Source organism: Phocoena sinus, chromosome 2 (assembly GCF_008692025.1).
Source record: "Phocoena sinus isolate mPhoSin1 chromosome 2, mPhoSin1.pri, whole genome shotgun sequence".
In the NCBI taxonomy this organism is placed as follows: domain Eukaryota; kingdom Metazoa; phylum Chordata; class Mammalia; order Artiodactyla; family Phocoenidae; genus Phocoena; species Phocoena sinus.
In genome coordinates this window covers 4,532,795-4,669,021 of record NC_045764.1, presented here as the reverse complement: position 1 = coordinate 4,669,021, position 136,227 = coordinate 4,532,795, and the positions used below count along the sequence as shown (strand labels likewise).

Below are 136,227 nucleotides of genomic sequence, written 5' to 3'. Positions count from 1 at the left end.
GTGCATCACAAGAATTAATTCGTTAAAATTAATTTTAGGAAATACACTTGTAATTATGGAATAATGTTTAGATTCTTTAAAAACATTTGAATTGTAGTTTTAGGGTCTCCTTCAAATATGGAATTATGCTTTTTATTCTGCTGTGGCAAACGACTTTTATGTAATCAATTGGTTTCAGCATAGAAAGCAGTAAATTTAGTTTCAGACATTTGACTCAGTTTAATATAATGAAGTCAAGGTACACCAGTAAGACCTAGATAAAGTTTTATAATAGGAAGCCATTAATTGAAGAGGGAGATTTCAAAGTAGAAGAATATCTTTTTTGCGGAATTGGATACCATCATGAAAACAGTCAGGTACAAGCCCTGTTTAAAATTAGAAGTTCAACTTACAAATATAACAGCAAATGCATTAGTGTCTTATGTGATAATAAATAATGGTTATCCTGATGTTAAATAATTAGATACAGAATTATGCGATTTGCTTTCGTATGTTGGGATGCTCTCAGATACTCATAGCAGGGGCTATCCATTCTGCATACATTTTCAGATGCTAGAATGATTTCTGAGAGGCTTATTTGTGCAGAGTAATGTTTAACATAGGCATTCTCTGCAGTGATCTGTGATAACAAATAGCCTAAAGAATGGATAACTGAACTTGCCTGTCACTCCACCAAATCCCCCAATCTCACTCTCCCCTTATGCTTTATGGTTTTTCCTCACACCGTAAGAGGAGATCTATTCACAGTTGTTGAAAGCTTAGCTTCTGGCTTTATGACTTGGGGCGAAATCTTTGACTACTGTAAACCCCAGTTTCCACATCTAAAAGATGAGCATATTACTAATACTTTAATAGGGTTAAATGGTACTTTATAGGATTGAGAGGATTAACCGAGATAGGGAATGTTCCCATTACATTGTCTGGCGAACTATATAATACCCCAATGAATATTAAATATTTTAATTGTACCCTATAGAGAAACAGGTAGCTTAAAGCATTGTTTAAATTTTCCTGTTTTATTCTTTTCTGTGTTCTACTTACCCTCGGGGAATAATAATTTAAATCATGCATTTGTGAAAAGTAAAATATAAAATCTTCAGATTACCTCAGACCATAATTTTTCATCAAGTAGTATTATGTCCAGAAGTGAGTAATCCACTGAAAATACAGATTAAAGTTGAAGTATATAAGTATTCATTCATCAGGCATTGGAGTGTCCCTCCTATGAGTTCTCATAGAACCCTAACTATAGCACTTTTTTAAGACTTTCATTATGTGTTTTACTTTTCTGAGTTCCCCATTAATCTTTAAATTCCTTAAAGAAAGGCCCGAGGATATCTTGTTTAACAATGTATCTTTATCTTCTTCTGCCAATCCCACAGAAACTTACAATACTTATAATTCTAAAAAAATTATCATATAAATAATTTCTTTCAAGTCATACCATGATAATCTTCTTTATGAAGAAGAATTTATAACCAAGTAGTTGACTCTACTATTCTTAAATATGAAAATATTTTACATACATTTATCTTTATCTTTGTATTGGAATTTATAGAGTGAAAAATGCTCAGATAAGCTGAAAAGTATTACTTATTTGAGTTTAGAATGCATTTTGTATCTAATATTTGAATATGAATATGCCTGATATTTTGGAAAGTGGCAACACTTTGTATAAATAATGAAGGCGTGTACAAAAGGCTCCATGTAGGAGGAAAATTATTGAGTATGTAGTTTAATTTAATAGTTTACTAAGGGTGTACACATGTATATAAAGTTCAAGTCTATGGTATTTAATAGGCATTGCAGCAAATTTGAATGAAACATTGGTAGTTCTACACTGTGTGATTAAACATTATGCTATTAAAATTATATTGTAATTCTCATTGCTTCTAATGATTTTTGGTATTAAGACCCATGTAGCTTTTGTGTCCTTATAAAAAGTTATGAAGTTAACTTAACATATAGATTAAAATTAAATGGATGGAGAAAAATATACCATGCTAACATTAATCAGAAGAAAGTAGAAGTACTTATATTAATTTCAGACAGACCAGACTTCAAAGTAAGGAAATTTTTCGAGGGTTAAGAAAGGCATCATTACATAATAATAAAGGAGTCAATTCTCCAAGGAGACATAATCCTTAATGTGTATACACCTACAGAGCATCAAACCACATAAGGCAAAAACTGATAGAAATGCAGAGAAATAGATGAAACCACTATTATAGTTGGAAACTTCAACACCCCTCTCTCAGAAATGGACAGTTCCAGCAGTCAGAAAATCAGTAAAGACATAGTTGAACTCAATGACACTGTCAATCAACTGGATATAATTGACATCTACAGCCTACTTCATCTGATAACAGCAGAATACACATTCTTCTCAAGCTCACAAGGAACATTTACCAAAATAAACCACATTCTGGGGCATAACAGAAACTAACAAATTTAAAAGAATAGAAATAATGTCTGTTCTCATAATGGAATTTAATTAAAAATCAGTAACAGGTAATAGAAAAATCTCCAATTATGTGGATATTAAACGTTTCTAAATAACACATGGGTCAAAGAAGAAATCTCAAGAGAAATTAAAATATATTTTGGAGTAAATAAAAATGAAAACAAAACATCGAAATGTGTAGAACGTAGCATAAGCAGTGTTTAGATGGAAACTTATAATATTGAATGCACATATTAGAAAAGAAAGATCTACAGTCAATAAATTAAGTTTCCACCTTGGGAAACTAGTAAAAGGAGAGCAAATGAAATGCCATGTAAGGGGAGGAAAAGAAATAATAAGAATTAGAGCAGAAATCAGTGAAATTGAAAACAGAAAATCAATAGAGAAATCAATAAAACTACAGCCTGGCTCTTTGAAAAGATTGATAAAATTGTTATGCCTCTAGCCATGCAAACTAAGAAAAAAAGAGAAGACACAAATTAGCAACATCAGAAATTAAAGAGGGGACATCACTACAGATCTCACTGAAATTAAAAGGATAACAAAGGAATGCTATGAACAATTCTATGTCCACAAATTAGACGACCTAGACAAAGTGGATCAACTCCTTGAAAGAAGCAATCTGTCAAAACTCACACAGGAAGAAATAGATGATCTGAATAGGCCTATACCGAGTAAAGAAATTGAATCAATAATTAATATCCTTCCAAAGACAGAAAGCACCAGGTACAGATGGGTTCACTGGTGAATTCTACTTAACTTTTAAGGAAGAAATTATACCAATTCTCTGCAATCTCTTTGAAGAGGACAGAAGAGGAAGGAATATTTCCTAACTCATTCCACACAGCCAGCATTATCCTAATACTAAAACCATACAAAAATATTACAAGAAAACTACAGAACAATATCTCTCATGAACGTTGAGGCAAAAATCCTCAACAAAATATTAGCAAATCAAATACAAAAAGATATAAAAAGAGGGAGGCAGAGTCAAGATGGCTGCACAGAAGGATACAGAGTTCCTGTCTCCCCACAGGTAGGGCACCTGCCGGTAGCTGTTGGGAGACCTCAGCACCCAAGGAGATGGGAGGAACCCCCAAGAGACTGGGTAGGACATGGGGGGAAGTGAGGAGGTAGGAGAAGTGGAGGCTGTACAGGACTGGTGCCCCGAGGGGTGGCTGAGAGAGGGGAGGGTTTCCCATGTCTGGAGGGACCCTGGTAGGGCTCAGAGGATAAGGGGGGAGTGTGCCTAGTATGTCCCCTGCCCAATCAGCTCTGGGAAGCCTGCTGGGCTCCTGGGCCAGGTCCTCCACCCTCTGAAGGCCCCCTCCAGCCTGCCTGGGTCCTCGGGGCCTAGGAGGGAGATGGGGGGGTGGGGGAGCAGAGGAGAGGCGGATGGAGAGGGGCCCTCCAGGATCGGAGGATCAGGGGAGGTGCAGAGGGTGTTTCCCCTGACACTCGGGCCCAGGGAGCCTGGGTCCCAGACCTGGACCTGGTCCTTCACCCTCCAAGGCCAGAGGCACTCCTTGGCCCTTCCTGCACGTTGAGACTAAGCCCCACACCCCCGAACCCCCAGGGCCTTTTCTGGCCCTGTGGGTCCTAAGCATAGGCCCCGCCCACTGCCTAAACCCCACCCCTGCCTAAGCCCCACCCCCCACAGCCAAGGCCTTATTCAGCTTTTTTTTCTTTTTCCCTCTTTTTTTCCTATTGTGATTCTGTTTTACCTTCTGGTTGTTGTTTAATCTATATTTTTATTTTTTCTAACATATCTGTTAGTTTTCTAATTTTATTTTTTTCCCTTTGTTATTGTTTTGCTCCTTTTTTTTGTTTGTTTGTTTTTGCTGCCCTGTACGATTTGCAGGATCTTGGTTCACAAGCAAGGGGGCGGGCCTGAGCTCCTCTGGTCGAGCTCCGAGTCAGGACCACTGGACTAGCAGAGAACCTCAGACCCCAGGGAATATTCATTGGAGTGAGGTCTCCTAGAGGTCCTCATCTCGGCACCAAGACCGAGCTCTACCCAACAGCCTACGAACTCCAGTGCTGGAAGCCTCAGGCCAAACAACCAGTAAGACAGGAACACAGACTGACCCATCAAAAAAAAAAAAAAAAAAAAAAAGAGAGCACAAAAAAAAGGGACACAGATGAAGGAACAAGGTAAAAACCTATAAGACCAAATAAATGAAGAGGAAATAAGCAACCTACCTGAAAAAGACTTTAGAGTAATGACAGTAAAGATGATCCAGGATCTCGGAAACAGAATATAGGCACAGCTCGAGAAAGTATAAAAAATGTTTTAAAAAGGTCTAGAAGAACTAAAGAACAAACAAACAGAGATGAACAACACAATAACTGAAATGAAAAATACACTAGAAGGAATCAACAACAAAACACCTGAGGCAGAAGAACGAATAAGTGAACTGGAAGACAGAATGGTGGAAATAACTGCTGAGGAGCAGAAAAAGAAAAAAGAAAAAAAATTGAAGACAATCTCAGAGACCTCTGGGACAACACTAAACGTACCAACATTATTATACAGGTCCCATCCCAGAAGACGAAGAGGAAAAGAAAGGGTCTGAGAAAATTTTCTAAGAGATTACAGTAGAAAACTTCTGTAATATGGGAAAGGAAATAGTCACCCAAGTCCAGGAAGCACAGAGAGTCCTATACAGGATAAATACTAGGAGGAACATACCAAGATACATAATCAAACTAACAAACATTAAATTCAAAGAAAAAATATTAAAAGTAGCAAGGGAAAAGCAAAAAATAACATACAATGGAATCCCTGTAAGTTTATCAGCTGATTTTTCAGCAGAAACTCTGCAGGCCAGAAGAGAGTGGCAGGATATACTTAAAGTGATGAAAAAGAAAAACCTACAACCAAGATTACTCTACCCAGCAAGGATCTCTTTCAGATTCGATGGAGAAATCAAAAGCTTTACAGACAAGCAAAAGCTAAGAGAATGGAGCACCACCAAACCAGCTTTACAACAAATGCTAAAGGAACTTCTCTAGGTGAGAAACACAGGAGAAGAAAAAGACCCACAAAAACAAAGCCAAAACAATTAAGAAAATGGTAATAGGAACATACATATCAATAATAACCTTGAATGTAAATGGATTAAATGCTCCAACCGAAAGACACAGACTGGCTGAATAGATACATAAACAAGACCTGTATATATGCTGTCTACAAGAGACCCACTTCAGACCTAGGGACACATACAGACTGAAAGTGAGGGGATGGAAAAACATATTCTATGCAAATGGAAATCAAAAGAAGGCTGGAGTAGCAATTGTCATATCAGACAAAACAGACATTAAAATAAAGACTATTACAAGAGACAAAGAAGGACACTACATAATGATCAAAGGATCAATCCAAGGAGAAGATATAACAATTGTACATATTTATGCACCCAACATAGGAGCACCTCAATACATAAGGCAAATGCTAACAACCATGAAAGGGGAAATTGACAGTAACACAATAATAGTAGGGGACTTTAACACCCCACTTACACCAAAGGACAGATCATCCAAACAGAAAATAAATAAGAAAACACAAGCTTTAAATGACACAATAGAACAGATAGATTTAATTGATGTTTATAGAACATTCCACCCAAAAGTGGCAGAATACACTTTCTTCTCAAGTGCACATGAAACATTCTCCATGATAGATCACATCTTGGGCCAAAAATCAAGCGTCAGAAAATTTAAGAAAATTAAAATCGTATCAAGCATCTTTTCTGACCACAACACTATGAGATTAGAAATCGATTACAGGAAGAAAACTGTAAAAACACAAATATATGGAGGCTGAACAGTGCACTACTAAATACCCAAGAGATCACTGAAGAAGTCAAAGAAGAAATTAAAAAATACATAGAAACAAATGGCAATGAAAACACAATGACCCAAAACCTATGGGACACAGCAAAAGCAGTTCTAAAAAGGAAGTTTATAGCAATTCAATCCTACCTCAAGAAACAAGAAAAATCTCAAATAAACAATCTATCCTTACACCTAAAGCAACTAGAGAAAGAAGAATAAAGAAAACACAAAGTCAGTAGAAGGAAAGAAATCATAAAGATCAGAGCAGAAATAATGAAATGGAAACGAAGAAAACAATAGCAAAGATCAATAAAACTAAAAGTTGGTTCTTTGAGAAGAAAACCAAAATTGATTGATAAACCTTTAGCCAGATTCATCAAGAAAAAAAGGGAGAGGACTCAATCAATAAAATTAGAAATGAAAAAGGAGAAATCACAACTGACATAGCAGAAATAGAAAGGATTTTAAGAGACTATTACAGAAAACTATATGCCAATAAAATGGATAACTGGGAAGAAATGGACAAATTCTTGGAAAAGTACAATTTTCCAAGACTAAACCAGGAAGAATTAGGAAATATAAACTGACCTATCATAAGTAATGAAATTGAAACTGTAATTAAAATTCTTCCAAGAAACAAATGTCAATGAACAGATGGCTTCACAGGAGAATTCTATCAAACATTTAGAGAAGAGCTAACACCCATCCTTCTCAAACTCTTCCAAAAAATTCCAGAGGGAGGAACACTCCCAAACTTGTTATATGAGGCTACCATCACTATGATACCAAAACCAGACAAAGATATCACAAAAAAAGAAAATTATAGGCTAGTATCACTGATGAACATAGATGCGAAAATCCTAAACAAAATACTAGCAAACAGAATCCAACAACACATTAGAAGGATCATACACCATGATCAAGGGGGGTAGGAATGCAAGAATTCTTCAATATATGCAAATCAATCAATGTGATAAACCATATTAACAAATTAAGGAAGAAAAAACATATGTTCATCTCAATAGATGCAGAAATTTCTTTTGACAAAATTCAACACGTATTTATGATAAAAACTTTCCAGAAAAAGGTCACAGAGGTAACCTACCTCAACATAGTAAAGGCCATATATGACAAACCCACAGCAAACATTAATCTCAATGGTGAAAAACTGAAAGCATATCAACTCAGATCAGGAACAAGACAAGGACGTCCACTCTCACCACTCTTATTCAACATAGTTTTGGAAGTCCTAGACTGGCAATCAGAGAAGAAAAAGAAATAAAAGGAATACAAATTGGAAAAGAAGAAGTAAAACTGTCACTGTTTGCAGACGACATGATACTATACATAGAAAATCCTAAAGATGCCACCAGAAAACTACTAGAACTAATCAATGAAATTGGTAAGGTTGCAGGATACAAAACTAGTGCACAGAAATCTCTTGCATTCCTATACACTAACAACAAAAAATCAGAAAGAGAAATTAAGGAAACAATGCTATTTACCACTGCAACAAAAAGAGTAAAATACCTAGGAATAAACCTACCTAAGGAGACAGAAGACTTGTACTCAGGAAACTATAAAACACTGATGAAAGAAATCAAAGATGACATAAACAGATGGAGAAATATACCATGTTCTTGGATTGCAAGAATAAATATTGTGAAAATCACTGTACTACCCAAAGCAATCTACAGATTCAATGCAATCCCTATCAAGCTACCAATGGCATTCTTCACAGAATTAGAACAAAAAATTTTACAATTCGTATGGAAACACAAAAGACCATGAATAGTCAAAGAAACCTTGAGAATGAAAAACGGAGCTGGAGGAATCAGGCTCCCCAACTTCAAACTATACTACAAAGCTACAGTAATCAAGACAGTATGGTACTGGCACAAAAACAGAAATATAGATCAATGGAACAGGATAGAAAGCCCAGAGATAAACCCACGCACATATGGTCATCTTATTTTTGATAAAGGAGGCAAGAATATACAATGGAGAAAAGACAGCCTCTTCCATAAGTGGTGCTGGGAAAACTGGACAGCTACATGTAAAAGAATGAAATTAGAACACTCCCTAACACGATACACAAAAATAAACTCAAAATGGATTAAAGACCTAAATGTAAGACCGGACACTATAAAACTCTTAGAGGAAAACATTGGACAAACACTCTTTGACATAAACCACAGCAAGATCTTTTTTGACCCACCTCCTGCAGTAATGGAAATACAAAGAAAAATAAAGAAATGGGACATAATGAAACTTAAAAGCTTTTGCACAGCAAAGGAAACCATAAACAAGACAAAAGGACAACCCTCAGAATAGGAGAAAATATTTGCAAATGAAGCAACGGACAAAGGGTTAATCTCCAAAATATACAAACAGCTCATGGAGCTCATTATCAAAAAAACAACCCAATCCAAAAATGGGCGGAAGACCTAAATAGACATTTCACCAAAGAAGACATACAGATGGCCAAGAGGCACATGAAAAGATACTCAACATCACTAATTATTAGAGAAATGCAAATCAAAGCTACAGTGAGGTATCACCTCAAACCGGTCAGAATGGCCATCATCAAAAAATCTACAAACAGTAAATGTTGGAGAGGGTGTGGAGAAAAGGGAACCCTTTTGCACTGTTGGTGGGAATGTAAATTGAAACAGCCACTATGGAGAACAGTATGGAGGTTCCTTAAAAAACTAAAAATAGAACTACTATATGACCCAGCAATCCCACTACTGGGCATATACCCTGAGAAAACCATAATTCAAAAGGACACATGAACCCCAATGTTCATTGCACCACTATTTACAATAGCCAGGATATGGGAAAAACCTAAATATCCAACTACAGATGAATGGATACAGAAGATGTGATACATATATACAATGGAATATTACTCAGCCATAAAAGGAATGAAATTGGGTAATTTGTAGAGATATGGATGGACCTAGCATCTGTCATACAGAGTGAAGTAAGCCAGAAAGAGAAAAACTAATATCGTATATTAATGCATATATGTAGAATCTTGATAAATGGTACAGACAAAACCTATTTGCAGGACAGGAATAGAGACGTAGATGTAGAGAATGGACCTGTGGACACGGTGGGGAAGGGGAGGGTGAGACCAACTGGGAGATTAAGTTTGACATAAATTCACTACCATGTGTGAAATAGATAGCTAGTGGGAACATGCTGTATAGCATGGGAAGCTCAGCTCAGTGCTCAGTGATGACCTAGATTGGTGGGATGGGGGTGGGTGAGAGAGAGGTCCAAGAGGGAGGGGATATAGTTATACATATAGCTGATTCACTTCATTGTACAGCAGAAACTAACAGAACATTTTAAAGCAATTATACTCCAATAAAAAAAAGCTATAAAAAGAATTACACACCATAATTTAGTGGGATTTATCCCAGGTGTGCAAGGCTGGTTCACCATTTGAAAATCAAGTAATGCAGTCCATCATATCAGCAGACTAAATAGGAAAAAATCACATGATCTTATCAATTGATGCAGAAAAAGTGTTTGAAAAAATCCAATATCTATGATTTTTAAAAAATCTCAATAAACTAGGAATAGAGTGGAACTTTCTCAACTGCATAATGACTATCTATAAAAAGCCTACAGCTAACATCATACTTAATGGTAATAAATTTGAAGCTTTCCCATTAAGGTGAGGTAAAAGGCAAGGATGTCCCCTCTCACCACTACTTTTCAACCTCATATTGGAAGTCCTTACTAATTTAATAAGGCAAGTAAAGGAAATAAAATGTATACAGACTAGGAAGGAAGACATAACACTTCCTTTATTCACAGATGACATGATCATCTACGTAGAAAATTCATAAAAATTGGCCAAAAAAACTTCTGGAACTAAAAAGTGATTATACCAAGATTGCAGGATACAAGGTTTATATACAAAAGTCAGCTGCTTTTCTGTATATCAGGGGATGAACAAGTGAAATTAAAAATTAGAAACACATTAATATTTACATTAGTGCCTCCCCAAATGCAATACTTAGGTGAAAATTTAACAAAATATGTATAAGATCTATATGAGCAAAACTATAAAATGAAAGATTTCAAAGGAGAACTAAATAAATGGAGAGATATTCCATGTACATGGATAGGAAGGCTCAATATTGTCAAGATGTCAGTTCTTCACTTGAGCTGATCCAGAGTTGATCAACTGTATCTCTATAGCAATTGTATCAACTGGTCTATATCTATCAATTTGATCTATAGATTCAATGCAACCCCAATAAAAATCCCAGCAAGTTACTTTGTGGATATTGACAGACTAATTCTAAAGTTTATATGGAGAGACAAAAGATCCAGAATAGTCAACACAATATCGAGGAGAAGAACAAAGTTGGAGAACTGACACTACCTGACTTCAAGTCTTATTATAAAGCTGCAGTTGTCAAGACAGAATTTTATTGGCAAAAGAACAGAACAGAGAAGCCAGACATAGACCCACATAAATCTGTCAACCAGTTTGAGAAAGGAGGAAAATTAATAAAATGGAGAAAATATAGTGTTTTCAACAAATGGTGTTGGAATTACTGAACATCCACATGCAGAAACATGAATCTACACACAGACGATATACTCTTCACAAAATTAAGTCAAGATGGATCACAGGTCTAAATGGAAAACACAAAACTATAGAACTTCTAGAAGAAAACATAGGAGAAAACTTAGTAACCTTGGGTGTAGTGATGCCTTTTAAAATATAACACCAAAGATATGATCCATGAAAGGCATAATCGATAAGCTGGACTTCATTAATATTAAAAACCATCTTCTCAGTGAAAAACAATATCAAAAGAAGTAGAAAACAAACCACAGACTGGGAGAAAATATTTACAGAAGACAAATCGATAAAGACTGTTATCCAAAATATACAAATAACACTTGAATTTCAACAATAAGAAAACAAGCAATCCAATTTAAAAATGGAAAAAAGACCTGAACAGACACCTCATCAAAGAAGATATACAGATGGGAAATTAGCATATGAAAAGATGCTCCAAATCATATGTCATCAGGGAAATGCAAATTAAACCAACAATGAGATGCCACTACATACCAATTAGAATGGCCAAAATCAAAGTACTGACAACACCACATGCCAGTAAGGATGTGGAGCAACAGGAACTTTCATTCATTGTTGGTGGCAATGCAAAATGGTGCAGCTACTTTGGAAGATAATTTGATGGTTTCTTACAAAACTAAACATACTGTTACCATCTGATCCAGCAGGCATGCTCCTTAAACATTTACCGAAAGGAGTTGGGAGCTTATGTCCATGCAAAAACCTGAACGTGGATGTTTTTAGCTGCTTTATTCTTAATTCCCCAAACTTAGAAACAACCAAGATGTCCTTTGGTAGGGGAGTAGATAAATCAACTTTGGTACATCCAGACAATGAAATACCATTCCGTTCTAGAAAAGAATCAGCTATAAGGCCTTGAAAAAACATGGAGGAAGTTTAACTGTATACTAGTAAGTGAAAGAAGCCAATTGGAGAAGGCTACCTGCTATATGGTTCAAAACTATGTGACATTCTGGAAAAGGTGAAACTGTAGAGACAACAAAAAAATCAGTAGTTGGGGTGGGGTGGGGTGGGGAGGGAAAAGAGATGAACAGGAAGAGTACAGAGGATGTTGAAAATGAGGGAGGCTATCATGTGTGGAAGCAGGGGAGGAGATAGGAAGTCTTGTAACTTCATCTCAATTTTATTGTAAACCTAAAACTGCTCTAAAAAAATAGTCTTTTTTTAAAAAGTAGTCAAATGTAAAATAGATAGCTAGTGGGAAGCAGCCGCATAGCACAGGGAGATCAGCTCGGTGCTCTGTGACCACCTAGAGGGGTGGGATAGGGAGGGTGGGAGGGAGACGCAAGAGGGAGGGGATATGGGGATATATGTATATGTATAGCTGAGTCACTTTGTTATACAGCAGAAACTAACACAACAATGTAAAGCAATTATACTTCAATAAAGATGTTTAAAAAAAGTAGTGTAGTCGTAAATATATAAAAATGATTTTATATGTTTTAGGTATAATTACTCAAGTACTATTTGCTGTGAAAATTTGCACTTACACATTTACAAATCTTAATTTGTCAGAATGATCCTTGCATAACTTTCCTTGCATTGAAATTGGAATATTAATGGATTTTCAGAAAAGCCTTCTTTCTCTACAATGCATTTCTTTATTTTTCTTTTTAAAGATGTAGATACCTGAGGGAATAGATTTTCCAGACTATTTTAATGAATAAACAAAAAATATTACCTTCTAAATAGCTAAAATTATAGGTAGTGTTACATATTTGGTGTAATTCTGAAGAAGATGCCTACGATTATTGGTCTTGATTTCCATCTATAAAATTTGGGTCATTTTTAGATCATAAAAGTACATTTTTTGTCTTATTCTTAAATGTTTTTCAAATGTTAAATGGGTCACATAATCTTATACTTAAATTTTTTTGTAATGTTAAATAAGTATTGCGTGGACCAAAATGTTCGTTCTGTTTTTTCTGTAGGATGGCTCTGGCAACACTTAGTTGTCTTTAACTTCATTGGAAATAATTTTCTTAGCATGCATTTTAAAAAAGACTTATGGGCTTCCGGGAAGATGGCGGAAGAGTAAGACGCGGAGATCACCTTCCTCCTCACAGATACACCAGAAATACATCTACACGTGGAACAACTCCTACAGAACACATGCTGAACGCTGGCAGAAGACCTCAGACCTCCCAAAAGGCAAGAAACCCCCCACGTACGTGGGTAGGGCAAAAGAAAAAAATAAACAGAGACAAAAGGATAGGGACGGGCCCTGCACCGGTGGGAGGGAGCCGTGAAGGAGGAACAGTGTCCACACACTAGGAAGCCCCTTCGTGGGCGGAGACTGCGGGTGGCGGAGTGGGGGAGCTTTGGAGCCGCGGAGGAGAGCACAGCCACAGGGGTGCGGAGGGCAAAGCGGGGAGATTCCCGCACAGAGGATCAGGGCCGACCGGCACTCACCAGCCCGAGAGGCTTGTCTGCTCACCTGCCGGGGCGGGCGGGGCTGGGAGCTGAGGCTCGGGCTTCGGTCGGAGCGCCGGGAGAGGACTGGGGTTGGCGGTGTGAACACAGCCTGCAGGGGGTTAGTGCGCCACGGCTGGCCGGGAGGGAGTCCGGGGAAAAGTCTGGACCTGCCGAAGAGGCAAGAGACTTTTTCTTCCCTCTTTGTTTCCTGGTGCGCGAGGAGAGGGGATTCAGAGCGCTGCTTAAAGGAGCTCCAGAGACGGGCGCGAGCCGCGGCTAAAAGCGCGGACCCCAGAGACGGGCAGGAGACGCTAAGGCCGCTGCTGCCGCCACCAAGAAGCCTGTGTGCGAGCACAGGTCACTCTCCACACCCGCTTCCGGGGAGCCTGTGCAGCCCGCCACTGCCAGGGTCCCGGGATCCAGAGACAACTTCCCCGGGAGAACACACGGCACGCCTCAGGCTGGTGCAACGTCACGCCGGCCTCTGCCCCGAAGGCCCGCCCCGCACTCCGTGCCCCTCCCTCCCCCCCCCCCCGGCCTGAGTGAGCCAGAGCCCCCGAATCAGCGGCTCCTTTAACCCCGTACTGTCTGAGCCAAGAACAGACGCCTTCAGGCAACCTACATACAGAGGCGGGGCCAAATCCAAAGCTGAGCCCCTGGGAGCTGTGAGAACAAAGAAGAGAGAAGGAAATCTCTCCCAGCAGCCTCAGAAGCAGCGGATTAAAGCTGCACAATCAACTTGATGTACCTGCATCTCTGGATTACCTGAATAGACAACGAATCATCCCAAATTAAGGAGCCGTGTGGATGAAAGGCTCTTGGTGCTGCAGCCAGGAGTCAGTGCTGTGCCTCTGAGATGGGAGAGCCAACTTCAGGACACTGGTCCACAAGACACCTCCCGGCTCCACATAATATCAAACGGCGAAAATCTCCCAGAGATCTCCATCTCAACACCAGCATCCAGCTTCACTCAATGACCAGCAAGCTAGAGTGCTGGACACCCTATGCTAAACAACTAGCAAGACAGGAACACAACCCCACCCATTAGCAGAGAGGCTGCCTAAAATCACGATAAGTCCACAGACACCCCAAAACACACCACCAGACGTGAACCTGCCCACCAGAAAGACAAGATCCAGCCTCATCCACCAGAACACAGGCACTAGTCCCCTCCACCAGGAAGCCTACACAACCCACTGAACCAACCTTAGCCACTGGGGACAGACAGCAAAAACAACAGGAACTACGAACCTGCAGCCTGCAAAAAGGAGATCCCAAACAGTAAGATAAACAAAATGAGAAGACAGAAAAACACGCCGCAGATGAAGGAGCAAGATAAAAACCCACCAGACCTAACAAATGAAGTGGAAATAGGCAGTCTACCTAAAAAAGAATTCAGAATAATGATTGTAAAGACGATCCAAAACTTGGACATAGATTAGACAAAATGCAAGAAACATTTAACAAGGACCTAGAAGAACTAAAGATGAAACAAGCAATGATGAACAACACAATAAATGAAATTAAAAATACTCTAGTTGGGATCAATAGCAGAATAACTGAGGCAGAAGAACGGATAAGTGACCTGGAAGATAAAGTAGTGGAAATAACTACTGCAGAGCAGAATAAAGAAAAAAGAATGAAAAGAACTAGGACAGTCTCAGAGACCTCTGGGACAACATTAAATGCACCAACATTCGAATTATCGGGGTTCCAGAAGAAGAAGAGAAAAAGAAAGGGACTGAGAGAATATTTGAAGAGATTATAGTTGAAAACTTCCCTAATATGGGAAAGGAAATAGTTAATCAAGTCCAGGAACCACAGAGAGTCCCATAAAGGATAAATCCAAGGAGAAATACACCAAGACACATATTAATCAAACAGTCAAAAATTAAATACAAAGAAATCATATTAAAAGCAGCAAGGGAAAAACAACAAAGAACACACAAGGGAATCCCCATAAGGTTAACAGCTGATCTTTCAGCAGAAACTCTGCAAGCCAGAAGGGACTGGCAGGACATATTTAAAGTGATGGAGGAGAAAAACCTGCAACCAAGATTACTCTACCCAGCAAGGATCTCATTCAGATTTGATGAAGAAATTAAAACCTTTACAGACAAGCAAAAGCTGAGAGAGTTCAGCACCACCAAACCAGCTTTACAACAAATGCTAAAGGAACTTCTCTAGGCAAGAAACACAAGAGAAGGGAAAGACCTACAATAAAGAACCCAAAACAGTTAAGAAAATGGGAATAGGAACATACATATCGATAATTACCTTAAATGTAAATGGACTAAATGCTCCCACCAAAAGACACAGATTGGCAAAATGGATACAAAAACAAGACCCATGTCTTTGCTGTCTACAAGAGACCCACTTCAGACCTTGAGACACATACAGACTGACAGTAAGGGGATGGAAAAAGATATTCCATGCAAATGGAAACCAAAAGAAAGCTGGAGTAGCAATTCTCATATCAGACAATATAGACTTTAAAATAAAGACTATTACAAGAGACAAAGAGGGACACTACATAATGATCAAGGGATCAATCCAAGAAGAAGATGTAACAATTGTAAATATTTATGCACCCAACATAGGAGCACCTCAATACATAAGGCAAATACTAACAGGCATAAAAGGGGAAATTGACAGTAACACATTCGTAGTAGGGGACTTTAACACCCCACTTTCACCAATGGACAGATCATCCAAAATGAAAATAAATAAGGAAACACAAGCTTTAAATGATACATTAAACAAGATGGACTTAATTGATATTTATAGGACATTCCATCCAAAAACAACAGAATACACATTTTTCTCAAGTGCTCATGGAACATTCTCCAGAATTGATCATATCTTGGGTCACAAATCAAGCCTTGGTAAATTTAAGGAAACTGAAATTCTATCAAGTATCTTTTCTGACCACAACACTATGAGACTAGATATCATTTACAGGAAAAGACCTGTAAAAAATACAAACACATGGAGGCCAAACAGTACACTACTTAATAACGAAGTGATCACTGAAGAAATCAAAGAGGAAATATAAAAACACCTAGAAACAAATGACAATGGAGACATGACAACTCAAAATCTATGGGGTGCAGCAAAAGCAATGCTAAGACGAAAGTTTATAGCAATACAATCCTACCTTAATAAACAAGAAACATCTTGAATAAACAACCTAACCTTGCACCTAAAGCAATTAGAGAAGGAAGAACAAAAAAAAACCCAAAGTTAGCAGAAGGAAAGAAATCATAAAAATCAGATCAGAAATAAATGAAAAAGAAATGAAGGAAACAATAACAAAGATCAATAAAACTAAAAGCTGGTTCTTTGAGAAGATAAACAAAATTGATAAACCATTAGCCAGACTGATCAAGAAAAAAAGGGAGAAGACTCAAATCATAGAATTAGAAATGAAAAAGAAGTAACAACTGACACTGCAGAAATACAAAAGATCATGAGAGATTACTACAAGCAACTCTATGCCAATAAAATGGACAACCTGGAAGAAATGGACAAATTCTTAGAAATGCACAACCTGCCAAGACTGAATCAGGAAGAAATAGAAAATATGAACAGACCAATCACAAGCACTGAAATTGAAACTGTGATTAAAAATCTTCCAACAAACTAAAGCCCAGGACTAAATGGCTTCACAGGCAAATTCTATCAAACATTTAGAGAAGAGCTAACACCTATCCTTCTCAAACTCTTCCAAAATATAGCAGAGGGAGGAACACTCCGAAACTCATTGTACGAGGCCACCATCACCCTGATACCAAAACCAGACAAGGATGTCACAAAGAAAGAAAACTACAGGCCAATATCATTGATGAACATAGATGCAAAAATCCTCGACAAATACTAGCAAACAGAATCCAACAGCACATTAAACGGATCATACACCATGATCAAGTGGGGTTTATTCCAGGAATGCAAGGATTCTTCAATATATGTAAATCAATCAAAGTGATACACCATATTAACAAATTGAAGGATAAAAACCATATGATCATCTCAATAGATGCAGAGAAAGCTTTTGACAAAATTCAACACCCATTTATGATAAAAACCCTGCAGAAAGTAGGCATAGAGGGAACTTTCCTCAACATAATAAAGGCCATATATGACAAACCCACAGCCAACATCGTCCTCAATGGTGAAAAACTGAAAGCATTTCCACTAAGATCAGGAACAAGACAAGGTTGCCCGCTCTCACCACTCTTATTCAACATAGTTTTGGAAGTTTTAGCCACAGCAATCAGAGAAGAAAAGGAAATAAAAGGAATCCAAATCGGACAAGAAGAAGTAAAGCTGTCACTGTTTGCAGATGACATGATACTATACATAGAGAATCCTAAAGATGCTACCAGAAAACTACTAGAGCTAATCAATGAATTTGGTAAAGTAGCAGGATACAAAATTAATGCACAGAAATCTCTGGCATTCCTATACACTGATGATGAAAAATCTGAAGGTGAAATCAAGAAAACACTCCCATTTACCATTGCAACAAAAAGAATAAAATATCTAGGAATAAACCTACCTAAGGAGACAAAAGACCTGTATGCAGAAAATTATAAGACACTGATGAAAGAAATTAAAGATGATACAAACAGATGGAGAGATATACCATGTTCTTGGATTGGAGAATCAACATTGTGAAAATGACTTTACTACCCAAAGCAATCTATAGATTCAATGCAATCCCTATCAAACTACCACTGGCATTTTTCACAGAAGTAGAACAAAAAATTTCACAATTTGTATGGAAACACAAAAGACCCCGAATATCCAAAGCAATCTTGAGAACGAAAAACGGAGCTGGAGGAATCAGGCTCCTTGATTTCAGACTATACTACAAAGCTACAGTAATCAAGACAGTATGGTATTGGCACAAAAACAAATATAGATCAGTGGAACAGGATAGGAAGACCAGAGATAAACCCACGCACATATGGTCACCTTATATTTGATAAAGGAGGCAGGAGTGTACAGTGGAGAAAGGACAGCGTCTTCAATAAGTGGTGCTGGGAAAACTGGACAGGTACATGTAAAAGTATGAGATTAGATCACTCCCTAACACCATACACAAAAATAAGCTCAAAATGGATTAAAGACCTAAATGTAATGCCAGAAACTATCAAACTCTTAGAGGAAAACATAGGCACAACACTATATGACATAAATCACAGCAAGATCCTTTTTGACCCACCTCCTAGAGAAATGGAAATAAAAACAAAAATAAACAAATGGGACCTAATGAAACTTCAAAGCTTTTGCACAGCAAAGGAAACCATAAACAAGACCAAAAGACAACCCTCAGAATGGGAGAAAATATTTGCAAATGAACCAACTGACAAAGGTTTACTCTCCAAAATTTATAAGCAGCTCATGCAGCTTAATAACAAAAAAACAAACAACCCAATCCAAAAATGGGCAGAAGACCTAAATAGACATTTCTCCAAAGAAGATATACAGATTGCCAATAAACACATGAAAGAATGCTCAACATCATTAATCATTAGAGAAATGGAAATCAAAACTACAATGATATCATCTCACACCAGTCAGAATGGCCATCATCAAAAAGTCTAGAAACAATAAATGCTGGATAGGGTATGGAGAAAAGGGAACCCTCTTGCACTGTTGGTGGGAATGTAAATTGATACAGCCACTGCGGAGAAGAGTATGGAGGTTCCTTAAAAAACTACAAATAGAACTACCATATGACCCAGCAATCCCACTACTGGGCATATACCCTGAGAAAACCATAATTCAAAAAGATTCATGTACCAAAATGTTCATTGCAGCTCTATTTACAACAGCCCGGAGATGGAAGCAACCTAAGTGTCCATCATCGGATGAATGGATAAAGAAGATGTGGCACATATATACAATGGAATATTACTCAGCCATAAAAAGAAACGAAATTGAGCTATTTGTAATGATGTGGATAGACCTAGAGTCTGTCATACAGAGTGAAGTAAGTCAGAAAGAGAAAGACAAATACCGTATGCTAAGACATATATCTGGAATTTAAGAAAAAATAATGTCATGAAGAACCTAGGGATAAGACAGGAATAGAGACACAGACCTACTAGAGAATGGACTTGCGGATATGGGGAGGGGGAAGGGTGAGCTGTGACAAAGCGAGAGAGAGGCATGGACATATATACAGTACCAAAGGTAAGGTAGATAGCTAGTGGGAAGCAGCCGCATAGCACAGGGAGATCAGCTCGGTGCTTTGTGCTCGCCTGGAGGGGTAGGATAGGGAGGGTGGGAGGAGTTATATATATATATATATATATATATATATATATATATATATAACTGATTCACTTTGTTATAAAGCAGAAACTAACACACCATTGTAAAGCAATTATTCTCCAATTAAAAAAAGAAGACTTATCAAAATTGGTAAATTTTTGTGTAGCCATTTTAATATTGAAGATGGAAGAAAAGAAGCAACGTTTTTGGAATATTATGCTTCATTATTTCAAGAAAGGTAACACAAATGAAACGCACAAAAATATTTGTGCAGTGTATGGAGAAGGTGCTGTGACTGATAGAACATGTCAAAAGTGGTTTGTGAAGTTTTGTGCTGGAGACTTCTCGCTGGATGATGCTCCACTATCGGGTTGACCAGTTGAAGTTGATAGCGATCAATTGAAAGAATAATTGAGAACGGTCAACGTTATACCACGTGGGAGATAGCTGACATACTCAAAATATCCAAATCAAGCGTTGAAGGTCTTTTGCACCAGCTTGGTTCCGTGAATTGATTTGATGTTTGGATTCCACAGAAGTTAAGTGAAAAATACCTTCTTGACCATATTTCCACATGCAATTCTCTACTTAAATGTAATGAAAATGTTCTGTTTTTAAAACAAATTGTGATGGGCAGTGAAAAGTGGATACTGTACAACAATGTGGAACAGAGGAGATCGTGGGGCAAGCGAAATGAATCACCACCAACCACACCAAAGGCCAGTCTTCATCCAATGAAGGTGATGTTGTGTATATGGTGGGATTGGAAGGGAGTTATCTATTATGAGCTCCTTCCAGAAAACCAAACATTATTTCCAACAAGTATGGCTCCCAATTAGACCAACTGAAAATGGCACTCGACGAAAAGCATCCAGAATTAGTCAAGAGAAAACGCATAATCTTCCATCAGGATAACGCAAGACTGCATGTGTCTTTGATGACCAGGCAAAAACTACTACACTTTGGCTGGGAAGTTATTATTCATCTTCTGTATTCACCACACATCGCGCCTTCAGATTTCCACTTATTTCAGTCTTTACAAAATTCTCTTAGTGGAAAAAATTTCAGTTCCCTGGAAGACTGTAAAAGGCACCTGGAAAAGTTCTTTGCTCAAAAAGTTTTGGGAAGATGGAATTATGAAGTTGCCTGAAAAATGGCAGAAAGTAGTGGAACAAAAGGGTGAATACATTGTTCAATAAAGTTCATGGTGAAAATGAAAAATGTGTCTTTTATTTTTACTTAAAAAACTGAAGGCTTTTTGGCCCACCCAATATATAATAAAGACGTATGCCATGCCAAACAAAACAAAACATTGATTGCAAAACTATAAAACTCACAGGCTCTTCAAATAGTCTGCATACACTGTAGATTACAGTGAATCTAAATATACCATCTGAAGAGAATTACAAATTAAAGTCAAATTTTAGATAAATAATCCAATACAAAGATTTTTTGATTGCTATAAGGTAATTATTTTCTGTTAAATTGCAAGTGCATTATTGGTGTTTTGATGTATTTTGATGGGATTGGAAAATCGAGGAATAAGAACATAAAAAACCAGTTTTCTGTCTTTACATTTTAAAAGTTTTTACTTAACTGCATCATTGTATCTTCTTTTTTCCTTCTGAGTTGAAATTATCTTGTTATCATTTGAGCACGTTTGCCCATTAAAAGATAGAGATGGTTAAACAAAACAAACTTCTGCATCAGTCACCAGTTTTAGCTAGGAGAAGTGGTAGAACAGGTTACCAAATAATTTGTGGAGCTAATTCTCTTGAAATTGTTTCAGAAGAGAGGAGTCACTAGTTCACCTTATATGGAATTGAGTGGGTGTGAAGAGAAAGTCTAAGAGGAAATGAAATAGTTCAGCAATTGTCTTACCAATTAGAAAACATGAGGATTTCCTTTATTTTCTAGAAATCCTTCTTTAGCTTGAAGGAAGTACTAGTTGAAAACAACCACTGTCATCAATAGCAAACCAAAAACCAGAACCAAAACTTAGTAGAAGGGTATAAAGAGGATGCTAAGGGTTGGATTTCATTTTAATATGGTAAAATATACATAACATAAAATTTATCATTTTTCATGTACAATTCAGTGGTTGCAAGTATATTCACAGTGTTATGCAACTATCACCACTATTTTCAGAAATTTTCATCATCCCAAAGAGAACCTCTGAACCCATTAAACAATAGCACTCATTCTCCCCTCCCACACCAGTCCCCAGTAACCTCTATTTTTCCTGTCTCTGTGAATTTGCCTATTCTACGTTCATCATAGAAGTGGAATCATGCAATATTTGTCCTCTTGTTTCTGTATTACTTCAAGATTGTACATGCTGTAGCACATATCAGAATTCCTTTTTATGGCTGAATAATATTCCATTGTATATATATACCACATTTGTCTATTCATTCATCTACTGATAGCCACTTGTATTGCTTTTACCTTTTGGCTACTATGAATAATGGTGCAATAAACATTGGTGTACAAATATTTGTTTGAGTCTGTGGTTTTAATTGTTTTGTGTATATACCTAGAAGTGGAATTGCTGGATCATAGGGCAATTCCGCATTTAACTTTTTAAGGACCTGCCAAACTGTTTTCCACAGTGGCTATACCATTTTACATTCCCACCAGCAATACACAAGGGTTCCAATTTCTCCACATCTTCATCCATGCTTGTTATTTTCTGTTTTTGTTTTTTGATAATAGCTATCCTAATGGATGTGAAACGTTATACCATTGTGGGTTTGTTTGCACTTTTCTGATGACTAATGATATTGAGCATCTGTTCACACGCTTATTGGCTACTTGTATATTTTCTTTGGAGGAATGTCTATTGAAGTCCATTGCCCATTTTAAGAATAAGTTGCTTTGCTGTTGCTGTTGAGTTGTATTTCTTTATATATTCTGGATCTTAATCCCTTACTAGGTGTATGATTTGCAAATATTTTCTCTCATTCTGTGAGTCGGCTTTTCACTCTTTTGATAGTATCCTTTGATACACAAGTTTTTAATTTTGATGAAGCCTAATTTATCTACTTTTTTCTTTTGTTGCTCTGCTTTTGGTGTCATGTCCAAAAAGAAAAAATCATTTGCCAAATCTAATGTCATGAAGTTTTTTTCCTAATGTTTTCTTATAAAAATTGTATATTTTAGCTCTTAACTTTAGGTTTTGATCCATTTTGAATCCTTTCTGCATTGAATGGCCTTGGTACCTTTGTAAAAAAATCAATTGAATGCAAATATGAGGGTTTATTTCTGGGCTCTCTGTTCTATTCTATTAGTCATTATGACTCATTTATGCCAGTACCACACTGTTTGATTACTGTAGCTTTGTAGTAAGTTTTGAAATCAGGAAGTGTGAAATCTCCAATTTTGTTCTTTCTCAAAACTGTTTTGGCTAAATGGGATTTCTTATGAATTTTAAGATGGGTTTTTCTATTTCTGCAAAAAAAAATCATTGGGATTTTGATAGAGATTGCATTGAACCTACAGATCTCTTAGGGTAGTATTCTAAGAGATAGGGTGGTATTGTCATCTTAACAGTGCTTTGTTTACCATTCTATGAACATGGGATAGCTTTCCATTTATTTAGGTCTTCTTTAATTTCTTTCAGCAATGTTTTGTAGTTTTCATTGTATAAGTCTTTTGTCTCCTTGGTGAAATTTATTCCTGAGTACTTTATTCTTTTTGATGCTATTGTAAATAGAATTGTTTTCTTAATTTCCTTTTCAGATTTTTCATTAATAGTGTATAGAAACATAACTGATTTTTGTGTTTTGATTTTATATTCTTCAACTTGGTTGTATTTGGTTATTAGCTTTAGCTTTGTTTTTGTTTTTTGGAGAAGCTTTAGGGTTTTCCACATATAAAATAATGCCATCTGTGAAGAGCGATACTTTTTCTCCTTTCTTTCCAATTTGGATGCTTTTATTTTTATTGTTTTATTTTTAACATCTTTATTGGAGTATAATTGCTCTACAATGGTGTGTTAGTTTCTGCTGTATAACAACGTGAATCAGTTATATGCATACGCATATCCCCATATCCCCTCTCTCTTGCTTTCCCTTCCACCCACCCTATCCCACCCCTCTAGGTGGTCACAAAGCACCGACCTGATCTCCCTGTGCTATGCGGCTGTTTCCCACTAGCTATCTATTTTACATTTGGTAGTGTATATATGTCCATGCCACTCTCTCACTTCGTCTCAGCTTCCCCTTCCCCTTCCCTGCATCCTTAAGTCCATTCCCGACATCTGCGTCTTTATTCCTGTCCTGCGCCTAAGTTCTTTAGAACCATTTTCTTTTTTAGACTCCATATATATGTGTTAGCATACGGTATTTGTTTTTCTCTTTCTGACTTACTTCACTCTGTATGACAGACTCTAGGTCCATTCACCTCACTACAAATAACTCAATTTCGTTTCTTTTCATGGCTGAGTAATATTCCATTGTATATATATGCCACATCTTCTTGGATGCTTTTATTTTTTTATTTTTTCTTGCTTAATTGCTCTGGCTGGAACTTTTAGTACTATGTTGAACAGAATTGGTGAAAGCAATGAAGAGCTCAGTCAGCCTTCAGAACACACAACTCTGATATTTGGAGGACAAGTTCCTGATGGTCTGTCCTGGTTCTGGCAAGCTGCACCAAACAGTCTGCCACCCTCACTGTTACCTGCCACAAAGATGGGGGACTGGAGGATGGTAGCCACTACCACAGGGGAGAGGTTGAAACCCACTGATGTTTAGCAGCCTCTCCACCAAGCTCTCCACCAGACGCTCCCAGGTTTCCACTAGAGTCTAGAGTTCCAAAATAGTTCCTCCAGACGCTTTCTGCCAATTCAGTAGCTGTTGAGGTAGAATGACGGATTTCTATAGCTTCCAGTTCCACCTTCACTCCCCCAAGAGTTGGATTTCTTTTTCTTTTAGCCTGTTAAATCTTTGTTTCAGTAAGGTCAGTGTTATGGGGTAAATTCTTTGTGGGACAATTGGCCTCCTTTTGTTTCAAAGTCACAGATTCTACCACTGATCCTGGTTGGCCATATGACACACTTGTGTAATTTAAAAAACCTTGAATGTGAGTGTAGGGAGAATTCAGTTAAGTTTTATTTGCTTCTGAAATTAAAAGAAATCCAAATTAGGCCAAAATTTTTTAATTTATAGAATTGATTTACATTTAAAAACCATGAATGCCTCATTTAAAATATGTTTTTTCTCATGATAAATCAGTGAAGCACTGTTTTAGAAAACAACATTTTGTTTCATCTGCTCTGTTTTGTAACCAACTTTTTTATGTCAGTGAAGAGTTAGCTTAACAAAAATGAAACATTTTTCTTGTGCCCTACATTTTTACCATCTTTTCCATCCTGTCAGAATAATCTTAAATTTAGAATGCTAAAAAAAAAGTTCAGTAAGAGAACAATGTCACATTTTTTATTAGGAAGCAAAGTGTATAACATTATCACAGAGGTGTGAATCTTTGTGTGAGCTTTCCGCTTAAAGACAAACTATTCATTTAAAATTTCAAAGAATACAATGTTTCCAGTAGCTTCTTTTTGACTGGCTAACATTTCCCACACGCCAGTTGTGGGTTGGCTATCTAATTACTAATATCTGCTTCAAAATGTTCTTAATTCATATTTCACTTCTGAAAAAATAACAAAATAGATGTTTAGGGTTAATATGGTGCTTAATGAAATACCTGTTTCCATTTTTTTAAAAGAAAGTATTCTGCCTATCTTGTAACGAATATACATCTTTTTGACCAAATGAGCAGGTTTTCTGCCAGCAAGAGGACCCTAGTGAACCTGAAGAAGATCACTATGGTCAAGGATGGGCAGCGAGGCTTTACTGCAAATCCTGTCACTTTTCTCTGGCTCTCTAGAGAAATTTCTAGGAAAAGACTTCTAGAAGTTTCTCCCTCCTGTTATGACTGAGATTCTTTCCTAGGCTTAGTCTCTATTTCACTTTTCTTCTAGCCAAAAGGAACAAAGCTCCACGTGAAGTTTCTTTTGAAGATTTCTAAGGAAAAAGGAGGCTCTAAGCACTGAATATGGAGAACGAGGTGGGTCCGTTTCAGCTCTTAAGAGTATGTTTCCCCCAGAAAACTGTCCTTTTTCTTAGTGCCTACCCTCTCTACCATGTTCCGGTGGGATTTGTCTGCCGAGGGTCCCCTGATTCAGTGGCTTCCCAGAGGAAACCTGACTCTTCCAGGCCAGGTAGTGGCCTCCAGCTTGCCCTCCCCATGGCCCCATCCTCCGAGCAGGACCAGGAGGCCCAGAGCAGTTTCACTTCCCACTGCCCTGCAGGCCGTCCCGGCTGCTCATTTCTCACCGGCCCCCTCTCGCCTCCCCCATCTTCCTCATCGCTCTCCCCCCACGTGGCCCTCTCTCCCCTTCCCCTGTGTCTGCTCTTCTCAGAAGTTAGCTTACAAAGCAAAGTTGTAACTTTGAATTCCTGTTTTTCCAACCGCCCTCATGTGACAGGATATCTCCTTATTGGAGGTTTTCCCTAATTTCAGAAGCCCTTTAAAAGTGGGCCCTGCCTCCAAGCGTCTTTTCAGCTGGTTCTGCAGAGAGGGGGGGAGGGGCAGGGCGAGCCGGCGCCCTCACTGTCTTGGTTCTCCCGGCTCTCTCCTCTCCATCCCTGCAAGAAGAGGATCAACCCTGGGCCATGAAGCTGTCCGCGCTCCTGGCTTTCCTTTCTCTCCTTCCGGTTGCCGTGCAGCTCCTGGGTAAGTGGGCTCTGACCTGGAAGCTTTCTGACTTGGAGCCTGGGGTACCCCCTCCCCTCTGGGTCAGGGTTGAGGGATTTCTTCCACACCTGCGGGGAAGAGAAAACAGGGCTCCGCACCACCAGCTCTGTGGCAAACCTCCGCCTGGTCCCCAGGCCTGGAAGCGGGGCACCCGGAGGAGGCGGCCGCTTGGCAGGGCAGAGGGGCCGCCTGACCTGAGCGCCACAGAGCCCCATCTTCCTCTTACCTCTTCTCTCATCTGCCATTGCCTCTTCCCCGCTTTATTCTTAGAGCGATTTCCTCTGTGGTTGGCCGATTCTAGTTTTCAGTTTCTATCTAACCCCCACCAAAAACTTCTGAGTGTTTTTGGCCAAAAGGAAGGCGGCACTGGTGTCTCTCTTCATGGTAGGTCTAAGGATGGATCGCAGATCGTCCCCCCGCCCGAAGATTCCATGGGAGTTTTAGAACTCATCTTTTTTTCTGTGAATGAGCCGTTACATTTTTCTTAATTGGATTATAGTTGATTTACAACGGTGTGTTAGTTTCAGGTGTACAGCAAAGTGAATCAGTTTACATCTACATGTATCCACTCTTTTTTAGATTCTTTTCCCATACAGCCATTACAGAGTATTATGTAGAGTTCCCTGTGCTGTACAGTAGGTCCTTATTAATTATCTGTCCTATATACAGCAGTGTGCTTATGTCAGTCCCAGTCTCCCAATTTATCCTCCCCCCTTTACCCCCTGGTAACCATACTTTTGTTTCTACATCTGTAACTCTATTTCTGTTTTGTAGATAAGTTCATTTGTACCCTGTTTTTAGATTCCATATATAAGCGATATCATTTGATATTTGTCTTTCTCTGACTTACTTCACTCAGTAGTGGACGAACTGTTTGATCTAGCTTTTACTGCCAGAGAGTTCATCCTTATCTATGTTCCACCTTGATCCTTATCTCTGTTCTAAGTTGTTCAAACTGATTTATTCCTGTCCACCCTCACCCCCCCTTTTTTTTTTTCCTGGAGACTGATGATTACTCGTGAGGCATAGATTCAGAGCTTTTCAGAAGCCCAAAGACATTATGGGAGTCTCTCTCTTCTATTTCTTTTATGGAGAAATAAAAGAAATACTCTCTCTCTTCTATTTCAGTCTCAACCTGCTTTACCCTTGGAATGAGAGTGCCTGTAGGAATTTTTATTTCCAGGTCTCTTTTTACGTGGGATAAACGGGATTTCAACTTTGAAATGCTGGCTCCCCGATCCCCCTTCATTCCTCTCAAATCAGCAAACGCCGTCTGCGCCCAGCCTGTGCGAAAGGGCGCTCCATGCCCTGTTGAGTTGGACGCGGGTGTGAGTAGAGGCCACGGAGGAGGCGGAAACTCCCACCACCAGGAAGCCTCCCAGGGAGAGTGTTCCATCACAGAAAGCGTTAACTCACCATGAGCCTGAAGCAGTGGGATTTATAGAAACACAAGCAAAGGCAGTATGGTTTGCACCTGGCCCCTGCCGGGAAGCTGCTTAATTGCTTTGTGCTTCAATTTTTGTGTGTGTCAGGTAAGGAGCATTGTATTACTTGCTTCATCAGTTGTGGCAATGATTCAATGAGTTGAACTGTGTAAAATATTTAGAACATAATATGACCCAGAGTAGTTGCGTCCTAAGTGTCATCTGTCAATAGTAGTGACTTCTTTTTATTCCCATGATAGCAATCAATTGTTCAATACAAGCAGTAGAGTTAGCATTTAAAGGAGAAGTTTCCCAAAAAAAACAATGCCGAGGAAAGAGTCCTGGAGCCTGAGGACACATTTTACCTGAGTCCTGGCTGCAGAGCGCATCCCTCAGACACTGAGGAGTGTGACAGCAGGGCAGGTGAGCTCCACATCACCCCTGTCTTCATCTTGAAAAACAGTCTTGTGCAGGAGGATTAATACATTCTTCGTGACCCCAAAGGTGAAAACTAAGAGCAGTGAAAATCTTCTAACGGTTGCGCTGTCTCAAATAGAATGTTCTGCTTAGGGGTAAGTTCCCTGTCACTAAAGGTCTTCAGACAGACACTGGATGAGACCTGGACCCTAACCCAGCACCGTCCAATAGGTACATCGTCAGCCACGTTATGCAGCCACCTTTAAAAAAGTAAAAAGAAACATTGATTTTATGACTATGTTTTATTTAACCCAATGTATCTAAAATATTATTAGTCAACATTCATCAATATAAAATTTCCTGGATATTTTTACATTCATTTTTCTAAAATTAAAATTTCAACATCCAATGTGCATCTTATACTTACAGGGCATCTCAATTCAGACTGGCTTCGTTTCAAGTGTACAATAGACCCTTGGGGCTAATAGCTACCATACTGGGCAGCACAGATACCACAGATAGAGCCCCTAAATTTCTTTTTTTCTTCTTCTTCTTCTTTTTTTTTAGCCACACGGCGTGGCTTGTGGGATCTTAGTTCCCAGACCAGGGATTGAACCAGGGCCTTCGGCAGTGAGAGTGCAGAGTCCTAACCACTGGACCGCCAGGGAATTCCCTAAGTTTCTTTAAATTTGCTCTTAATGTTTTGGGGGCAAAGAGGCTTTCTCACTTTGTTTAGGCAGTTTTCCCTCCTGGAGACAGCAGGATGCCTTTTGCTCTGATGAATGTCTTCCTCTTCATAGACACAACTATGGGAGAAGCAGGAGAGAGCTGAAGGATCTTTACTTAAAGAATAAAAGCAAAACAAAAACAAAAACATGTATAAGGGAGCTCTTTCCAGAAAATGTGTTATTAACTTGAGAGCCTTTAATTCTTATTTGACCTTTTCTTGGCCCAAGTGGCACATGAACGGAGGTTTCTGGATAAAAGCAGAGCACCTGCTTAGCGGTAGAATAAAGAATATACAGACTCTCCGTACCCCCTTCCCTGCACTCCCTTCCCATTTATGCAACCCCCCAAAAAAGATCTCCCTGCTTCCTGTGGTTTCTTTCTCCCACTTTCCTGAGAACATCCCGCGTCATCAACATCACGAGACCCCTTGTTGTGCCTGGACGGGGCCGGGTGGCCAAGCGTAGCAGAGAGAGCGTGATCTCTTTAGCGGGAAGAACTGCATCCAGTTCTTGTGCCAACGTCTAGACCTCAGTGGGGGTAGAATCGTGGTAGAGATGCGGTGAGGGTTGCTCAGGCACAGACGTTTAGCTTGAAATTGGGGCGGTTTGGCTCACAGGCAGTGCAGTGGTGGTAAACTTAACAGTTGGTTCTCAGAAGAGAGTGAATGTGACCTCTAGCCCACTGCTGTGCTGCATCCAACCTCCTCGTTTATTGGTAAGAAGACTGAGGTCCTGACAGGTTAAGTGATCTTCCCAGGGTCTCACTGGTTAGTGGCACAACCTGCTGAATGCTCAGGCCTGCTGACTCCCAGGGCAGTGTTCTTTCTATCCAACAGAAGCAATGCGTTTTTGCTCCACAGATGACTGGTTTCATACCAATCTTGGACATCTTCAGGGAACAGTTGCCCACTGCCTATTCCTTACTAGTTTTCATTTTTCATAAAATTTTCCTTATAATATTTCTACTTTTCTTCTTGTCTTTCTCCCTTCCTTCCTTCCTTTCTTTTTCTTTCTTTCTGTCTCTATCTCTCTCTTTCTTCTTTCTTTCTCTCTCTTTCTTTCTTCTTTCTTTCTTTCCTTCTTTCTGTCTCTCTCTTTCTTCTTTCTTTCTTTCTTACCTTTCTTTCTTTCTTTCTTTCTCTTTCTTTCCTTCTTTCTGTCTCTCTCTTTCTTCTTTCTTCCTTCCTTCCTTTCTTTCCTTCTTTCTTTCTCTTTCTTTCCTTCTTTCCTTCTTTCTTTCTTTCTTTCTTTCTTCTTTCTTCTTTCTTTCTTTCTTTCCTTCTTTCTGTCTCTCTCTTTCTTCTTTCTTTCTCCCTTCCTTCCTTTCTTTCCTTCTTTCTTTCTCTTTCTTTCCTTCTTTCTTTCTTTCTTTCTTCTTTCTTTCTTCTTTTCTTTCCTTCTTTCTTTCTTTCTTTCTTTCTTTCTTTCTTCCTTTCTTTCTTTCTTTCTTTCTTTCTTCCTTCCTTCCTTTCTTCCTTTCTTTCTTTCTAACTTTTCTTCATTTCTAGTCTCTCATTTCTTCCTTCATACATATGACTTGTTTTGGTTACCAGATTTAAGACATACTTTCAGACACTGTTGACCAAAACCAAATTTTTGTCATCTTTCTTTTTTCAATTGCTCTTATAGTTGTCTATTTTTCATGTTGTTGTCCCAAATAACCTCTGATTTTTCTATAATTCAGAGATGAAGATCTGTGGATGTAGGATATTCCAGATATAGGCAAGAAGACAATTGCTCTGTTGAGTGACATTTCAGTGCCTTCTGAGGGTGTTGGACCTAATTTCTAGGTAGGAAGAGTCACCCCTAGTTAAATGTGAGCTTTAAAGATTCAAATACGCTTGAAAGAAGCCAGAAAGAGAAAGACAAATACCATATGATATCACTTAAATGTGGAATCTAAAATATACACAAATGAACTTATCTATGAAACAGAAACAGACTCACAGACAGAGAGAACAGACTTGTGGTGGCCAAGGGACAGGGGGGTGGGGGAGGGATGGATTGGGAGTTTGGGATGAGCAGATGCAAACTATTATGTATAGAATGGATAAACAGCAAGGTCCTACTGTCTAGCACAGGGAACTATATTCAATATCCTGTGATAAACCATGATGGAAAAGAATATGAAAAGGAATATATATATATGTATAACTGGGTCACTTTGCTGTACAGCAGAAATTAGCACAACATTGTAAATCAACTAGACTTCAATAAGTTTTAAAAAAAGAAAATACAGAAGGTAACCTGTCAAAAAAAAAAGAATCAAATACACTCAACCTCAGTTAAGACAAAGACCCTTGTCTTCAAAGGGGCCTGGAGATTACTGTGATGACACTGATCCTGAAACCCGGTCTGAGACTGAATCTTGAGCAGCTAAGGGAGAACCAGGAGATCAGAGATCACAAGGGGAGTTGCACAGGAAAGTAGCTTCTGAAGTGGTTTGTTACCTGCATGGCAGAGAGAGGGAAACTGATGTCGATGTGAGAACGGCAGTGTCCTCTTGCCTCTTGGCAACCATCAAGCATTATTGAATGGAAATACCATATGGTTACATTGGTCCATAGAGGGAACTAGTGGAAATCAGGTAGAATAAAAGTGAAAGTAAAAGGAGATAGGAAGGCAAGTGCCCTTTCAAAAGGAATTGAAACTGACAGAGAAGTAAGCACTGTTGGACAGGTCCTTCTAATTACAGACCAAGATAAGGTCACAGCCCTTCAGATCTTTAATCACTTTAAGTAATTGCTTTCATTTCTTTAATCAGATCCTTAATCAGATCCCAGTGAGATGGGTTGGTGGGTGGTACAGTCCACATTTCACTACAGGAGGAAACTGAGGCTTGGAAGTCAGCTAGCCATTAAGGACCAGAGCTAATTCTTGACCATGGTCTTTTGGCTCTGAGGCTAAGAAGTAGCTGTAATTTACCAGCTGGAGTGTGTCCATCAGGAAAGACATAAACGTGCTTCAAAACAACAGTCTGTCAAAGAAGGACTTACTAGTCCCCTCTCTTTGTATCAATTGTTTAGACTTTTCACTTGGAGATGGGAAAGAGGACACTAACATTTGAAGGTTTACTTTCTGCAAAATGGTACGCTGGGTGCTTTGCTTAAATGAGCTCATTTAGAAAATTCAAAGCAACTCTATCAGAGAGCGTCACTACACTCATTTTACAGATCTGGAGTTGAGGCTAGAATGACCAACTAAGGCAACACAGCTAGTGAACGGCGGAACAAGCATTTGCCTGCAAGTTTGCTGACCCGGAAGAATATACCTCTCTCCACCACATCACCTGGAAACTCTGGGGCTCTCCATTGTCTCTTTCCTTCTGTCCTTCTCTTTGGGCTGCTGCAAAGGTTCTCTGTTTCTCCGGTTTCATCCTGTTCTGGACCATTTCACATTGCCTTTAAGACTGATTTTCCCAAGTTAGTGATAAGAATACACTTACATGTATCAAGCAGTTTCTGTGTCAGGAACTGTTCTCAGTGCTTTATTTAGATGATCTCATTTAATTCTCACAACAACTAGCAGGTCCTGTGCTTTCCTCCTCATTCTTTGTGGGAGGGGGGACTTGACCAAGGTCACACAGCCAGTGAGCAGTACAGCTCTGATTATGTCACAATCAGGTGAACATGATACATAAAGATTAATTAGTGTGGTTGAGTGGAAGAAGAAAAAGCTGTGTAGAGTCAACGTCTTACCTACAGGTTTTGTTTGTTTGTCTTGAAATTGGGGGAGAGGCTGGCATTTTGAGGTTGAGGATATAGGGGAGAAAGGGAAGGATAGTGAGTAGAGCCTCAGGAGGGGATGGAATCCAGGACACAGGTAAAGGGATCAGCAGGCTGAGGGAGAGCTACTGAGATGGGAGTGAACGAACCCAGGGAGGGTGTAGATATTCCTGTCTTTAGGAGGGGAGGCAGGAAGTTGGCAGAGTTCCTTTTCCCAGCCCCTATTCTTTCCTTGAGGTCACAACCCATATTGGATTCATACTTGGACCTCCCCAGACAGCCAAATGCAGGGACTTAAATTAGTAGGTTCTCTGGAGATTTGATGAATGAATGAAGGATTGAAGTGGTAAATAAAATCATTCTCAATTTTTCCTTTATCCTTTTGTTCAACATCACTAAACCTAATAGTGTGATCCTTAGTTTTTTCCCCTGCCCCCAGCACTTGGTGTCTTTTTTTTTTTGCATATACTAGGTTCATAATAAATATTTATTTTTAACTTTTATATTATTTAAAAGTTTAACTTTTAACTTATATTATTTATAACTTATATTATTTATAAATTTATTATTTATTTTTAACTTATTATAAATTTATAAAAATAAATATTTATTTATTAACTTACTTTCAGTTCTTTGGAGACACATCTGTGGGTGTACATTCACTTATAGGGGTTAATAGATAGATTCTTAGTTTGGGTGGCTCAAGGTGGTGACCTCCGACAATGATTTGAGTGAAGTAGTTTATTTGGGAGCCAGCCCTGGGAAAGACTAGCTGAAGGGTGCGGACATGAGACCAGAATAAAGGCCGCTGGTCCATGGTGGGTCCAGGAGCCATGGCCCCTGTGGACAGCTGTAGCTCAGCCTCGCTAGGTGCCCTGGGTGACAATGTAGGATGTGCGCCTCAGAATCATCCTACCCACGGTGCAACGATTGGGGCTGTTTATTCGTCTGTAGCCATTGGTCACTGGCAAAGGGCTACTCCTAGGAGGAGTTCGTTCTGACCCTGCTGGTCTTCGCAGTGTGTGAAGCATTCTCTGATGGCCAGAAAGTGCCCCCGCCCAGAGATGTGGTGATGCCACTGGGTTGCCCGGGGCTGGCGCTCACTGAAATGGCAAAAGGCAGGAAGAAATGGTTCTGGGTAGCATCTGCTACAGAATACCCACTTATTTTCCTCTTATCCAGGCTTCTCTTGTCTTCAGAAGTATTAGCTTTTATGCTTTCAGGTCAGCATTTTATGTATTGATGTGGGGAAAGCCTAAACATATATAAGGAAGTACAGCATATAATAGTTTTGTCTCTAACCTTGTCACCTTTAGTAACGTAACTTTCTTTGCCAGTAAGTTTGGAATGTAATGACTTGCTCAATGTTAGCATTTTAAAATGGTTAAAATGTGCTGAAAAGAAAATGTGTACCTGTGATACTGGATATCTAGGTTTCAGCCATTTTTAACCTGAGGCATGGTGTGGAAACTTCTTGTTTCTTTCCTAAATGTATTTTGACCTTTGATATTTCTCCCCTTGAAGTGTGGGCTCCTCGTGGCAGGGAATTTGTGTCTGGTTTGTCTTTGCACCGTCGCTAGCATGGTGCCCAGCGCCTCTTTGTTGAAAAATAAATGTGAGGTTAGTAAGATTGAGTTAAGATGGGTGATGGGTCTCTTCAATTCTGTAAATACATTTCTGATGTGTAAGTATCATCTGTTATCATTTGTTCAGCTTTGCAAGATTTCTGTTACAAAAACATAATGAGTATAGAAAACAAAAATTAAATGCTTATCCAAATGAAACATTGGTCTGGTTAAGAGTGACAAGAATGCCGAAAGCTGTCTTTTGGTCAAGGTCTTGAATCACTTTCAGAGGAAGAAGTATGACATTTTAACTCAGAGACATTGCACAGAGACAGTGATAAAAGCGAGACTTACACGTTGACTAGTTGAGGAGAAGAATAACGTATGAATGCAGGATCATGAAGCGATGATTTTACATTTCCTTGTATTGTCTAGCAAAGGCAATATCAAACTTGCACTGCTTCCTAATGTCAAAGATAAATAAAGGAAGCAAGAAGAGATAAGTTTGTATTGAAATAGAAGCTTTTCATTTCCAAGTACTCCTTTTTTTAAAAAAAAAAATTATTTATTTATTTCGTTGCGTCGGGCTCCTTAGTTACGGCTTGCGGGCTCCTTAGTTGTGCCTCTCCAGCTCCTTAGTTGCGGCACCAGGGAAGTCCCCAAGTACTCCTTTTATAGGTATAAACATTTATAAATCACTCTTTGGTAAAAATAGAATTTCAAGGGAAAAAGTCTTATGAAATAGAGCCATCATCATTAATCAACTATTAAATAAAAGAATGTAACTGGGTTTACAGTCAGGAGATGCTTCAGATTTAATGACTCTTCTTTTATTCATTCAACTAATATTTGTTGAGGGGCTATTATGCTCCAAAAAGAGAGAATACAGTACTGGATTGGAACGATAAGTCTTTCTACTCAGTGAATTTACATTCCAGTAGGGGCACAGACAAAACACAAGTAAACAAAATTTTAAAAATATATATTTTAAGATGGTTATGAATAGTATATAGAGAATAAACTAGTAAAATTTGGATTGTTAGCTCACTAAGGATTTGGCACTTGAGTTGGAACCTTAATGAGTATTTCAAGAAGAGGGAACTTGAAATACAAAGTCTCTACAGTGAAAATGAGCTTAAAGTTCTTGAGGAGCAGAAAGGCTTTGTGGCTGGCAGGTGGTGAGTGAGAACAAGGGTGGGAGGAGGTGAGAGCAGAGGGTCAGCAGGGCTGGATCGAGCCCCATCTAGTAAGCTGTGACATGGAGACTGGAGGGTTTTTTTCCCATGTGTGCAGTGGTCCTCTTGAAGGGTTTAAATGTGGGAAGAGATATGGTAAAAAGCAAAATCTCCTCCAACCTAGAAAACCTCTCCCTGAAAGTAGAAGAAAAAGAAAATAATTTTATTATTGAATAACTATTCAAGCCGACTGTAATATGCACCATCAATCTGCTAAAGAGATTGCAAAACAGAGAGAAATCTGACTCTTTTATATGGCTAAGTAGAAACATTCTATGACATTAGGTAGGGTTTACAATTTGGAGTCAGGTGACATGTTAAGCCCATCTCAACCAGGAAACTGGGAGATCAGGCATTATCTCTGATGATTCCAGTTTCAAAGTGAGGAAGATCAGAGGAAGAACATGGTGGCTTAGTCTGGGGTGTGGCAGTGGAGGTGAAGAGAAAAGAATGGATTAGGGTATTTGTATTAGTCAAGTTTCTCCAGAGAAACAGAACCAGTAGGGTGTGTGTGTGAGTGTGTGTGTGTGTGTGTGTGTATCTCTGTGTGTGTCTCTCTCTACCCATCATCTATTTATCTACCTATTATCTATCTGTCATCTATCTGTCTATTATCTGTCTATCTATCTGTCATCTATCTGTCAATATCTTTTTGGAGAGATTTATTTTAAGGAATTGCCTTGGGCAGTGGTGGAGGCTGGCAGGCTGGTAACTCAAGAAAGAGTTGATACTGCAGTTCAGGTCCAAAGACAATCTAGAGATAGAATTTCCTCTTCTGGAGGGGACCTCAGTGTGTTTTCTCTGAAGGCCTTCAACTGATTGGATGAGGCCCACCTACAGTATGGACTGTAATCTGCTTTACTAAAAGTCTACTGCTTTAAATGTTAACCTTATCTAGAACAAGAACACAAAACAAAAAACCTCCCAAAACAACCTTCACAGCAATATCCAGACTGGTATTTGACCAAATATTTGCATTCCATGTCTTAGCCAATTTGACACATAAAAGGAACCATCATGGTATGTGTTGGGGTAGAGCCAACAGATTCTACTGTTGTCCTAGAAAGTGAAGGAAAGCTGGAAATCTAGACGACTCCTAGGTTTTTGGCTTATGGATCTGGGTGGATGATGGTGCCATTAATGAAAAAGAGAATATTGGATGTTTGCTCATTAAATACCATCATATTTAGAGTGAAATTAAGATGGAACTACAGACAAAAATTAAGTACATGAAATAAAAGTCAGGTAAGTATAAAAATTCTGAAAGAGGAACACTATTCATGCAATATGACTTCCAAGCACCTTACCTTAAATGGTTGGTTGTCAACTGGTTGGTTGACTGAACTTAGACAGTTACTAAGTGTTGGCCACTCAGCAGTAAAATCAAATGGCTGAAGTAGGAGGTGGAAGAGAGGTTTATTGTTGGGATGGTACTGAGAAAAACTGTGAAATGTGGAAGGTGAGTCTAGATAGGAAAATAACAGGTGGAATAGCCAACACAAATGAAATGTAAAGGGCAATATAGCTGAGTCTACAGATATCTGTGGTAACATTGTCAGAGTTCAGTACCTTTTTAGATTAGCAGATTTACATTTGTGTATGGTAATCTATCCTATAACTGTTTCTAAAGAACATTTTACCTTCTTATTTCCTGGGTTTTACTGTGAACAAAACAAAATATTATTAACATTTTAATTTTATTACCAACCCACAGAGTTACTCATTTTGCCTCACAAAGATCAAGCTTGGGAAGGCCTTCAGTTAGATGGGAGGAGCTTGGTCGGCACCGCGTGTTCTGTTGACAGGCGTCAATCCCGAAGATGCCAGCAGACATGAGGAACCCAGCCAACGAATCTAGGCAGAGGTTCAAAGTAGCACTGAATTAGGAACCCAGGCAAGACAGAGGCAAGAGGTCTCTAACAAGTGTGGACAAGAGCAGATGCAGCCAGAGAACATAATCTTTTCAGGCAAAGATCCATTATGACCTTGAAGTTGATAGTCCAAGACTGATCTCCGAGTGTAAGTGGAGCCAACCCCACGGGGTGCTGAGGAGAGTAGATAGAATTTGGCTTGTGGAAGCAAAGGCCTCTCTTAGTGGCACTGTGATTACTTTGATAATTTCACTGGGATGACCTGATTGAAATCGCGATTAGCAGATGCAAACTATTGTATATAGGGTGGATAAACAGCAAGGTCCTACTGGATAGCACAGGGAACTATATTCAATATCCTGGGATAAACCATAATGGAGAAGAATATGAAAAAGAATGTATATATATATATGTATAACGGAGTCACTTTGCTGTACAGCAGAAGGTAGCACGACATTGTAAATCAATTTATACTTCCATAAAATCAATTAAAAAAATAAATTGAAGTTGAAATCAAGTGTAAAAAACATACCAAGCTCACTCAGCCAGACACTCAAACATCTGTGATACTGTCCCAGCTCATTTTGAAAGAACCTCTTAAGTAGAAAGAATTTAGTTAAACTTCACAAAAAGTGTTTAATTTATATTTGTGCTGCAAAAAGAGTCAGTTCCTCTCATTTGTCTATTAAAAAAATAGACAAAAAAGAAAAAAACTTTACATGATGAAACATGAAATCAATTTTGATTTAAAGGACAAAAATATGCTTACCAGATCTTTTTTTTCTTTTTGTCAAGAGGAAGTTGAGTTTTGCCAGCTAGCAGCTATGTATTGTAAGCATAAATTATCTATACATACTTATTTAAAGTACCAGCCCCAAATTACAAGTATAAAAAAACTGTTATTTATAAAGTTACTGTCATAAATACTACCTTAAATGACATAAAACCTACATTTATTCAACCTTTACTGCAGACTTCACAAATTATAACACTATCAAACGCATTTTTGTATCTTTTTGTTATGCAGAGGTTAGGTTGAATGTGCCAATGAAATGAAAGACACTAGGTGTCCAAGTTACCTATTGTTGGATGAGAAAGAAAACAAAAAAACTTCTCTCGTTGCCCAGACCTCTGGGCTTCCCAGAAGACACTTAGCTCACAAATTGGCTGGACATTATTATTATTTTTTTTTTTGCGGTAAGCGGGCCCCTCACTGTTGCGGCCCCTCCAGTTGCGGAGCACAGGCTCTGGACACGCAGGCCCAGCGGCCGTAGCCAACGGGCCCAGCCGCTCCGCGGCATGTGGGATCCTCCCGGACCGGGGCACGAACCCGTGTCCCCTGCATCGGCAGGCGGACTCTCGACCACTGCGCCACCAGGGAAGCCCAAAATTGTTTTTTAAATACAAAAAACCTTACTAATGTTATAGTTAGAATCACTGGGTATAGGTTTCATCTATCTCAAAAAGGGTAGGGGATAGTAGGACTTCAAAATTCCATTCCAGGATACACAAGTGTTTAATTTTATAAATTATTGTATTCATCCCCAAATTTGCTTTTCTCAGATGAGTATTATTTCTTCCTCCGTTACCTACCTTTTGTGTTTACTCCACTACAGTTTGTGTGCTTTTAAGGCATTTAAGTCTTTTCATAAGGTTCCTTGTCTGAACCAGGACATCTTGAAGATTTCCAGCCACATGTTCCCAAGAGGCCCCTCAACCTGGTCTCTCTCCAGCTTCAGGGACCCACGGAGGGAGCAGAGCTGGCCCAGGCTGAGTCAATTTCAACCCTTTTCCTGTGATCACAGGTCTTTCGGGAAATGGAAACATTGAGAACTTTTGACCTAAAATATTGTCTTTGTCCTATGTGTCCACTTAAGCATCCTTTCTTTCTTTCTTTCTTTTTTTAACAGACACTAGGCAATTTTTAATATACAATGAAGATCACAGGCGCTGCGTGGAAGCATTAACTCCCAGTGCAGTTCAAACTGCAGTTTGCAACCAAGACAGCGAAGCGCAGAAATTCCGATGGGTGTCTGAATCGCAGATCATGAGTGTTGCCTTTAAGTTATGCTTAGGGGTGCCATCAAAAACCGACTGGGTTGCCATCACTCTGTATGCCTGTGACTCCAAGAGTGAACTTCAGAGATGGGAGTGCAAAAATGACACGCTTTTGGGAATCAAGGGAGAAGATTTATTTTTTAACTATGGCAATAGACAAGAAAAGAACATTATGCTTTATAAGGGATCAGGTTTATGGAGCAGATGGAAAGTTTATGGAACCACAGATGATTTATGCTCTAGAGGTTATGAAGGTAAGAAGCTTGGAATTTTTTTTTTTTTCCTTTCTGTCAAGTCTTTCTCATCCTCTTAGTTGGAAACGAATTCAAGGAAATAAGCATATTCTTGTTTAGTCTGTACTAGAAGAGTATTAATTGATTACTTTTGTGTTTGGAACTATTCTGTGTTCTGTGAATGAGTAAATGTGGTACAAAGTCCTAAATGATACTTTAGCCATTTGTGATTAATGAGAAGACATTTCTTGTAACTTTTGCTAAGATTCTTTTTTAATAGTGGGTTACCGTTTTTAAAAATTACTTTTCACTGTAATCTTTGACCCAGTGTCTTCCATTTTACACTGTATGATTGTCGTGATAAGAGTTTAACGAAATGTTTCTTTTCCTTTGGTTTACATTACCTCTGAACAAATGATCTGTGGAACAACGTTCTTTACCATTTCAGACTGTGTAAAATGAAATCGTGACAATTTTGGTTTCTAAATGTTTCTAATTTATTTGTTACCTTATGGGTATTTAGAGACATTATGTAATAGTCAGCAAATTAGAAAAGCTAAGGAATTAGCTTATAAACTAACCTTCAGCGTCTTTAGTCTGCTGTTTTAGAAAGTGGTAGCACCCGTGGGGCAGGAAATAATTGTATATGTAGTTGGTTCCTTCAACTCTTGAAGGTTAAATAAAATCAGAGTATCTAGTCTTCTCTCATCTTGGCCAAATTTCGTCCTCTAGTGGCTGCACAGAAAAAAGATAAAACAAAAAACAAAAAAAGAACTTGAAGCCCTTTACAAAGGCTTCTTGAGTCAGATGATGTTGTAACCACTTTCCAGGTTTGGACACTTGATTTCTGTGAAGTGTGATCTAGAACGACCTCAAGGTCAGAGAAAGAGCCTGCCTCTTGGGGCAAGAGATTAAGCTGTTTGCAAAATTACTATGTTACTGAGGCTGCAAAGGTTGGTTGAACTTAGCTTACGGCAGGTACGCAGATCATCGGAGTTCAGCTCTTTGCAAGGTGATGATTTGACAGCTTTCCATTTTCCTTCTATGTTCTATAAAGAGAAGAAGAGAGTAGGAACTGAAGAAGAGTGCGAAGGAGGGCTCAGAAAGAAGTTATCCCAAGGCTTTTACTGAACATAATGTAGGTTTAGAAATTACCTAAGAGGCAACCTAAGTAGCACAGCATTTCAGGAGAAACTTGTCGGAAAATGATAGGGCAGGACAAGAGTGAACCAAACTTGACTGAGTCAAATTCCACAGGTGGGGCAATAGTTCTAATTGAGGAATCCAACACAAGAAAGTTTGGTGTTAAGAGATCAGAGTTCTCATTTTATTTTAAAAGATATCGCTGAAGTTCTGTAGTCCTCTCTCCACCCCCTGCCCCTATTTTCCGGTCTTCTGTTTGCTTTGAGAAAAGCATGCATAGGATTTAGGATAGCGGTTCTCAAACTTTAAGATGCTTAATAGCCATCTGGAGAGCTTGTTTAAAATACAGATCCCAAGGTCCCCCCCCCCAACCTAGATTCCAAATTAGCATATTGGGGGAAGGGCCTAGGGATCTATTGAATTATTTTTATCAACACTGTGTGGCTGGATGCAGATGGTCCATTGACCACACTTTGCATACTCCCTACGTCTCTCCCAATACTTAAAAGATATTCCTGCTAGAAGATCTAGCCCTTCAGAGTGATCTTGCAATTGGTTCATTGGAATATGCACTAGAAGTAAAGACAATGCAGAGAGGATGTGTGCAGAGTCTTTGTCTCTCTGAAGAAAACTTGGGGAAGAAAACTGTCTGAGGCCAAGGATTTAATTTTGAGTGATCGACTCAGACTTTGTAGACTTGGACGGATCTGAGGATTGTCTGGAAGTGTGGCCCTCAAGAGGAAGAGTCAACTGAGTGCAGTGACGGGATTTGTCAGTCAAGTTGGCCTCATCAGTGCTTCGTTTAATAAATCAAGTTAGTCCTTAAAAAGCCATTTCTGACTGACCTCTGTAAACTGAGCACGGAGAATTCCTTGGCTAGCTGAATGAACAGTACCACTAGCCCTAGGTGGTCTTATCACGTTTTCTTCATATGAAGGAACAATGGTGTAATTATTACAAATCCAGCATGTTCTTTATACAATCTATGATTCGGAAAATTAGTCCTGTAACTTAGTGCAACAAAAGCTAGAATCACATTTTAAAGTTACTAACAGCTAGGCAATTGGCAAAAGAGTCATTTTGAGGGAACCAGAATAAACCTAGCTTTTAAGGTGGACAAAATAAGTACGAGCAAAGGAAAAGGAAAGGAGGTAAGTAGCTTTTTTTTGTTGTGCTCTTTACATATGTTAGATGCTGTGCTATGTGTTTTACAAATGTTATATTATCTTAATGACTTTCAAGATGTCTTTTTTAAAGAACTTTTTAAAGTCATAGAATCTATGAAACTTAATTAGGAAAAGAGTATTCCTACCCAGAAAAAATTCTGAGTATAAACTTGTCACAAGAGACTGAATATTTCAATATAGAGGATTATTATCACCCAAAGAAGCATCCCTACAAAGGTAGACTGAACATACTGGAGCATTTAGCTACTTGAGTGGTTTGGTTGTCAATGGAGATATGAGCTTCCTTTTGACTTACGCCAAACCGTGATCCATAACGATTCTCTCTATTTTTTTTTAAATTAATGTATTTATTTGGGCCGCGTTGGGTATTCATTGCTGCATGCGGGCTTTCTCTAGTTGCGTCGAGCAGGGGCTGCTCTTGCCTGTTGCGGTGCACAGGCTTCTCATTGTGGTGGCTTCCCTTGTTGCGGAGCACGGGCTCTAGGTGCGCGGGCTTCAGTAGTTGTGGTGCACGGGCTTAGTTGTTCCGCAGCATGTGGGATCTTCCCAGATTAGTGCTCGAATCCATGTCTCCTGCATTGGCAGGCGGGTTCTTAACCACTGCGCCACCAGGGAAGTCCACAATTCTATATTTGTTTCAACTTCCCTTTCTAGGTGAACCTAGAGTTTCACATTTTGATCTCTTTGGACTCATTTTTTAAAAAAAGACAAATACTGATTATAGATAGTATCTAAGGGTTTTAAGTGATTTCTTTCCATGATGTGAATTGGAGATTTATGCTAAAGTTCCTACCCTTTCTCGTAGCCGTTGTTGAGGGACTCAAGCGGAGTCTGGCTGGACAGGAGTGGTTGGAGGGGATTGAAGTTTTGACTGTGTGTTTGGGTTACACAGCTATAAGGTTATTTTTCAATCTAGAGATTCAGTAATTCTCTGATTCCAACTGAGGGGAAGGATGGCCTTTTCCCTGTTTGGAGGAAATGCAGAAGTCAAAGTTGTTGTCAGTAGAGCTGACTGTTTTTGGCTCAAGAGAGCAAAGAGGAAAATCTTATTGCAAAAGACAGCAGCATAGAAGTGGTGCTAGAGTTTTTCCCGAGGACACACGTATCCAGCAAAAGACAGGAGTTGCAAGAGAAGGGAAATACAAAGGAATTCCCTGTGTTAGTGTAAGAGCTGTGATCAGAAGCGTAAGACCAATCCTTGCAGTAACCTTGTGATTGGAAAGTAATCGTTCAGGAGATTCACATCCATTCTAAGTACAAGTCAACGTGTCTCTTCTAGCCATGTACACACTCCTGGGCAATGCCAATGGGGCAACCTGTGCATTTCCATTCAAGTTTGAAAACAAGTGGTATGCGGATTGCACAACTGCTGGGCGATCGGACGGATGGCTCTGGTGTGGAACCACAACAGATTATGACGTGGATAGGCTATTTGGATATTGTCCATTGAAATGTAAGTAACTTTATCATCAAGACAATTTTGCCACGTTTAGTATGCAACCTAGTGATCAGACTTCGTGTTTATCGAGAACATTTCTTCCTCCAAGTGACTTCTCATTTCCTCTCTCATCATACCCCACCACAACCCTCTACAGAAGTCATTGTCCCATTTTATAATGGAGGGAGTGATCCATATTGGCTAAAGACAAGAGCACAGATCTTCTGACTCTCAGCCCTAGGCTGCCTCAAATGACCCCTTTATTTTCACTAACTACTACTTCTCCTCAAATTCCACTGTTACTGTCAGTTATTTTCTAAGACTTCAGGGCAAATTATACTGTATATGTTGCAATATATACTTAATGCCACAGGTGGGCATCCCATTTTCCAACCCCCCCCCCCAATGGTTTACCTTTATTAAACTATACATCAAAAACAGAATTTAAGCAATGCCACAGCCTTGGTTTTGATGGACAGAGAGAGAGAGAGAGAGAGAGAGAGAGAGAGAGAGAGAGATGTGAGCGGCTCCTGAATTTTGTGTCAATGTAATGAAAAGGGGTTCCTCACTGAGAAAATGATAGTAACGCTACTTTTCTTAAATTAAGTTTAAGAAGACTATTATTTAATTTAACATAGCTTCAATGGAAGTCAGTTATGTCTATGCTTGGAGGGGTTTTAAAATGAAAATGTAAGTCTTATTGCGATGATGCAGAATAAGTGGCATTGCATCGTATTGAAGTGAGGGGGCCATAAAAATTCTTGGTGTCCTTTCCATGCTCTAGAATTTATAAAGAAGCAGGGCAGCAGGTTTTGGGTGGGGTGGATGAGGGCATTCGTGTTGGAAGGCAGGGATGGGGCTGAAGAAGACAGAGGAGGAAGTATTCTTGGCTTCCCTCTCTCCATCACCCACACCCTCCTCCTGCTGCCAGCATCGGCCTTCCTTTCCTTCCCCCTGAACTTCTTACCCCCAACCTCTTGCTACTTCAGACTCTGTGGATCAGAGCTCCTGTTTCCTGCTGTCCTGCCAAGGGGCGGGCGCTGGGTCAGAGCCTCAGATACAGTCTGGGCTGACGGTGAGACCACCTGCGTTGCAATAGTGCCGCGTACCCCACTAAACTTTCAGGATCACACATCCACATACCATCGCGGTATTCCAAGCGTTATTGTAAAAAACAGTCCAATTTACAAACATATCTTAGTTTGTCAAGTTAAAGACAGAATTCCAAGAATTGTGCTTATTTATCTCTTTTGATTTTTAATCCCTAAACATCTTACTAAAAACTAATTTGATTTCTCAGCCCCATAGCTTATTGTAATTCCCCTCTGGGTCCAGTCCCTCAGTTCTGGGTGAATACTCACAAAAACTCAGTCTTCCTGTGTTCATGGTGGAACCGCTCTCCCGTTCTTGGGTGAGGTAAATGCATTTCTGTTTTATAACAACTTTTAAAGGTTTGATTCCCATGAAAGGTTGACTGATGTCTGATCTCTATATTAGAAGGCTTTTTGTCTGAAAACAAAACTGAACATTTTCCTCATAAGATAAAGCAAGGCTTGTTTTTCAGTGATTGAGAAAGATCTTCCTCTGGACTTTGTAGGAATGGTATTTTCTAAATCCGTTATCATGGAGTGTCTTGGGGCTACAGATCTCACGGGTCCAGCTATAACATCCTGCACTTACATGGTGTTGACAGGGATGTTGTTGGCTGCATGTATGATTTAATGACTCATTAAATGGAGGACAAATGGCCAGCCACTAATCATAAAAAAAAAAAACAACACCTTGGCTAGACATGTGCTTTAGAGATAAACTGGGTAGGCTCTAGAATAAGCTTTTAGTCTCATTGATTCCAATTTATGTCTTCCAAAGCAAATTATATATTTGGCCTAGTTAATTGTAAAGGTAAAATAACTGGAAATTTAAAACACTTTTGATTTCAACATGCATTACAATTTTAAAGCACATTTTATACAGTCCATGCCTTTCTTGAAGGGCTTTGCATTTTCCCAGACTCTTTCATTGTCTTTGCTTTGTGTGTTTTTTTCAAAAGAACATCTTATTTTATGTTAGCCTTAAACTAGCAGATTCAATACAGGAAGACGAGGTCCCAGCTGTTGACCTAGTGACACTCAGTACATGCTCTTCATTGCCCTCTGTAGTGTTTATTGTAATGTTTTCCTTCTATTTAGACGTTTATTTTCAAGTATCAGGAGAACAGGAAAAGGAAAAGACTCCTTTCTCTCAATTCCCCATAGCTTGCAATTTTAGCTTTCAGAGTCAGTTGTGCTGGTTTACTGTGGGAATTTGAACCATTTGGGGAGATATAGAGTCAAAAAACCTATGCATGCATTGAGAAATAGGTCTTAATCCCTTGATTGAAAATGCAAAATACCCTTTCTTTAAATGAAGAGAAGCATCAAATTGCATTTCTTTCTTTGGTCCTTTGTGGCCCTTTCCTTCATTTCTGGATGACAAAATCATCCCCTCCTTCTTTTATATCTCACACTTTCTACCACACAAGCAAAACCTCCAAATTTCTAAAAATATTTATTTAAAATAGCTCCGACCTCAAGTAAACCTCAAACCAGTCTCATCTGAGTGATCTCACTTACAGGGCGAAGAATCCATTTGCACATTAAACTAGTAAGACCTCAGACTGTGGTAATTTAAATTTAACATTACTAATTCAAATATATTTTTATGTGAATATATAATAATTTTATAGTTAAAACATCTTAGAAATGTCTATGCTGTTGCCCAAATGAAATGTTGATATATTTTTCTTCCTCTTTGGTGTTTCATGAACCACAAATTTCATATCATAGTGTGTGGTAAGTATATGAAAAAGGTCACTTCCTTGTCAGATACAAAGAATCACAATTACATGCATATATAAAGTGTGGGCTATATGTGTATGTATAATGTTGGCTGTATGCATATATATGGTGTAGGCTCTGTACACACGGACAACTGTCCAATTTGTTAGCAAGTTGAATACTCCTCAGAAAATTTGAGAGTTTACGTAATCTTTTCCTTATAAATAAATGAAAGGATTATGACTTCACATGACTTGTAAGTAGAATTTTACATTATTAAAAAGACAAAAGAGAAGTTTTTATATCATGAAGCACACAAAAATATTTCATCTGTTGACTCATTTCTCCAACATCTTATGTGTAAAATGCAATCAATAATATTTATCCATCTATACTATTGGCCTTTCATAGACTTTAGCCACGTTTATAGAGTATATTGGGAATCATAAAATAGCAAAGGAAAAAATAAGGGAAAAATTTTAAAAAATTAAAAAAAAATTTTGAATTAAAAAGTGTCTTACTCTGAGCGAAGAAAAGCTAACAATCAGCTATTGCCATGTTTCATACGTGTATGTTTAATACGTGCTAGAGATAAGAACATGAGACTCCAGAGGTGGTTAACAATTTACTAAGGTCGACTCACCAGTGAGTGACAGAGTCTGGAGGCAGGTCCTGGTCAGTCTGTCTGTGGAATCTATGACCTTCCCCTCTAACGCCTGTGTCTTTGGTCTAAAAAGACCAAACTAGAATGTACAGGTGAAATATCCATTGCTGAGAGAAGACATATTTATTTTCTCTTCTCCCTTTATTATTGTTTTTCTAGATTAAGGAAGTTGGGCTGGCATCTCTATTCTTAGTCTGTGTATTTGTCTCACTTCCCAACTCATCTGATCTCAAATGTCCTAATGGAAAAATAGAGATGGTGAGTCCCTGTCTTTCTGGAGGCACATGAAGGAGATGGAATGCGGTCGATCTTTGAAAACTCCCCCTCTTCATTTCAGGAGTAAAGAAAATCTCATAGTCACTTTAAAACTGATTAAAAGAAAGAAAAAAAGGAAAAGATAATGCTTTAGGCAATAATGCTACCAAGATTGTTTAAAAGATATTGTTCACTGAAAATTCTTTCCATGCGTAGTGTAGTCAATTCCTTTTGACTTCTTTTACAGTCGAGGGCAGTGAAAGCTTGTGGAATAAAGATCCGTTGACCAGCATTTCCTACCAGATAAATTCCAAATCGGCTTTAACTTGGCACCAGGCGAGGAAGAGCTGCCAGCAACAGAATGCCGAACTCTTGAGCATCACAGAGATACATGAGCAGACATACCTGACAGGTAAAGATGTGAAAAGAAAACAAAGTTGTGAAATCATGATTACTTTATTTCCGTATAGTTTAACTTAAAAGCGTACAACACGAATAATTCTAGACATCATGATAGAGTCAGTCCTAAGCAGATGGTGCAGAGGGTTTGACAAATGTGCACCCTGAAAAAGACACCTGGGATGGCGGATAGGTTTCAACTCATGAGCCAACTTTCTTCTATCCGTTGTGTCAGTGTCTAGAACTTGTGCTGAGAATGATTTGGAGGATTTATTTGGGCTCAGAGTAGAAGATGCTACAATCAGTTAGCGATGCCGTTCTTGGACACAAGACACGGGTGCCATACTGGTCAAATATTCTAGGTCTAGCTTGAAGTCATTGGTTTTCCATTAGCGTGGGAGAATTTAACATGATAAACTGAAGAGCTGCCACCACAAACAGGGACAAGTGAAGAGCCGTCCTTTTGCCTCTTGTCTTTCAAATTCCCAGACTCTAATGGTTCTCAGGTCTTATTGATACTCTTTCTACAATGTTTGTTTTTTTAGCATTTGTTCTTATGAGGTTGTGAAGATGAAAAGGGCTAACGTTTGCTTGAGATGAGAGGGTCTGTTTTAGCTTCTGCAATCCACACTTGAGGAGCGGAGAGGTCAGGACCAGAAACGAGTGTGGGAGATAGAGCATCCCCGACTCCCTGCTCTAATCCCCTCCCTCCCGTTCACCCTGACCCTGCTTACTAGCTGAAAGTATCTCGGATCCAGTGACCACCATGTTCAAAAACTCTTAGTGGCTTCTCATTTCCTATCAAATAATTAACAACACACCTTTGCCTGACATTCAGGGGCTGTCACCTGTCCACTGACTGCTGTTCCCCTTGTGCATTTTGCAGTCTTGACAAGAGAAAACTTTTGGTTTCCTCGTCTATGTCTCATACTTTCTCACCTCCACATCTGTCCCCATGGCCTTTCTTGTACCTGGAATTCCCCACATTTTATACAGTGGAAATGCAGTCTTCTCTATTTCCATCTGCCTTTCTCTTATTTGTTTACCACTTTTACAGTGGTTACTTGCATATGTCCCACTTCCCCTACAAGACTGTAAATACATTCGTTTTTTATTCATTCATTCATTCTACAAGATGGGTGATTTCTCTGTGTGAGGCATTATGCTAGCTCCTGGGGACACAGCAGTGACCAAAGCCTGCCAAGTCCTGTCCACGTGGAGCTTAAAGTCCAATGGGGAAAACACATAGACAAGAAAACAAGCAAATAAATACAAATTATAAGCAAATTGAAGGCTGTGTAGAGAATGGATTTGAGAGGCAGATGGCTGAAAGTGAGGAATGTCTTGTGAATATGTATGTCCTCCCAACCCCTAAAGAGATTCACACAGAACCTTCCGGGAAGACAGTCTCAAGGGATGTTTGCTGACTGACAAGTGAGGATGCAGCACAAGAAAAAACATTATTTAGAAATTCAGCCTCACGTTTGGACCAGTGGTCAGTTTATGGCGAGAAGACAGTGGTTCTTAAGTGTGAAGCTGCTTATCAGTCACCAGGGTACTTTGTTAAAGTGAAGCTGCCTGGGTGCAAACCCCAGAGACTGTAGATCAGTAGGTATGATGTGGGGTCCTGGAATCTGCATGTTATCAAATTTCCAGGTGATTCTAGGACAAGTGGATGGGGACCCCACTTGGCAAAGCACTGGGTACGGTACCTGCTGTATCAGCAAAGCCTACAGATTGCATCCGCCTGGATAGCAGGCAGCAGAGCTCAGGAGTAAGGAGCACAGACTCAGGAGCCTGGCCCCCTGGGCCCCGGCTCTGTGAAGCTGGGGGACCTTGGGGGCGATTACCTGAGGCTGCTGCGCTGCAGTGGGAGAGTGTGTGTGAACTGTTACAAGGGACAGAGCTGTCCCCAGCCTTGTCTCATCACCTAGGATTCCCTTTCTCCAGCTCTTTGCGGGTGATCCTCTCCATCAATTCGAACACACTTCTCCTATAAGTTATTATTTTTTAATTGAATTTGAAGATGTTGATTGCATTCTATTTGGGGCAGAAAAAAATGTACCATGAATTTTTTTTAGCACCACCTTGTGAAATACATAAAGCATTCTTGGGTAAGAAAGACTTTTCTAGTCCATTTCCGAGGACTAAATCATGAGTACTAGCTCCACTGTAATGAAATCTTTCTTGTACCAAGTATAACATTTAAAATTTTTCTGCTTTCAGTATAGGCTGCAAGCCACCATTTTCTTTCGGCCATCATTAAAGAGATTGACAATAGAAAAGCAATGCGACCTCACTATGGGCATTCGTGAGCTCAGAGATGGGATTACGCCTCTGTCTGCTCAGTGATTCTGTTTTGTGTTGGTCCTTGGGGTCTTTGTATGCAGTATTGGGGCAAAGTACAGAGGGACCAATATTTGCAACCATGTGTGAAAATAAGGAGAAAAAGAGGAAAACAGAGACAGAGATAAGACAAAATTTATGTAGGTGATTAAGGAAGAGAGAGAATTCCCGGTGTGATTTGTGCTGGCTTGCACGGGTTAGAGAAACCTCAGAGTTGAAATGGTTTCACTTGGCTTTTTTTTTTTTAAGGAATCCGTTTGCGGGTTGTGTTATCTTGACTCTTCTGAGTTTTGCTTGTTTTCTGGCTTTTTGGAAGCCAAGGGACAGAGCACAGGTTACTTTTGAACTCTTCCCCAGTTGCTAGGGGAAAGAGGCTCTATGAGCAGGACAGCATCTCTGGGCCACTCACTTCCTCATTCCTGGCCCCGCTGTCAGCCTTCTGGCTGCAGGAAATGCTTCTCTAATCAGCAAGGACTATTACTGTGTCCCCAGGAGCGCAAACAAGCCCTAAGAGATTGGGAGGCTGAGTTCATCTCAGATACTTATTTGAATCTTATCCAAGCCTCCGGAATTTCAGTCAGCAAATTTTAACTGAAATCCGGGTAGGAATGACTTCTCGAATGAGATTTGTAGTATTTCCTGCTTTTCTTTAAGTCAAAAATGCCATGCATTAGGGGACAAAAAAAGTCTGATGGGGAATTTAAAAAATAAACCAGACTTTTGTTTTCTAGAGGGAAGATATTCATGACATTTGGGATTTATCAGCATATGTTGGGGAAGACTAGAAAATCCTGGGGTGAGTGAGGGATTGACATCTACTCCATTCTGGAAAATAGGGCGCCAACATTTTTTAAAAACCACACATAGTTACGCTTTTAAAATATGATTTCTTTTATGTGAGAATTTTGAGTAGTAAATTTCATTTTTCTAAAAGGTATAAGCCTCTTATGACTCTGAGATCAAATTAGCTGTTATTTATTAAACAGCTGTTGTGTGTCAGACACTGAGCTTTATTTCTAAAGCCGACACCAACCTTGTAAATGAGTAATATTGTCCCCACTTTATAGATAACAGATTAGGAGGGAGAAGGTAGGAATTTTGCGTAATGCCGCCCGTTCAGAAAATAACTGAATTGGAATTCAACACTGTCTTTCCATTACGCTCTGACAGGGTCTCACTTAAAAATAAGCAAGGATCTGGTGGCCCCCAAAGCACTAAAGGGAACCTTTAATTTAGATGTCAGCAGCTCCTTGCTCCAGTAAGTTTATTCTAAACTGGCAATCTGATTTCACATTATCTGCTGGGTTAACGGCTTCTGCCCAGCGGCCAATTCTTATATCACCCAGAGTCATTTCATCATCTCTTCTACCCTCAAAAATGTTGGGACACCCTATTGAATCCTCAGTTCCTGAATCAGATTTATAACTATGTCTGCATAGGACTAGGATTTATAGAACTGAAATAAGATATAGGAAGTGAAATTGGCTGGTTACTTTGATTGTTTTTGCCAGTTTCCGTATGGTGCTGGGTGGAGAACAAGTTGGACCACAGTATAGGAAAGAACAGTACAGTGTACTATTGGACAGTAATACGTCTTCTATTACAACTAAGTTCAAAAGTAGGTATAAACTGTTTCAGACGATACATGCAGGAAAATTAAACATTAAAAAGTTTAGCATGTGGAATTGATGCTTTGTGTAATAATACTAAAAAAAATTGGGGGGCTTCCCTGGTGGCGCAGTGGTTGAGAGTCCGCCTGCCGATGCAGGGGACGCGGGTTCGTGCCCCGGTCCGGGAGGATCCCACATGCCACGGAGCGGCTGGGCCCGTGAGCCATGGCCGTTGAGCCTGCACGTCCGGAGCCTGCGCTCCACAATGGGAGAGGCTGCAACAGTGAGAGGCCCACATACCGCAAAAAAAAAAAAAAAAAAAAAAAAAAAGAAATGTAAATTTGGTCATCTTCTTTAGAAAATTAAAAACACTTTAGAGAAAAAATTGTGGATGACACTCATCAGCTTTAAGTGATATATTTAACACAAAGCTTGAAATTTGTAAATCACACTTTTTGCCAACCCGAATTCAACATGGAGTAATAATGATAATAATAATATTAATAATAGCGATAGCTTACATTTATTGAGCATATACTGTGTATTAGGCCCTGGTTTAAGAAGTAATTACTTAATTTAATTCTTCAAAACAAGCCTAGGAGTACCTAGAGTAGATAAGGAGAGTCTCAAGGATAATTTCCTTAAAGAGTGATCATCTTTTCTCATCATGCCAAACATAGTAATTTAATTAAGCAGTCTCAGGCAAAATCTAATTTATTTATTCCTACAGTTCTGTTCAAAAAGTTATAGCTTTGAAAATTTAGATATGCGTATTTTATTATAAGTTTTAAAACATACCAGAATATTTTGGGGAATAGCTATATCCAACATATACAAGGAACTCATACAACCCAACATCAAAAATAGACCCCCAAAGCCCGAGAAAAACCAAAACAACTTGAAGAGACATTTTCTCAAAGAAAACATACACGTGAAAAGATGCTCAACATCATTAATCATCAGGGAAATGCAAATCACAGCCACTGTGAGATACCACTTCACACCAGTTAGATTGGCTATTATCAAAAAGACAACAAAAGGCAAGTGTTGGCAAAGATGTGGAGAAAAGGGAACCCTCATGTGCTGTCAGTGGGGATGTGAACTGGTGCAGCCACTGTGGGGAACCGTATGGACGGGCCTCAAAAAACTAAAAATAGAACTACCATGGCGTCCAGCGATTTTACTTCTGATTATTTACCTGGAAAAAAGCCCAAAAACACGAATTCAAAAAGACATATGCATTCCAGTGTTCACTGCAGCGTTATTTACAATAGCCAAGATATGGATACAACGTTAAGTGTCCATTGATAGACAAATGGATAAGGAAGATGTGGTATATATACATACATACAGTGGAATATTACCCAACCATAAAAAATGAAATTTTGCCATTTGTGACAACATGGGTGAGTCTAGAAGGTATTATGCTAAGTGAAGTAAGTCAGAGACAGATGAATACCTCTTGATCTCACTTATGTATGGAATCTAGAAAACAAAACAAAATGAAAACAGATGCATAGATACAGAGAACAAATGGGTGGCTGCCATAAGGGAGGGCAGGTGGGGAGTAGGTGAAATAGTTAGAGGATTAAGAGGTACAACCTTCCAGTTATATAACAACGTCATGGGGATGTAATACACAGCATAAGGAATATGGTCAATTATATTGTAATAACTTTGTATGGGCACAGATGGTTACTAGACTTATTGCGGTGACCATTTCATAATGTATGCAATGTCAGATCGCTATGTAGTATACCTGAAACTAATGTAATATTGTATGTCAACTATATGTCAATAAGAAAAATAATTTATGAAAAAATCAATGTTCAGTGGTATTTAATAAAATAATTATTAACATAAAATATAGTATCAACATGACACTGATCCTAGAATGACATTTCTAAGGCACAGACTAGTAGACAGGCATCTCCTCCTGACACCTTATAAGTTATCTATTTACATGAATGAGGTGAGATGGCCGTTTTTGTTGGTTTCTTTAATTTACCCTAAAGAGACATAAGTAATAGTTTAGTACTCAAAAGAGTTTTAATAACTATGTAAAATAATTAACGAACTAAAGGGAAACCATCAATGAGATGAATAACTATAAAATTGATTTACTATGAATGAATTTCTATCACTTCATTATCAGTATTTTCTTTGTAATGAATGCAGTCGTAGTCGATGGTGCTCATTGCAGAGATTTAAGACTAGAGAAATATTAAGATTTTCCCTTTTGATAATGTCATTTCCTTGACATAGCTTGTAATAAGTATTTTATTTTTTGGTTAAATTCCAACTTTGGAGAACCAAATGCTGAGTCTTCACAGGTAAACCAGAGTGAGTTCTGCCATGAACTATTGTTTGGGGAGGGATGACATTTATCAGAAATATCTTTTTAGTTCATGGTTCTTTATTTAAAGGTGCTCTAACATCTAAACTTATCTGGAAAATGTATTATATCAGTAATAGTAACTCACAGGCAAATTTAATTTAAGCAAGGGTTGAATTCACTGGAAACACCAAAGTGAACCCTGGGTGCAAGTCCTAATTTACTCATCCTCTGTTTCACTCTCCACAAGTTTCTTAACCTCTCTGTCCTCAGTTTCTTCATCTGTAAAATGAAGGCCCTGGACGAGATACCTCTCAAAGTGTATAAAGTACCTAAGGGCAAGAGCTGTACTAACTCAGACTTTTTTTTTTCTACAACACTTGATAAAGATAAGTGAATCTGAATTAATTTTCACTGACTTTTTACATGCTAGTAGTTACTTTCATCCCATTTTTATTACTTTAAAGAAATTACGCAATAGGGTTTACTTTTCAGTAAATAACTCCAGTATTGGATTCAGTTCAGTTCATTAAGCATCAACCTACCTAATCAATATCAACCTAGTCAGTATCCTCAAGCGGCTTCTCCCTTCCTCAGTGCCTTTCTGCCAGATGCTGAATAAGCTGACAGCATTCCGGTCACGTTTCTCCAAGAACGTGATCTGTGCTTTTATGGGATTGGGGAGCAAAAAATGTGAGGTATGATTCTGGGGCATCGAGTCACTGTAATCCCCTTTCATTTGATTTTGTGACATGAATGTGTGTATATATCAGCTAATGAAAAATTGGGGAAAATGTCGCTGAATTTGGATAGCTTAGTTGGTTGCATCAGAACTAAAGGGTCTGGGATTTGATGTCATAAGAACCCAGGTTTAGGGACTTCCCTGGCGGTCCAGTGGTTAAGAGTCCGTGCTTCCAATGCAGGGGCGTGGATTTGGTCCCTGGTCAGGGAATTAAATCCCAAAAAGAACCTAGGTTTAAATTTCAACTCTGCACATGACATCTAAACTCTTTGGGTGTCAAATTCCTAATCTGTACAATGGAGATGGCAGTACCTAATAAGAGTTTGTGAGGATTGAAAACAAGCGAAACAGTGCCCCAAATACAGTAAGTGGTTCTTCTCACCATTGAAAAATTTGACTGGGGGATATATCCTCTAGAGAACAGTAAATATAAAGTGGTCCATTTATGATTACCCTTTATGTTTATAGACACTTCAGGTTGGTATTTTATTTAAGACAAAGGATAGTTTTCCTTTCCATTAATTCTTTTAAATCAACTAAAAAGAATATAGAGAGAACAGCAAATCCATTTTTTTAAAAAAGTTACAGGTAGGGCTTCCCTGGTGGCGCAGTGGTGGAGAGTCCGCCTGCCGATGCAGGGGACGCGGGTTCGTGCCCCGGTCCGGGAAGATCCCACGTGCCGCGGAGCGGCTGGGCCCGTGAGCCATGGCCGCTGAGCCTGCGCGTCCGGAGCCTGTGCTCCGCAACGGGAGAGGCCACAACAGTGAGAGGCCCACGTACTGCAAAAAAAAAAAAAAAAAAAAAAAAAAAAAAAAAAGTTACAGGTAATAACACATTAGAGTTGTTTAACCTGGGCAGACTGAGGTCCATGTTGCTTCTGTTTTGTTTTTTTATTGTATCTCAGGCCTAGCACAGACTTTGAAACATGGTAATTATGATGTATCAGCTGCCTAAGTGTTATTCATAGTAGCACAAGCACTTAGTGTTTAGTTTTTAATCCTCATCTTAATGAGGAAAAAAATGGATGTTTTAAAATGTCATCGAGTAAAATTCTGAGCGTAAGTTCTAAAATATGAGGTCGGGTAGTAACTTACGAGAGTGAAATAGATTGAAGTGTGTGGTAAACTTTTTCACGATAGACAACGGTGACTTCGGTACAAAAGAAATCTTAGTTTTACTCTAAAATGAAGTAAACATGTTTTTGTTTGACGATAGTCAAAGAGAGTCTTCTCCAAATTAGCAGCACATTCACATGATCCTATAGAAGTCATCAAGATGCTGGGGGCTGAAGCCTGGTCACATCTGGGTTAGACCCTCAGCGAGACCGTTGCTGGCTTATCTGTGTTCTCACCTCTGTTTCTTTACATGCCCGTGGAGGTAATGGTTGTACTTGCTTCCCGCTGATGAGAGGATCAAAGGAGACATGCTTGGCATGATCTTCGTTACTTCTCTCTAGTACATTTTGGTTCAAGTACCTAATTCTGAGTTTGATTTCACCATCTTTTCCGAATGTCAGTTTTGTTTTTGTTTTGCTTTTGTCATAAAGGGTTAACCAGTTCCTTGACTTCCGGACTCTGGATTGGACTGAACAGTCTGAGTTTCAACAGTGGATGGCAGTGGAGTGGGGGCAGTCCGTTCCGATACTTGAACTGGTTACCAGGTAGGGTTAAGCTCATCTGATTAACTTGGTGGCGTTAAGCTGGTTGCATTCAATTGCATTTAATTTAGCTAGGTACCATGGAGACCTTCATCAGCTCACATGTAGATCTCAAAGAGAGGAACTGGGAGATTTCATCAAGTACAGTTTATTTCTCACCTTGCTCTGAAACCTGCCAACTAGATTTGAATACTCTAACACCATAAGGTTATTCCAGCTTTCTGGGATAAGGACTTGTCTTGTCTGGAAGGATAATCACACAGGTCAATAGAGGACTCTGTTAAAGTATATATTCGCAGAGCATCCTTGATTTGCTAGGTATTATATTCAAAAATTTGATTTTATATTTATGATATATGTATAATATATAATGCTACATAGTATATTCAGAGATTTTGTACATATTTATTTAAATCTTCACACACACTATGAATTTAAGAAATTTCAGTTGTTTCAGGCTGGAGAATTTCTCATTATCTTGAGCCATGAGATATTTGCAGTATTTCTGTCATCGTTATAATGATCTGAAGGTCTACGTTGAAGCCATTTTCTCCTATTTTTAATCGACTAGAGTTGGATTAAAAATAGTACCAGCCACAGATTGTAATATTCCATACTAGCATAATCATTCATGAGCAGTTTTGTTGACAGTTTGTAGTTTAGTTGTAGAAAAACACAGGGGATGATCAAGCCTTCAACGGCTTTCCCATTTTTTGGAGGACAGAAAATACTCTGAGCTAATTATTTCTATATTGTTGTAACGTAGAGGTAACAGAACATAAAAGGAGACTAGATGATAAAGATGTTTCACATATACAGAAATTATTCGGAGAAAACAAAAAGACCGATGATGACAAAACGTCTTCATCTCATTCACCAGCACCAACCATTGTTAGTGGCTGCCTAAGGCGCTCTACTGAGTGTGATTCTCCACTCCCAACCCAGACCCCATCCTGTACTAATCTTGATCTATTAGGAAAGTGTGCAAGTAAGGATTAGTGATGTCTCCCGTAGGTGTGGGAAAGGACGGGTCACATTTTCATTTACCAGTTCTGCTATGGAAAATACTGGTGTGGTTTTTCTTCATATGGTCAGACTTCTTTTTTTAAAGCCATCGAACGCTTTTTGCATTTGGCTTAGAAAATTAAACTCTCCACATTTTCCATGTTACCGACTTATGGTATTGAAAACTTTGAAATAGGTAGATAATATTCGGAATATGCTAAAACATGAGAGGGAATTTTTAGAGCACATACGTCAGTTTAAACTGATTAGATTTTACTATGAAATTTGACTTTCAATGGACTCCTTCAATGCATGTTGTTTACAGGGCTGTCAGCTCTGCTTTCCTCTGGAATATGGTAAGTAAACACTGCTGCAAGGGAATATAAGAGGTGCTATTTATGAGTGAGAATTGGATATGTCTGCTTACTGACTCAGTCACACTAAATTGGAGAATGCCAGTTGGCTTAGTCAGATCATTAGACAATAATAATCACTTGTTGGGGGATTAGAGTTTATTCTTTGCTGCTTAATTATTGTAGGCAGATCATTTTATTTATTACGCAGTTTTAAGTGATGATTATTGTAATATTTAACCACTTGCGTTCTGAGAGTTCAGTGAGAAAATTGAGGGGTCTAGATTCTGTGAAAGTGAGGAATAAAATTGGAATATTAATGAGAAAGGAAAAGAAATGTCCTTCCTGATTAAACCAATTCCTGAGAAGTAGGCGCAAAATTAAACCACCTTCTGAAATAATATGAGAGTTTCTTCAAATGAAAATTAGAAACCTTGTGGAACATTAGAAGTTGTTATTGTATAAGTTGTTCAATCAGCCTTCAACTGAGTACTTAACAAGTAAAGCACCTATTAAAATACATCTACATTTGAAGTGAGGATAGTTTACACAAAAGGTATAGAAGTGTGAATTCAAATATATAACTATAGTAACCATTTAAAGACAAAGAGTTGATTTATTAAAGTAGGTCTTGTGTTCTATTGATAAATAACTGTATTACTATGATTTACCAGCTCATATATTAAATAATAACCGTTAGCTGTAAAATACATTATTGTTTCCGAAAGTTTCTTTCTAGTACTGGTGCCTTATGTTAGTTCAGTTATACTGGAATTTTGGTCATACTATCAACACATTTAAAAAACATCTTTATCCTTATCACTAACAGTTTTTTCTTTGTGTTCAAGCAACTAACAAAAATTTTTGACAAAGCCTTTATGGAGCAGGTGATGTGATTCCCATCTTTCGGGAAGGGAAAGTGTGGTCCAGGTCCAGGTTTCAACATGTCAGAGGTCACAAAGAAGAATCATTGACAAAATGTGACTCATTACCCTGTCTTCTCTTGTGAGATGGAGCAAGGTTTTAGAGCACTGGTTTCCAAATCATTTATTAAAGTGGTGGAAAAGCATGAGAAATGTGGGCATCTATGCATGTATCAGTTGCATTAAGAACGTTGACCTGACCTGGTTCTTTAATCCATTTCCAGTAAGCAGTGAGATGAGAGGTTAGCTGCTAAAAGTATTCTTCAATAGGCTGAGTTGAAAATCTTGAGAGAGAGTCTGAGCTCTGGGAGTACTTTATCAGCGTTTACTATGGCACATTGCTGCTTCTAGCATCTCTTTCCTTCTCTTTCTCCTCGCATTGCCTTCTTTCCTGCCTCTTCTTTCTAACTGGAGAAGGTTTTCCCATGTCCAGAAATTCTCTGGCTGGTCCACAGTTAGCCTGACTTAGGCTTCTGGGGAGGTATCGACAATGTTGAATATGGCTGATTTGGAACATGGTGTATTCTTTTGTTATTTACCCCCCTATCATACGTAAAATAACCCAGTGTGAAGATTGTTCAGGGTTTAAGGTTTAGCTTTATTGTTTGATATTGTGGGGAAAAATTTATTTCAAAGAAGTAGACTTATATAATCAACATTTCAGGTATTGGAATGATCCAACAATGAGAAAACAAATGGACACCCAACATGTCTTTTGCTCTGCCGGCACTAATTATTTATTTGTGAATGTGTAACAGAAAGGGTGGGGATCCATTAAATGCCAAGGATAAACGCACGAGGCTCTGGGGGGTCTATTTACTTGTAATTCCTATAATAGTCCCACTTTTATTTTTTCTTTTCCCCAAAGGAAGTCCATCAGCGGAACCAGGAAAAAGCTGTGTGTCACTAAATCCCGGGAAAAGTGCTAAATGGGAAAATCTGCAATGTGTTCAGAAGCTAGGCTATATTTGTAAAAAGGGCAACACAACTTTGAATTCTTTTGTTATCCCCTCAGGTAAGTGATCTATCTGATCTGAAGTGTATAAAATATTATAATTTAAAGATCAGATTACAGTCTAGTCCTAACTGTAGGCACTGACAGGTTTTGTTGATCGTTTATGGTATCAACTTAATGATATTCCTACAGAATGTCTTTTTGGCGGTTGCTAACCTTTCCTGAGTGTGCTGGAGTGTTTGGGCATGAGCAAAGCCTTTGACACAGCATTAATAAAAATTTTATCTTCACAGCTGCCCTGTGAGGTAGGTATTATTATTCACACATTTTAGATGAGGAAAAAGATATTCAGAGGATATAAAAAAACTCGCACATGTGACAAAACTGGAATCCAAGCTAGGAAATCAGTATCTGAAAGGAATGTTTTCATTATGTCCTCACTATTTAATGGCGTATCTGGGCGCCAGTGTTACTTAGTTTAACATATACACTGAAGTCTTCACCAAAATGGAATAAAACATCCCAGAAGTAGTCACTGAATTTTATATATAGGCTAGACCAGCGGGAAAAAATGCAATTATGCTCTCTATTATAATTTTATAGAAGAATTAAGCTACTAAGCCCAGAATGCATTTTTTTCTTCAAATTGACAAAAAGCAAACTAACTATTGATACATTTTTTTCACCATCACCTGTTTTTGGAGAGACACTTAATACTTCATGGTCATTTATGTGTGTGTATATATATATATTCTTCTTGGGAAATCTGACAGCGTGGCATTCTTCACTTCTTTTGCTCCTTGACTTTTAAAAGCAATTTCATTTATTTTAAAATATGATTGACATGGCTAGAAAGTCTGTGGTACAACATGATAAATAATAATAATTTCTTCCAGTTCTTACTTCAGATTTGCAGTTCCTCTCTGAATAACCGTGTCTGGGTGTATAGCCTTACCTAGTTATTCTATGAATATATGAACAAATATGTTTGCAATTCTTTTTGTCTGTTTTATACAAATGACAGCATATGATACATTTTGCTCTACTTTTTCACTTAATAGCAATTTGGGGCATCATTCCATACAGTACATAGGTAGCTTCTGTGTTCATTTTTATGGCTGTACGTTAGCCATTGCAGGGAGAGACCGTATTTTTTTTCTAACCAGTCCCCTGTTAATGGAACTTTAGTTTACTTCCAAGTTTTTATTATTACAAACAATCCCACAGTGAGTAACTTTATACATCTGTCATTTGATGTGTGTGATTATTCCTAGAAGTGGAATTGCCAGGTCAAAGAGTGGGTGTGTTTGCCATTTTAATGGATACAAATATGGCGGAGTTCTCCAATGGATATAGATGAGGGTCCCATTATTGGGTTTGATTATACTTTACAGGGTCACCCTTATGGCTGTGGGCACGCCTCAGGGAGACCTCAGTCATTTTTGTATTTCATCTCCTCTATTCCTCCCATACGACAAGTGGTACTGATACAATCCTTCCCTCTTGGAAGAGCTCATATAATTCTCCTTCAGAAGGTTTGGAATTACCACTTAGGGGGTGAGGAGAATGGTGGTTTTATCATGTCTGAGGTGAGGAGGTAGAATTCTGTAACTTGGCCTTGTTCCTTAACCCCCCGGTTTTAGTTTCCTATCTGTGAAGTGGAAATACTAACACTTGTTCTTCCTGTGAATGTTTGTTCATATCGTCAAGCACTCAGTCCATTATTCTTATTTCTCTGCTATGCCTGTTACTGGAACCAAACTTGGGTCTGCTGGTCTGCGTGCAGTAAAGCCAGATCTACTGACACCGGGTTGTGGTGAAGGAAATTGAAGGGTTTATTGCAGGTGCCAAGCAAGGAGCCCAGGGCAGCTAGTACTCAAAACACTGAACTCCCCTATGGGTTTCAGGAAAACATTTGTAAAGTCCAGGCGAGGGAGGTGGGTTGCAGGGTATGTGATCAGCTTGTGCAAAATTCTGTGATTGGTTGATGGTGAGGGAACATGGCAGTGTCCCAGGGGGTTGATGTTATCGATCCTTAGGTGCCAACACCCTCCTGATCATCAAGTAGTTAATTTCTTCCATTTGGTGGTGGTTTTAGCATCTGTAAAACAACTCAGGAAATGTCCATCAGATACTATTATCTGGGTACTTCAGAGAGGAGCTACAGCAGAGGATATGGGGGAGGGGATCTGTCCCAGGAAGGCCCCCTAGGGTCCTGCTCGGTTACATGCCTTACTTGCTTCACTTGCTAACTTTCACTTCCCATTGGTTTTTGAATTTCTCTATACTTCCTGGATTAATCATTCTACCTTATCTATAAACTCAAATAAACCAGAGCTTGGAAAAGCATATCAGAGTTAGGATTATGAAGCGTACATTATTGGTGACTTTCTTGGGCAAGGGTTCTACCTCGTCCCCTGTTTGTCTTTGCAATGCCACCCTGTTCGTCCATGATCCCTAGGTTGCTAGAGCTGCACTGTCCAGTTCAGTAGCCACTAACCACGTGACCCCTGAGCACATGAAATGCAGCTGGTTCCAACAGAGATTTGCTGTGAGTGTAAAATACACGCTGGACTCACAAGACATAGCATGAAAAACAAAAGTGAACGGTCTCATTATTTTTTAATTGATTACATCTTGATATGATAATATTTTGGATATATTGGGTTAAATATGATGTATTATTATAATGAAGGTTACCTGTCTCTCTTGAGACTTGTATTTAACATGGCAACTGGCAAATGTATAATTCCATACGTGGCTCCCATTTGTGGATTATGTTATATTTCAGTCAGACAGTGTTGCTGTACAGGAATAAGCCATTTTTTGTGGCTGCCCCAGGGGACGCCTCTACATTGGTTGTTTCCATGTTTTGAAATATTTTTAAAGTGCATCTGTTTAGTTTTTGAAGCCCTCAGCATGTGCTGGCATCATTTTCAACTTCTTGAGCAGCAAAATTAAAATATCCCACAAGAGGGCTCCAGAGTGATACTAACTTTTCTTTTTTTTTGGTCACCACTGGAACTGTATAGAAGGAATAGATTTTCTAAAAATATGCACTTTTCTGTTATAATAATACAGTGTTTGGATCTCAGGACTGCCTATTTACTTGAATGACTGTACACAGAATCTCGAGCTTATACAAAGGTGATGCAGACATTCCCAGACTTTGAGAGACTATGGAACTGATACATGAAACGGATAACAAAGGTGCCCTGTACTAAGGCAGCACATTTGAGAACATTTAGTATCAAACTTAAATATAGAAATTGACATTCATTTGGCAATATAGTCCCTCTTTACGCAAGATATATTGCTCAATTGCTGTTTGAAATAGTATCCATAAAATGGGCACAATAAGCTGTTGTATAGTAAATCTAGCTTCAGTTCTTTTTCTTGACCAACAATTCATGACACTTATTCTGTGCCAGGCCCTGTGCCATTTCAGGGCCTATATGAGGATGAATGAAGCAAGTCTCTTGCCTTCGAACGTTGTTACTGTCACTTTCCCTAGCTCATTACTGTCATGTTTGTAATGTAGAATCAAGGTCATGAAATTTGACCCTGACTACTGGTAGCAATAATTAGGACCTTGGTCACCGTTACTGGTTTGATTAAACATTGTTGTTGTATTTGTAATTTATAGTCGTATTATCTCAAGTGCAGAACACAGTGAGGATGGGTAGTTTAATATTAGTACTAGTATTCATATTATTTACAATATTTTACATACATGGATAGTTAGGTTCATGTGATGTGACAGACCCAACATCACACAGCTTGTGGCAGATTCAGATTTTGCCTGAAAGACTTTGGAATCGAAGTCCCTGTGATTTCTGCAGTTATGTGTCATCTTTTGGGAGCAAGTGCACGGCAGTGGGTTAGTTCAAAGGCACAGGTGGCCGGCTCACACTGCCATGGTTTCAGAAGCTCCTTGGTGCCCCCCCCCCCGCCCCCACCCATTCTAGGCCCTGTGTCAGCACGTCTTTCTCCTGCCTGCCTTGTGAGTCGTGCCCATCCTCTGAGGAATGGATGGCTTCCTAATGTCCGTAGAATAGAGGTAACTTGAAATCTTTTGAGGAATGAATACGTTATATGACAAAACTCTTGTGCTTCCAGTATTTATAGAACATGCTTAGGACAGGTCTGCCGATGATAAAATGCAGGCGAAATGAGACAATCTGTTGTATCTTACTGTGGCCTTGTTGTAGGTACAGTTGAAAATAAGAACAGATTTCTCATTTGGCTTTATTTTAAAATGAAAGATGACTTCCGTATCATCTTTAGTCTAAAAGCAAACACAATCTCGTCTATCTTTTGTGAATACCTGTGCCAAAAAATGGAAAAATAAATATTAGCTATATTTGCCTATGACTATGAACTGTTTCCTGTAGAGAATGATAGAAAATATTGTTAAATTAAAAAAATGTTTAAACAATAAAAAAAAAACTCCTTTTAAATGTTTTCCAAACTCTTTTTTTTTTTTTTTTTTCTAGAAAGTGATGTGCCTACCTACTGTCCAAGTCAGTGGTGGCCGTATGCAGGTCACTGTTACAAGATTTACAGAGAAGAGAAGAAAATCCAAAGAGATGCCTTGATTGCATGTAGGAAGGAAGGTGGTGACCTAGCAAGTATACACAGCATCGAGGAATTTGACTTCATTATCTCGCAGCTGGGCTATGGTAAGAGCTTCATCTGTAATACACTTGATTCTCATCTTCCTGACTTACCACCCATCTTTGGAAAATTTAATCATACATGTTAAATCTAATAAATTCAAGTAAACAATTCAATGAACAATTTAGTAACAAATATCAGTCGTGCCTAAAATAGTAAAATTATATAGTAATTTAAAGAATTTTTACCACTAAGAGAACATTTGAGTTTTTTTAATATGGAATCAACCTATGCATAGTTTTAAAAATACTGTGTTTCAAAAAAAAAATACTGTGTTTCTATATATAATCTGGATTCAGAGCAGTCTACCTTAAATCTGTGAACAGTATTTCACTAGTTGGAATTAGTTGTGTGTACGGATGTATTTTCTCTTTTAAGGCCCGTGTTTTGGCTCACAGGAAAGGTCTCTAAATGAACCATCTCATCCTCTGAATTTTATTTTCTTTATTAATCTAGCTAAGGCTGCTAGAATGATGAGCAGGGAAAGAAAGAATTTATTTGATTGGAGTGGTTAGATGGTGGCCTAAACCTTTTAAAGAAATTTGCGTCTCCATTTTAGGACTCTAAGAGACGAAGAGAAAATGTAGTAACTCAATATTGTAAAGATTGGCCCTATCAAAAACATTTAAAAAGTGAGTAAAGCGAGTTGGGAATATGCTTATCCTGAAGAGAAGGAGGCTGAGGAAGGAAGTAATGGTGACGGGCACTCAGCCGTACTTGCTGATTCAACGATTATCGTTTTCTGCTTCCACTTATGCTACAGCAGAATAGCTGGACCTTTTCGTTTCCAGAGAGCAAAACAAGAGGAAATGGATGGTGGCGATGGTGGGGACTGCTTCCTGACACTTACTGCCTGAAAATGGATAGGAGCAGGGGTAGGGGAGAAGAGAAAAACAATGAACAAATAGATGAGAAGAATAAAGTAGTCTCAGAAAAAGATGTAGAACATCCCCAGCACTGCTGCTGTCAGCGCCAGTGCTGAACAGAGTCCTTTCTCCTTTGCTCGCCTCACTGAGTTCGGCAGGGTGATGATGATATTCTGCTACAGCCCATAAATAATTTCTTGATTATTCTACATTTACCTGTCCTGGAGCATCTGGACTACACGATACTAATGTAATCAAAACCAGTGTATCTGAATAATATCGTGACAGAGATGGCATGATACTTAGAGTAGGGAATAAGGTTTGCGAGTGAATCGGTGGAAAACACATTAGTTAAGAGGCTGTAGGGCTAACGTGCAAATTTTGCTCTACTTTATATCATATGGGTCTAGTAATAGGAGAACCTTATATATTTATTGCTAGAGTTATTTTAGGAGTTTGGATGATGAAGGTTGCTTTTAGACTCAGCTGGAGAATTAGTAAACTTTCACTATGGAAACCTTCTCTTTTTTATTACTGATAAAGATTTATTTATTTAAAACAATACAAATCATATTGATAAAGGTAAAGGAAAGTTATAAAATTAGAATGCTTGTTTCTAAGTCAGAAGCCTAGAAAACCTTTTTGTAGCTAGTTGAGTTGATATCTTTCATGTTAATCATGGAAATACAGTGGATAAGTTGGGACCTACACATATAAGTTATGACTCCATCAACAAAGACAGCTTCCCTAACAGATTGATAAGTCCGTCTAACAACTTTGTGCTCACATCTTATATATTTTCGTAGGATCAAGCTTGTGCGTACAGAAGCTACGGGGGGAGAACAGTTTAGTGAGAAAAATGTTTATCAGAAACTCTTGATACTTTATTATAATCGTGGGACTTGGGAGTTTAGGTTTTCATTGGTCTTGAACCTAAAAACCTTGAGGGGTACCTGAGGTCATCTTGGAGCCTATATTTTCTGCCCAAAGTACATGATCTGCCAGATTAAGTGAAAGGAAAAGGGATCATCCTGGCAATGCCAGTCACGTTTCATGGTGCTGGAAACATCTGCTGGGACTGGCACCAGGCCAGTCAGGGACTTCTCCAAAAGCAAACTTGAGTGACAATTTCAAGAGGAAGAGACTAAACCATTTAGGGAAATTCCTACACAATGCGGCATATTCCTCATTTTCTACTACAACATCATCTCTACAAACTTTTGGCAAGTAATTTTATTTAACTGTTTAAAGAACACATGAAACTTAAATAGATATTGAATTGTGTATTCCTTCAAGTTTTAAAATATGGAAAACCGTGTATGATTTTAGTCACGAGGCCTCAGGCCTTCTATTTGGTCCCGTTTTCACTTAACGATATTGAGAATTCTTAGAATTAAAACTACTGATAAAATCAATAACGCTCTGCATAGAATTTTCAAAACAGAATGATCCTCTTTTATATCTATACCTGGTTGTTTTTATTTTAACTTTTGTTTGTTATCTGGGTTTTTCTGGTGTTTCATAGTGAAAATGGTGGCAGATTCATTCATATACATAGACTAATAAATAAGTGCTAAATGCCAGAAGACAGCCCAAGCCTTCAGTTTATATATCTTCTCACTGTATGGATCATTTTCACTCCTATTACAGTGATTAAACTTTAACAGAAACACCTAGAATGTTCTTGATAACATCGTCAGTAAAATAGGAGTGGTCTTTAATTTTTATTATTTTAAAACACTCAATAAGATTTAATAGTAGTCAAATAGATTTATGTATAAAGAAGCTGCCATATTTCCAGCACCGTGAGTGTGGTTGGTATATGGTAAATTATTTATAACAAAAAAGCAGCTTCACAAGATAGAGGATCATGATAGACCCACTTCAGTTTCTGTTTAACAACTCCCAGGAGATAGAATTTGCAGTAGCACAACAGAAGAATACAGTCATATCCACAATGTGAAGAATACGTTACACATTTTAAACTAAAATTGACAACATAGGGGCTTCCCTGGTGGCGCAGTGGTTGGGAGTCCGCCTGCCGATGCAGCGGACACGGGTTCGTGCCCCGGTCCGGGAAGATCCCACGTGCCGCGGAGCGGCTGGGCCCATGCGCCATGGCCGCTGAGCCTGCGCGTCCGGAGTCTGTGCTCCACGACGGGAGAGGCCACAACAGTGAGAGGCCTGCGTACCACCAAAAAAAAAAAAAAAAAAAAAAAAAAAAAAAAAAAATCGACAACATAAAATGTAGTTGACATCTCAGTCTACAGAGGTAGATCCGTTTAAAGCTCAAGAGGATGGTCTTTCATGCTAGTGATAATATCAAGGGAGTTGTTGATAAAGAACGGGTCTTCTTTTCCTGATAACCTCCTGATGTTTAGAAAGAAAACTTTGGGTAAATGACTTCTGTGTTTTTCTTCCTGTTTAGAGCCAAGTGATGAGTTATGGATTGGCTTAAATGACATCAAGATTCAAATGTACTTTGAATGGAGTGATGGAGCCCCTGTAACATTTACCAAATGGCTTCGTGGAGAACCAAGTCATGAAAACAATAGGCAGGAAGACTGTGCGGTGATGAAAGGCAAAGTAAGGCAACTTTAGTTACTGATATCTAGCAAAAGCCACAGGGAAATTTTCCTGCTGTCCCACTTATTACGTACGATTGTTTCCATTGTTTCTATTCTACTGAATTGACATAGATCAAGGTTGAACGAGAATTCAGATTTAGTTTTTTGAGTCTCTCTCAATTGTCTGGCACACCCAAGTTCTCAAGAGGACTAGAAAAGCAACAGACAGAAACTTTCATTTCAAAGATGAAATTAACTAATAACGAACGCTCGTATCATTCCTATGCTTGGTTCTAAGTTTGTTTTTTGAAAATTTTTATTGCAGTATAGTTGATTTTCAGTGTTGTGTTAGTGTCTACTGTACAGCAAGGTGAATCAGTTATGCATACACACATATCCGCTCTTTTTTAGCTTCTATTCCCATATAGGTCATTGCAGAGTATTGAGTAGAGTTCCCTGTGCTATACAGCAGGTCCTTATTAGTTATCTATTTTATGTATAGTAGTGTGTATATGTCAATCCCAATCTCCCAATTTATCTCTTCCCCCTTTTCCCCCAATAACCATGTTTTCTACATCTGTGACTCTGCTTCTGTTTTGTGAATAAGTTTATTTGTACACGTTTGTTAGATTCCACGTATAAGTGATATATATTTGTCTTTCTGTGTCTGACTTACTTCACTCAGTATGACAATCTCTAGGTCCATCCATGTTGCTGCAATTGGCATTATTTTGTTCCTTTTCATGGCTAATATGCTGTTGTATATATGTGCCACATCTTTTTTATCCATTCCTCTGTCGATGGACATTTAGGTTGGTTCCATGTCCTGGCCATTGTAAATAGTGCTGCAATGAACATTGGGGTGCATATATCAAATTATAGTTTTCTCTGGGTATATGCCTAGGAGTGGGATTGCTGGGTCATATGGTAGTTTTATTTTTGTTTTTTGGAGGAACCTCCATACTGTTCTCCATAGTGGCTGCACCAATGTACGTTCCCACCGATGGTGTAGGAGGGTTCCCTTTTCTCCACAGGTTTTTATATGGCTTGATTAATCAATTCAGAGCTCTGGTCCTACTTTTAGCTGGTTGCTCTGAGTGGATGGAGACCTAGCTAGATCTACTCTGGGTCCAACAGCCTAGAGTCTGTGGTTGGAGAGCTACAGATTTTTTTTTAGGTTACAAAGAGGTGCCAAATATGAAAAAATGGCTTCCATGTCTTAAATATCACTCTAGCGACTGAAGTATATCATCAAGTGATCTTTTCTTAATAGAGAATGAAGCTGGTGGTTAAGAGGCTTGGTTTTGATGCATGGCTTATTTCGTCATTTGTAAAATAATAATAATAATCATACCCAGCTCATATGGTGGGTGTAAGGATTAAATGGGTTAAGGTGTATAACGTGCACAGTGCCTGGCCCAAACTTCCTGCTCAGTAAGTATTAGCTACTGTTTTTATCATTGTGGTTGTTACCATGGTGATAAATTGAAAGCTTAAGGAAAGAGTATGTGTTAATTATTGAAAGAATAGGCAGAAGTGTGTCCTGGGAAGGGGAAACCAGAGAGCATCCTACTTGTAGGGAACTCAAAAGACTGTATGGCTGAAAGCATGGAGTGAGAGGTAGAGGGGTGTGTAGGGAAAATACTGGCCACGAGAAAACATGCATTAGCCTGGGAGTAGCCAGACCTAATCTGCAATTTGCAAATATTACACCGGCTGAAGAGTTGAGTGCCAGGTTGTAGTGGGTACGGAAAACATTTTTCAAGGTGTTTAGCAGTTAAGGGAAGGAGAAGAGAAGTCTTTTAACGTGAAATCTCTAAGGAAGGCAGAAAGGGTGGAATTTGAAGTAGAGTGAAATATGGTACCTTAGCTCCGGGGGGACCCTCATCAATAGAAATGGGAAGAATGGAGGGCAGAAAACTGGTTTCAGGTGTGTTTTCAGGGTGGGCCTTCTTTCTGGGTGGCTTTAAACGTACTCAGTTAACTTGAAAACAACTGCCCATAGGGATGGAAGAGGAGGTAAACCTTCTGTTGGGACCATCTCTTAAGGGCTTATGAGCATTTTTCGTTTCTCTCTAGATCCCCCTCCAGAGTGGCTTGACAGCAAAGATATAAAAAACATACTGGGGCTACAATCTCTTTATATCTTTGTAGCCAAAGTCAAATTTGCAGTTTCCTGGTAAAATGTCCATTTACCTTTCCTTTTCATGGATGCCTTTTTCTCTTAATAACCTCGAATCTTTATTTCCCTTTTCAGAGGTGCAGTTATGAGGAAATAGCACCAAACAACTGATGATCATTGAGTTTTTGTTTTTTTTTTTCCTTTGCTTTCTGCAGGATGGGTACTGGGCGGATCGGGCCTGTGAACAGTCTCTTGGCTACATCTGTAAGATGAAATCACAAGCCCAAACTCCAGGAATAGTGGAAGTGGAAACAGGCTGCCAGAGAGTGAGTACAGAAAGCATGCAGTGGTTTCAGATCAGCAGATATGATGTGATAGCTTTATTTTTGTCTGTGAAGGTACTTACTAATAGGGGCCAACTGCTTCACCTTACAGGTAGTGGTAGTCTATGACGCTATGGGTCATCAAGGACATTTCCAGTGGATAACCTTAATTTGCAGATAGCAAACAATCCTTAGTCATTTTTTCCATTTATAATATTTCTGGTGAGCCTGTTTCTGGTGGGGAGTCTTCTCAGTAGATCCCTGAGGATCTGGGAGGCAGGAGGTCTAGACTCTAGTTGGTAGTACCGGGTAGTAACTCAGTTAAACCAAGTCAAACCATGCAGTCCTATCGTGCTTATTCTCACCTGCACCACAGTTAGTAATACCTCCCCGCAGGTCTTATCTTCCTTTGAGGTTAAAGTAAGTGATTTCTGTGGAGCTGTTTCTAAAAGCAAAATACAGGGCGTATGGTTGTCATTTTCCTGTTTGATCGCTGAGTTGCCCATCTTCCTCTTTTTTTCCTTTCTCACTTCTCTTGGATAAAAATAAAGTAGAAACTGATTTTCTGTCCAAGAGTGTCAAGTTGTGATCAAATCATAACAAACACCAGCATTCATGAAACATACTTGAGTACTGACCAATTAAACCATAAAGAAAAATAGAGCAAACACAGAAAATCATACAGTGAGAGATCGAAAGGATCTTAGTGATGCTTGAAAACCCCCTTTTAATTTTTGTGTTCTGGAAATTTCAGCCCAGAGAAGTGATAACTTTGTATGAGTCACACAGAGGTAAGGCTAGAACCCAAGTTTCCTGCCAAGTACACTTTCACTGCTGGTTTCACTACCAGTACACTTACATATTCTTTACCTGATCATATGCAGGTACAGGAGATTGTCTATTATTGTAATTTTCTATAAGTAATAAACCAATCCTCAAATTTTATTACTTCTACACAATCAAAATTTTGTGTATAGTTTTTCTGTGAACTGTCATGTCTATAATGATAAAATCCAATTTAATCATTAGGTTAAATAAGAAGAAGAAGAAAATATTGGCCAACTGTTTGTTGAGTGTGGTTATTATGCTTTCAGTGATCTTAAAAGATAAACATTATGTTTCTAACTAAACAGGACAAGATACAAGAACTCAGAGATATTAATTTAGCCGGTTTAAAAACACATGCTCTAGGCACTGATTTCCTCAAATCACTGGAAAGTCTAGAAAACAAATCCACTTGTCAACAAAGGAAGATAATAGTTTTTTTGTCTGGGCCTGGGTACTTGGTGGTGTAGGCGTATTTCTGAGAATTCAAAACTACAGGCCTTCTGTCATAAAGATCTGGGATTCAGTTTTCAATTCATTGCTACCTGTATGGGAAACCTTGATGTAAGAAATTAACATGAAGTGCTCTCAAGTTGCTGATATTCCTGGATGTCTGACGGACGCAAATGTAAATCCTCTTTATGCAGAAGTCCTCCTTCCCAGACTGATTGGGAATCCCACAGATGAGTGTGAAATCCAAAATTATAAAACATACCACCAGGAGCTTAGATGGTGGAATTAATGGAGATGACATTAAAGTGAATGTGTATTAAAATGCTTACAGAAATAAAAGGTGGAATTGAAACGATGAACCAGCCACCAAGTTTTGTTATGTGGTGTTTTCATATGATTAAATTGTAAATATTTTTTGTTTCCATTAAGATTTTTTTGACCCATGAATTATTTAGAAATGTGTGTGTGTGTGTTTTCATAGTGGTAGAATTTGCTGGTAGTGATGGGGATTTGTTTGTGTTTTAGTTCCTAAATAATTGGGAGCTACTGTTGATTTAAATTTCACTGCATTGTGCTCATATAAAGTTTTTGTTGTTATTTGTTGAGATTTTCTTCATTATCTAGTTCATAGTCAGTTTTTATAAATATTCCATCTGTGCTTGAACAGAATGATCTTTGATCTGGGGGTTCAGGGGTCTATATATGGTGACCAGATAAAACTTAGCATTTATATTATCCAGATATTCTATATTTCTAATATTTCGTCTGCTTGACAAAATATTCTCCTTGTAATTGTATCAAGTTTTGATTTATGTACTTTGATCTGTATTATATCTTCTTGGTGAATCAGTCCTTCAACTATGTAATTATTTTCTTCATTCATACTAATGCTTTTTTATCATAAAGTCAATTTTAAATAATATTAATATTGCCACAGAAACTATCTTTTGCATGGTATTTCCCTGGAACCTCTTTCTCCAGCTGCTTGCTTTTTTTTTTTTTTTTTTTTTTTTTGCGGTACGCGGGCCTCTCACTGCTGTGGCCTCTCCCATTGCGGAGCACAGGCTCCGGACGCGCAGGCTCAGCGGCCATGGCTCACGGGCCCAGCCGCTCTGCGGCACGTGGGATCCTCCCGGCCCAGGGCACGAACCCGTGTCCCCTGCATCAGCAGGCGGACTCTCAACCACTGCACCAGCAGGGAAGCCCCCCCTTATATTTTTAACATGCATTCCTGACTTGAAGTTAACCAATATCTCTCTCTGCCTCGTGAACAAAATGAATGTTAATTATTCCACTCAAACATTCAAAGTTTTTCAAATTTTGAAGTAATGTTAGACTCACAAGAAGTTGAAAAAAAGAGTACCGAGAATTCCCCTGTATCCTCCACTCCACTTCAGCCAATGACAGCATTTTCTCTAACCAGAGTACATGATCACTACAGGTAGTTGGCATGGATACAATATTATTGACTAAACTACAGATCTTATTACTATTCCATTCTTTAACTTCCCACCACCAATTAGGTATCTTTGCTATTTGTCCAGGCAGTTAGACCTGGATTTACTAACATTTATTGACTTCTTTGCTCAGTGTAGACTTTTAGCCCACTTGCTCCTCTTGTCTTTCCTTTCTTGCCAAAGTAAATCTTTTAGAAGTTCTTTGCCTGGGATTTGGGAGTGGAAAACTCTCTGTCTTTGTTTGGAAATCTCTTGAATTCATCTTCACCCTGCATAGTAACTTATGTAGGTCATTTTAGAATTCTAGATTGATAGCTGTTTTCTGACAGCACTTTACATATTATTTCATTTTCTCCTGGCCTTTATTTTTGCCGTTGGAATTCCTACTAGACTAAATCTTTTTTTTTAAAAGTGGATACTCTGTATTTTCTCTCTGATTGATTTTAAGATCTCATTTTCTCTGTCTGTAAGTACAGTGTGTTCAGTTTTGGATTTATTTTATTGGTTGCATCTGGTATTGAGTGTGCCTCTTCATTTTGAGGATTTGTATCCTTCCATTCTTGAAGATTACCAGTCATTAATTTTATTCAGTGCTCCTGAAACTTCTCTCAGGTTGACTTTCAACCTTCTCATTCTATCATTTATATTTTCTATCAATATGATTTTTGAAACATCTTTTCATATTCTCATCTCTCCTACATTCAGTCAATTTGCTAATCTTTCTGAAACCATATTTTCTATATTAATCTGGCCGTTGAGTTTTTAACTTCATATTTTTCTTTTCTAGAAATTCTTTTTTGTGTGTGTTTGAATCCTCTCGTTCTTTGTTCATAGTATTTTGATCTTTCATCATTGATTCTGTTTCTTCTTTTGTCACTTAAATCATCTCAACATGCTTCTTTTTATATTTTTTTCCAGATTGTTTTATTATGTTAAACTGTTGACTCTCCCTTAAAATGAGACATTTTTCTCACATGGTTTATAATTTTTGATTGTGAATTCGTCCCCATCCTATCCCCACCGTGACCCTCAAATGTCATAGTCTTACATGACCTGGATTGTGGGAGTATTTCTGTCATGTGGTTTTATACTTTACTTCTCAAAGTGCCTGCAAGATCCTCCTTCTGTAGACTACATTTTACATTTTAATTTTTGGGCTGTAGATTCTCATACAATGTGGAGAGTGTAAAGCTGGGACTGACACCCATCTATGGCACAGACTTGGTATTTATTTTCAAACAGAAGAATTTTTTTTTCTTCCTTCACCCAGAACCCCAGGCTGGTGACAAGAATCTCTGTCATTTCCTCCTTCTGTGGGTGGAGTTTTCTCACTCTCCTTTCAAAGAGGGGCTACCCTTAGTGGGTATCATCTTTACACAAGGACTTCAGTTCTATCTCCCTGCCTCAGGTGGGCTGATGGCCAAATATCCTAATCTGTATGGACATTAATACCCCAGCCCCTAGACTCTAGGACCTTAATCTTGGTCTGATACATAACCAGGCAACTACAGTCTCAGCTTGTGCATTTTCCATTCCAGCTCTTTAGTTTTCTAGTATTTATTTTTGATACCTGGAGATTTCCCCTTCTTTCTCCCAAACTCTAGTATGGATTTTCTGTTTATTGTTATGTTTTTATTTAGCATGCTTTTATTTCTGTGTGTTTGAAGTGTGGGAGAGGAAGCACATCAAATCATGTTGCCAAAAGTTTGATAAGTGCTATCCTGTGACCAGATGGTACAGCTTTATACTCACCATCTACTACTGGCTTCAATAGGTGACTAAGCTTGTTACTCTGCAAATTATTTCCTGTGGTTACCTATTCTAAAACTGAGATCTTAGCCATTTAGTTCAGTTTCTTGGGTAAACGTGTCACAAATCATTTTTGTTGGAAGTTGCATCAGAAGTGGAGAGAATGACTTCCCTCACCCCATTTTGTATCATAATTGCCATTTGAGGAACAATGCACTCCTGTTTTCCTTATTCACATAAATTGTTTTCATTGCATGTCAAATTATTCTTATTTGTGTTCTTTACACACGTCTATTGTTTATCAATTTATGTTTCATCATAGAGGAATTATTAAAATAATATTATATAATAAATATGCATGATAATCTGCTTCATAACATCAACAGGGCTGGAAAAGACATGGCTTCTACTGCTATTTGATTGGACACACACTTTCAACATTTACAGAAGCAAACCAAACCTGTGTGAATGAGAAGGCTTACCTAACAACTATAGAAGACAGGTATGCAACTATTTTCATGTTTTTTAAAAAAATGTATCAAATAATGAACCATTTCCAAAACAGCATATCAATGTGCTCTAAATTTCTGAGTAAATTACATTGAATCTTGAAGTGTGGTTTGTAAATATAGGAGCATTAAAACTCATGTTTTTATTTGGATTCTTCATTGAAAACACAATAAAATATTTTGCTACTTTTAGTAGCATAAAACAATGTTCAGAACAGTTTGCTAATGCTCTGGTAAATGTTGTTTATAGATCTAACTTTATTTACTTATTGGAGTATAATTGCTTTACAATGGTGTGTTAGTTTCTGCTGTACAAGGAAGTGAATCAGCTATATGTATACCTATATCCCCTCCCTCTTGGACCTCTCTCCCACCCACCCCCCATCCCACCCATCTAGGTCGTCACAGAGCACCAAGCTGAGCTCCCATGCTATATAGCAGGTTCCCACTAGCTAGCTATTTTACACATGGTAGTGTATTTATGTCAAACCTAATCTCCCAATTTGTCCCACCCTCCCCTTCCCCCTGCCGTGTCCACATGTCCGTTCTCTACCTCTACATCTCTATTCCTTCCCTACAAATAGGTTCATCTGTACCATTTTTCTAGATTCCACATATATGCGTTAATATACGATATTTTGTTTTTGTTTCTTTTTGCGGTACGCGGGCCTCCCACCGCTGCGGCCCCCCGCGTTGCGGAGCACAGGCTCCGGACGCGCAGGCCCAGCGGCCATGGCTCACGGGCCCAGCCGCTCCGCGGCACGTGGGGTCCTCCCGGACCGGGGCACGAACCCGCGTCCCCTGCATCGGCAGGCGGACTCTCAACCACTGCGCCACCAGGGAAGCCCAATATACGATATTTGTTTTTCTCTTTCTGGCTTACTTCACTCTGTATGACAGACTCTAGGACCATCCACGTCTCTACAAATGACCAAATTTTGTTCCTTTTTATGGCTGAGTAATATTCCATTGTATATATGTGCCACATCTTCTTTATCCATTCATCTGTCCATGGACGTTTAGGGTGCTTCCACGTCCTGGCTATTGTAAACAGTCCTGCAATGAACATTGTGGTACATGTCTCTTTTCGAATTATCGTTTTCTCAGGGTATATGCCCAGTAGTGGGATTGCTGGGTCATTTGATAGTTCTATGTTTAGTTTTTTAAGGAACCTCCATACTGTGCTCCATAGTGGCTGTAGTAATTTAAATTCCCACCAACAGTGCAAAAGGGTTCCCTTTTCTCCACACCCTCTCCAGCATTTACTGTTTGTAGATTTTTTGATGATGGCCATTCTGACTGGTGTGAGGTGATACCTCATTGTAGTTTTCATATGCATTTCTCTAATAATTAGTGATGTTGAGCATCCTTTCATGTGCTTCTTGGCCATCTGTATGTCTTCTTTGGTGCAATGTCTATTTAGGTCTTCTTTCCATTTTTTAATTGGGTTGTTTGTTTTTTTGATATTGAGCTCCATGAGAGATCTAACTTTTTAAAAATGTAGCAGATCTCAAATTTTTTAAAGCAAAAAAAGTATGTAAAATTTGTCATGTCAAAAATCATACTTTCTATCTTTACTACCACCTCCAACAAAAAAGAAGGCAGAGAGATTTACTGAATATTTTATTCATTCTTTCCAGTCTTCCATTCTCTGTTTTGCTTTGCTTTGCTAGGTTTACTAGATTATTAGGTCCAGAAAATGATGTGGACACAGAGAATTTTATGTAACTTTTTTTTTTTTTTTTGGCGGTACGCGGGCCTCTCCCTGCTGTGGCCTCTCCCGTTGCGGAGCACAGGCTCCGGACGTGCAGGCTCAGCGGCCATGGCTCACGGGCCCAGCCGCTCCGCGGCATGTGGGATCTTCCCAGACCGGGGCACAAACCCGTGTCCCCTGCATCGGCAGGCGGACTCTCAACCACTGCGCCACCAGGGAAACCCTTTATGTAACTTTTAACATCTAGAGTCCCATGTTTCTTTAGGTTTTCTTTTTCTCCTGCTTTTTGCAAAGTACTGGATCAGGCACAGAAGAAACTTAAAAGAAATTTTTTAAAATGTCCATTTGATTGGAAGTAAATAGGTAAAAATCATTGAGTTTTAATACAGTAAGTTATATTTATTGACCTTTCAACGCAGACCCAATAAAATGTAGAGGATGCTATTGATATTAAAAATTCTTTGATAAAGTGAAAGATGTCATAGAATTTATATAGTCTTTACAAAAGAACTTGTTTTTCAACATTCTTTTTTCATGTATAATTAAATGTCTGATACATCGTAATACCCTGATACAATGCTAACCTCTGAAAATAAGATCATAGATAATTTTTATCTTATGACCTGGAAGTGAGCTATACATTTTTAAGCACTGTGGGAGCATGTTCTGATCTGTACTGTTGGTCTTTGGTCTACTGGAATAGAGATTTCCCTAGATTTTCTATTTTAAGTTTGCTTCTCCTTATGTGTTTTCTGTGATACTTGTGTTCAGGAACTCACTAACTCTGTGGTTCAATTTGGTTTTGGGGCTTTAAGAAAAATTGAGTTGTTACTTTTTAATTTTTTTGGTTTGTTCAGTTTAGGGAATGAAATTATTCAGACTAGGGTCAAACAAATGTTTTGTTATTGGGGCTTTCTCTCCATTTCCCTCTCTATTCTCGCCGGAGCCATCTACAGCTCCCTTTGTTCCTGGAAACTCTGGACATCACTTTTCTTTTGCTCCAAAGAGATATTTTTTTGCGTATGTTGCTGCGTCATTGTCTCTTTATCAATTAAGACAAATTTTGTTTGCCTTACCAACTACATTGTATTATTACCAGATTACGCCAAATATAAGGATGGGATCCAGAGGAGAGCGAACGCTGGAATTTGTGATTCTGCTCCCAGTTCTTTCTAGAGATTGAATCCCTAGTTCTCTGTATTTCTTGATAATTTTCTCTTTTGTTTCAGAGCTGAAAAATGAGAATGAAATTGAGTGGAAAATCCACACAGGTTTTCTAATTGTATTGTCCTCGATAATGTTACAATCTCTCCACTTACTTCACCAAGAATTGTGTAGAGCATTTGAAATATTTGAAAAGTGGACTGATTTTCAAACAATGTATTTTAAAAGGCAATAGTTTTCTCCTTTGCATTTTGAATTCTCTTTCACTTTGAGGAGGAGCAGAGGGACTGGTGAGCAACAGAGAAAAATAGTTTGGGTACATTTGAATGATTTTATTCAATCAGCTGTATGATATTTTTCCTTCATAAGATCACATTTCCTTAGTGAAAATTTGCATTATTTAAATGACATGTAAATAGAACACAATAAGTTTGATTTGCCAACTGAAGCATAGCTCAGGCATACAATTGAGATATTTTTCATGTGGATAATTAGAAAAATTCACATTTTTCTAAAATTTAGTTCATTTTTTTTTTTTTTTTAAGATATGAACAAGCCTTTCTGACTAGTTTGGTTGGATTGAGGCCTGAAAGATATTTTTGGATAGGACTTTCAGATGTACAAAACAAACGAACTTTTCAGTGGACCATCGCGGAAGGGGTTCAGTTCACCCACTGGAATTCAGATATGCCAGGTATGTTCAGAGCTTTGGTCTTGTTTCAGGTGGTCGGGAGAGCGGACCAAGAATCTGCGTTCTTTTTTGGCCGCAGCATGTGGCCTGAGGGATCTTAGTTCCCCGAGCAGGGATGGAACCCCTGCCCTCTGCAGTGGAAGCATGGATTCTTAACCACTGGACCACCAGGGAAGTCCCAGCACTTTGGTCTTGAGTTTCCATTTACCCTACACGTCCATCGGGCCAAGCCTGTAATTCCTTCACAGCACGTTTCCAAACAGACTTATGTAAATTAATTGTGCTTTTTAGATTTTATTATCTCATATTTCATTCTCTTTTTGCTTTTCCTTTTAAAAATGTTCCCATTAGTTTGCAGTGGTCTAAAAAAAAAAAAAAAGGGGAAGAGAAAACTGCTAGGTTATCTGGTACCGCTCTATTTGAAGTATTTATGAAATAGTGATGAAATCCTAAATGGTCGTAAAGATTCCAAATGGTTAACTTACTTCTGAGAACTTAAAACTATCCTCAAAGGGTATAAAGCTTTTCAATGTAACTATGAATGGAATTATGACTGCGCTAAATCTGGAACAAGATGTAGTGCTTATGTGGAACTCATTATTTCAATATCTTGAATGGGCTACCCCGTTTAGCCCTTGATATGCCTTGGATTTAATTTTATCCTTATAGGAAACCTGCAAGGTAAGTTTAAGTATCCTCATTGTAAAGAGGTGGAAACTGGAACTTGAAAAATTTATAAGCACGGATTTAGACTAATCTTTGTAATTTCCAAATCCAGGCTGTTTGCACTAAGATCACCCCCGCCCCTATAAATTTTGATTTGCCTTCTTTTTTTTTTTTTTTTTTTTTTGCGGTACGCGGGCCTCTCACTGTTGTGGCCTCTCCTGTTGCGGAGCACAGGCTCCGGACGCGCAGGCTCAGTGGCCATGGCTCACGGGCCCAACCGCTCCGCGGCATGTGGGATCTTCCCGGACCGGGCCACGAACCCGTGTCCCCTGCATCGGCAGGCGGACTCTCAACCACTGCGCCACCAGGGAAGCCCGATTTGCCTTCTTTAATAAGAAGTTTCTGAAGTAGACTCTGAAAGGTTCTTTGCTTTCTTTATGCACTGGTGTCTAGCCTATGACATAATTCAGTATGACTGCACTTAGGAAATTCAGCGTCCTTATAGCAAGTGTTTCATTGTGCCTGGATAAAAAGCTAAAGAAGGAATAATATAGCTTAAGGGCACAAATTAACTCCTTGGCCTACTAAGTCCTAATCTTCAGAAGTTTTAAAAATTTGTATCCTCAGCTGTCAATAAGGAAAAGAGATCAGTAATTAGGATAGTGTGATTTTTGTTTAATTATCGAACATTCTGAAAAATAGTAAGACTTCAGTTTATTTTGAAAGAACAGGGCAGTATATTAAGAGCTGTGTGCACGTTTTTGTTTTTATGAAGGGTGATAATTCTTACTCTCCAGGCAAAACTCCTTCATTTCACTGGTGTTGATCATTTAGTAGTAGCATTCTGAGAGATTAATCCTGTAACATCCTTAGGGAATAAAAATGGATCAAACTCGAGTCATAGGGAATTAGCAATCTTACAGAAAATACTTTGGGAAAAATATACCTCCCCAGAACTTTGAGAGTTACTTCTAAACATTTACTGCCTTTAAAAGGACAGCAATCAAAGACTATCTCATCTTAGCAGCAAGGAATCCTAATGTTTCCAAAGCTCTATCTTAATTACTATTTCGAAATAATGATGATGGTAAAACAGAAAGCTTCAAACCATGAAGCTTAGTGTAGTCCCCACTGTCTTTTATGTACTTTTTTATCCATTAAAGCTGGCGTACATCACAACTCTGTAAGGTAGGTAGCAGTATTTGCATTTTAAGATGAGGAAATGGGTTCATAGTAGTTGAGTAATTGATCTAAAATCTCTAGCTCAGGCGTGTCTCATTTTGAAGTCCAAAGAACTTCTGTTCTCAGATATCTACATGGACCCCAGGGGGAAAAATAACAGATCTTAAATAATTTTTTTTAAAAAAGAAAGAAACATCAAAACCCCATTATTTTGGGGTATATGTACGTGTATAACTGAATCACTTTGCTGTACACCTGAAACTAACACAACATTGTAAATCAACTAGACAGCGATATAAAATAAAAAATAAATTCAAAAAAACCAACTTCCTTGGGAAAAGAAACCCAAAACATTATTTTTGTCATTATGGTAAATTTTATCATACTAAAACTATTGTACTGTTAAATGTCTGTGTTGAGGGGGGCACCCTGCCAGATATTAGAAATACAAAATGTTACCAAAACCCTGAAATTTGAGATTATAATTCAGTTGGGGATACAGGCCACACAAATAAAAGGTAAATAATGGTTCAAAAATAGCACAAATCAGTTGCCAAATGCTGCAGGATCTCTCCTCTACATTTTCTCGTCACATGTAGATTCGATCCCACAGCTTGAGGCTCAGGTTTGAACGGTCTTCCGTGAACATAGCTGGCTTTCACAATCACTTGTTGAGTGAATTCTGCTTTGTTACCTGCAGGACGGAAAGCCGGGTGTGTTGCCATGAGAACTGGGGTCGCAGGGGGCTTGTGGGATGTCTTGAGATGTGAAGAAAAGGCAAAATTTGTGTGCAAACACTGGGCAGAAGGAGTAACTCGCCCACCAGAGCCTACAACCACCCCGGAACCCAAATGTCCAGAGGATTGGGGCACCTCCAGTAAAACAAGCTTGTGTTTCAAGGTAAGTCTCAATTGCTAAGCTCTTAAAGAATTTGGGATATGCTTCAGCCTAAAGAGTCACCTCAGGAATTGAAAGAAAACCAATGCCCAGGCTCCACCTGTAGAAATTCTGATTTTATTTATCTGGCAGGGGGCTGGGGCATCCACTGTTTTTAAAGAGCTCTCCTTGCTAAGGACCAGTTGCTTTTAGACCAGCAAACACAACCCATACCACAAACACAACTCGCAACAGCCTTTCTTCACCTGCTTTGCCTTCCTCACCTCCCACTCTTGGCGTCTTTCCTCTCTCCCATGCTTGCTTGCCCTAGTATGAGCTCGCACTTCTTTTTAGCTTAGTGAAATTTTCTGCTCCCCCTCATGCTAGCCTGTTGCATCCCATTTTGGCTCTGTTCTTGGAGCCCAAGCTTTAGGCTAAGTGAACTGATAAACGAATCTGCGATCATGTCACACTGGGATTCTAGAGAGAATACTCCCTTGTTCTGATTTAACCCTGGCTTATCATGCCTGATGAGAGATGAAAGACTTCCCGTAGGGGCACATGGACGTTCAGTGACCTATAAATGACAGTTTGATATCCTGCCTTCAACCAATACATTCCTAGACTGGACCATCCATTTTCTCCTTATGCAATCAAGTTCACCCAAACAAAAAACATACCCCATACCCCAATGAATTAAGCATTTGAGTTTTTTTTCTCTCTCGTAAATCATATTCTTTCTAGAGAAGGTTGGGTTTAGCCAAATACAGCAATGTACTTATCTACCACTTAATGACATTATTCTCTAAAGGCCAGTCCTCTGGACTTCTTTTGTTCAGTCCTTTGAGGCACATGGCCCTGGCATGTTTTGTAAGACAGTTAGGCAAAGCTGACGAAGAACCTGAGTTACTAACGTGTCAGAATGAGGTTGTTTAGTCTCCTCTGACTCGAGGGCTAGTTGAGCTTGTAACTTCTACTTAGCAGCGACAGAGACTCATTAGCCGTTCAATCCAGATTAGCCAGTCAAAGCTAAAAGCATAATTTACATAGAAGGGAACGTATTGGGCCAAGACAGGAGAGGATTTTACAAACGGATTGAGGACTAATGCAAAGCCAATCAGGTATTTGCTGCCTCTGGAAACTTTTGAGTTATTGCACAAAGGCCAGGTTCGGCCTATGCACAGCCACTCGCCTGAGGGTGGCAGGCTATGGAGATGAGCTGCAGAATTTTTGAGAGAAGGAGTAGAATTCTCCAGAGCTGGGAAGTGAACCAGGGGTTCCAGCAGATGTTATCCAGGTGGATGTTCAACGAATCCAGATATGTGCTTCCCTAGAAATGATGGTTTTAGAGGTGCTTGGGGTAGGGTTTGTCTGAAAACATATAGACCGTCTTTGTACATATTAAGATGTGAGAGTTAGTAATAAAATTCAGCTGTTAGTAAATTGATTTAAGAAAATAAAATCTTATCACCATCTAACAACTTGAGATATTCACAGGAGTCTTGAGAATTACTGCAGTGGAAAGTTGCTCAAGTTACCTGTATCCAGATAACTCAAGTAAGGTCAAGATGAAGATTGCCTTGGGTTGCTCTATGACAACTGGGCAACCATAGTCCACTGGAAGCAAATCCCTTCTTCTACGAGCCCGCAATGGTGGGCACCACGTCTCATGAGAAATAATGAATGAAAATTATAAAAGTTGGTGGATACAATGAACTCCTTTACTGTTTGCATCCTGATGGGTATTTCCCATATCATCACTGTGGATAATATGACACATTATCTACATTCTATAAATCTTAGCTTTAGTTTAGCTTATATCCCATCTTTTTAGATGCTCTCCCCGATAAGTGTCAGTCGTGACACGTTCTCCAATCGCAATCGTTGTTAAAATATACATCCATAAGGAAAAAGGAAAAGGCAATTTTAAGAACATAACAACAAAGTGTTGGAAGGCTGCTGCGTTATTCATTGTTTAAGCTAAACAGGATAACAAACTGTGGCGCAATCTTAGGGAGGTTATTACCCTTAAATTTTTTAAATTCATGTTTACTTTCTCTATATCAAGTTTCTTTTCATTCTCTTCCATCTCAATGCTACTTCTTACACTTAACCAAATTAATCCTATCTTCTACAGAAAGCTGTATGCCAAACCCATACGCCTAAAGCTTTTAATCTGACTTCTCCAGGTGCTATAAAATAAGTTCATTTTCTAAGGTTTTCTCAACAAAATCATCGCCCAAATTGGGGCCATTGTAATGTCTTGCTTTTCTATAAATGAAATCTCATCAAAAGTCGATTATTTCTCTTGGTTTGATAAGCTATGAAGTGTAAAATAAATTCTGAATCTGTATCACCTTTAGCTGTTTACAAAAGGAAAACATGAGAAGAAAACATGGTTTGAATCTCGAGATTTTTGTAGAGCTCTGGGTGGAGATCTAGCTAGTATCAATAATAAGGAGGAACAGCAAACAATATGGCGATTAATAACGTAAGTAGCTTTTCTATACAATACTCCTTTCTTTGACCCGTTGGGTGTTAATGATGTTGAGAAAATTCTCATATTTCCAGAATTGTTGGCTCCTTATGCTGCTGTGGATACATATATCATATCCTGAATCCGTGGGCACTTTTTGATTTAGTTTCACTTCTAAATGCTTTAATTTTATAGATATAAATCCTGTGATGAATTGCTCTATAAACGTATAAGACACTCAGTACATATTGTTAAATGAATGAGTACCTTCCAATGCTTTACAGTTCTTTCAAACAGCAGCTTGTTTTCAGGATATTTACAGGTTGTACCAAAATGCACAACTGTTCCATAAAGCTTACATTTAGTCATTGAATCCCTTTACCTGTGTACTAACTAATTTATGTTTTGGGGGTCATTTTCAAATTGGATTAGGACTCATAGGTAACCAAACTTGGTTCATAAGCTACCTTTATATCTTGTATGTTGCAGAGCTAGTGGAAGCTACCACGAACTGTTTTGGTTGGGACTGACATATGGAAGTCCTTCTGAGGGCTTTACTTGGAGTGATGGATCTCCTGTGAGTAATTTGACTTAACATATCATTTTCTTACTTTATCGTGTATTTATTTTGGTATTAACCTTTTGGCTTACTCCAAATTTTTGGTAAGATGGGTTATTATGAGAGCTAGAGACCTTTTTCTATGCAAAATGAATGCTACTTTAGGACCATTATTCTGCCCCTGTCCCAGGACAGTTCTCCTGTTCACCCAAGGTGGAACATGGTGGACTGGATGAAAAAAATTAGGAAACTCATTCCCCAATTGATATAAAATAATGTCTTCATTCTCTCGTGCCAAGTTGGTATGCAAGTAGCTAGACTTCTTAAAAATTGAGTGTTTTATGACCTCTTGTAGACTAGGAGGTGTGGAAACAACTTTTGATATTCCATTAGAAACCATTAGGCTTTGTCAGACTTCTCCATTCTCAGGAACGGGGAAGTGAGAGGCTGTGGCACGTGCTGGCCATCATCACAGGAAGTGAATTTGTATACTTTCAGTTCTACTTCCTGTCCCAACCCATCAGCAACTTTTCAAGGTGCTCGGTAGGGTGGATTACTTGATGGCTCCATTGTTAACATGAATTTTATATTTAGATCTCTGGAAAATAGATCATGATGCTTATTCTAAAACCTTGTGGGCTATGATTCCACTCTGAGAACTCCGTAGAGGACCTAATCCCAGCCCTCCATTTATCCCCACTGTTCACTTTGGCAACGTTTGGTAGCTTCCTTAGTAACGTTTCATAAGTCTTTTCTTTTGTAAGGAGAACTACTTATATTTCTCTCTCCTACCCCTCTAGTAAAAAGAAAGTTTCCAGTATCACAATGAAATATTATCCCTTAAGAATGAGTTATAAATTGAGGAACTCCCAATACTGAGAAGTGGAACTTTTTGCCAGGTTTTTTCCTGTATACAAATCCCACTTTCATGGCCCTGGATCCATTCTATTTAATTAGGGGGAAAGAAATTTTATAATACTTAATAGCATACTCTATTTGACTTCAGAAGTTTCCATGTAATGAGAGCTATTTCTTTCCCAGCTGTGTTCATAAAACTTGTTTGCAAAACAAACCTATTGTGAAAAAAAACTGAAGCGATTAAGAAATGTAAACATCTTTCCTTTTGTGTTTGGATGGTTGATTGGCATTGGCTGATAAAAATGGCTAATGGTTGTAATGTAATGTTTCTAATATAGGTTTCCTATGAAAATTGGGCTTATGGAGAACCTAATAATTATCAAAATGTTGAGTACTGTGGTGAGTTGAAAGGTGACCCTGGTATGTCCTGGAACGATATTAACTGTGAACATCTTAACAACTGGATTTGCCAGATACGAAAAGGTATGATGATCTGTCCTCTCCTTTATCTCAGATTGGAGAACTAACCTCCAGTGATCCCAGTATCTTCCCTTTATCTGTGGAACCAAACAAACAAAATAAGGGAATTGGCAGGGGCCATCATTTCACAGGATAAGAATGAAGTCGCTGAGCACAGATAAATGTTCCAAAGGAACAGAAGATCAAAAGGCCACCCGGGAGTCCTGGACCAGAGTCACGTCCTCCAAAATAATTCCCACGAGCTGCGGTTCTTGCTCAGGTCCTATAGGCATGGGAGTGGGTAGGTGTTCTACTCTGTAAGCAGAGTAATGAGGGTGCGGTTTCTGTTTGGGCGTTTCCACCCTCTGACCCACGTTAGTCATCCAATAGGTGAAAGTTTCCCTCAGTCTGAATATGCTGCTTATGGATTTCTCAAGGAAATGTTCAATCAAAGAACTGGCGCCATTTTGAGGCCCCTGATGCTGTAAGACCCACCATGTTATTGATGGCCCCAAATGACCAATGCCTACTTATCCGTCATGATTTGTGACTCAGAAAGTTCCACATGTCCGAGTCAGATTCTTTCCAGATAAACAGGTCCACCCTTGAACCAAAATATGTATCACTTCCTCTTCTGCGGACAGATAAATGGAACCACGTCGCCTCCTGCTGTCGGGGATCCTTGGCTACTGTTCCAGCTCCATCGCTAAAGATACCGTGTCGCTCTCCTACTGTCTGTCTGTGTATTTTCTTTACTCTGGCTTAGAGGAGTGTTTCCAATGTTTTCAGAATGGAAGAATAAATAGTGGCCAGTTTTTCTTTAAAAGTCTCTTAGCTACCAAAGACTAATTTCCTTTTGTATTATTAGTAGCTCTGTTCTTACAGATGTTAAATTCATTAAACCAAAAGCTAAGTAACTTGAGTCCTTTTATTGGATTCCAGCAAAGTCCAAGTATTAGCAACTACTTGGAAAGAAAAATATTTCATGTAATGTTTCATAAAACAAACATTTAGTAAGAATAAGTTTTCTTTTCTTTTTAATTTATTTTTGGCTGCGTTGGGTCTTCGTTGCTGCAGGCGAGCTTTCTCTAGCTGCAGCGAGCAAGGGCTTCTCTTGCTGCGGAGCACGGGCTCTAGGTGCACAGGCTTCAGTAGCTGTGTTGTGTGGCCTCAGTAGTTGTGGCTCACAGGCTCAGTAGTTGTGGCACACAGGCTTAGTTGCTCCGCGGCATGTGGGATCGAACCCGTGTCCCCTGCATTGGCAGGTGGATTCTTAATCACTGTGCTACCAGGGGAGCCCCAAGAATAAGTTTTTTGAAGAAACTATATTTTGTAAATAAATAGTTCGTACTTAATGGTTTCAAATAATGAAAATTTAAGTACTTTCACAGCTCGTTATAAGATGCACCACTGCAAAACGAACATCTGTTGAGCACTTTCTAAACACAAGTAACTCACATTTTACCCCATCTCTTTACGTGTGTGACTAACTCCTTTTTGCAGTTGAGAAAGTTAAGGGTAAGACATTTAACCCCCAAACTGGGATTTGAACTTAGACTTTCTGATTCCAAAACTCACGTTCTTTTCTTTCTTTTTTATGATGTTACTTTTGGGGCCTAAAAAACTGTCTTCCAATTTCTGGTGGTATTGTTGGACCTGGTCTGAATAACTCTTAACTCCTAATTCTGTTTCTCTTTATTCTTCTCCCCCACAACTGATAGGAGAATTGAAGATTGGGAGGGAGGAAGAGAAAGAGAGAGCAGTTAAGTTTTTAGCTATATTGACCCGTGAAAATAGTGAAACAAGAAGGATATGTAATAGCACAAGTTCAAGCACTGTTTATATCTAATTTTCTTTTGTTTTCCAGGACAAACGCCAAAGCCTGAGCCAACCCCAGCTCCTCAAGACAGTAGGTGTTTCCTTTTTTCCTGATTTCTATATTGATAGAAATAGAAAATAGATTCATTTTTTTCCTCTTTCCTTTCTCAATGGAAAAAAAAAAAAAAAAACCAAAGCCAAAACAGACAAACAAACCAAAAACCTTACCCTAGGAAGGTGGAGAGAAGGGGTTCTTAATATCTTTGCGAATCTCATGAAAGTTTGGCTCTACTCCTCCAGACTGATACTTCCATGCACAAACGTAAGGCATGTTAATATCACTTCTCAGCTTTCATGAATCAAATCCAAGGCCCTCATGTATTAGTTTCCTATGGCTGCTGTAACAAACTACCACAAGCTTGGTGGCTTAAAGCTACACACATTTATTCCCTTACAGTTCTGGAGGTCAGAGATGTGAACTCAGTTTCCCTGGGCTGAAATCAAGGGATAGGCAGGACCATGCTCCCTCCAGAGCCTCTAAGGGTGAATCTACTTCCTTGTCACAAGCTGCTAGAGCGGCATTCCTTGCATTTGTTGGTTCACGGCCCCTCCCTTTATCTTCAAAACCAGCAGTGTAGCATCTTCCTTCGTTTGTCACATCACCACCTTCTTCTGTACTCACATCTCCCTCTGTAAGGATACTGATGATTTACATTTAGGGCCCAACCAGATAATTTAGGGTAATCTCTCCATCTGAAGGTTCTTAACTTAATCATGTCTACAAAGTACGTTTTCCTGTATAACAGTCACAGATTCCAGAGATTAAGACCTGGGCATCTTTGGGGCTTTTACTCAGCCTACTATAGCACAGAACCATAGAATTCCATAGTTGGGAAAAAGCCTTCGGAACCCTCCTGGTACCTGAATTCCTTGGTTCTTCAATTACACATCGAAGCACCCACGTCCATCTTTTACAAGTTCTTTGTTAGATCAAGATGAAAGTTGCTTTCTCACACTTTCCACTCTTTGAACCTAAAACATCATGGGTGCGTGTATGTCAATCTTTCCATCTCCTATTGATGAATGTAACATTGGGAGTTCTTTTACCCAATAATGATCCATGGAACTTAGCTGAGAAGAAAAGTAACTAGTTTTTACAGAGTTAGTGGAAAGTAGATATTTGGATTTAGGTGATTCAGTCTGTATTGGCATCAACTTCCTTCTCCTTCTGAGCTCTCAGAGCTGCAGATACCTCTGATAGCGCTACTCTGCTCTTTTCACTTTTGTGTGGCATACATACCAGATTCTTGAATTTGTCTAAATAAAATTCATCACCTTTTCTTCACTGATTTTTCAGATCCACCAATCACTGACGATGGGTGGGCTATTTACAAAGACTACCAGTATTACTTTAGCAAAGAGAAGGAAACCATGGACAAGGCACGAGAATTTTGCAAGAGGAATTTTGGTGATCTTGTTTCTATCCGAAGTGAAAGCGAAAAGAAGTTTCTATGGAAATATGTAAGCATATGATTAATTTCAGAATGGAACAGTGACATGTGCTAAGCAAAGACAATGTCTACGATTGCTACCCCGTGGTGCAATTTCCAATTATGTGCTGAATTTGAACCTCCTAAGGTCAGGGGTAAAGATGTGAGTGTCAGGGCAGGGATGCTGGGTGTTAGCCATCGCAGAAGTGAATGACCTGATTGCTGGAGTATTCAGTGGAGAATCAGAGAACCCAGAAACAGTGTTTAGCCTGGGCTTTGGGAGAATCCAGACTTGATGGCTTTGAGTTCACTAATTTGATTTTCAAAGATTATCATTCTTAACTAGTTGTTATATATCAATCCTGGACCCTTTGTGTTTAGTGCAAGTTGATTATAATTTATGTCTTAATCTTAACCAGATTCTTGGTTAATAGATAGTACAGCTTGATTATTCATATAAAAGTCTTTTTTGGTTGTGCCGAAATTGTCAGCTAACAGTGAAGGTATAATTGGTTTTTTTCCAAGCATCCTTGGCTTGATCTTTCTCTTTAAAAATCTTCATGGCATCTTTATTGTTTTCCAGAAAGGAGGTAAGAGGGAGAGAAGGAAAAAAATAAGTTCCACAGTAACGAAAGAATAAAAATTCATTTGATCACAAAGGTATTGGAGTGTAGCATGACTTATCTCCATCTTCGTAGATATACCATGGTTTGAAATTCTCAGGATATTTCCTAATATTGCACCAGTATACATGTGGGTGGAGAAGTCTTTCCTTAGCCACATAATCCCAAATGGCTACTTTGTTTTAAAGAACGTCTTTAATAGTGTCTAATTACTAATGACATCTGATGTTACAGAGAATGTCTTAAGGTATTTGCTATATAAATGCAGGTTGTTATATAATGTGCATACTTTTACTTCTATGAAAACCATTGAATATACAACAAAGTTTCTGTCTGAATGCCTCCTTAGAAAAGTCCCCAAACAGCCTGCCTCGTTAATCTGTAGGTTTTATTTAAGAATTTGCTTATCACCTAAGTACAGATTGAACTGTATGTAAACTTCCATGTTCTAGGTCAACAGGAATGATGCACAGCCAGCATATTTTATTGGTCTATTGATCAGCTTGGATAAAAAGTTTACGTAAGTAAATCAAAATAAAACAACTTTACTTAGGACAGTGATCTGATGAGCAACACAAAGTGATTTTCAGATTTTGGTTCTGCTGAATAAATGTAAAAAAAAATCCTGCTGGGCTCTCAATCTACAAAGCACCTTAAAAACAAAAACCAATTTTTAAAAATCCTGTTAAATATTTCAGCATTATAAATCTCAAACAACTCAGACTCTGCTTGAATCTTGCAAAATGTCACCTCTCTTTGTTTCAGGAGGTCATCAACTGTTAGTTAATCGTCTGCTAGGAAGATATTATACAGATATGTATATTGAAATTATTTGAAAATTTATTCCCATTTGGACTGTCCTTGGTGCCTAGAACCAAAGGGGCCTTTCGTGTTGCCCCTCTTCCTGCTTTCGGAGCACTGCTTTGAAGTATTCTTTCAACTGCCTGAAATGCTTTCCCTTCAAAGGAATGACTATACTGTTTTTCGTTAGGTTCAGGGACCAGCAGAAGCTGCAGGAGGGAGGAAACGAGTACATTTTGGGGGGTTTCTTTCCTTGTTCATCAGTACCCACGTTCTTCTAAGTTTGAAGAGCAAGTTTGTCTTCCTGGCTCCTGCGTAGGTGTATTAACCACATATGTTCCACGTGACTGCTGTTGCCATTTTTGGCAAGAAAGACCCAAACTCACTCTCATTATTTTTAAAGATCAGAAATGTGTGGTGCTCCTTTGGACACGCATCCATTTTAACCATCCTCCAAATGAGAGGGTCGAATTCGGTGATCTCCTGGTCTCCTTCCAGCTAACAAACGGCCCCCGAATTTCCGTAATTTATGAAAACGAGTATTGGCTCACCTACCTTAGGGGAAACCAGAGTAAACATGAAAATCAGAGAAGAGGCCCAGTGAGAAACTCTGTATTCTCCATCTGTCTGTGGGTGGTTTTGTTTTGTGGGACTCGTGCCTAAGAAGTCCTATGGGAGGATGTTTACTTCTGGTGCACTTCCAGGGTAACTGGGATCTCCGTTTCTTCTCTCACATCAAGAATAAAAGTACTTCTTCCAGGGAGGGAAAAGAAAGCAGACGAGCCAGGCATCCAGTTACTACAGGAGACCTCAGTTCCCCGGGGCAGCACCCATGACCTGTAGGGGTTTCCTGCTGCTCTCTCTAGAAAACTCTCTTCTCTTTGCTTCAGATGCTGTGCTGTCTTCATCTTGATTGACTTGCCTGTTCCCACCGCTAGGCTGTAGCCAACTCTTCTGATTGGATTTTTGCTAACCGGCTGAATTTTCTTTTCCAGTTGGATGGACGGAAGCAAAGTGGATTATGTGGCTTGGGCCACAGGGGAACCCAATTTTGCAAATGATGATGAAAACTGTGTCACCATGTATTCAAATTCAGGTAGACAAGATCACAATCTTCTTGAATCTGCCTTGTGGTATGACGTGTCATTTGCTACATCTTTAGGCTAGAAGTAGCAAGTTGTGTGCTTAAATCAGACAAGAAAAGGAGAGAGAATCAAGGAGAATTCTAATTTTAGCAACATAACTGTTCAATTTGTAAAGAGAATGGATGCTTAACGTTTACTCTAATTAAATGACACAATCTTCTCACTTCTCATTTTATGAAACATGTCTTCATGTTCTGAATGAGGAAAGTATCCAGAATGTTTATCTATCTCCTTTATCTCTATGTCTTTAGCTGTAAAATGGGAATAATAACAGAATGTATCAGTTGTCGAGAAGAGTGAGATAATACATCTAAAACACTAAGCAAATGCTTCGTGTATAAAGTTTATTAGATTACTATTATTAGCAATTACTGGCTATTTAGATAATAACCTGCAACATCTAGTATGTGCTTTGCTCATAGTAAACTCTCTATAAAGTTGAACTATTATTGGTTTAAGTGAAAGCGCAAAAGGGTATCACATAGATCTTTCTCGTCTCTTGTGTAAAAATGATGTTTGTAGTATAAACCATTTTTGAGAATCCTTATAAAATATAAACACATTTTTAAAATTTATTTATTTTTTGGGGGGTAAGCTTTTTATTATCTTTTTTTTCCTTGTTGGTTATTTATTTTAAATATAGTAGGGTATACATGTCAATACCAAACTCCCTAACTATCCCCCCCGGTAACCATAAGTTCATTTTCTAAGTGTGTGAGTCCGTTTCTGTTTTGTAAATAAGTTCGTTTGTATCACTTTTTTTTTTAGATTCTGCATATAAGCAGTATCATATGATATTTCTCTTTCTCTGCCGGACTTAGTTTACTCAGTATGACAGTCTCTAGGTCCATCCAGGTTGCTGCAAATGGCATTATTTTATTCTTTTTCATGGCTGAGCAATATTCCATTGTATACATGTACCACAACTCCTTTATCCATTCCTCTTTTGATGGACATTTAGGTTGCTTCCATGTCTTGGCTATTATAAACGAAACACATTTTTAAAAGTGTTTTTAACTCCTATATATAAAATAGATAAACCACAAGGACGTACTGTATGGCACAGAAAACTGTATTCAATATCTTGTAATAACCTATAATGGAAAAGAATTTGATATATATAACTGAGTCACTGTGCTTTACACCCAAAACTAACACAACATTGTAAATCAACTGTACTTCAATACAAAGGTGGTTTTTGTAAAAAAGGGTTTTTAAAAAAGTTTTTTTAAAAAACAGTGTTTTTAAGCATGTAAATCTAACTTAACTGTTCTGTTCTTTGTCAGGGTTCTGGAATGATATTAACTGTGGTTTTCCAAATGCCTTCATTTGTCAACGCCATAATAGTAGTATCAATGCCACGGCTCTCCCTGCCACACCCTCGGTCCCAGGAGGTTGTAAGGAAGGTTGGAATTTTTATAATTACAAGGTACTAAGAAAACTTAGTTGTAGTCACGTCACTGACTAGTGTGGAGAGTAGCAATGCAAATCTTTCAGCTGCAAGTTAATGTTTGCTTGCCTCATCACTTTAAAAATTTTAGGCAAGAATATGTGGAAATTCCATGTTAAATTCTCTGTGGGAATTGATAGTAGACTTGACGGTATTACCCAAATAGTCATGCCCTTTGTCCCGAGAAAAAACTTTGCAAAGAAAGCTGATGGGTAATAAACTAACAATTTTTTTTTTTTTTTTTTTTTTTTCATTATGCGGGCCTCTCACTTCTGTGGCCTCTCCCACTGCGGAGCACAGGCTCCGGATGCGCAGGCCCAGCGGCCATGGCTCACGGGCCCAGCCGCTCCGCAGCATGTGGGATCTTCCCGGACCGGGGCACGAACCCACGTCCCCTGCATCGGCAGGCGGACTCTCAACCACTGCGCCACCAGGGAAGCCCCTAAAACTAACAATTTTTTTTCCTTTATTTTATTTTATTTTATTTTTTTGCGGTACGCAGGCCTCTCACTGTTGTGGCCTCTCCCGTTGTGGAGCACAGGCTCCGGACACTCAGGCTCAGCGGCCATGGCTCACGGGCCCAGCCGCTCCGCGGCATGTGGGATCCTCCCGGACCAGGGCACCAACCCATCTCCCCTGCATCGGCAGGCGGACTCCCAACCACTGCGCCACCACGGAAGCCCTAAAACTAACAATTTTTTTGCGTTTCTATTTGGTTGTGAGCAAATGTATATTTAGCTCTAATCTTCATGGATCATTTTGATTTCTGTAGAGCAAATACTGTTATCTTTATCTAATCCCTATGATTTTTTTCTCCTTCCATCCGAGTGTTTCAAAATCTTTGGATTTGTTGAAGAAGAAAGAAAAAATTGGCAAGAGGCACGAAAAGCTTGCATAGGATTTGGAGGAAATCTGGTGTCCATACACAATGAAAAAGAGCAAGGTGTGTGGGCCGTTTTACAGTCAGTGATGCACATAAATATGTAACTTTTCCCCCTAAAACGGTAGAATGTTGCTTATAGTAAATGAATTTTTGGTGTTCCAGAGTAAAGACTAGGAAGGGAAAACAAGCACATGTTGGGAGCTATTTTATTAGCTGTAGGCCTTATGCTGAGCGTTTTACATGTAAGTTGCCTTTCCATTTTCCTAACAGGTCTATGAAGCAGGAATCATTAGTCCCTTGTGAATGAGGAAATGTGCTCAGGGAGCCTTAGATCAGGGAGCTTACAGGGCAAGGGGTAGGACTGGGAATCAAACTGGGTCTTCCAGCTTCAATTCCATCTGTTTCTGCCAAACCAGTTTTTTCACCAAAGAGTCAAAGAAGAAGAGTAGTTCCAGGAATAAAATTAGAAATTGCTCATTTTCCATTTACTGCTCTTCTAGTCACTTAATATAGAGTTTATAATGCAATAAAACTAAGTTTTCAATATGAACTTTGAACAAATTGAGAAAATAAATTTGATAAAACATAAGGATAAGCCAGAGCTTTGAAGGACAGGATGAAGAAACACACCACTTACATGCAGCAGATTGTAAAATTCATTATATTGTAGCCAAGAGAAAGGTACTTGACCCCTTTCACATGGTCTTTTTGGGGCCACCGTACTGGAAGTAGACATTAGGTTAAATTAGTTACTTTAAAAATGATGTTGACCAACTGCGGGCCTTTCAGATGACAGCAGCTAAACTGATGAAGGTTTGGAAACCACAGCCAGCAGCGAGTGAGGACGGTTTGAAAGACACTAGGTTTCACAGCCTGGAAAAGAGGATGTGAACTTTGAAGGATCGTCCCACTAAAGAAGGAAGACTTAGAACCCATGAGTGGCAGTTACAGGGAAACAAATGTAGGCTCAAAATTAGGTTATTCTAACAGTTAGAACTAATTGGATGGGATGCTTCGTGAGTTCTTTTAAAGGGCTGTGAAAATGCTTTTGTTGGAAGGTACTGAAATGGGTGCTGCAGAGTTACATATGTTGACTGGTATGTAGCACGGAAGATGCCCAATACATATTTGTTGTGTGTAGGAATTTAGGTGATGTCGTTGGGGAAAAATGTAGACTGGATGATTTCTAAGTTCCCTTTTGGTTCTGAGGTTCTTTGACTTCCAAAATCATTTATTGGGAAAAAATGATATACCTCAAAAAAGATAAGAAAGAAGAGAGACCTTGGAACGCTGTGTGGCGCTCTCCTAAGTGTTAATTTCACTCCATAAATGCTACCATGTGCTTTCTTGGAACACATTCTTCAGTAAATCAACCAGGCTTTCACTGAGAACCTTTGACAAGTTCAGCAGCTTGCCAGACACTGAAAGAAAAGTGTCAAACCATAGCACACAATAAAAAAAATTCAGGGATATAATACTCACATTTCTCTAACTGGTCTACCACATTCTGGGCTTAGCTACCCAGCAGAGAAGCACAATAACTGATTCCCTCTCTTAACCACAAAGAGCTGATTCTTGCCATAACAAAATTAGAACCTGGGTCATAGAGATGTGCAGAAGGGAACAATTTTCAGATAAACTAACATTATTCCTGGCAACACAGGCACACGCTGTTGAATTCTTTTTGTGGTTCTTGGCAGAAAACAAGTCAGTGTTGAAATATTGGCAGGTAGAGCTTTTCCACATTTCATTTCAAGTTGGGGATAAGGCAAGAGTTATGATCTTATTTAGGAAATAAAAAAAAACCAGAGTAAATACCTACCCATGCTCTTTTCTTTCTGAAAAATATTATAAGAAATTTCTTTTCTTTTTTTTTTTTTTTTACTTTGAGTTAATTGAGAAATAAGCAAATCTCTGAGCAGTGTAGTGGTGTCTATTACTCTGCCGAAGAGTAAGCATGTAGCAATGACCCTTCCGTGGAACTGTTTGTTCATGAATAAACAGATAATCTCTGTGGCCTTCTTTCTATTTTACATTTTCTATTAGTAACCCAAGTGCTTAGTCATTTGGTTTCCTATTTGCATTCAGGAGTCGTGTTTAAGCAGAGTTTGGAAATTGTCCCGTAGAGTCCGTGCTCATTCACTCGGTCCCATCTAGTGTCCTTGGTGTCCACAGCTCCTGGCAGGTGAGGTTGCTGGCCTCAGAAGGCGGCTGCCATGGTGTGGCAGGCATGGGGATGGGCTGCTGGAGAAGGAATGGGGAACATGTACATTTAAGCCTTTTAGAGTTTCTGGATATTTGCCACAATCCTGTCTGCCACAGAATTGATAAAGAAGCAAGAGGCCATATTTGTCCTGCTTTCTCTGAATTTCTCTCCCAGTGATGTGAGCACTTAGCACCAGGATGCCCCCTGGGTCCAAGCATGCGCAGTGGATGTGGATGGCTGCTGACCGCTTAGGGACTGGCTGTCCTGGAGGAGTTCCATTTGGGTAGCTCTTTTGGTTTGTCAGTCCAAGGTGGTGATCATTTGACAGCCTAATGCTTTTTCGTTTTGACAAATAGTTTTTATTTTCAGAACTTTTTAAGGTTAAGAGTTCTCTTTGGCCCCTAGTTATTATTATGTTGGCCAAAAAGTTCGTTCGGGTTTTTCCATAACATCCTTTTTTTTTCTAATCTCCATGCCTTTTTTTTAAAAAAAACATCTTTATTGCAGTATAATTGCTTTACAATGGTGTGTTAGTTTCTGCTTTATAACAAAGTAAATCAGTTATACATATGTTCCCATATCTCTTCCCTCTTGCATCTCCCTCCCTCCCACCCTCCCTATCCCACCCTCTAGGTGGTCACAAAGCACCGAGCTGATCTCCCTGTGCTATGCGGCTGTTTCCCACTAGCCATCTACTTTACGTTTGGTAGTGTATATATGTCCAAGCCACTCTCTCACTTCGTCCCACCTCACCCTTCCCCCTCCCCATATCCTCAAGTCCATTCTCTGGTAGGTCTGTGTCTTTATTCCTGTCTTACCCCTACATTCTTCGTGACCTTTTTTTTTTTCTTAGATTCCATATATATGTGTTAGCATACGGTATTTGTCTTTCTCTTTCTGACTTACTTCACTCTGTATGACAGACTCTAGGTCCATCCACCTCACTACAAATATCTCAATTTCGTTTCTTTTTATGGCTGAGTAATATTCCATTGTATATATGTGCCACATCTTCTTTATCCATTCATCCGATGATGGGCACTTAGGTTGCTTCCATATCCTGGCTATTGTAAATAGAGCTGCAATGAACATTTTGGTACATGACTCTTTTTGAATTATGGTTTTCTCAGGGTATATGCCCAGTAGTGGGATTGCTGGGTCATATGGTAGTTCTATTTGTAGTTTTTTAAGGGACCTCCATACTGTTCTCCATAGTGACTGTATCAATTTACATTCCCACCAACAGTGCAAGAGGGTTCCCTTTTCTCCACACCCTCTCCAGCATTTATTGTTTCTAGATTTTTTGATGATGGCCATTCTGACCGGTGTGAGATTATATCTCATGGTAGTTTTGATTTGCATTTCTCTAATGATTAGTGATGTTGAGCATCCTTTCATGTGTTTGTTGGCAGTCTGTATATCTTCTTTGGAGAAATGTCTATTTAGGTCTTCTGCCCATTTTTGGATTGGGTTGTTTGTTTTTTTGTTATTGAGCTGCATGAGTGGCTTGTAAATTTTGGAGATTAATCCTTTGTCAGTTGCTTCATTTGCAAATATTTTCTCCCATTCTGAGGGTTGTCTTTTGGTCTTGTTTATGGTTTCCTTTGCTGTGCAAAAGCTTTGAAGTTTCATTAGGTCCCATTTGTTTATTTTTGGTTTTATTTCCATTTCTCTAGGAGGTGGGTCAAAAAGGATCTTGCTATGATGTATGTCATAGAGTGTTCTGCCTATGTTTTCCTCTAAGAGTTTGATAGTGTCTGGCCTTACATTTAGGTCTTTAATCCATTTTAGAAGAACCCGAGCGAACTTTTTGGCCAACCCAGTATAATCAGGTTATCTTATTTATAGAAACAGGACACGTGCTAACTAGTACAGGATGACCGTGCGTGAATTAGAAAAATGTACCTCTTAGTGCAGGATGGTAGGCAGCCATAACCCAGATCTGGGTGTACAAAATGGAGGGTGGGGCGTAGGGTGGATTTCAGCCTCCCCGGCCCCAGCGCCCCAGGGTCCTTGGGTAGGGCACAACCTATACAGCTATCTGCAGTGACCCAGATAATACCTAGACTTTTCTTATGAGAAACAAAGTCCAAAGTTGACGTGATAACATGCTGCTCAGGTCAGAATGTGTTTGTTTTCATGGTAAGTGCTTTTAAATGATAATAAAGACATTAATCACATGCTCGGTATTTATAAATTCATGTATTCTGAGTATTTTTGATATTGGAGTCTTTCCCCTCAAAGTTCACAATGATCTTGTGAAACTTTCTTTCAGCATTCCTTACGTATCATATGAAAAACTCCACTTTTCACGCCTGGACTGGGCTGAACGATGTCAATTCAGAGCACACGTTCCTTTGGACGGATGGCCGAGGAGTGCATTACACAAACTGGGGGAAAGGTTACCCTGGTGGGAGAAGGAGTAGTCTTTCTTTTGAAGATGTAAATATCGCTTTCCGTCACCTCTCCATACACTGTCGGTTTGCTTCAGGTCGACGTATTAGTGGTTAATCTTCTGTGAAAAATTCTGCCAGAGTACTCCTGGATCCGATTCATGCTTGCACATTTTAACTGCTTCGGACTGAGCCAGCCTTGAAGGGAGGGGTATACATTCAGTTAAGAACTCTTCATCTTTGGGTTGGGGGTGGGAGGACATAGACGGTGATGGTAGCGAGGAATAGGGAAAGCCAGCTCCAGTACGGGCCCAGGCTGTCGTCAGCACGTACGCTTGAACCCAGAGTTAGCAATGTTCTTTGCATCAGCTACCCCTAAACTCTTGAAACTGTCGTAGTATTTGGGGTGTAGTTCTGCAAGCTCCCACTGCTTCTAAAGTTATCCTCGTCGTCATCGTCATGATGGAGCTACTGTTTGCAGAGTGCTAATTAAGTGTCAAACACGCTGCTAAGTGCTAAGTGCATTAACCTAAGAGACAGACAATTGCTTCTTTTTCTAAAAAATTTTTTTTAATTTTTTAAATTATTTATATTTTAACATCCTTATTGGAGTGTAATTGCTTTACATTGTTGTGTTAGTTGCCACTGTATAACAAAGTGAATCAGCTATACGCATACGTATATCCCCATATCTCCTCCCTCTTGCGTCTCCCTCCCACCCTCCCTATCCCACCCCTCTAGGTGGTCACAAAGCACCGAGCTGATCTCCCTGTGCTGTGCGGCTGTTTCCCACTAGCTATCTGTTTTACATTTGGTAGTGTATATATGTCAGTGCCATTCTCTCACTTCGTCCCAGCTTACCCTTCCCCCTCCCAATATCCTCAAGTCCATTCTCTATGTCTGTCTTTATTCCTGTCCTGCCCCTAGGTTCTTCATGACCATTTTTTTTTTTTAGATTCCATATATATGTGTTAGCATAGGGTATTTGTTTTTCTCTTTCTGACTTAACTTCACTCTGTATGACAGACTCTAGGTCCATCCACCTCACTACAAATAACTCAATTTCGTTTCTTTTTATGGCTGAGTAATATTCCATTGTATATATGTGCCTCATCTTCTTTATCCATTCATCTGTCGATGGACACTTCAGTTGCTTCCACGTCCTGGCTGTTGTAAATAGAGCTTCAATGAATATTGTGGTACATGACAATTGCTTCTTTATTTCACTGTTCTTTATCTTATATCATTGAAGCCGACTAAGCAGTGTTAAACACCACACTAGGCATTGTGGGATCCATGAAGGCACATAATATTTTATTCTACCTTGAAGAAGCTTCCACCTAAGCTAGACCCCAAGTCTTCTACAAGAAAGACGAGAGGAACAAAATGAAAGTGTGTAATGAGAAGATCAGCTATAAAGCGTGATAGTTAGGAGGAAAGAAACTCACCATGGGATGTAGTGATCGAATCAGGCAGCACGTATCTGTGGGGCTCTTTATTTGATGGAAAGAAGGCATGTGAAGAAGAATGTGGGTCTTCTTCCCAAGAAGTTTAAAACATCATGATTAGGGAGTCATGGCAAGAGGCTGGGGAAGGTTGTGTTAAGTGGGAAAGGTGAATAAAGTCTTTAAGAAAAAGGCACAAGATGGGTTTGGGTGGAAGTAAAGAGCTTTAAATATAGTAGGAGTGTCATGCAGAAAAGAAATAGGCATCAACTTTAGAACATGGAAAGCAGAATTCAGAGAAATTTAGATGCCCTAAGAAAGAGTTTGGACTTTGTCAGATAGGCAGCAAAAAAAAAAAAAAAAAAAAAAAAGGTTTGAGCAGAAAAACGATCTCATCAAGATGGCATCTTGATGATAATTAATGTGGTAGCTATGTGTAGGGTAGATATATTCTGGTTGTGGGTAAGTGACTTTCGGGGGAGAAATTCTTTCAATCCTTATTACATAAATGAGGGCTGAAAAGTAGACTGGAGTGAGATAGGGTTTGCTTAGAAAGATTTCCTGGATGAGTGGTAAATTTCATTAAAAAAAATTCAATGTTGCACAAGTTTTTTGTTTTTAGAACATAATGAAAAGGAGAAACAACAGAAACAAACAAAATCTGTAGACTCACCTTCCAGGAAAAAAACAACAACACTGTTTTGTTGGTTTTATTCCTAGATTTTTTTCTTAGCGTGTGTAAAAATATAAAGTTTGTATTCCACAAAACTGGAATCAAAACACATATATTGTGTTGTTACAATTTCAGGACTTACAAAATCAAGAGGATTAAATGTAGTTTGATAAAGGGAGTGGGAGAGAAATGTTCACGTGCGTTGTGTAGTGGAAACATGCTTGTTCTGTGTAGGTTTCCTGGTTTAGAGCAGAGATGCTGAGCCAGGATAATGAAAGATAAGAATAGCTAAGAAGGGGTATGGGAATGAGCAGAGAATCTTTGAAATGTACGTTAGGGGTTCCTGATAGTTGAGGCTCATGGGATAATGAGGCTGGAGGCTGAGAAGATGTCTCTGGCCCTGGTGAAAGCTGTGGTAGCTTTCAGGGAATTAATGAGATTTCTGACAGCAGCGTTTCTCAGAACCAGCTCCAAAGTTTATCCAACTCTGCTTAATTTTCAATTAAAATAGCAAGGGTTCAGTGAGGGATCTGCATGGAAGTTGGCCAGTACCATGGAAAGTAGGGATGAATTAAACATGCTGTAGATGAATTAGGGCTCTCCTTAAATTTGGAGGTTCGGGATAAAGGATTTTTTTTTTTTACTTATTAATGAATTGGTTTAAATAATTATCCATCCACATTTGGCTTTTTTTTTTTCTTCTCCATGAATATACAGGCTGACTGTGTTCTTATTATCGGAGGGAAGTCAAGGGATGCAGGAAAATGGATGGATGACACCTGTGACAGTAAGCGAGGTTATATATGCCGTACACCTCCCGGTAAGTCCTACCGGACCACGCTGGGCTGGAAGAGGTGGGGTTTTTCCATACTTTTTAAAAAGTGACATTCTTCTCAATTTTGCTGTGTGCCTTAAACTGCTCTAAAAAAATTAAGTTTTGTTTTTAAAAAGTGACCCTTCCCTTGCACATCAACACGTTGTTTTTAAAAAACTTTTTTAATTAAATAATTAAAAAATTTTTTTTTGGCCGTGCCGTGTGGCATGTGGAATATTAGTTCCCCGACGAAGGATCGAACCTGCGCCCCCTGCAGTGGAAGCACGGAGTCTTAATCACTGGACCGCCAGGGAAGTCCCCATCAACATGTTTATTTGATTCTCACTTTCATCCATGGATGGCTGTGACAGACAAAAAGGATATTTTCCGTAATTTATTCATGAATGTGCCCCCTCATCCATTACCAGAAAGTTTGCACGGGTTAAACTAGAGGTTGAAACTTTTTCTGATTTTGTTAGAAATTTGGGATGCTTGCTTACCTCTACCTTAAAAGAAAAAAATGTCAGAGTAGGGATACCTCACTTCAATTTGTGTAATTTGAGAACCATTGCCCCAAAACACCCTATATGCCTCATTACTTGTTATATATGCTGTGTCTCTAAAAATGTAGATGTCTTATTTGCGGTCCTTTTTTCATCTTAGGAAGCCTAACTATGGTGCAAGGAAAATAAAACAGATATGTGGATATCGACCAAGAATCAAGATTATGGTCTTGTGCATTTTAGTTTCGAGTGAAATTAGAATAGAAACATCTGGCTACATAAGAAGAGGTTCAGAAAATAAAAGATGAGAGATGAGGGTTGAAGTTGAGGTGGGTTGCTGTCACCCTGAGCAGAGCTCTCAGAGGAGCTTGAATTAGAAGCTACTTGATCTCCCGGATCTAACAAATTTTTCTATACTTTCTTGGGAATCAGGGAACTGATATCAATTTCTGACAATGACTGAAAATCACTGAAGATATTTTCAGATGATTGCAAAGTCCTGCAGGAATTCTAACCTCCTATTGATCCAAAAGAAGGTCCAGGCCATGCCACTTTTCTCTCTCTGCTACACCCTTCGAGCACCAGAATCTTAGGCCACTGGTAATGCATCTGTGCTTCCACACTTTGGGGAAAGAGGGGAGTCCCCTTCCAGGAGGGAACGATGGTTCCTAAACTTGTATAAAATCTTCTTTTTCTTCTTCCTGTAAACACAAGGGATAGAATATTTGCTGCCAACAAAAGATATTTTGACAATTTTTAATGACGTAGGTTTCAGGAAAGGTCGACAGTGTTAAGTGAAAAAGGCAGAATATGAAATTTTGTAGACTACTGATGATGCAAAAAACACTTTGAACCCCCTTAAAAAAAAAGAACAAGAAGGCGATGGAAATGCATCAAAATAGGAATAGTGGATATGTTTGCATCGTGGGATTAAGACCTTTAGTTCCTTCACTGTACTATTGTATTTTTCTTCATTTATCAAAAACTCTCTTTCTAATGCTCTCTCTCTATGTATGTATATTTGCATTTATATTATATATAATATGTCTATACATCTATATCTCTCTCTATATATAACAATTATGAGGAAACACTAAAATATTGATGTGGTTAGATTCTAAGTAATTTTTTCTCATTTTTATGCTTTTCTATATTTTCTAAAATTTCAACAAAGAATGTGTGTTCAGTATTTTTTTAAAGCAGTGTTGTTTTCAGGAAGTCCCTGGTGGTCCAGTGTTTAGGACTCAGGGCTTTCACTGCTGGGGCCTGGGTTTGACCCCTGGTTGGGGAATTAAGATCCCGCCATCTGTGCAGCGTGGCCAAAAGAATAAAATTAAATAAATAAAAAGTAAAACAGTGTTGCTTTTATTCATATATATGAGTACGTATGAATGAATACATATGAATATAAAACACTTAAGAACAATCCCTTGGTGAAATTTTAGAAAAGCATAAAGAGAAAAAATTACCCATAATCTAACCACCTGAAAGTAACCTCTCAGTGAGTTAGTTTTTTCCTTATAATTTTTTCCATGAGTGTTTTAATAAACAAGCTAATTGGATAAATGAGCTAATTTCCTGGCTGCGTATAGCCTTTGGTGAAGCTTCTTAAAGCTTTATCTCAAGCTTCATTGGGCACTTTTAGCAGTCCAAAACTTTTCCCATGTTGTTAAGACAAACCCAGCTCTCTCCAAGCTGGGAAACGATGAGACTGTTTACTTCCTACTGGCTGTAACAAGTAAGGATCCGGGGCTGGGTCTCTTGGTTTAATGCTATTCTATCAACACACGGTGGCAGCAACAGCAGAAGAAAGGGGAGGCTGCCCTCCTTGCTGAATTAAAATTGTTGCCTTACCAGATTCTTCAAAAGAAAGTTTGGCATTCTTGGAGTGACAGAACAAGGCACATGGTGGGTTGGGTTGGTATGCAGTGGAACAGGTTGGAGAATTGGCCAAGACAACATCAGTAGGCAGGGACATCTAGAACCCTAGACTAGGGGTTGGCAGCCTTTTTCTGTAAGAGACAGATTATAAACATTGCAGGCTTTGTAGACCATGAAGTTTTTGTTGCAATGACTCAACTCTGCTGTGATCGCCCACAATCATAGACAGTATGTAAACAAATGAGCGTGGCCGAGTTCCAGGGAAACTTTACGGACACAAATTTGAATTTCATGTATTGTTTACATGTCACAAAATCTTTTTCATTGTTTTTTTTTCCCCAACCGTTTAAAAACTCACGGGCTACAAAAACAGACAACAGGCCAGATTTCACCCTCTGGCTGTCATCCGCTGACCTCTGTTCTGCCCTAAGGCATCAGCTAAGGCGCCCAGAAACAAGATTTTTTGGGGTCTTGACAGTAAGTGGCCCAAAGTATGGGTGGGTCTAGAGCAGTTATTAGAAACGCATGCTGAGAGATTGAGGAGGAAAGATCAGAAAGCCAGAGTGACACCAGCTTGCAAAGGCTTCAGTTTGGATAAGATATGGGGCTCACATGGGAAATCATCATAAGATTAAAGCTTGATCCTGAGATCAAGGTTAAATGAAGTGGAAACTGTCATATGGCTTCATTCCAGACCATAAACCAATTTCTTGAAGGTACATGATTCACAGATGAAGCCAAACAGATACAAATAGATGCAAATTCATGGGTGGAATGGAACAGAGTCGGGTGGGGGGAGGGAAGGAGAGGAAGACTGTTCTTGACCTTAAAATTTGACCAAGATGGAAAAAAAAAAAAGATTCGTGTCGACAGGATGATAGATGTTCTTTAATTTATGAGATTAAACTGTGGCGTGTCTTTCATCCAGATACTAGATCTCATAGTATTTGCAAGTCTTTTTGGTTTTATAGTTTAGAAACTTGATCGTGCATTTACCTTAATATTCTAAATAGCATTTGGAAATGACTTAATTCAATCAGGCATACTGATTAAAAAATAGAACTTTGTGTTCTGGTGTGAAACGGCTCATGAAAATATGTTTAACACCTGACAGTTTGAATTGTGCTGTTCAGATTCTTTTTAGGATGTGTGAGGTATAGAAGTCATGTACTGATGGCGCTCAGGTAATGTTTAATATTAATGGAAATAATTTTTTATTCCAGACCCTTCCTTGCCTAGTTCTCCAACAACAATTCCAACAGATGGCTTTATCAAATATGGCGAGAGTAGCTATTCACTCATGAAATTAAAGCTGCAGTGGCATGAAGCAGATGATTATTGCAAGCTTCACACTTCCCTGATTGCTAGCATTCTAGATCCCTATAGTAACGCATTTGCATGGATGCAGATGCAAACACTGAATGAACCTGTGTGGATCGCCCTGAACAGTAACTTGGTAAGATGCTGGAAACATGTGCGACTTGACATGATTGATAAATTGTGATTGAATATGATTCTCTTCTGTTCATTCTGTTGAATACTTGTTGTGTGTAAAAACCTGCTGGGCTTTGGAAATGATACTGACGTGCAAGACCCAATCTCTCTAGGACCCAGTGCAAGGATCTAGCAAGTTAGTGATGTTATGTCAGAAATCGAACTAAGACTTACCTAACTGATAAGTATTATTTTTACTTTCCTTAGGTTTTTAATATACAGTGTTACTGTATATTTTGAGTATGAAAATTAAGTTCTGCACCTAAACAGTTTTATTTATTAACTTATTTCTTTCTAGTGTCATGATTACAACTATGCCATAGGAATTAAGAAAGCGTCAGGGGCGTAGTTCCTGGGCGATGAGGATATTCTTTATTTTTTGTGGAAAGCCATTCTGGAGTTGCTATCTGTCCTGAAGCTGTGCAGCTTCCATCCGTGTGTGACAGATTTCATTGCAGTCAATTCCCTGTATTCCGTAACAGAGAAGGAAGGTTGGCAAAAGATGGTGTAGAGTGAGGGCTGAGACACAGAACTAAGAGTGGTGTGGGAGTTGCCAAAACTTTCCTAAAATGAGTCTTCTCTGATGCCAGGGGATCCATCTATCCTCCATCCATCCATACATCCATCTAACTAGTCAATCAGCAAACTTCCTAGTACAGTAAATAGAGATGTCAACAAGTAATCAAGAGATATAATACAGTGTCAAAGAGAGTGCATACAAAGTGCTGGGAGAGGAGAGAAAAGCGATCATTTGTGCAAGGGGAGAGGACCAACAGGGCTTCTCTGAGAAAGTCAAACTTTACAGATGTGGTCTAGGATGGTGGCTCATAAGGAAGGAGTACCAAGAAGAAGTAAAAGGAGACAAGGGGGTATAGCTGGAAAGGAGACTGGTGCCAGACTTTGTAGAGCTTCTTCCACCATATGATGCAGAGGCCAACATTTACACTTCTTGCAATGAGTATTTCCCAAGTAGGTTAGTAAACATTTAAAAGTAAGTAGTTACACAATGATTTCTGTGTTTAAGCTTAAGCACGGCATTTTTACTTCTATGTTGAATCTATTTTTAGTAACTAATTCTCTTGATAATTCATATATTTTCTTCTCACAAATATGGTCCCAATTCTCTTACGAGTTTAAAATAGGCTTTTATTTATTGTTAGAAAGATTAAATAGCTTTCCATTATCTCAACATTTATAGCTAAAACAATACTGTTATATTTATTACATCTATGGAGTTAATGATTATGCCAGCGTTATTTGATTAAATATGGTAGAATACTACAAAATTCTAACTCGAGATTATGCATGCTTTTGATTTTGTCCTTAAATCTTTGGTAATTGCTTTGGTGAATTAAATAATGCAGTTAAAAAGGGGACAGCTGTTTGAATGGTTGAAAAATTCACTTATCTCCGATTAAAGTTATACAGCATCTGTTGTGAGGTTTTACCTGTAAAATTTCTTTTAGACTGTCAAAAGAACATTATGGATAAGTAGTCTTTTTGTCAATTAATTTGTATGTGACCATAAATTTGCCCAAATAAATTTAATAAGAAGTATGCAAATTGAATAAAGCAATTATCTTTAAAAGATGCCATCAGATTCATTTTGGTTGAAAGACCACCTAACTGGAAGGTAAGAGGCCTAGGCTCCTCTCTTATCCAGCCGTGCCACCTTGCATAAGTCCTTTGTCGTTGGCCCTGTTTCAACAGCCAAACAGTAAGAAGATTAGAAAAGTGTTTCTCTCGGGTCCATGAGTGCAAGGAAAATGACTTAGTTTTTATTATCATTTCAACGATAATATAATACGTGTTTTATTTGTTCCAAAGGTAAAACCCCTCTTTTGCACTGAGGGCCTGCAAATAAAGAGAGTTTTCTAGAATAAGACATAGGTTTTTAAGTCTGTGTTTTTCAGAATAGCTTCCAACGATGCCTTCATGGGGAGCTTTAAGAAGTAGTTTTTTCTTTCAAAAGTCTGCATTTCCTGAATTTGATTTGGTAGAAAAAATTTATAATGTCCTTTTAATTCCCAAATGTTGAAGATTCTTTGTCAAATCACAGTCTTAAATATACTCTTTACTCCTTGCTGGGTTCTTTTGGTATTTTCTAAATGAAGCCAGGCTCCGTGTTAATAGTTGTTTTTGTTCTTGCAGACCAATAATGAATATGTTTGGACCGATAAATGGAGGGTGAGATACACTAATTGGGCCAGCGATGAGCCCAGACTGAAGTCAGCGTGTGTTTATATGGATCTTGACGGCTATTGGAAGACAGCACGTTGCAATGAAAGTTTTTATTTTCTCTGCAAAAGATCAGACGGTAATTGAATCCACGAAAACAATCAAGGGGTTTGAAATTTTCTCAATAAGCTAATACAAACCACCGACGATATTCTTAAACAGTCACATGTTTGGGGGTGGCTTAAGGATAAGATAAAACATATTCCTTCACGTAACCAAAGACTGACCTGGCAATAAACAAATATATAGAGATCAAAATAACAGAGAGAGAAATTTGTCTTCATTGCTAGAGTTTATTTCCTCTTTATACATTTCTGAATTTTTATTATTGGGATAGGCCTCTGAAGCTGTGATGTCAGAGTCCTCAGGAAATGATGTTTACTTTTGATGTTGACAGCACAGCTATATCAAAATAATTTTATCAGAATATGTGTAGGTTCATCAGAGTCAGTGATGTTGCAGTGATACAGCCCTAGAATACAGTTATAGAGTCGGACAGTGGTAAAGTCCTAGAATTCTACCTATACCATCAATGTCAGTCATAGCTAAGAAGGTTTTATAAGGGCTAGGATCCTAGAAAAGGGAAAATGTCTAGAAGGAAGACTACCTTTGCAAATTATTTATGGTTGACCTTTTAGGGGAACTTATTAACGTCTTTGTAGGTATCTATAGGTCCTCATGCTTAATTATGAATGTGATTGACCACCGTTATACCATAGGACCTTCTGTGGAAATACATTTTATATGAAAAAAAATGATAAAGTAAAAAGAATACTCAATAATAGAAATGGCATATCCAAATGATTACCATTAGAGCTTAAAAAAAAATAATGATAGGCGATGAAAATTCCCTTAATGGCTGATATATTATTCTATGTACTAAAGAAACTTCAGGTCTTACTTTATTTGAAATGTCTTTTTATTAACAGAAATCCCTGCCACTGAACCTCCACAGCTGCCTGGTAGATGCCCCGAGTCAGAGCACACAGCGTGGATTCCTTTCCATGGTCACTGCTACTATATCGAGTCTTCATATACAAGGAACTGGGGCCAAGCTTCTCTGGAATGTCTTCGAATGGGTAAGTGCCACATTTACCGTCAGAAAATCCCACAATCATCTATTTAGAGTACCAGGATACTAGTAACACTGTATATTAAAAACCTAGGGAAAGTAAAATTACCTGTTTCTTTGTCTTAATAATTTATATTGTAACAGAAAGGTCAACATTATGCCCTCCAAATATAATTTCTAACGTTGTAGCCTCAAAAGGTGAAAGAATTTGGCAGAAAGCAGTGACTCGCTGAACAAGTCTTTCTGCCCTAATATTCTAAATTGTTAGGATTATTATTCAGTGTTGCGTTCATCTTTTATCACTGATCAGCTCAGGCTTCACAAGTGCCCAGGAACCATTTTGCTTTCCCATGAATAGAAAAGCATTTAGATCCGATTATCTTTGTGAATAAATACGAGACAAAACTCAAGTGACATGACATAGATGAACAATTTCCCTCCTGAAATAAAAATGTCAAATAAAGCGAACTTTTCAGGGTGCATTAAAAAATCTACTTAATTAAATCCCACTGAATACTTTACTGAATTACTTTGTGGCTAAATTCTGATTATGCCCTAAGTCAGGGCTCTTCATTCGACAGTGGCGAGCAGGGGTTACATGCTCATTTCCTTCAGGTTCATTCAAAAGTCAGTCTGGAGTTTTCACTTCTTCTTACTTTTATGTTTAGTTTTTTTCTTCAGTTGTATTGAGGTGTAGCTGACATAAAATTGTAATACATTTAAAGTGTAAGAGATGATGATTTGATACACATATTTGTTGGGAAAGGATTCCTAACCGTCAAGTTAACATGACCATCACGTCACATATTTACCTTTTTGTGTGTGTGTGTGGTGGGAACACTTAAGTTCTAATCTCTTAGCAAATTTCAGTGATACCATACAGTATTATCAACTGTAGTCACTATATTATACATTAGTTCCTAAGACCTTATTTATCATATAACTGAAAGTTTGTACCCTTTTACCAGCATCTCTTTATGTCTCCCACCCCCCAACCCCCTGACAACCACCATTCTGCCCTCTGTTTCTGTGAGTTTGACTTTTAAATTCCACCTGTAAGTAATATCATGTAGTACTTGTCTGTCTCTGTCTGGCTCATTTCCTTAGAATAATGCCCTCTAGGTTAATCAATGCTGTTGCAAACGGCAGAATTTCCCTCTTTTTAAAGGCTGAATAATATTCCATTGTATATACATACTACATTTTCTTAATCATTCATCTGTTGATGGACACTTAGGTTGTTTCCATGTCTTGGCTATAATAAATAATGCTGCAATGAACATGGGGTGCAGCTATCTTTTCGAGATAGTGGTTTCATTTCCTTTGGATATATACCAAGAAGTGGGATTGCTGGATCATATGGTAGTCCTATTTTTAATTTTTTGAGGAACCTCCACACTGTTTTCCAAAAGGACTGTACCAATTTACATTCACACTAGCAGGGTTCCCTTTTCTCTTCATCCTCTGCATCATTTGTTATCTCTTATCTTTTTAATAATAGCTAGCCTAAACAAGTGTGAGGTGATATCTCATTGCGGTTTTGATTTGCATTTCCCTGATGATTAGTGATGTTGAGCACCTTTTCCTGTACTTCTTAGCCGTTTGTAAGTCTCCTTTGGAAAAAAAAAATCTGTTCAGGTCCTTTGCTCAATTTTTGAATTGGGTTATTTTTTTGCTATTGAGTTGTATAAGTTCCTTGTATATTTTAGATATTAAACCTCTATTAAGACATGTGGTTTGCAGAAAATTTCTCCCATTCAGGAGGTTGCATTTTCATTTTGCTAATGGTTTCCTTTGCTATGCAGAACCTTTTTAGGTTGATGTAGTCCCCTTTGTTTATTTTTGCTTTTTTCCCCTTTGCTGTTAGTGTCAAATACAAAAAGATTAATGTCGAGGAGTTTATTGCCTGTGTGTTCTTTTAGGATTTTTATGATTTCAGGTTTTACATTCAAGTCTTTAATCATTTTGAGTTGATTTTTCTGTATAGTGTTAGAGAGTGGACCAGTTGTATTCTATTGAATGTGGGTGTCCAGTTTTCTCAACACCATTTGCATGGAATAATTTTTTTTAATCCCTTCATTTTAAGCGTATGTATGTCCTAAAGGTGGAATGAGTTTCTTGTAGCATATAGTTGTCTTGTGTTTTTTGGGGTTTTTTTTTTAATCTATTAAGCCACTCTATGTTTTTCGATAGGAGAATTTAGTCCATTTATATTTATAGTAATTATTTGTAGGTATGCACTTAATATTGCCATTTTGTTAATTGTTTTCTGTCTGTCCTGACCTTCTTTTGTTCCTTTCTTCCTCTCTGCTCACTTCCTTTGTGATTTGATGATTTCTCAGTAGTATTACTTAGATTCTTTTCCTTTTATTTTGTGTATCTACTATAGGTTTTATTGTGTGGTTATTGTGAAGATTACATGAAACATCTTAGAGTTATAACAGTGTATTTAAAGCTGATAACAACTTAACTTTGAATGTATGCAAACAGTCTGTATTTTTACATTCCCCCGACCTTTTATATTTTTGATGTCACAATTTACATCTTTTTATATTGTGTATACATTAACAAATTATTGTATTTATAGTTATTATTTTTTTTAAGATGTTGGGGGTAGAAGTTTATTAATTAATTAATTAATTTTTGCTGCGTTGGGTCTTTGTTTCTGTGCGAGGGCTTTCTCTAGTTGTGGCGAGCGGGGGCCGCTCTTTATCGCTGTGCGTGGGCCTCTCACTATTGCAGCCTCTCTTGTTGCAGAGCACAGGCTCCAGACACGCAGGCTCAGTAGTTGTGGTTCACGGGCCTAGTTGCTCCGCGGCATGTGGGATCCTCTCAGAACCTGTGTCCCCTGCATTAGCAGGCAGATTCTCAACCACTGCGCCACCAGGGAAGCCCTATAGTTATTTTTAATACTTTTGTCTTTTAACCTTTATACAACAGTTATAGGTGATTTACTTACCACCATTATAGTATCAGAATATTCTGGATTTTCCTATACATTTACCTTTACTGTTGAGTTTTATATTTTCAAACATTTTCATATTACTAATTAGTGTCCTTTCATTTTAGCTTGAAGAATTCCCCTTGACATTTCTTATAAGTCTGGTCTATTGGTGATGAACTCTTTCAGCTTTTGTTTGTCTTGAAAACTCTTTATCTCTCATTTAATTCTGAATGACAGCTTTGCTAGGTAGAGTATTCTTGGCTGGAAGCTTTTATCTCTAAGCACTTTAAATATATCTTCTCACTCCCTTCCAGCCTGCAAAGTTTCTCCTGAAAAATTTGTTTTGTCTTACAAGGGTTCCCTTTTATGTAACAAGTTGCTTTTCTTTTGCTGTTTTTAAGAATCTCTCTTTGTCTTTAATTTTTGACAATTTAATATAATGTGTCTCAGTGTTTGTCTCTTTATATTCATTATATTTGGTACTCCTTATGTATGCTTCCTGGATCTAGATGTCTGTTTCTTTCCCCAAGGTTAGGGAAATTATCAGCCATTAGTTCTTTGAATAAGCTTTCTGCCCCCATCTCTCTCTTCTCCTTGAATTCCTGTAATGTGTAGATTGATCCTCTTGCTGTTGTCTCATAAGTCCTTTAAGCTAGCTTGACTCTTCTTGATTCTTTTTTTCTTTTTGCTTCAGGATATATTTGACTGCCCTTTCTTTGAGCTTACTGTTTCTTTCTTCCAGTTTTCTAGTCTGCTGTTGAACACCTCTACTGAACTTTTCATTTAAGTTATTGTGTTCTTCAGCTTTGTGATTTCTCTTTGGTACGTTTTAATATTTTCTGTCTCTGTTGAAATTCTTACTTTGCTCATGCATTACTTTCCTGACCTCACTGAGTATCTTCATAGCTGTTATTCTGAACTCTCTATTGGGTAAATTACTTGTCTCTGTTTTATTAATATCAGTTTGGAGATGTATTTTGTTCTTTTGCTTGGAAGATATTTTGCTTTTGCTTTATTTTCCTTGACTCTCTGTGTTGGTTTCTGCACATTAGATAAAAGAGACACCTCTCCCAGTCTTGAGAGTGGTCTTGTGTGGGAGATGAACCTCATCAGTCAATCCAGCCCAAGTTCCTGTTTGTCACTCAAAACTCTATGGTTATACAAGCTGTTGTCTTTGTTTTTAGTGGCTCCCAGTGGTTGAGGGTGTGCCAATACCTGATGATATCCCAAAGGAGAGGATCACAGTTAGCACATAAAAGCAGACTGATTAGAATCTGGACCCTCAGGCACCCGGGAAAGTATATAAGCCAGGTGTGTGTCTAAGCTCCTTCCAGAGACCTGTTGGTGACCTGACTTTATCATTGCAGCAAGTTGGAGAAAGAAGGTGGCAGAAGGGCCCACCAGCTCCCCCAGGAGGATCACAGCTAGCCCCTTGCTGAATGCAAATTAGCAGCTGGACCCCCCAGGCAGCAGGTTGTAAAGTATGCAGTCAGTCTCCTTCTAGGGAAAGACTGAGGGATGGGCATTTTTATCTGTTCCCTCTTAGCTGAGCCCTAGGAGAATAGCCATGGCAAGTGTTTGATGCCCATTAACAACTACTGCTTTATTTTCTGTGGTCCTATGGGTCTCGTGGCTGCAAACCCTGTTAGCTTCCAGAGTTAGGCATTTGGGGGGCCTATTCCTTCAAATAGAGGAACAGGAGCCTAAAAATTTGGGGTGCTAGATGTATGGTTGAAACCCTTCTCTATTCAGGGAGAAGCTGGCAATTAGGGGCTCCCTCCTGATTATACGGCACTGTGCCATGGGTGGGGTTTATGAAGAGAGTGTGTCTCAGCCTTTCCTACTCATTTAGATGTTTGTGTTTTCTCAGTTGCCCTATATGTAGGAGTCACTGAGTTTCTGGATTTTACTGATAGAATTGCTCTATGTGTAGGTGTTCACTGGTGTGTATGTGGGAGAAGGGAATTTCAGGAGACTTATATGTTGCCACAGGGAGTTTAAAAACTCCCTATGAGTTTTTACTTTAAATTCTGAGTCAGGAGAAGTCTACTTTGTCAGTTTTTGCTTCATGTATTTCGAGACTTTATTGTCGGGTGCATATATGTCTATATTTGTCATATCTTCTTGATGAATTAAAACTTTAATCATTATAAAACATCCTTATTTGTCTCTAGTAACAATTTTTGTCTAAAAGTCTTTTGTCTAGTATCAGTATAGCCACTCCAGCTCTTCTTTATTTACTATTTGCATGGAATATCTTTTTCCATGCTTTTACTTTTAACATGTTTATGTTTTTGAATCTCAAATGTGTGTTTTGTAGATAAAATATAGTTGTATTATTTTAAAATTTATTTTTATTTTTTATTCATTTTGCCAATCTCTGTCTTTTGATTGGAGTACTTAATCCATTTACATTTAATGTAATTACTGATAAGGTAGGATTTATATCTGCCCTTTAATTTATTTTATATTTGTCTTATGTATTTTGGTTCCTCTGTTTATCCATTTCTACCCTCTTTAACATTAAATAGATAATCTCTAGTGTACCATTTTAATTTCCTTGTTATATTTTTTACTATGTGTTGTTTAGTTATTTTCTTAGTGGTTGCCCTGGGGATGATAAATAACATCTTAATATGCAACAATCTAGTTCAAATCAATATAAATTTAATTTCAATAGAGTACAAAATTTTGCTCTTATATAGCCCCTTTCCCTCTACAGTCCTTTGTGTTATTATTATCATAGAAATACATCTTTATACATTGTATGCCCATCAGCACAGATTTATAATTATTGTTTTATGCAGTTGTCCTTAAATCATATAAGATTAAACAAAAGTACAAACAAGAAATAAATTCGTACTGTCTTTTGTTTTTACCTATGTAGTTTCCTTTACTGGTGGTCTTTATTTCTTCATGTGGATTTAAGTTGTTGTCAACTATCTTTTTATTTTGGCCTGAAGGATTTTCTTTAGTATTTCTTGTAGAGTAGATCTGCTAGTGACAAATTCTCTCCATTTTTGTTTATCTAAGAATGTCTTTAAAGAAGATGTGGCACATATATACAATGGAATATTACTCAGCCATAAAAAGGAACGAAATTGAGTTATTTGTAGTGAGTTGGATGGACCTAGAATCTGTCCTACAGAGTGAAGTAAGTCAGAAGGAGAAAAACAAATACCGTATGCTAACACATATATATGGAATTTTAAAAAGCAGTGCTGATGAACCTAGTGGCAGGGCAGGAATTAAGATGCAGATGTAGAGAACGGACTTGAGGGAATGGGGGGGAGGGGAAGCAGGAATGAAGTGAGAGAGTAGCGTTGACATATATACACTAACAAATGTAAAATGGAAGGCTAGTGGGAAGCTGCTGCATAGCACAGGATGATCAGCTCAGTGCTTTGTGATGACCTAGAGGAATGGGATAGGGAAGGTGGGAGGGAGGCTCAAGAGAGAGGGGATATGGGGATATATGTATACATATGGCTGATTCACTTTGTTGTACAGCAGAAACGAACACAACATTGTAAAGCATTTATACCCCAATAAAGATGTTAAAAATAAAAACGAATGTCAACTTTTCCTTTATTTTTGAAGGACAGTTTTGCTGGACAGAAAATTGTTGGTCAACAGTCATTTTCTTTCAGCCTTTTGAATATGTCATCCTACTGCCTTCTGGTCTCTGGGGTTTCTGATGAGAAAGAAGTGTTAATTATATTGAGAATCTCTTGGACATGATGAATCACTTCTCTCTTATTACTTTTAAGATTCTCTATCTTTGGATAGTTTGATTATGATGTGGAGCTTCTTGAGATTATCTTACTTGGATGTTGTTGAGCTTCCCGCATGTTTACATTAATGTTTTTCATCAACATTGGGAAGCTATTGGCCATTATTTCTTCAAGTATTCTTTCTGCCTCTTTATCTCATTCCTCTCCTAGGACTCCCATTATGTGTATCTTGATTTGACTGGTGATGTTCCAAATATCTTTGAGACTCTGTAAATTTTTCTTCTTTTTTTCCCTCATTATTCAGACTGGATAATCTCAAGTTTGTTGATTATTGCTTTTGCTTAGTCAAACTCACTGTTAGGCCTCTCCAGTGAAGTTTTCCTTTCAATTATTATACTTTTTAACTCCAGAATTTTATTTCTTAAAAAACAACTTCTACCTTTTTATTAATAGTCTCTATTTGGTGAGCAATTGTCTCATACTTTCTTTTAGTTCTTTAGACAGTTTTTCCTCTAGTTCTTTAAGCATCTTTAAAACAGCTGATTTAAAAAGTCTTTGTCCAGTAAGTCAGAGGTGTGGCTGTTTCAGGAACAGTTTGTATTGACTGCTTCTTTTGCTGGTATGGGTCATACTTCCGTGTTTCTTTGCATTTCTTATAATTTTTTGTTGAAAAATGAATATTTAACTCTGGAAATAAATTTATTTCCACTCCACAAGGTTTGTTTTTGTTGCTGTTTGTTGTTATTTGCTTGTTTAGTAACTTTCCCTCATGAATTCTGTAAAGTTTTGTATTCTTTTTCAAGTGCGGTTACTGAAGTCTCTTGCCTACTTAGTTTAGTGGTCAGCTAATGATTGGGAACGTATTTCCTTAGTGCCTAGAACCAGAAAGTTCCCCAGGTTTTACTGAAGGGCTTGGTCTGAAGACATGCTTTCAACACTCATATAGGCAGTTAAAAACTCTGCCTTAGCCTTCACTTCCTGCTTGTGCAGACCCTCAGGGTCAGCCAGAGGTGAGAGTGTAGGGACTTTTCAGATCTTTCATGGGCATGCACATAGTCCTGGGCGTGTACACACCCCAGTGTGTGTCTGTGGCCTTCTAGGCTCCCAGGAATAGGTCAATGCTTCTTAAAGCTCCCTATGGACATTTTACTCCATAGTTTTTCCTTTTAGTTTTTTGGTTACCTTGTTGTTAACCTAAAATTGTTTCCCACACTGCTTCAGGCAGCTGTGATATTAGGTACTTGCCACTGTTAGTTTTTGACAAATACCCTCAAGGAAAAGGCTGTTTACATTGGATGAGCTCTGAGTCAGGTCAAATCAAGGCAAGTGAGGTTTTCCAGGGAAATGTCAGAGAGATCAAATAATGGAAATTCTTTGAGAAGGTGACTTAGAAAGAACCCCAGTCCCATTCTGACTTTCCCAGTGTCTTCCTGGCTTCTGGTTTTCACTGTGATTTTGAGGCCGTTGGTTTTTAACGCAGTCGCAGAGCTAGGGATAAAGCTATGGGATTAGGACAAGTTAAAACACCATGTAGCTTACTTTTCTTACTGAGAGTCAAGCATTTTCTTGAATAAATGCTTCCTGGATTGTTACAAGCTGCTGGTTAACTTTCAGGGTTCTGAAAAAGTTGATTTTGACAAATTTGTTAGTGTTCTTATTGCTTTTGTAGAGGAGAGGAGTTTCAGGGGTACTTACTCTGCCAGTCCTTATGATGTCACTTGAAACCTGCTTTATCTTAATTAAAAAAATGTTTTTCTTTCATGTTGCTGAGTATTTTTTTAAAAAAATCTTGCAGTGAATATGTAGAAACTTCATTTTCAACTTTAGATAACTATATTTTCCTGTTAATGAATGATTTGCATTCATCAAAATATGTCACAAATATATTGAAATGGCTATTGTCTATGAAATATGTTTAATAATGGATTATGAAATTATGCAATGAAAACAGTCATCAAGAGAATAATCCACGACCCAGTAACATGGGGTGCAAGCATATGGTTAAGTATAGGTCCTCAAGGTCCAGATGCCTGGATCATGCCATGACTTTGCCCTCCTCTGTCATTAGGATCTTGGTAAATTACTTACCCTCTGGACTTTAGGTTCCTTCTCTGTAAAATGGAGTAAAAGTACTACTAATGTAATAAGATTGTTGTAAAATTTTAGTGACATCATGCTTATAAAGTGCAAAGCAAAATGTCTGGCATAAACTGCTTAAATTATATTTTAAGTTGTTATTATTTAAAATTCTGTAATTTAACTATAAAATACAGTGCTGGCTCTGAATCAATCTTTGACTGGGTTGTCAATGCCATAGTCATCTAAGCAGTCTTCCTGTTTCCTCTCTCCTTTTTGTGCAGTCCTATACATAACAGCTGGATTAATACTCCTAGAGTGCATTGCATCATTCTGCTGCCTGGAAAAAACTGTGTTTTGTAATCACCACATTACCCTAAATACCAGTCTCCTACCGTCTGCAGTGAGACCTAGCCCAAGTCTTTTTTCACCCATTGACCAGATTCATCCAGCCAAACTGAACTATCTATTAACACTATTCATTTACCCCAATAATTGCCTTATCTATCTATCTGTCTACCTACCTACCTACCTACCTATCTATTTCAAATCCTGTTATTAAAAACCAAATATGGAGAATTCCATGCATCTGTGAGCTATCTCTGTTCACGAAGAAGCTCTATGCTTCCCTTTCTCTTCATCTTTTCTCTTATTCTTCCTCTTCCCGGAATTATTTTCTATCCTTTCTACTTGAAATATTATGCTCCCTAGTATCTTAAATTCTGTCTCCTCCATGCTCCCTTTTAGTTGCTTCCCCTAAAACAAATATTCTCCTAATACATTTTTTTATACTCTCCACTCATTACTACCCACTGAACCATAACCTTCTTAAACATTCTATGTCCTACTCATCGTTGTATATCCTGCAGTGAGTCGTTAAGTGCTTGTACACAAATGATGCTTAAAAAAATAATATTTTCAGAATGGAAACAAAGTCTTAGAAGCCAAATGGCCACTCTTTGAAATTCTTCTCCTTAAGTGGAGATAGTGGGATGATTTTGTATTGCTCTTAATATCAATACTATCATTATAAAAATATTTTCAACTACTTAAATATACTGCCATCATATTTATTCTTTTGTACTCTGCAGGTTCCTCTCTGGTTACCATTGAAAGTGCTGCTGAATCGAGTTTCCTGTCATATCGAGTTGAGCCACTTCAAAGCAAAGCCAACTTTTGGATAGGATTGTATAGAAATGTTGACGGTAATTTTTACAGCATGATCATTGAATCACAAACATTTCAGAATGCTGTAGGTAAAACAAGTTTTCAGTCCTAGAAAGTCTTGCCTTAAGTAATGATTAATTTGTGAAGAGTTTGAAAATTCAAACTCATATTTTCATTTGAGGTAAGAAGTGAAAATTTAAATGACTCACATATTAGGCTATCTTGAAAGTTGCTAATTAAAGAATATCTACTGTAGCTAAGTTAAAGAAGTTTTAAAAAATATTTTCTATCTTTTGCCAGGAAAAAAACAATTAGGGGAGGTTAAGTTTACATATTTATACTAATTAGGAATAAATTTTCAACTAAAACTACGTGAGAAACACATTCTCAGTTTCCCTGTAACAACTAGTTACTATTATCTTGCCTGTGAAAAGTTTGGTTGTAAACAGCTGTTGATTGCAGTATAAAATAACATGCTTAGAAATTTTACACGAATAAGTTGAATTTATTTTAAGGCAAGTTATTTTTAACTTCTATTTTTATTGGCTTTCTCTGATAATCAGGAATGTGGCTATGGATAAACAACAACCCACTCTCCTTTGTCAACTGGAAGACAGGAGATCCGTCTGGTGAAAGAAATGATTGTGTCGCTTTATATGCATCTTCTGGATTTTGGAGTAATATTCACTGTTCTTCCTACAAAGGATACATTTGTAAAAGGCCGAAATGTAAGTTAGAATCTGTCCTATGGTATGTGTGTTTCCAGGCTCCCATCTCTTTCAAATATTGATATCAGGTGTGCGATTATCAATATAATGTGATTACAGGTTCCTTGAAACCTCTCCCTGGTTGTTTTTTGTTTTTTTTTTTTTTTGTGGTACGCGGGCCTCTCACTGTTGTGGCCTCTCCCGTTGCGGAGCACAGGCTCCGGACGCGCAGGCTCAGCGGCCGTGGCTCACGGGCCCAGCTGCTCTGCGGCATGTGGGATCTTCCCGGACCGGGGCACGAACCCGTGTCCCCTGCATCGGCAGGCGGACTCTCAACCACTGCGCCACCAGGGAAGTCCATCTCCCTCTTTATAAGTGAGAAATTCCAATCTGCCGTGGTGATCAGTTGCTGTCTGCAGTTCTGAGTGAGCACAAAACGCTCTCTTTCTGCTTAACTGACGTAATGATTTTGGTATATCAGTACATTTATAATGGGATATCCATGCATATGGATTTGCGAAGTTGTGAACAGTTTGGAGAGCCAGGCCTATGGCGTGCGAGAAGAAGGGGTGAAATACTTACCCTGGCCAAACCAAAGTGGACGGTGAGGAGGAATGAGAATTTATTAAGGAATAAATCATGTAACACCAATTAAGTTTCCTTCGGAGACTGAATGACAGACCATGTCAGGGCAGGGGCTGGGGGAATTAATAATATTATATGCCCATGCTGTGATACTCTCTGGACTTCCATAATGTTTTATGCTATTCTACTTCATGTAATATCTTTCCCAAGAGACAAAATTATAAATTAGATAAGAGATTTAAATAAATGAGTTGGATAAATTAACACTCCATCCCCAGTAGATTTTTATTTTATTTTAGAATCGCGTAGTTCTTCATTCTTTGAAAGCTCTGTTCTAAGATACCACACCCTTTGGTGCAATGTTGGAATCTTATTTTATTTTTCATTCAAATGCCTTGTAGTACCTTATGCTTCAGTGAGCCATTTTCAAAACTGCTAGCCTAGGATACATTATTTATGGGTAGATTGGGTATATTTTGAGGGTGAGTATCAGTGGCTCAAATGCAACCGGGGAGATCATATTTTCAGATCTTCCAATGTATTCAAACTCATCATGCAGCTATAGGATGCTGTTATAGGATGGATAGATAGATCAATCTGTATAAATATGCAGATTTTATCTACCAGTCAATCATCCATCTATCTATCTATCTACCTATCTATCATCTATTTATTGTCTATCTGTATCATATATCACCATCAATCCAACATGGATGATTTGATGTATTTGTAAACCAAATAATGCTCACTATCTACATGCAATTATTATGGGTTTTTAATAAGTATTTAATTATTTTCTTATTTTACAAACAGTTGTTGATGCTGAGCCTACTCATACATTAATTACAACAAAAGGTAAGACCATTTTGAAATTTTAATTTCCATATTAGTAATATATCAATCAAATTTGTTTGTTTTAAAAACCACAATAATCCCTTCCTATCCGCCCCGCACTCTCAGTCGAATTTCTTGAGCTATACTAGCCTTTGTCATTATGACATCGACCTTCCTTAAAGGATGCCCTGGGAGAGCAGGCCTTGGCGTCAGGTGGGTGTTTTTATCATAGATCTTACCGAGGACATTGATTGCTCTGTTACCAAGGGTTGCCCTATGAGAACCCACTGAGGAAATTTCTCTTAGAAATCCCTGTGATTTTTTTCCTTTTCTTTTCTTTTTTAAGCAATGTTTTAAATTTTAATTTTATGGACAGCTTGAATAAAGAACTGATCCTCTTTCACTCATGTTGTTTGCTGCTAAAACAACTCAAAGTGAGATTTATAGCTTGCCTAAAGCCCCCTTATTAACTTCATAAGTGCTGTCTGTGAACTAATACTCATGTGTTCGAATTTCCACCACTCACTTTCTTTTTTCTCCGAATTATTTTGAAACAGGTGTAAATATTTTAAAAATTTAAAAGATTGCACCGTGGTTGTAACTTTTGCAGTTTGAGGCGCAACTGTAAAACTAGCACAACTTTCTTGCTGTTTCACAATTTCGTAGATGGAAGATTCATTCCCACTGTAGATCTCAGCAACCTCAGCAAACTTCTTTTCTTTCCTTATTACGTTGAGAACTTTTACCTTTTCACTTAAAGGAAGCACTTTATGGCTTCTCTTAGGCATATTGGAGTTGCCAGCATCACTACTCTTGGGCTTTGGGGCCATTATGAAATAAAATAAGGGTCACATGAACACACACACAAAATAAATAAAATAAAATATTACACCAGTTCAGGGCTACGTAGATAACATGAAATATTCTTGCAACTGTGTAGTCATCTTAACATGTAAAATAATCTTCTGTACCACGTGGACTTCTGTTTTCATGTCCTGCATTCTGTTTGGCAAATGTCACTGGAAAGAAAATTTGTGAATTTTAGTTTTCCTAAGAAGAAAGTTGTATTGTTTCCATAGCATTCTACTCTCTGCCTCCCCTTAACTCGTTTCCTAACATGTTTATTTATTTACAGCTGACCCAAGGAAGATGGGCCCTTCCAAACCATCTTCCAACGTGGCAGGAGTGGTAGTCATAGTGGTCCTCCTGATTATAACGGGTGCTGGCTTCGCTGCGTATTTCTTTTATAAGAAAAGACGTGTGCCTTTCCCTCGAGAGGACACTTTTGAGAACACTCTCTATTTTAATAGTGGATCGAGTCCGGGAACTAGTGATACAAAAGATCTCATGGGCAACATTGAACAGAATGAACACGCAGTCATCTAGAATCATGGTGTGATTTAGGTATATTTGAATTTCGTAAGATTATAACTAAAATGGTAAAGTCTTTCATTCAATGTGATTATGTCCTTTCAAATTAGTGCTGTATTACACTGGTCTGTCATTTTCCTTTGCCTCATGGAAAAAATAACTGTTTATTTTCTAGCCTGGCAAGATATTTTCACAAAAAAGGGATAGTAACATTGACTACTATGTTTAAAAAGATCTTAGGTGAATATACAGCATTGGTGTGTAGCTAGTGTCAACTGCATACAGATTACAAGAACCCCAGAAACAACCAGCTAAGCTTCTTGAAATCGTTTAAGGAGCTCCCAAAGAACTGTTACCCATTAAATAGTTATTCAGTAATTAGATGACCATTTTAAAAGCCAAGTACAAATAACCTCGGGTGACACAAAAATTTAGTCACTTTTTTTCTTATACCCATCTTGATTTTTACCCCAATGATTTAGAAGTATATTTTTACATGTGCGGAAAGAATAAGGCAGCTGAGAATCTTGTCTGCCCCAAGCAGGATTTTCCAGGCTGAATATTGCAAATGTGTTCTTTGTCCTGTTTTATGTATATCAAGAATGCAAAGATGTGAAATAAAAATATAAATTTGCATAACTGGATGTATTTAGATAATGTGAAATACACATCAAAAACAAGGTCTAGGGCTTCCCTGGTGGTGCAGTGGTTGAGAGTCCGCCTGCTGATGCAGGGGACGCGGGTTCGTGTCCCGCTCTGGGAGGATCCCTCATGCCGCGGAGCGGCTGGGCCCGTGAGCCATGGCCGCTGAGCCTGCGCGTCCGGAGCCTGTGCTCCGCAACAGGAGAGGCCACACAGTGAGAGGCCCGCGTACCGCAAAAAAAAAAAAAAAAAAAAAAAAAAAAAAAAAAAAACAAGGTCTATTTTTAATGGATTTGTATTTTGGTGATCTTGGTAAGTGTAAATTTTCTTTTAACTGAGATTTATTTATCCATTTACTTTACACTTCACTGTACTCTGGAAATAAATGGTATTATTAGTAGAGGAATTCTTTAAACTCTTCATCTGTTTGGGAAAAAAAAGATTGTTAAAACACTGCGCATAAAATGAATTTTTTACTGTAACGACTTGGCCAATTTCCCTGCATCTTTCCCCTGTAACACTGACTTATTTCAGAATTCAACAATCAAAGGTGCTGTTATTGGGAATTAGGTCTTTAATATCATTTTCTCACTTTAACAATTCCTTTTCGCTTAAAAAGTTTTGCCTTAGATAAAGCTTTACGTACATTGTGAAATACATTGGAGGTGTCACATCTTGCACGGGTACCACGCTCCCAGCTCATTCTTGCCTTTTCCAAGGGGTTGCTCACGGGCAGAAATTCCTTACCCGAGGTCCCTAAACAGGACTCCTTAGATGGCATTAAGGGGTCTATGAAGGCCCCCCAAATTGTATGCAAAATGTCTCTATTTGTGTTTATGCCTTTTTTTTTTTTCTGGGAAGAAAATAGCTAGATTTTCAAGAGAGTCTGTAATTCAAAAAGGACTAAGAAGTAGTGTACTGTGTAGGAGGTAAGGTGAGGTTTGCAATACCCCACCTTAGATAGGTGACAGATAGAAAGAAACAGGATGAGAGAGGTGGGCAATTGTGGGAAAGCTTGCTGAGAACAAACAACTCTCATGCTTCAGACAATAGAAAACCAATTGCTTTTATTTTCCTGGTACGAACACAACATATTCCATTAGAGGAAGTTCCAGTGGAAACAATGGCTATGGTGTCAAAGGAACATGTGATTAATTATACTGAAAAAAGTCTTCATATATACATATTTTTTTCTTTTAAGATACAAGAGAAAGATACAGAAGAGAATTAGAACTGTGAAAGAGGAGTGTATGAGTGGGCATGATTTACAAATTCTTTACACAAGTCATTTTCATCATAACTCAGAGCTACGTTTTTGCAGAAAATATTTTGGACTTCAAACAACATATATCTCAGACTTAAATGTCTTATCCTTTCAAGAAACTGTATTCGGCAGGGTGCTGAGTTTTATGCTTCACACCCTCACATTATCCACTCAGACATACAATCAAATAGATAAGTCATCTGTATCTATATATATACCCAAATTAAGTAGTAACATATTAATAAGCATTTTTTTGGAGGGGGGAAGTTTTATAAAGCAGAGAAGAGCAGTTTTTGTTTTGTTTGCTTTTTTGCATTTCTTTTTGGTTTTGGTTGTTGTAGTTGATTTGTTTTTGTTTCTGTTTAAATAAATTTATTTATTTTATTTATTTATTTTTGGCTGCGTTGGGTCTTCATTGCTGCACTAGGCTTTCTCTAGTTGTGGCGAGCGGGGGCTACTCTTTCGTTATGGTGCGCGGGCTTCTCCTTGCGGTGGCTTCTCTTGTTGTGGAGCACGGGCTCTAGGTGCGCGGGCTTCAGTAGTTGTGGCACGTGGGCTCAGTAGTTGTGGCTCACGGGCTCTAGAGCGCAGGCTCAGTAGTTGTGGCGCATGGGCTCAGTAGTTGTGGCTCACGGGCTCTAGAGCGCAGGCTCAGTAGTTGTGGCACGTGGGCTCAGTAGTTGTGGCTCACGGGCTCTAGAGCGCAGGCTCAGTAGTTGTGGCGCATGGGCTCAGTAGTTGTGGCTCACGGGCTCTAGAGCGCAGGCTCAGTAGTTGTGGCACGTGGGCTCAGTAGTTGTGGCTCACGGGCTCTAGAGCGCAGGCTCAGTAGTTGTGGCGCATGGGCTCAGTAGTTGTGGCTCACGGGCTCTAGAGCGCAGGCTCAGTAGTTGTGGCACGTGGGCTCAGTAGTTGTGGCTCACGGGCTCTAGAGTGCAGGCTCAGTAGTTGTGGCGCACAGGCTTAGTTGCTTTGCGGCATGTGGGGTCTTCCTGGACCAGGGCTCGAACGTGTGTCCCCTGCATTGGCAGGTGGATTCTTCAGCACTGCGCCACCAGGGAAGCCCCTGTTTTTGTTTTTTAACTGGAAATTCTTTCTGGGGATTAAATGTTTAAGTGCTCTCCTCAGTGGCTTTGCACTTGTTTTCATCAGAATTCCGCAGCCAGAAGATTCTTAAGGATATTTTTTTCCCAGGTGAACTCAAAACAATGTGAATAGTCTGTAACTTGAACTCTAAAATTAAAGATGATATCTCAAGACACTGGTAATATCTTGCTTCATCCATTTTCAGTGTTCACTCAGCCATCTGTTTGTACATTTACCCATTAGTTCAGGAAGTATTCCATGAGCACCTAATACATATGCCTGGCATTGAGCTAGGTCCTGGAGATTCAAACATGGGTGAGAAGTATTGCTTGTCCACAAGAACTGCACGGTCTAGTGGACATCCAGACACAAAAGATCATTTGGGGGGAAATTTTTATTGGTGTATACTTGATGTACACTATTATATAAATTACAGGTGTTCAATATAGTGATTCACAATTTTTAAAAATTATACTCCATTTATAGTTATAAAATGTTGGCTATATTCCCAATGTTGTACAGTATATCCCTGTAGCTTATTTTATACCTAACTGTTTGTACCTCTTAATCCCCTACCCTTATATTGCCCCGCAGCCTGTAACCACTAGTTTGTTCTTGATATCTGTGAGTCTGCTTCTTTTTTGTTATGTTCACTAGTTTGTTGTATATTTTAGATTCCACTGGTAAGTAATACCATACAGTGTTTTTCTTTCTCTGTCTGACTTATTACTTAGAATAATGCCCTCCAAGTCCATCTGTGTTGTTGCAGATGGCAAAATTTCATTCTTTTTTATGGCTGAATAATATTCCATTGTGTATATATACCACATCTTCTTTATGAATTCATCTGTTGACAGACACTTAGGTTGCTCCTGTATCTTGGCAATTGTAAACAATGCTGGTTTGAACATTGGGGTGCAGGTATCTTTTAGAATTAGTGTTTTCTCTCTTTTTTGGGATATATACCCATGAGTGGAATTGCTGGGTCATATGGTAGTTCTATTTCAGTTTTTTGAGAAACCTCCATACTGTTTTCCACACTGGCTGCACCAGTTTACATTCCCAACAACAGTGTGTAAGGATTCCCTTTTCTCCACATCCTCTCCAACGTTTGTTATTTGTGTTCTTTTTGATGGTGGCCATTCTGACAGGTGTGAGGTGATAGCTCATTGTGGTTTTGATTTGCATTTCCCTGATGATAAGCAACACTGAACATCTTTTCATATGCCTGTTGGCCATCTGTATTTCCTCTTTGGAAAAATGTCTATTCAGGCCTTTTGCCCATTTTTTTAATCAGGTGGTTTGTTTTTTTGATGTTGAGTTATATGAGCTTCCAAAACCTCATTTTTAACATAATGGAGTCTTTAAAGACACTATCTCTGAATACAGTCACATTCTGAGGTTCTATGTGTTAGGGCTTCAACATATGAATTTGTGGGGGGGGCCACAATTCAGCCCATAACATACTTCTATAATGCTTTTTTTGATTGTCCCTTGTATTTGTAGGGTTCTCCAGAGAAGTGGAACCAAAGGGTTCTATACATCTATCCATCAATTATCTGTGTCTATCTGTCATCTATCTATCATCCATCTATCTATCTATCATCTATCATATTTTAATCTACTTACCTATGTACTCTATAGATTTATTTAAAGAATTGGCTCATGCAACTGTGGAGCTTGGTAAGTCCCAAATATACAGGAGAGGTCAGCAGGCTGAAGACCCAGGGAAGAGTTACAGTTTGAATCCAAAGGCAGTCTGGTAGCAGAATTCTTCTGGCTCTCTGTTCTCTTCAGGCCTTCAGCTGATTAGATGAGGCTTATCCACACTATGGAGGGTAATCTTCTTTACTAAAAATCCACCAGGGCCCAGCCAAGGTGACACATAAAATTAACCATCACACCACTTTATATGGCAATGGTTTTGTAATTTTTTTTTATAAAGGGAAAAGAAAGATGATGCAGTCTTTAGTACAATAGATCAGAATTTTTAAAAATCTTTGATAGTTTAGAAAAGGTTCTCTTAACCATACAGCTTGCTATTGATAACATGATATAAATTTTTAGGATTATGGTCAAAGGTAGGAACATTTCTATTAAGTTTCATTCATATACATATTCATATTCTAATATTTCTAAATATTCATATGCTAAATTTCAGGGCACTCATTTTGAGTTTTTTTTTCTTTTTTGTGTGATGAGTAATCTCAAATACCTTTGAATTTGATGATACTCACTAATCAGTTTGTTGATATTGTTTTTCTAATGGCATGTTTTGATTGTTTTGGTGAGGTTGGTATTTTGTGTCAAATCAGTAAAAATTGAAATCTTTTTCTAATATGTTCATATGATTCACTTTTCTTCATTCCCTTCATTAACTAAGTTGCCATAAAACCTATGAGTCTCTTCCCTACTTCAATTTGAAATTTAGCTCTTCTTTCCTTTTGGAGTTATCTGAAAATTCTCTTGTTCCTGTTTCTATCCTGATCTCAGAATAATTTCTATCGGTTTTGTGGCTAGGTTTTTGCTTTATTTCATATTACCTTTAATTTACTTGCATTTTCTCCTAATTATTTAATAAATAAATTTTAAAATGACAAAATAAAGTATATTTTCTATACATCCAAATCTGCAGTCTGCCAGTATCTATGGAAGAATTTGCTGTTTCATTGAAATGTTCCAAAAATGTTTTCCTAGTTACATATTCCAAGTCGTATATTTGGTAAAGCTCCAATATCACAGTCCTATCAAAAAAGAAAATAAGTGTAGTTCTTTTATCATTGTATATACTATGTTACTTAGATCTTCCATTTTGACTAGGCATTGATGATAACTGAAATTTCTACTTACATTTTTACACTCTGGAAATTGAAAGAATTTCTATAGCTTCTGGTTTCATGTATTTCATTGTTTCTCCTCTAATTGCAACTTACTTTGGTCCCATGTACATTACAATACACTTGTATTGCTGTGTAACCCCTGGTCCTCAACCTTTCAGTCAAGGCTGCATAATTTGGTACAGTGGGTTAGGTATATTACTAGAAGCTATTTGTGAGGTGACTTTTTGGTGTGTCAATTTTACTAGGCTGAACTACGGTATTCAGTTAATTAAACATGAATCGAGGAGCTCTGGGAAAGGATTTTGCAGAAGGAATTAAAATCCCTAATCAACTGACTTTAAATTAGGGAGATTATTCTGGGTGGGCCAGACTTAATCAGTTAAATGGTCTTAAAATTGGGCTTAAGCTTTTTTTTTTTTTTTTTTTTGGCGGGAGAGACTACTGCTGTAGCTAACAGCTTTGGCCCATGAGGTTTCACCTTGCTCCTGACCTTCCCTTTCTGATGGGCTGCCCTCTAAACTTGCTGGGCCAGTCTGGCACAATTGCATAAAGCAATTTCTTGTAGTTTCTCTATATACATCTTCCTGCCTCTAACTATCTATCTATCTTTCTATCTATCTATCTATCATCTATCTATCAATTACGTACCATCAATCTGACTGTGTTACTATTTTCTACTGGTTCTATTTCTCTGAATCCTGACTGACATGCCATTCTTATACTGATACCACTAGTTATATTATTAGTAGACATACTATTCCAATAAACCTAAACTGCATGTATTCCAAATTCAATGTCCATTTACCATGATTCTTTTTTAAATTATTTTTTTAATTGAAATATAGTTGATTTACAATGTGTTAATTTCTACTGTACAGCAAAGTGATTCAGTTATACATATATCTACATTCTTTTTTTATATTCTTTTCCATTACGGTTTATCACAGAATATTGAATACAGTTCCCTGTGCTCTACAGTAGGACCTTGTTGTTTATCCATTCTATACATAATAGTTTGCGTCTGCTAACCCCAGATGGGAGAGGCATGGAGTAGGAATTTGGGGTTACCCTGATTCTCAAAATTTCTCATGGTCACTCTAACAGGACCTAACACAAGAGGAAGTTTGACAGAAGGGTAGTTGAAGTGGAGAGTCTGAAACAATTATGGTTAAAACGTCTTACTTCTGCAGATTTTATTTAAGAAACATGACCACGTGAAAGCACTTCTGGGGCCCCTCCCAGGGGTTAGGAAGGGACCCATGCGAGTGAGGGACCCCAAAGCTTAAGTTTTATTCGCTTCCCTATGGAACCACTCTGAGTGTCAGGAACAGCTGCTGAGAGGTGGCATCTGAGTAGAAACTGAGCAGAGTCTGACGGGATGATAGAAAGTATCTCGAGGGGTAAGGAGGGAAGGTAGGAATGGATGCCAGAGAGAGGAAGAACTTGAGCAAAGCCACTGAGATGAGAAGCAGCTCATTGTCATTGGGGAGGAAAGTGAGATGCGTGTGGGCAGGGGCTGGAGTTTAGGAACTGGCTCAGCTACTGACAGGAAGTCATCTTCTCTTTGGTCCTCCCTCTGCTTGACCTGCTTTCACAGCATCCTGATGTCATGTCAGGCTCTGCCCACTTGACCTGACGACATGTCTAACTACTTCTTCGCCTTAAAACCCACAAAATCAAAGCTGCATGTGTGACTTGGCTTCATTTAGAGAGGCCCTCAGAAATAACACTCTTTTTTACTGAGACACTCAAATTTGGAGTTTTAAGTTACTCCAGTAAACTTGGTAAGAATTAGGCTCAGAGACCCACCTCCCCCCGAGACTTAGGTCATATAACTGTGGGATGCATAGAACAATTATTGGCTTGTCTCCATAACAATCAGATAGGTGGAGAGTCCTATCTGAATTTAGAAACCTTTGTATTATTGGGAATGTAAAGCACCTGTATTGCTGAGAAGTTATCTTCTAATGACTTAAGGAAAACCTATTGCCTTGGCTATAAATGGGTGTCTCAACACTGGTTATACATTGTAATCACCTGAACTTCACCCCAGATCCATGAAACTAGAATCTAGGTGTGGTACTCAGGCATTGGCTTGACTAGCAAAACAGAACAGAGCAAACAGGTAAGAACTTCCCATGAATTTGGTGATGAAGAAATGATGTTAAATAGTACTGTTGAGAAGGTTAATTATTCAGGATTCCTTATTAGTTCAAAATTCTTGACAACATGAATACAGTAGTATGACTCACAGTTATGGGAGAGCAGTTGGTGAATTTTCTGATGTAGAAAAGCTACCCTTAATATCATTTTATTTTTTTTAATTACTTTTTAATTTGTTACCGAAGAGAAGATATGACCCCAAATAGTAACATTATAATTTGTTTCTTCACATTTCTGGTTTTTCTTATTGTCTCCAACTATCAAATAAGACAATTTCCTTAAAACATTGTTTTGAATTTTAAATGTTATCATAAAAATGTTTTAGAAGACTTCTTCTACTAGAAACGTTGCCCAAACCTCTCAACAACACACCAGGAGCACATATTTTGGTATTAGAATTTCTTTAGCGTTCTGTAAATAATGTTTTTCATTTAGAAGGGACCCCTGACAGGCAACTTCTTTCAGCAAAAGGTGACACTAACATTGGAAAGGCTTTCTGAATTGGTTGGGGATCCTGGCTATGCTGTGAGGGCTTTAAAATATTAAAGTTCTTCATGGCAGGTCTGCAGGATTAGGTTTTGGCAAAAACTACTGATCTCATTCAACTCTCTCTGCGGGTTGAGAAAACCTTTCTCCTTATGGGTCTGGTTACAGCTCATGTACATACAGTTCCCTCATTTTCAAGAAGCCTACGAAGCTACCATGTTCTCTTTTCTGTTGACTTAATTTGTTTTCTTTAAGGGCAAGGAAGTTCCAGACTGCCTGGGCTTGGTCCTGATTTGGAGTTTTGGCAGGGGTTCTCAAACTTTGATGGGGATAAGAGTCACATGGAGAGCTTATTCAAAATACCAATTCCTCTGGGCCCATGCTTGCAATTCTGATTAAGTAGACCTGGGTCCAATCCTGGAATCTGCATTTCAACAAGCATCCCAAGGGATTCTGATGCCCTCAGACTGTGATTTTGATGAGCACTCTATTCTGGAATCACTTTACCTTGAGGTTTCATTTTCCCCAAAGCTATTAGAAATCTTCCATAATCCGTGAGGTCAGAGCCTTATAGCCAAACAGCATGGGAGTTAACGAAAGCTGCAGTTTTTCTATTCTTTCTGTTACTTAATCAGGAACTGTAGGTGCTAAAATCCACTTCTTCACTTCTTTTCTGAACTCCCTTATATCCTCTGCTATTGTCTGAATGTTTGTGTCCCCCCAAATCCATATGTGAGACCTAATCCCCAAGGTGATGGTATTGGTGAGGTCTTTGGGAGGTGATTAGGTCATGAGGGTGGAACCCCCATGAATGGGATTAGTGCCCTTGTAAAAGAGACGCCACAGGGACTTCCCTGGTAGTGCAGTGGTTAAGAATCCGCCTGCCAATGCGGGGGACACAGGTTTGATCCCTGGTGCAGGAAGATCCCACATGCCATGGAGCAACTAAGCCTGCGAGCCACAACTACTGAAGCCCGTGTGCTCTAGGGCCTGTGTGCCACAACTACTGAGCCTGTGTGCTGCAACTACTGAAGCCTGTGCACCTAGAGCCCGTGCTCCACAACAAGAGAAGCCACCGCAAGGAGAAGCCTGCGCACCGCAAGGAAGAGCAGCCCCCGCTCGCCTCAACTAGAGAAAGCCTGTGTGCAGCAATGAAGACCCAAAGCAGCCAAAATAAATAAATAAGTAAATAACTAAATATTAAAAAATAAAATAAAAGAGACCCCACAGAGCTTCCTGCCCCTTCCATTATGTGAGGACACAGAGAGAAGATGGCCACCTATGAACCAGGAAGCAGGTTGTCAGCAGACACTGAATCTGCTGGTGCCTTGATCTTGGATTTCCCAGCCTCCAGAATGGTGAGAAATAAATTTCTGTTGTTTATAAACCACCATATATCTTGTTATAGAAGCCCCAATGGATTAAGACATTCTCCCAATGCTGTAGTGTTTATACATTCCCTTCCCAATCACCATGAATGAAGATGTGTGAGTTGACAGTTTGTCCCTCTTATCCAGTCTTAGAACATAAACTCAAGGAGGGGAAAAGCCAGACATTATGTTGTCCTGGGCAGAACCCTAGATCTTTGTGGGAAGAACCATTTCTCTACACTGTTGGCGATAACAGAGAATTGTTTATCACCATAAAGACTCACCTCATGGATATGTCAGTTTCCTTGGGTCAGAGTTTGCTCAGCTTATAAAAGGAAGTAAATGGAAACCTTCTCGTGCTTGTGACCATCTTAACTCTGTAATCCAGCTTTGTTCTCTTGAGAAGTGAAAGAGTGAAAGAAACTTCGTCTGCTTCTTTGAGAAAAATTTCCATAAATCTTTCAAACAGGATTTTGTCTCTTATTTTGCCCAAGTTTTCTGGAAATCAGAGTAACACTTGGCTCTAGAGGAAATAATAATAATAATAATAAGGCTCTAATAGGGAAACTGATTAAGCACCTATGAAATGCCAGGCACAGAGACAGGTTATCAAATGAATTCCAGCTTGTCCTGGAATGTGTTCTGCTCACTGCCATGTGCCACCCTGGGGCTTAATTCCAAAACTCAAAGGCCCTGGCTCTTGAACTGGGGACACAGGAGGGGAATTTGATGTATCCAATGAAGAAGAAAGGAGGGTGTGGGATTGATAGTCTCCAGGGACCTACTTCTCTGCATATGACGTTCCCTTTACCTGGCAAGGTTTGACTCTGTCCAGGAAACGACAGCTTGCAAGATGGGCTAAACCTCTACAGTCTCTCTGTGTTTGTGTTATTGATCTTGGGTCTTATAATAAAAAGTTGCAATGTTCTCTGGGCATGTCCAGGCTTCTGTCTGGGCCTTTGCTGCCATGTGTCTGTAGGCTGTAACTAGAGATGGATTACGTAAGAACTGCTTTTGTTGGGAGTCTTTTTCTATATCCTACGTACCCCGCCAGCCCCCTACCTGTGCTGTGAGCCACCTCCCCATATGGACTGCAGCCCGACCAGATACACCTGTGCTGGTCTCAAGCATCTACGGTGGGTGTGTCACAAAGCAGGAACTGGGACTCCTGCTTTGACTATCCCCAGGGCCACTCCCCACCCAATGAGGACACCCAAGCCAAACTTGCAGAGCATGAAGGAAGCAGACCCAGTTTGGGACCTCAGCCTGAGCAGCTGATGCGGACTCCACGGCCAAGCGACAGTGAATCTGGGACAGCCTCCGAGAGGCCTTGGCCAACTGGAGCCTGGGAAGCTGCTGTTTTCCTCGGAGCTCATCTGCAAGATGCGTAGAGGCACTGGGCTTGTTTCTCTTCCTCCTGGCTCATGTTACAAAGCCACGTCTCTTCCTTGACAAGCAGCAAAATCTCCATCCTCTGGGGTTTCCATGCAGGCAGAGAGGAGCGAGGAATACAAGTCTGGGGAGGCCAGACAGTATCAGGTAGCCTTTCCTGAAGCTGATCTTCAGAGAATCCAAGCCACTGTGTTCTCTTGGACTGTCTTCAACCAAGCGTATTCCACCGTGCCAAGCCTCAGGATATCTAAGAACCAATGGCCCAGCTCAGAGATTGTCACATAGAGACAGCAAATTCTCCCTTCCTTTGCCTTTTTGTTTCATTCAGGCCCTCAATAGATTGAGATTTACACTCTCTTAAACGCTAAAGTATAAAGAAGTTCACATAATGCTACATAGCCCCCAAGAGAAGCTGAGTTTCCAGAAGTTCTAACGTAATAGGGAGAGGGGTTTCAATAATAAACTATCAGATGTCGAAATGGTAGTTACTATTATATTATGCCTGGACGGGGCCGCAGGGTACCCAAATAATCGGTTCAACGTCATTCTGGGTGTGTCTGTGAAGATGTTTCTGGATGAGATCAGCATTTGAATCTGTAGGCTGAGTTAAGCAGGTTGCCCTCCTTAATGCGGGTAGGGATCATCGTTCAATCTGTTGACAGAAAGGCAAAGGAAGGGAGAATTTGCTCTCTTGGGGTGACAAGACATCAGAGGAGTGCCTCAAACTGAGACAGAGAGGCTTCAGTCTCAGCAAAGATTCTGAGTCCCAGATGCAGAATGGAAACAGGAGAGGCAGTGAACAAAAGCAGACCACAGGAATTGGGATGAGAAGATTCTTAACAATTACCAGAGTGTACCACTGATTAGAGGGTTTCCCGGGTGTTTGACCTGGGACTTCTGCCCCAGCTTAGGATAGAATTTCTCTGCAGCCAGTCGACGTGGAGGCTCAGAGTCAGACTGAAGTTGACAGAAGAAGATAAAGAAAAGCCATATTTTTCACACACATGTATGCTACTCAGACTTTCAGTAGCTTTGTGAGTAATTAGCGACTGAAAAATTTAAACCATTTGGAAAAGTAATGGTTTTCCTCAATATTGGATGGGTAAGCTTAACAGATTAACTGGACAGTGTGTTCTCATTCCTCGATGACTTACGTTTTAACACCTTGTAGGGAAAATTGCTCGCTGGATAGATTTGAGGTGTATTTCCAAAGGGTGGGACTTTTGCCCACCTTCAGGACTCAAGTGCACTTCTGTACTTTCATATCTTGCCTATGCTGGCATCTTCCACTGCCAGTTCCTGCCCTGTGTCCATAACAGTAGGAAGTCCATTCAGTCATAGACATACTCTGATACCACATTGATCAGTAGATTCCTCTCTGTTTTCGACTGCTAACAATCTTATATCTAGTGGAGTAAAAAGGCTGTATTACTGTTCACTGCTTGTGGCCACTATTTTCTGTTGATGGGTCCTTCCTACTTATCAGATACAGTGTGTAATGCTAGCAATATAAAAATGATGAAGACCCGTGCCCCATTAACGGGTGAGCTAAGGCATAAACAAGAGATAAACGTGAATTAACACACCATTGGACAAGTAGGAAAAGAGTACCACAAGGTGCATATGATGGGGATTCTACCACACATGGGACTCATGGAAGGCTTTTCAAAAGCAGTGGTATTTGAGTTGGGTCTTAAAACTAACTCTAGGTTAATCAGCTGAGGGGAGAAAGGACCATTTCAGCCTGAGAGAATATCATAAATCCTAGAACCTGGGGAAATTCAGTGGCCTGGAGAAAGAGCCAGAGAGAGGGACCGGAGAGTGACTTTTCATGGAATTACACCATAGGGCTTAGATAATGATTGCAGTGTGACAATAGTCCATTTACTGAGCTCATAAATGTGCCATTGTACCCAATGCCCTGAGGGCAGATGATATATCCATCTTAAAAATGAAGAGAAAACGGCTCAGAGATCCCATAAGAAGTCCTACTTGGGGCCTTTCCCCCAGGTCTGTTAGGCTCCTATTACCACTGCAGCCAGCTCTAAGGAATTCTAGAAACTGTCTGGTCTAGTGGTTTTAAAAATGTGTTCTGAAGAACCCTTGGATGTTGTGGAGTTCCAGAAACAAGAAAGAACACCTCCAAAACACAATCATCACTCTTCTCAGATTTACATATGTGGTTACTTCTAAGAATTGCTTTTAAAAGAAGAGTTTTGCTGCCTAAACAAATAATTTAAAAAGGAAAACCATGGATTTAGTCAAATCCTCTCTTTTAAAAATGATGCTTTTTTTCCCCTGTTGCGCAAAATTATACATGTTTATTATAGAAACCTTGGAAAATATTGAAAATGGAAAGAAAAATCACCTATATTCCTACCACCAGTGGGGAACTACTATTAATACTTTATAGTCAATATTTTTGCCATGAATATATCTGACATAGTTATGATCTATATAACATTGTACATAAATGCTTAAATAATAACTTTTTAAATTATATCATGTGCCTAAAGATTGCACAAATATTAGAAATATGAGATATTTTTCATGCTGAGACTAAAATCCATTGAGTAATAAGCACCGAACAATTTTGTGTACGCAATGCTCTTGAACGGCATTAGTTTAATCAACATAAATGTTGAATCACTTTTTCTTGGCAATATTTGAGTTGAAATTTTTTTAAAAAGTCATGTTAAAGGATATTCAAAAGATAGAAATTTCAGCCCAAGTCACATAATTTGACATATTTGACAATGAATGCCAAAGTCTCAATCTTAAAAGCGGAATAAAGTGTTCAATAAGGATTCTGCTGTTTTGCTAAAAATATTCTAGAAACTGCAATGTTTTTAGTGTGTGGAGTAAAAAAATATGTTTGATGGTTATATACTTTATGAAACATCCTTTTCAAATGACAAAGGATAAGTTCTCAATTTTAGGATCAAACAAATGTGAAGTTAAATTAAA

General features: G+C 38.7%; 1 protein-coding gene across 2 annotated transcripts; it reads left to right on the top strand.

Moving 5' to 3' along the window:
- Window positions 1–25,647: 25,647 nt before the first annotated feature.
- On the top strand, window positions 25,648–122,703 carry MRC1 (mannose receptor C-type 1). 2 transcript variants are annotated; one of them, XM_032624584.1, is made up of 31 exons: window positions 25,648–25,703; window positions 26,292–26,372; window positions 39,269–39,670; window positions 43,259–43,432; window positions 47,400–47,564; window positions 56,131–56,244; window positions 59,391–59,537; window positions 63,974–64,159; window positions 67,449–67,606; window positions 69,925–70,035; window positions 74,903–75,018; window positions 78,449–78,597; window positions 81,143–81,342; window positions 83,682–83,809; window positions 84,284–84,371; window positions 85,550–85,694; window positions 87,538–87,579; window positions 88,846–89,009; window positions 90,054–90,121; window positions 91,398–91,498; window positions 92,834–92,976; window positions 93,826–93,940; window positions 98,362–98,528; window positions 101,315–101,417; window positions 105,019–105,251; window positions 107,441–107,606; window positions 108,457–108,606; window positions 118,445–118,558; window positions 119,084–119,248; window positions 120,626–120,667; window positions 121,782–122,703. In XM_032624584.1, exons 2-31 carry the CDS (start codon window positions 26,312–26,314, stop codon window positions 122,030–122,032), a joined length of 4,368 nt encoding a protein of 1,455 aa, XP_032480475.1. In that variant the 5' UTR covers window positions 25,648–25,703; window positions 26,292–26,311; the 3' UTR covers window positions 122,033–122,703. The 2 variants fall into 2 exon arrangements, with proteins under 2 accessions (XP_032480475.1, XP_032480474.1); XM_032624583.1 differs by lacking the exon at window positions 25,648–25,703 and having other exon boundaries at window positions 26,089–26,372.
- Window positions 122,704–136,227: the final 13,524 nt, after the last annotated feature.

Bases quoted from the DNA above. Each gene is read 5' to 3' on its own strand.
- MRC1 (XM_032624584.1), top strand. From the start codon at position 26,312: ATGAAGCTGTCCGCGCTCCTGGCTTTCCTTTCTCTCCTTCCGGTTGCC. The intron at 91,499-92,833 runs GTAGACAAGATC...GTTCTTTGTCAG, and splicing joins CACCATGTATTCAAATTCAG to GGTTCTGGAATGATATTAAC. The intron at 120,668-121,781 runs GTAAGACCATTT...ATTTATTTACAG, and splicing joins TACATTAATTACAACAAAAG to CTGACCCAAGGAAGATGGGC.